The sequence below is a fragment of the Falco punctatus genome (genome assembly GCF_963210335.1).
Source record: "Falco punctatus genome assembly, chromosome: 15".
Taxonomy (NCBI): domain Eukaryota; kingdom Metazoa; phylum Chordata; class Aves; order Falconiformes; family Falconidae; genus Falco; species Falco punctatus.
Window position 1 is genome coordinate 344,655 of NC_137595.1, and position 133,737 is coordinate 478,391.

General features: G+C 46.4%; 3 protein-coding genes and 1 long non-coding RNA gene across 4 annotated transcripts; 2 read left to right on the forward strand and 2 right to left on the reverse strand.

The window, feature by feature from the left end:
* The first annotated feature begins 14,723 nt into the window (after positions 1-14,723).
* On the forward strand, positions 14,724-62,292 carry MSN (moesin). The gene is made up of 13 exons (XM_080366256.1): positions 14,724-14,864; positions 42,307-42,390; positions 51,514-51,609; positions 52,118-52,392; positions 52,848-52,931; positions 53,288-53,434; positions 53,909-54,005; positions 55,224-55,387; positions 55,838-55,968; positions 56,638-56,798; positions 57,338-57,430; positions 57,838-58,071; positions 59,107-62,292. The coding sequence occupies exons 1-13, from the start codon at positions 14,853-14,855 to the stop codon at positions 59,269-59,271; spliced, it is 1,743 nt and encodes a 580-aa protein (XP_080222382.1). The 5' UTR covers positions 14,724-14,852; the 3' UTR covers positions 59,272-62,292.
* On the reverse strand, positions 62,032-70,008 carry LOC308054075. The gene is made up of 2 exons (XR_013923941.1): positions 69,918-70,008; positions 62,032-69,822 (listed from the first exon to the last, which is right to left on the reverse strand). It is a non-coding gene; the product is annotated as an uncharacterized lncRNA (long non-coding RNA).
* Positions 69,861-78,690, forward strand: LOC308054073 (adrenodoxin-like). The gene is made up of 4 exons (XM_080366287.1): positions 69,861-71,036; positions 75,681-75,805; positions 76,251-76,380; positions 76,636-78,690. The coding sequence occupies exons 1-4, from the start codon at positions 70,858-70,860 to the stop codon at positions 76,754-76,756; spliced, it is 555 nt and encodes a 184-aa protein (XP_080222413.1). The 5' UTR covers positions 69,861-70,857; the 3' UTR covers positions 76,757-78,690.
* A 3,562-nt stretch (positions 78,691-82,252) lies between these two features.
* Positions 82,253-130,545, reverse strand: LOC308054056 (rho GTPase-activating protein 20-like). Its single transcript, XM_080366231.1, has 15 exons — positions 121,893-130,545; positions 102,613-102,695; positions 98,153-98,323; positions 97,418-97,567; positions 95,826-95,867; positions 95,001-95,085; positions 94,068-94,145; positions 93,344-93,410; positions 91,061-91,249; positions 90,433-90,608; positions 89,740-89,901; positions 88,493-88,602; positions 87,347-87,536; positions 86,616-86,730; positions 82,253-86,043 (listed from the first exon to the last, which is right to left on the reverse strand). The coding sequence occupies exons 2-15, from the start codon at positions 102,690-102,692 to the stop codon at positions 84,302-84,304; spliced, it is 3,357 nt and encodes a 1,118-aa protein (XP_080222357.1). The 5' UTR covers positions 102,693-102,695; positions 121,893-130,545; the 3' UTR covers positions 82,253-84,301.
* Between the last annotated feature and the right edge of the window lie 3,192 nt (positions 130,546-133,737).

The window sequence follows — 133,737 nt, forward strand, 5'->3', positions numbered from 1 at the left end:
CAGGAAAAACTGCTTTTACTTTTCCTAAAGGGGAACTGTTTATGCCTCATGAAATATTGATGCATTGAACCGTGGTAACTTTAGAAGCAGAGCTGAAATATAAGAAAACCTCAGAGCTGAGGACAAGCACAGGGGAGCCCCTCACCAAAATCACGTCAGTTCATCATTCCCAGCCATCCACTCTTTTATAGTACCCACTTTTATTCCAAATCACGCTACAAATGAAGTAGTTAAGTCTTAGATGTGGATTATAAAAGCTATGGATTATATAAAACAGTCCAATATGGAAATAATTTGATAGTTTTTGAAAGGTGAAGCTAGCCCTCAGTATTGCAGAGATTGCCAGTGAGATATTCTTCCTCCTTTCCTGAGCATTAAATCAATAGAGGCATTTACCCGGAAAGCAAAGAGCCAAGCTCTTCTGAGCCTGGATACACAAAATGTCCTGGAATTTGACCCAGTGGGCCAGGTCTGTGTCTCATTTACAGTCAGATCTGAATCACTGCACGCAGTCTGCACCGCCGTAAGGAAGAACAGAATTGGGTTTGCAGAGATGGGCTCTCATAGCTTTTCTGAGGGGGATAATAACTAGGCTGGTTCCACACCACACCCTTCTGCTATGATCTCCTGTCTGCTATGACAGCCTCTCAGATAGACCACAGTGGGACATCTGCAAAATTTGTTTCTTCTTAACCAAGGTAACAAACTTCATAAATATAGTGCTGTATTCATAATCATTTGGACTCACACCCTCCTTTGCCAACTGCTTGCCAAACATCAGTAATTATAGTGTAACTTTTTGTTCTTGAAATGGGAGAGATTAGCATTTTCACATTATATGTAAGAAAACTGAGCCACTGAGATTAAATGAACCACTAGTTTACAGAATAGAATGTATTCTCTTAATGTGGGCTTAAGCCAATCCTATACTTCCAAATAATATCAGAAAATTAGATTTGTCTTACCATAAAGTAGACTAGGAAAGTCTGAAGGAGCCAGCCTAGAGACGAATGATACAAACAAGCCTAGTATATAAAGCACGCTTGGGACTGACATTAAAAAGAAACACAATGGTCTTGCAATTTACTGGACAAAAAATAACAACGATGTATAAGTTTTGCTGTTACCACTCTTACTTGGACTTACTGGAATACAAAAGTGGATTGCTCCCCATGAGCTATTTTTGGATAGGAGAACCAAGCCATTCAATTCTTCACCAGGCTGAGCTCTTTTCAAAGCTGTGTATACAAGATGACCACCACTCATTAAGTAGTTCGCTCTTCATTCCCAACACTCCGGCGTGCAACACTGGGAACAGAAGTGAACTCAAATTTGGGCACAGCTATGTCAGGACCCTGCATCCAGTGAAACCATGGGCTAGGTTCTGATGACAGCATCAGGAGCCTGTGTGTTTATGCCCATCTCTGCTGTGAGCAAGGCACCGGGAGAGCAAATTGCTCAGATACCACTGCGAAATTGTGGTGGTCAAGGCCTTGAATTAACCTCTGTTATTCCCAACCTCGTCAGAGTGCTGAGGTTATCAGGTGGGCTTGGCAATGGTGCAGAGGAGAGGAGTTCCTTCCTTTAAGCACTGGACTTGCTGGATCCAGCATGCAGTTGTTCCGTCTGGGGTTGTTGCTGAGGCATATGAAATGTGGTCCTGCTAAAAGACGGGGGAAGCAGCAGTGGGGCTGAGTACCTGGCAGTCAATGGGAGATTGCAGTTCTGTTGGCCAGGGTAACTGCGGAGTTTTGTGTGGTGTGAATGTTCATCTAAGAATCTGGCCTATGCGCTTCTAGGATACTGGTCCTTGTTTGTGCAGGCAAAAGTTTGGGTGACATGCAGAGCTGCTCTCGTTGCATTCCTGCAGCGCAGGGGTGACCTGCCAGCATGAGACTGCTCTTTGCTTTGCACTTGTATGCTGCAGGCTGCTTCAGCTCTCTGCAGGGCAGTTAGTGTGACATGATTTTTGACATAGCTAGCCTTTGGTGCTAAATATTTCCCATTTGGGTTTTATGGCATGATGCGATGCCATCTTTCCTGGTTATGATGAAGATAAAAATGGCAGAGTACTGTGATGTAGTATGATTTGGGCTTATAAGAATACTTCATCCCTTATGACAAATAGGAAGTGGTGTAGAGAGAGGATTAGTAAAGATGACAAAGCAGAAATGATAGCAGTTTAGGTTATGACGAGTTTGGGAGAGCAGCAAAATGTGCTTGATTCCCACTGATTTGTACATGATTATCTCTGCTTATAGCCAGGGTCAATCACCCTGGGAAGTTTGACTCCCATCTATTATGGAAAGCCATGCAAAAGCACAGTGGAGGAGAATCTGGAAGAGCAGTCATTCACCAGGGCAGGAAACAGAGGATTAAGGCTCTTAAGTATCAGACCAGAAACACATTGGCCTGGTGATACAACAGACCAGCCCAGAGGACGCTCTTTCTTCTGGTTCAAATTTGTTAAAAAAAACATCGCTGAACTTGTTTGTCCCAGGAAGATGGATCAAACATCACCTGTCCTTGCCCCTGTAGATTTACGCCAGATCAAATCTCATCTCTGCTGAAGTGTGCTAGCATTAAAGCCTGAGGTCAGCAAAACTCAAAATGACCTAGCTAATCAGGCAGAAATGTCCTTGCCTGCTCCAGATGAAGTTTACTGTCAGAGATATGGATCCGTGTGGATCCAGTTCACAGAAACACAGTCTATGTGAAAGGAAATCTTCTAAAAAGAAATACATACTTTATTTATGTTTTGTTGGTCTACTTTGAATATTGTAAAACAGAAACTGCAAGAAAATGCAACTGGAGGGAAAGTGACACACTTTACATGCATGGTGTGGCAAACCTAAAGGTACTAGGTAGTATTTAACATCCCTTTTTTTCCTGAAGGTTTCAGGCTCCTGGTGAAAGACATTGCCCCAGTGCTGCAGATGTTGTTACTGAGACATGGGAAGGACAGATGGCTTCTTCAGATTGGGGCAGAGTTTGGATCAATACCCAGAGAAATGCTCAGCACCTGGAATGTACAACCATTCAGGGAGGACCATGTAGCTAAGAATGAAGAAAAGGAATGTGACTCTGAAAATGATGACTAAAAATCCATTTGACTGTGTGTCACACAAACCAGAGGACTTAGAAGATTGTGTTTAAGAAGCTAGCCAAGACTACTCAGGTTGAACTTCTCCAGGCAACGTCTTCAGTGCTAATTTTTCCTTATTAAAGGCTGCAATAGGGAACTACAAAACATTCCCAAGCTGTTTCATCATCTATCTGCTAACTTAGAAGGAGAAAAAAAATTGCAAAGGAGCATCCTGCCTAAGCCTGTTCTATAATTTTATACCTCTTTATTGTATATACACTAAAAGAGTCCACTAAGCTGGGTTCTTGAGTCTCTGTTTTTCACATTTGTTAGCAGGAACTAGGTAACCTTCTCTGTATTTTGTTCTTAGTGAATGCCATTGGATGGTATCAGAGACAGTGAAAAAAAGGGTCCCTTGACACCTGTGTAGGAAGAGCCTTTGGATGCTGTCTGTGCAGGGTGGCTGTACACATCAGCAGCTTTCTCTGGGTGAGAACATTCATCTAACTGGGACTAGCCCCTGGGCACCCAGATCTGGGCATGTGAATGCAAGTGGGTAACCAGATTCCAGCGCCAAGCTAACCATAAGATCAATATGCCTGACCAAGGCCCTTTTCAGGAGAGAATGGAAAAAGATTCAGGTAATTTGAATGTATATTCTATCCTCACACATGGCCTTTTAGGCACCCTGAAGTCAATAGGCAAGATTCACATGACAAGTGGACAGATACAAACTTAATGTCAGTGCCCAAGAAATGGACCTTGTGAAGTCACCTGAGGGACACCCAGGGAACGTGTCGGCTCTTTGAGCTTTGTAGTTTATTGGTGTATTTGTGTTTTGTGCAGAGGTCTGGGGCAGGCACTGAACAGGTATGGCAGGGTGTGGTTGTAGGACTAATGGAGTAGGTTAGTCCATGCAAGTTTGGAGAGGGGTGGGAAGGGGGTGTCTGCTCCCTTTTAATGTTAACAGGCCAGGATATGTGGTGTATCATGTGGTACAAGAAGGTCTGTGTGCTCCCTCCGACATGCACCATTTCAATTAATTCAAAATCACCTGCATCTTCATGCAGAAGAGGAAAAAGCCTGAGGAAAAAAGTTTTCTGTGGTTGGTTGTGGTGGATGCAGCAGTTTCCTTAATTTCATTCTGTTTGAAGTAGGTGTCAGCAGCCTGCACATCTGCAAGTCAGATGTCTGCACCCACGGGAGAGAGGGGCCAGGTCATCCAAGACCAAGGGATGTTTTGGGAGATCAGCTGCTTGGCAACCCAGAAAAGTAGGTGGTCACTGGTTTTTGACATGTTTTATATGTATGTAAAGAACAGGTCTTCTGGCCAGAAGTCGAAGGTCCCAAAGGTCAGGCTTCAAGCCTCCGCCCAAGGACTCCTGTTTGTACACGTTGCATTATTTTGACATCTCCTTGTCCTGTTGCACAATATTGATACCAGCCATCAGGCCTAGGTAGACGGAGCATCATCTGTGCAGAAACGAACACCATGTTGCCATCTCTATTCTGAAATACAAAGAGCTACTCGACACTTGTCAGCCAACCCCCATGAATCAGTATCTGTTTTCTTCTTGTTCTCTTGTGTCTTTTTATTTGTCCAGAGAAACAGGGCTTTACATTCCTGGGTTATTTACCGACAGCAGCAGTGCTGGGGCAAAGGGAGTGGATCAGCTTCCTGCATCCAAAAGCTTGGGAAAAGATCTAGTGTATGAAACCTCTTCTTGTGATTACTGCAAGTCCTCAGCAGTGTTTCCAACAGTACTTTTAACACCTTCCCACCATAAGATCCCCACATGCTCAGAGGGTTCCCCAGGGACCAGTGATTTGACTAGTAAGATATAAACTAGTCCTGAACAAGGCAGATTCCCTGTTGATCCCCCAGAATACTCATAATACCAAATGAATCCTGGGAAGCTGAGTAATGCCATAATCTTTTTTCATCTTCTGCCCTCAGAGTGCATTACAACTGTTAATCAAGACCATCAACATCCCAGTAATTAAGCATTAACTGGGGAAACTGAGTCAAGACAGAACTTGCGGTAGTTCTTCTTGAGGTAAATAAGACACTCTTTCAAAGCAATTTGAAATATATACAATAGAGAGGTATAAATTTCAAAGCTCCATTTTCTCAAAGAGAAGGCATCAGCCCAGGGGATGGGTTAATGAAATACAGTGTGGTGCAGCGATGTATTTCACCATTTTTGTGTGTTGTAGTGGGGCAATACAGTGTTTATGTTCTGCTCCAACAAAGTTCAAGTTTCCTAGGCAGGCTATGCAGGTGGTGTCTGACCCTGTGCTGGTTATTGTGTGAGTGGATCCAGTTGCATGTTTGTGCTGCTGAAAATATTTACTGAATTGGCATTGCCTGAAGTCTTTACTATATTGACATTGTAAATACCAACATGAGGCCATCACGATGACTGATAAGAATGGGTTTGCTTCTATGCTATGCAAAATTATGCTGTCCTGTCCTACCTTACACCATCCTATTCCTATGCTTCTTGCACTTCTGAAAGCATTCAGCTCCTACAAGTCAATGCGTCAAGTAATAGGAGTAACAGAAAAGAGGAACGGACGGACTCTCAGGAAGTACGTGTTCTTGTCTTTAAGACAAAGTTAACTATCCAACCTCATCCTTTCTGACAGTGCTGACCAAGCAGCAGGAAATGAAACATGAAGGTCAACCAGCACGAGGGAAGTCCTGGAGCTCCACGGCAAGGTGAGCTCAGTTTCTAACACTGCCCTCCACCACCTTTGAGGGTAGTGACAGGACCTACACGCCACCTCCAGGACAGGGGCATGCCCCAGTTTCAGGAGCTGGAAACCTCTCTGGAGCAAATCGGCTGTGTTCACACCTTGCACTGAGGCCTTTGCCTTCAGGGAAGCGCAAGGTGTCCCTCCTCCTGCCACGTAGTTTCCTCCACTAAACCAAACGGTGTGTCCGGAGATATACCAACAGCTTGACAGTGCACACATGCGTGTGTGTGAAAGAGAGACCGACCGACTCTGAGGTCAAACTTTGAGCACTCTAGCACTCCTCACTGACCAGCCTACCTTTGACTGTAGAATGGACCTTCTCATTATGCTTCACTTTTCTTTCCTTGAACTGAAAATATTCAAACCTAAATTCCTTTATAACCTTCCTGCACCTCAGAGCCTTCTGCAAGGTGTAGACTCTATGCAGAACTGGCTCTATTACCTGTGTGCCAAGCAATGCGTGCATGTGTGATGTTCTGCAGCCCACCAATAGTCATAACCACCAAACGGGGGTTAGATAATGCTGGATGACATTTTGAAGCCCCTCATAAACCTACTTTCTCTATTCCCATGACTGCAAGAGGAAACAAGAAATCTGCTTCCTGCAGGTATGGCAGGGGAAGGTTATTTACTTCTGTAATATACAGCTCTTCTGTGCATCAAAGCAGGTAAATTTATGAGTGTCTTCTGGGAACACCAGCAACCCTCTGGTGTTCTTACCTCTGAAGTGCTGTGGGGCAGCCCGCTGTGCACCCACTTGTACTGCCAGCAGTTTCCATCGCAGAATAATCTATGACAAACACAACCATGTGGGTGAACACCAGTAAACAAAGAAAGATCTAAAGGGCTGGGGGTTCTGCTCACCTTACTATTGATTTTTTTTTTCTAACTACAGCCAAGTACAAGGGAAAAAATGGTTCTTGTATGGTTCAGCTCTGCAGTTTGAACCTTGCCAGTGTAAATCCCCTGAGGAAACAGGCAGGATGGGTGTGACTTGAGGGAAACCCTATAATTACAGCTGCATTAGGGTTTTGCTGTGGCCAAAAGCAAATAAGGCTTAGGAAAGTTTCTTAGCTCTTCATGTACCAACTCAAGCAGAAGATGGAAATTTGTCACAGTGGAGGAGGCTCAACCCAACAGGCTTCTATTGTTCACTGTTCAACTCCTAGAGAATGCAATGGAAAACTTCCCATTAACGATATGGAGAGTTGAAGATAAATTGCCCACTTTCCTGCTCTTATTATCAGAAATAAAAACCTTAAACGCTCACCTGATGAACTTCCATTACCAGATCAGAATCTCAGCTTCAGTTTTGAAAAACAGCTTTTTGTCTTCGTAATACTAATACACATCTCATACTAAGGTGAAAAAGCCAGCTAGCAAATGACACGATGATTAAAGAAGCCAAACCTCATGATTTATGAAATGTATTACAGTTTACTGGAGGCTGGCTTGCAGTTTTAGAGTACTAAATACAGCCAATACCGTGGACCAGTTTTCAGGGAGAATAGCTAATATAGCATAAAGCTTAAAACTAGATCTTCCAAAGGAGTGGTAGTTTAATCACTTTCAGAGACAGGGAGCCAAATTTCTCTTATTGTAACTACGGAGCTGTATCAATAGAGGGTCTGGCATCCATCAGGTTAAAGTGAAGCAATATTGCCAACTTTCATTATTTAATCCTGAGGTTTTAATATCCTCAGCATTTTTCATGAACCTGAGCTCCTGGAATTGGATGTGTGTGGGTATCTTACATTCTCATATTCTCTTTTCTTTTTTAAAGTGAATTTTCTAATAATAATAACCATGAGAACATTTTCATTAATCATGAAAATAGTGGTTTGGATGCAGCTATGAGGCAAAGAAGCTCAAACTGCTTCGCTAGTTCTCGGTGCTTTTCAAAACATATAGGTCTGTTCCCTGGCCTTGGAGGTCCTGTAATAAAGCAACAGGATGAGAAAGAAGGGAATACAAGCAAGAAGCAGATTCAGCTTCTCCCAGGGAAGCAAGTGTCTGCTGACTGACTCAGTTTAGGTGTTCATCTCCTTCCTGGCACCTGGCAGCAAGACAGTGTCTGGTAGCTCTCCTCAGAGCTCTGCGAGAGGCAGGCTGCTTCTCCTTGCAGAGGGACAGAGACTCCTGTGCTCTTGAGGAGCCGTCCTTTTTCTTCAATGATTATTTTTAGCTGTACACTGGCCTTTCGCTGCTGAGAGGGACTTCGGTATCTGGATGGCTGTGTGCTTTCTAACAGAGAATTAACCCAGAGAGCTTTTGTGTTTCCAAAGCTCTGTACAAACATCAGTAAGCTAACCCTCTCTGCCCCAGGACTGCTGAGGATGGAGGCTTCTGATGGGAAAGGGGGAAGGTTCCTGGGCTCAGCGATCTTCACAAAATATGTGTTTGGGTTTGAAAAACTAGTTTTGACATTGGGAGCTTTTTTCACTGTCATTTTAACTCAAGCGATTTTCTTTTCTTAAAAACAAAGAGACAGAAATGGCTAAGTGAGAGAAAAAATGGTAAGACAAAGAAGAAAAAGTTATGGCTGAGTTTTAAAAGTAGAAGTTGTGTTTCCTATGGAGACAGAAAAATTCTCACACAATTGAACAGGCATAGCTGGAACTGAGTGACTGCTTCTCTGTGCCTGAACAGCTAAGAACGAAGTCTGTATGTTTATATCTACATATCTACCAATCCATCTATCTGTTATCTTAAATCTATCTACCCACCTAGCCATTCCTCTTTCTTTTATAACCCACTCACTCTGCCGGTACAAATACCCTAAATGCCTTAATTTTCTGCTTTTTAGGATCAGACGTGCCACGTGTTTAGTAAAAAACTAAGATAAATAAATGATGCCATCCATCACGCCTGTGTCTAGCTGGGCGGGGTGGTGTGTGCTGTGTGCTGCACCATTGTGTTTTGCTGCATGGAAAAGAACTGGATGCAGAGAGTGTGGGAGCTGGAGTTGCCCGGGAGTGCATGTGTCTCACAGTCACACAACCCTGACCGCAGATCACACTGCGTAGTGTTAACAGGGTGGGAGGGAATTCCCTTCACTTGTGAGTGAATCAGCTAGGTGGGAGAGGTAGCATGAACATTCCCAGATTAGGCTTCTGCTCTAGGCATTTCCTGCACAATAACGTTCTGTATTTTTTTGAGTCTCCTTCATGTTCTAGCCCAGAGACAGCTGCAATACTTACCTAGACAGCGTTGTCATGGGTCAGGGCTTGGTGTTCACCTGGAAAAAAACTGCCATCTGAGCAGGAGCCAAGAGTAATGTCTTTGGTATATAATGTTCCTGCACTGGAATAAAAATGGCTGGCAACTGCCTGTATATTTTTAAAGTTTCCAAAAATAGATCTAAGTCTCAGGCAAAATGAATGGAACCAAGACTTAGATGGAAAGAACTGGTAAAGGGCCATTCATCTGAAATGGTTAGTGCTGAGATCATCTTCCACGTTATACACCACTACCTAGAAACACAGGCCAGTTTTCTCTTCCCTCTTTATGGCTGTCTGAGCCCTGTGTTCCAGTGCACTGATTCACTTGACCAAGTTTGAGTATAGTGGGGAGAACTGACTTAACGTTAGTGGTCAGATGGAGAGCTCCCCTTCCTGCTCCGGTTCTGCCCTGTCGGAGCTGGAATGTCTGGAGCACTGAGTCAGTCTTGGAGCCCTGGAGAAGCAGAGGGAGGTTAGGTTATAAGCAGCTGCTCTGTGTGTGAGGGAGAGAAGGTTTTTGAATCACAATGGCAGGTGAGAGAGAAGGTCAGGGAGAGATGGGTGGGAGTTAGGGGCAGGCAAAACCCCTGGGAAGGTGCACACTTATATTCCAGGAGGAATTTGATGTCAGTTAGTGGAGCCTGAGCCCATGGGTGAGCCTATGGCCTTTTGCAGCAGGGAGAAGGAGAATTTAGGAGCCAACTTCAGAACGGCAGTTTAGTGCTTAGTGTATCCATGGGCTAGTCTGGCTCCCAGCAATGGCTCAGCTGGCCTGAGGCTGAAGGTGCTATTCTGGCTGCATTTGGGACTGTCTTCCATGGGGGTTATGGTCCTTACATAGGTGCCAGTAAATCTGCATGTCTCCTTGCTCCCTAACTCAGTTCTGCCACCTGATCCAGGTTAAAATCCATCTTGCTAAAAATATTTGAACAGGATCAATAGACACACAAGCAAACCTGGGTCATTTTGATACGTAACTGTGTCTACATTAACGAGTTGTGTGTCCAATAGGAGCAGATCTGGACAACCAAAGAGCTGATATTGAATATTTAACATTCACCCTAAATGTGTTTCAGAGGGAGCTTATTTTGGGCTTGCTCTGTTCTCGTCCAATTAACTGGATGCTTGCCGATAGCTGGAGCACCTGGCAGCGCATCTTCTGGCTTATTTTCACCCAAAAAGAATTCAGTTCACCAGGTATGCGACTGCACTGTGATGGGAAACAAAATGCAGTAAATATGAAATTAACTTCAAAACCAAACTCCTGATCAGAACTAAAAAGCTAATGTAGATGTGGCTTGCTTACATAGATTGGTGGCTGAGGAGCTGGTAATCTCCAGGGGAGTCAGAGGTAGTGATGATGGGTATGTGTGAAAGCTTCTTACTCCAGCCCAGTTAAAGCCTGAACACCACATCTGTCTGCAGCTGGAAACACTGCAGCCCAAAGCACCCACCCCATCAGGGGCAGGGCTGCGGGGGGGTGAGCACGCAGCTGCTTCCAGAGAGATAACTGTTAGTTATGGTAGGTGATTCTGGGAGGAATAACTCTGTTCCCTCTCCCACAGTGGCCTTGCTATGCTGTTTATGAGCACAAAGGGGAGACAGATTGAGACTGGGAATGTTGAAGTGATGGGACATCTGTGCGGGCCTCCCTGTGCGTGCAAGAGGGTGGTGAGCAGTGTTCTGCAGGCATAAAGCAAGGTCTCAGAGCAGATTGTGCATGCCTGTGCACTGCTGCCCCAAGGCACTAAATGTTCTGGACCTAAAGAAAAAAAGATGGCAGATAAACGGGGTCACACATGCATTGGCTCCATCAGCTTCTGCCCCATCCCAGCAGCTGAGTGGGAATGGGATTATTCTCAGCCTTTTCAAATCCTGCCTCCCTAGATGTGGACTGCTCTCCCTTTGCTTTGCCCCTCCCATCCTCCCAGCTTGAGAAACACAGCAAAAGATTACCCTGATGCTCAAGGCATAGAGGCGTTAAAGAAGCAAGGGTGTTTGTAAATAGGGATTGTGTTTGTTTGGGAGAGAAAATGCTTTTCACCTCTAAACACAATCAAACACTGATGATGATACAAGATACAAGATCATCGCTGAAGGCATCATACTGTCAGCTGGTAGGCATTAATGTCTGAGCAGCAGGAAACTGTAAAAGCAAGAGAAAGAAGCTTACCTGCTATTCAGAGAATACCTCGTAACCATGCTGGTTAATTTTAAATAGAGGACAACCCAGGACTACTGTGTGATGAAGGCATAGTTCTCATACTATGGTAACAATTTCATTTTGTGCCTCCCTTTGCTATGTGAATGAAACTAAATTTATTTCAGCTCTCTGAAATACACTTTCCAGTATGGAACACCTTTGCTTTGAGGGTTTTTTTGTGTTTGCTTGTTTATTTTAATTACATTGCAGCAAGCTGGATGGAACAAGGCCTCTGTCTTATGTCAAAGCTATGCAAAGAGCAGTTCAAGTTACCCAGCATTAGTGCAAAACAGCTATATGCTGACAAAATGGCCCCTTGTTTAAGTGCTCATGCTAAATAATTCTAGTATTTCAGACCAAATAATTTACATGGTTTTTCTGCTTAAAAGAAGGTACTACTACAAAAGGTTTGAGGTAAATGAAACCAAGACAATAAATCCTCAGTGAAATACCAGACCTCCTCCCAGGAGAATGCTTAATGTCATCCTGGCCTAATCTAATTCCAAAATACTTTAATGTTACTTGAGCTCTGAGCAGTCTGGAAATAACAGCATTTTTGAGGCCCTGAGTAATGTTACTCCTCTCTACAGACTCCTGCAGGGAAGATCTTTAGTCAGCTGACACTTTTACACCTTGGAATCTCAACCTGCAGTCCGAGAGAAGAGATAAGCCCTGCCTGTGGCTCTCAAGGAATCCACAGATGTGCTTGTTTTCACACAAGCCCAGGCAGGGGGGGCTCCGCAAACCGCAAACCGGCTGCTTGATAGCACCAGTCCTCCTCAGCAGCTGGCAAAGGAGAGGTCCGTGGGGGAGGCGAGATCTTGGTGCACCACCTCTGCAGCAGGAATTCCTCGGGACACTGTAGCTGGAGCAATGTGCCCTTCAAATGCTGCAGATGTCTTGTCCTCCCCTGCAATGGGGATGGGGAAGAGGAAAGGAAGAAACAGGAGAGGAAGTAAAGCATAGAGACTAGTGCGCCTGTTGCGGGGAACCCTTGTCATTCAAAGTGGCATGGATGGTGTATTTCGTTTGGCTACTGCTACAAGTGATAGAGAGGAAGGACAAGAGAAGTGGCTGGTGCGAGAAAGAAGTGGCTGTCATGCTGTAGAAGTCACCTTGCTTTGTCTCACCCCTTCAGACTGTTTGGAGACTGTTTGACATACAGTTTGTGACTTTCTGTACACACAGGCAATGCCTGGCACACTATGAGTGGGAATGCAGTTGCTTTGGATCTGATTGTTTCACTGGCATGGGGCTTTGTTTGCATCACAGCTCCTGTCATTAGAACTATGAAGAAAACATTAGGTCCCTGGGTGCTAAACTACGGCTCCATGTATTTGGCAAGGGAATAGCTAGACTTTTATCATCTGAAGTTTTATCATCTTCGTGATAAAGAATGATTAAATCCTCCAAACAGTTACCTCAGTCTTATCAAGAAATGTTGGAATAAAAGTCCCAACAGAAGCAGAATTGAGCTCTCCCCATCAACATCAGTTTCTGTAGGAAACAAGTGGAATACTTTGTTTGACTGAGTCTAAGACAGTCTCTATGTAAAAACAAGTCAGAAAATGAAGACAAGTTTTTAGAACAGGCATTTAGGGACCCTGTGACTTTTTGTGTAGAAAAGTTACACCAATTTACACCAATCCAACTATACTGATGCTTTTTCCTATGTAGACACAGCACAGAGATTCTAGTTTAGGTGAAACCTGCATATTCAGATGAAGCAAACAAAGCTCATGGACCCCATTTCCATCTCCTACCAGGTGGGTACAGGAATAGTTTTATTATTCTCTTTAGAATTAGTCCTAGTTTATTCTGTGGTGAGGCAAGGCCGCGTCTCTTACAAACTTATTTTTTCTTTTTTGTAGGGTGAGAACTATTCTGGATTTTCTCTTTCTCACATAATGCTGCATGGTGAGGAAACCTTACATTGAAAAAGAAAATCAACACATTTCAGAAGCCTCTCGTTTAAAAATTATTTGTGTTATATTACATATACATTTATAACAATATTATTCCTTGGGGGAAAAATTCCTTTCTGCAGACCCCAAGGATTTAATTATGGGTATTTAAAAGGCACTTTGAGATCTTTTGAATGAACTGCGATTTTTAAAGATGTACAAAGTGTTATTATGAATCTGATGTCATTCCCCAACAGACCTCAGTTTAATGTTAATCCCAGCAGAATTCTGTAGTAAGATTAAAGAAGACTTTACTCACCAGGAGTCTGTACTAGTAGAGTTTGGCTTGCTCTCTTCCTATTTTACATCTGAATTTATGTGTTCTCATATTAAAACAATCTTCATTTACTCAACATGCTGGGAAAAAAAGTAGGAATGAAGTACAGCTAGTCTGCGTGGTCTTTCTGTCAATTCAGACGGCTTAAAGATTGAAAATGTTTAGCACCTTTGGCAAGAAGACAAAATTCAAGAGAATCAGGAAGGTAGGTTTCCACTGTCCTTAAAAGATAAGACGTTGAACTTGTTCTCAGAACGTTTCATCTCCTTCTTCTGGACACAAGTTGTTAACTTTAAAATGAATGACTTTTTTGGTTTTTTTCTGGGAGAAAATAGGACTTGGGTCGCTGTTTGACAGTTATGTTCAAAGTCCCAAATGAGATGAGGCGGCTTCCTCAAATCCCTACGGACATGCTGGACCTTGATTCCCGGTCAGTGGTTCCAAGGCACCGATGGCGCTGGCAGCTCTGGCACGTGCCTGAGCGATTCGCACCCGTGACTGTGGACCGTGACCCCCGCGGCGGGGTCGCCCCCCGGACACAACGGGGGCTCTGAGGCAGGTGGTGAGGCGCGGCGGTTTGCCCGCCAGGCTCCGGGAGCCGCAGCCCCTCATGTTTTTGCAGCAACTGGAGTTGGATGTTGCTCTGCAGCAGAACGCAGGGCTATGAGAACCACAGAACCTCGCTGCCCCCTGAATGTGCTGAGGACCGAGGGGCCTCCGACTGCACCCCCTCAGCCGCGCCCCGAGCGCGCCCGACTGTGGCCGACCGGGGGGCGAAAGGATCCACCGCCCCTTGGTGCTCTGGCCTGCGGGCAGCGCAGCCGCCCCCAGAAGAGCGTTATTATTTTCAATAACGCTTTTAGCAAGGCCCAGCAGTCCCAGGAGCACCTGACAGTCAAATAAACGTCGGCGCTCACGGCTGTCCCAGCACCCAGCTCTGGGGCGCTGGAAGCCCCCCGGCTTTCGCCCCGGCGGGGCTCTGCTGCCGGTTTGCCGGGCGCCGCTGCGTCGCGGACGGCCGCAAACGCTTCGCCCCCCGCCGCGGCGAGGCCTCCGCGGGCTCGGCGGCGACGCCCGCCCAGTCCCGCAGGCCGGCGCTGGAGGCTGGGCCGGGCGGTGCAGGGGGCCGGGCCGGTGTCTCCGCGTGCAGCCCCGCAGGCCGGCGGGCCAGCAGGGCGGGCCGGGCCGGGCCGGGTCGGGAGGCGGGGCCGGGCGGGGCTTGCGGCAGGGCGGGCGAGCCGGGAAAGGCGCGGCGCGGAGTCCCGTTAGAAGTAGCGCGGAGCCCTCAGAGAGCACCACCGGCGTCGGAGGAGCGACCTGCCGTGCCTAGTCCGCCGGGAAGATGCCGAAAACGGTGGGTGTGGGGGGCTCGGCTGCGTTGGCGGCCCTCGGCGGCGGCCGAGCGGGGCCGGCGCCCGGGGCTGGTGTGGCGGCGGCCGGGCCTGGCGGCGGGAGAGGACGGTGGCGGCCTCGGGCGGGCCCCTCCCGCCTGCGGCCCGCCCGGCGGCGAGGCGCGGGAGGCGCCGGCGGCTCGGCCCGGCGGCAGAGAGGAGAGGGGGAAGGAGGGCAGCGGTCGGGCGGGGAGCGGAGCCGCCAGCCCCTCCATCTTGTGCTTCCCCTCCCCGGCCGCTCCCCGCCCACCGCCCGAGGGGCCGGGCCGGGGCCCGCCAGGGCTGTGTAACGGCGTGGCGGGCAGCGCCCTGCGGGGCTGGGGCCGTGCGGCCGCCTCGGAGCGCGGGAGCTCCGCGGGGCCCGGAGGGCGGTGAGTGAGGGCCATGGCTGCCGCCTCTGTGCTGCGCCCGGGAGAAGATCGGGCTTTCACAACTCGTAATTAGTCAGCTTGAGTTGCTAGGGAGCCTTGTCCCAGCTTGACTCAAGGTATTTCTTGGCTGGAGAGATCTTGGTGCTTCAGAGAAGTCTGGTCAAGCCCGTACTTGACTCTCCCTTCTCGCAGCAGGAGATCGGTGACTAATGAGGAGCATGGGGTTTTTCCATTTAGTTTCTCCTCAAAGAATTGGTCCTAGCCTGTCATTGATAAAACAGGAAGGAGCAGGCTGGAAGGCTCTGGATGTTACCTCACTGGGAGTGATCTGGAACGCCTGAGAATATCTAATGTTTAAGCTGAGAGTCTGTGGTTTATGTAAAGGGGAGAAAAAGAAAAAAAACACGGGAAACAAAACCCCACCCCTATGCCAGTGGAAGTCGAAATGGAATCCGCCCCGATTATTTTTTTTTTAACAGCTAGTTTAATTTTATTACTTTGAAATAGATACTAAATGCCTGTCTGACTGACTTCTGCCTTTCCTGCTGTCTTAAACGCCAGCTCTCTGCGACAGTAGCTGGATTATTATTATTTTTTTAAACATCAACATCTAAATTATATCAGCCTTAAGCCAAGGAAAAGGTAAGATGCCATTTTCTGAAACTTTAGAAAGGCCTTTCTTCAAACATCAGCACTGATGTAAATCTTCACTCCCTAAAAATAAATACAAATACAGGCAACAAGTTCAGCAAGAATAACAGAAGTAGCTCAGGTTGTGGGACTTCCATGTAACGTGCAGTTGAGGCCTTTTAGCTAGAGAGTTTGGTGTTGTGAGGAGCAACTCCTTTTAGTGTGTATCAGCCCAGAAGTCCTGCATATCACGCTTGTGAGGCAGAACTTCCACTAACAGGCTGAGCCCAATTGCTGGGACTCTGCGCTCGCTACAAGGTGCTGGTGGCAGCCTTTCCATCTGCAGACACACCCTGGGCTGGGTTTGCCTTCTCAGCCTGCTGCTTTCTGGATCTGACAGAGCAGTTCTGCTTTCAGAACTTTTGAAAACATCTCTAATGCAAGTGGTTTGCTGTGGTGCTGTGTGTTGCACACCACAGGCACTGCGGAACACGCTTCAGTTGTGTGCACACATGCTGAGGTGCAGAGCTGCAGGCCTCCTGCTGTATCAGCCTTTGGTTTCCTGCCCCATCTGCCCTAGTTGTGGACCCAACTGAAATAATATTTTAAACATTATTTCTCAAGCTGTGGTTTGCAGGAACAGGATATGCTGGCATAACTGTGAAATCAGTTCTTCATGTGAAAGAAACATGACTGCTAGTGTGTTAGCTTAAGATTTGTTAATAGCTACTTAATTAACAAAACAGTAAACTGCAAGTGAGACTCCTCAGTCAAGGTCAAATGTAGGTGGAACTTGAGCAGTTAGATGTAGCTATATGTGGGCTTCATCACAAAAATAAATCCATTGTGAAGAAGACAGATGGAGGAAGTGTTCCAGGGAACAGTTCTGGCTGGGCAGGAAAAACATTTGTGTCTAAAGTGTTTGGTAGCTCTTACCATTCATCTTGCCAAGCTTACAGAACACACTGATGTGTGGCTTGTGCAGCAAAACCTGTTGAGTTCTGAGTCCCTACTCCTCACTAAGCTAGGCTAAACGTTAACACATCTAGATAGAGATTGCCATTTTGCTGCATGAGATTTGCTACAAGTGGCACTATGCTTTGGTGCGCTATTAATAGGAATCCAAGATTCACTCTGGTAACCTTTGAACCAGTGGCACATGATTTGCTATTGTGAAGCATACCGACTGTGTTTGGGGGGTTTGGTTGCTGGAAGCCTTGCAAGCTACCTAGGAAGTCCATCAGAGATCAGCCTACTGATCCCACCATGCTCTCAGCAGGAAAGCTTCACTGTTTTGTCTAGAGTGATCTTACAGGTATGCAGCCACTTCTGGTTTATAGGGTTTTTTTGTTCTGAAAAGTTTGCAAGATCTAAACAGTTAAAGCACACACCAAAGAGGGCATATAATTCTCCCCACGCTTTGTATTGCGGAGGGGTGGAAACAGTGGTGTGCTAAGATGCCTCTTGGAAGCCATCGTCAAGCTCTGAAAAGTCTCTCCTCCAGCTGTGAGAAGTCTGTTCATTGGGTGTGAGTAGGTTCTGATCTCATGCTTACTGACTAGAGTCCTGGTCTCACTGATTCATTTCAGCCTGTGCAGAGTTGGAAGTCATGCTCGGTTCCAGATCTTGATGGAAGTGAATGAGTTGTCATGTTGATGGCTAGTCCAAGCCCAACTTGAACTTCAGTATTACAAAAACCATCTTAATGGGAGGAGTGGGAGGGAAAGTGACCTTTTTTTGTACCGGTCATGCCCATTTCATGGGCTGATGCTTTACTGTGGTTTCAGCTGTTAGGAAAAAGCAGCACTTCTCTTATCAGGATTCATTAACTATTTTGCCTATGAATGAATGTACTTACTTTGTGGCTATATGAATGGATATGCTGCTGGACTTGAAACGTGAGCAGCTGTCATGTATGAGGTGTGCATTCAACTGTCCTATCACTAGGACTTGAGCATTCCTATGTAATGTAGTCTCTAGTTAGTCATTGTAGAGAAATGGGTTTAATGAGAGCTGATCTCGCGAACACAGAAACATTCAAACTAAGGTATAATGAAATTTGGACTCCTCTTATTGTATTAGCAGAACTAAGTGTTTCTGTTCAGAACATAAATCTCCAGGTTTCTAGGACAAAGTTACTGCAGAGAAAATCAGCTTGGACAAGCATGAAATCTTCAGCACAAAAGAACAGTAAGATTCATAGGTCTCAGTTCTATGATGCCAGTTAGGAATTTTTTGAACAAGTCTTCTGCTGTTGCCTTTTCCCTTAATACTTCTAAAACTTGGTGTAGCAATAGCCATCAGGGCCCTCAGGGACCCTGTCTGTAGTTTAAACTGATGGTCCTGATTCCCAGTTGGGCTCCAGAGGTCCTTGAAGCATATCTCACTCTGTTCTTTGGAACTGAGTAGGTTGGGTTAGGAGAAAGGTAAGTGAGAGACTGAGGTAGGTATCAGTCTTCTGATTGATTTCTGTATGTGTAGCTACTTGCTACCAAATGCTGCAATAAGATGGCACCTATGAGCAGAGTGCTACACTTGTTTGGGTGATTTTATTTAGTTATTTTTGTGTGTGTGTGTAATTTGCTAAGAAGTCTTGAAAGCTGAGGGGGAAGGGTGTACACTGACAGAAACCATGACTTGTGATGGATGGACACTTTTCTTTTGATGCTCAGGGTTTGGATCCTGCTGTGCCATGAGCATTCCGTATGCCTTCTGTCTTACCTGAGGACCAATCCTTTGGTGTTTTATCTCCCCCTCTGCCTTACTCAGTACAACTTGGGAAGCTTGGCAGTGCTGATCAAAGTTAAGACAGACTTTGGTGTGACACTGGTGCTAGCTTCTTAGGCAAGCTCAATTCATTGTACCTTTCTTCTAATGCTATCAGATACATGGAGTTGCTGTAAAAAGCTGTCTTTGAGAACTCGCAAAGACATTGCTTTATATAGAAATCTGTGTTGCCGCTGTTGGTGAATTTCAGATGACTTTGTACTTCAGAAGCAACATCAGCTAAAACATGCTGAGTGTACAGTGGAACCAGGTAAACTACTGGACCGGTATACAATGAACTATCTGAATTATATGTAGCTTTACACCTACCATGGGATTTTACAAAACAGAAAAGGCCTGTACACCCAGGCTTGTATTGTGTTCATCAGCTTGGTGCCTAGATCCTGCAAGAATAGTAAGGTCTTACCCCTTGTGCTGATAAAGCAGTTAAGCCTGATAGTTAGCAGAAGCTTCTGTTTGGTACGTACTTCTGGGCCCTCTCTGTTAAAGTTAGATGAGGAGTTTAAAGAACACCATTGATAAACTAGCATTAACTTTGTTTTTATATGTTGATAAAATCTTGCTTCCCCTTGTTATGGCAAGCCTTGTGCCTAACTGGTAGCATTGCGCAGAAAACATCAGTTACAGCGGCTTCAGACTGTAGTGAGCAGGAACTGTTCTGAGTCCCTGGTCTGAATTGTTCATCATGATCCAGTTCTTAAAACTTTAATGTGACAGTGTTAGGCATAAGAGTGCCTAACAGAGATTCTAGAGAATTAGCTGAGTCCTTTCTCTTGCTTTTGACCTCTTGATTTGTTGCTTGAGGCAGATGAGCAAGAAGCAGGTTGGTGGGGTGCACAGAATAAAAGGAGGCCAGGGAAAGCTTTAGGTCTGCTGCTTCTGCTGTAAGAATCCTGTAAGGAAAAGAGTGCCTAGTATCAGGGGTTGGTTGTCACTCACTTCTTGCAGATACCCTGTCCCCTTAGCACTTACAGGTGGTACCTTCTTTGGACCTGTGAGGGGTTGCCGTGCTTTCCTTGGGGTGATCTGCCTCGTCTGATTAATCGCCCCTGAAGGTTAATTACAGTTGCTGTTCTCGTGAGGATAGTTCATAAGATTTCTTAATATGGACTCCTTTTTTTGACAGGAAATGGCATCACTGCCTCTAGAGGAAACTTGTTTCAGTTTTTTTATGTATAATGTCTGGTCTGAAGCGCAATCCTCTTGCGCAGAGCTCGCTGCGCTCCCAAGGTAGCAACGTGAAAGCCAGCTGGAGAACCGAAACGGCACTATTCGAGCACCTTCTGCTTTTGCTTCTCGGGAAGCTGGGCGTGCAGGGGGAACAGGGCCCTGGCTGAGCGGCTGGGCTCTGCTTGGCCTTGCTGATCAACTGAGGCTTTCACAGAAAACCCCTCTGGAAGAGGTAGCTCTGGCCCTGCGCCAGTTTATAAGGGAAACTGACTAAAAGCTTCCTCTGGCGACGTCATCTCCTGGACTCTTTCCTGGCTTGCTGCAGCTCAGCCTTATTTGGCTGATTTTATTTTTTTTTTTTTCTTCTTCGCCACCGGCGCCCGCCCCCCCCCCCTCCGCCTTTTGTGCAGGGAGAGGGCCTCTCTGAATTTGCACAATAAAGCTGTTATCTGTGCTTAATCGCTGTTCCGAGGACTACAGTGGGCTCTGCCTGAGAAAGTGATTCAAGATCTCAACACTTAACTCCTCGGGTGTGTCGGTCGTCGTCGTCGTCCCCGTATTTCCCCGCCCCCCCCCCCCCCCCCGCCCTCCCTCCCTCCCGGTGACTTGTTTGTCTGTCGAATGATTATCCTAGAAATCAACATCGCCCTGCGAGAAGTCTGCTGTTGCAGACACACTATTGGAAAAGAGGAAATCTCTCCCTGCCCAGGAATAATCCAGGGCAATTAACTGATGTAAATTAGGAGCACTAGTAAGCCGCCAGTTAATTGCTTGCTTTTCCCTAGGGGTGTTTGGGAACAGCAGGGATTTGCATGGTGCAGCCAATCATACTGCATCAAAGGAGTTTGTTTTTCTCCCATCTGAAACTTCTAAAGCAGGCTGAAGTCTCTAGATTCGAGGAAGGCTACTCTTCTGCGCAAACCTCTCTGTAACGCTTCTGTGGTTGTTTGTAGGTGGAGCTTTCAAGTGTTTTGGAACCTGCAGGCATAAAACCCACCCTTCTAACTCCAGTAGCTAGTGTTGACTCTTGATGTAACGTTTAAAAGATTGTGCAGCAAATACTTGGCAGGGATGTAGGAAGAGACAGTCACTGACAGGCTTGGTGGTTATAAAACCACAGGATCAGCTGTAACTGGAGGTTTAAAACCTGAAATTGCAGAGGTTTGGGCCTTATATTGACAAGAGACAATTATGGCTACAGCCACTGTGAATTCAGAGGTGTAGGTGATCTAGTGCTGCTTCCTTCCTGTGCAGCTGTGAAAGGAACTCTTCACTTGTATGAATGTGTGATCCTGTGATGGAGCACTGGGGCAGTCATAAATGGCTGGCCCTTGTATAGCAGCTTGTTGAACTTAATATTAAATGGGGGGAAAACACTATTTTAAGAGATTTTTAATGGTATGATGCCTGCAAAATGCTTTTTCCTAGTTGTTACAACATCTCTGAAGCTGTAGTTGTTCTGAGGAACCTATTAAAAAATACGAAGTTTGGGTGAGGGAATGATGTTTGGTTCTTATCCCATTCCCAGGCGAAGAAAGAGGAGCATTTGGCCACGCTAGCTTTCTCTTGGCCATTGCTGGTTGATGAATAGCTACAGACAAAAGCACAGGGGTGCCCCTAATGGAGGAACGAATGAAAAAGCTCTGAATCTGATCTGCTCCCTAGAGAAACGTGCAATTAGGCAAGAATGAGATGACTGACTAGGAGGGGGAAGAGACAAACTCCTCTCTCTGCCAGCAGTGATTCTGTGTAGAGGAAAACGAAATCTCAGGAGAGATCAGAAAGGGTAACTGAAGTAGTGAATAAGAATGGCGTGGTATGTGTGGGTGCAGGCAGATCTATGCTCTCTTGCAAGTTTCTAGTTCTGTTGGTCAGCTTGTTTCTTAGAGGAAGGCTCCTCAGGAGGGCAGACTTCACTGTACTGGAGGGTGAATACTGTAAAGTCTTGTGGGTTTTTTTGTTTTGTTTTTCTTTAGGGGACAGCAGGTTAAGTCAATGTTAGAGAATCTTGTGTGCAGCATATTGAAGAACTGCTATTCTGCAGTTGTATGCCTTTAGACGCTTTAAAAAGAAAATACCTGGAAAACAAAACTGATAATTTCCTGTAGCTATGAGCCATTCTTGTCCATCTGTATATCACTGATTTGTCCTCTTCTCTGTAATAAGCCCTTCTGACTTAAAACCTTTTTTCCCCTCTGGATTGGGAGACCTGGTTATGGTGGGAAAGTGACTAAGTACAGGAAAAAAATTGCCATTGCAGTCTGATCAATCGCTTAGTCACAGCATTTAATGTATTTGGTTTTATGCAACACAGGCTAGTAAGGCATGAAGTTCTAGGCTAAATCTTTACTTGCCATAGCTTTTAAACTGTACTGAACTTTATTAATTCTGTGCTTGGTTACAGAGCAAAAAATTAGCTGCCAGACAAGTTATTAGAGTGCCAAGGCTTTTTCAACATCCCCTGAGGTGTGGCTTTTTGTTCATAATGTCTCTAAGAATACTAAGGTATAACTTTTTTCACCCTTTGAATATGCTATTCTGGAATAGTGAATTAAAAAGTCTGTTTCCTTAATAAACAACATTTTTATTCAGGCTGGCTGCTGGATGAACAGGAGTGTTCTGGTTGCATGTTTTTGTCTCTACTAAAATCCAGAACTTTATATCATCCTAAAATGATTGTAATCCCCAGGACTTGCAGAATGGCAGCAAATGGTTCTGAAAGCACTCTGTAAGGAAGTAAGGCAGTTCCACTGCTGACAAATTCTAGCAATATCAAGTTGCCCAATAAAAAAGTGATGATACAAAACCCACACAGTACTTGGTGGTCCAATACATCCTCTTACGTGAAAACAATCCTGTTAGTATGACATCTCACTGGCATCCTTGGAATTCTAGTTAGAAATGATAAAGGAGGGATTTGTACATGTACAATAAAAGAAAGGCTTTACTTACTGATAAATTAAGCAGATGCTTTGTGAATGTTTGACCTGTTAATATGTAAGTTAGCAAGAGGCATTTGGCATAGAAGTCTTTGTACAGACCTATTTAGAAGTGCTTTCTTCCTCCATGTGTGGAAGAGGTGGTTCTTGCAGTTGTTGACCAATGGTGTATCTATGAGGAAAACTGAGTAAGAACTGGTGCTCCAGATACATTTTTTTTTTTTTTTCTTTCTCCTTTTTTCTAACACTAAAAAAAAAAAAAAAAAAAGTAATGCTGATAATTGGTCAAGAAAGGGTCAGGAGATAAATTTTTTTTCATTTTTGTAATAGTAAATATGCTTAACATTTTTCAGTTGTATGGAGATGGTAGACATTGAATTTAAACTAAAAGAAAACTTCCACTCTTGTCCTTCCCTTCCCCTTATTTTAAACAAGAATTTTCATCTGCTAACATGTTGGATATTGAAGGCATGGATATAGTTTCAGATATGCTCATTTACTTTCATGGTGAGTTTCTTCTTGCTTTCATATTTTATCTTGAATGTATAGCTTCAAGATTGTTAGAGTAACTTTCTAAAGGTGGAAACTGGAAAGTTAAAGGTTCCCAGTGAACTTGGTTTCTGTAGCTTCCTTCAAAGGAGATGAAGTTTTTCTGTGTTAGGTTGGGTAAGAGCTTTTAACTTGTGAGGGATTTTGTCCTGTAATGAAACTATTTTTCTGTTCAGTGTGCCTGCAATATACAAAATGTTTTTTTACCTTTTTGTTGGGCTCTAAAAGAAATAGATAGGACTGTCCATCACAAAAATAAAAAGAATGTTTCAATTGGAAGGGACCTAAAATGACCATCCTGTCCAGCTGCCTGACCCCCTCAGGCTGACCAAAAGTCAAAGTGTAGTATTAAGGGCATTGTCCAAATGCCTCCTAAACACTGCCAGGCTTGCGGCATGGACCAGCTCTCTGGGAAGCCTGTTCCAATGTCTGACCACCCTCTCTCTAAGGAAATGCTTCCTCATGTCCAGACTAAGCCTCCCCCTGTGCAGCTTTGAACCATTCCCAGGTGTCCAAACCCTGGATCCCAGGGAGAAGAGCTCAGCACCTCCCACTCCATGTGTCCTCCTCGGGAAGCTGCGGAGAGCAACAAGGTCATCCCTCAGCCACCTCCTCTCCAAACAAGCCAAACCCAGCGTGCTCAGCTGTTTCCCATAGGACATACCTTCCAGCCCTTGGCCAGCTCGGCCACTCTCCTCCAGATGTGCTCCAGCACCTCCACATACTTAAATGGTGGGGCCCAGCATCGTGCGCAGTGCTGAAGATGAGGCTGCCCAATGCTGAGTGCTTAGGGACAGTCCCCTTTCTTGACTGGCTTGCTCTGCAGTGTCTGATGCCCCACAGGGTGCAGTTTGCACTCCTAGTGCTAGGGCTTGCTGCTGGCCCCTTATGAGCTGCTGCTGATCAGCACCCCCATGTCCCTTTTTGTAGGGCTGATCTCCGGCTGCTCCTCTCCCATTTTAGACTTGTGCCCCATGCTACTCCATCCCAGGTGCAGAATCTGGCATTTGTTCTTGTTAAATCTCATGCCATTGATGACTGTCCAATGCTCTAATCTACCTAGGTCCCTCTGCAAGGCCTTCTGGCCCTTGAAAGACCCAGTAGCATCTTCTGGTTTGATATCATCAGCAAACTTGCTAATGGTGGATTCAACTCCAGCATCCAGATCATTGATAAGAATATTGAACAGCACTGGCTCTAGGATTGAGCTCTGAGGAGCACCACTGGTGACCAGCTGCCAGCCAGGTGTAGCCCCATTCACTGAAGCCCTTTAAGCCCTGCTGTCCAGCCATTTCTTCACCCAGTGCACTGTAAACCTCTGCTCATAGCACAGTTGGACAGCTGGTCCAGAAGGATGCTGTGAGGGACAGTGTCAAAAGCCTTGCCAAAATCCAAAAAACCCTGCATCCACTACCTTCCCTTTGTCCTTTAGGTGGTTGATGTTATCGTAGAAGGATATAAAATTAGTTAGGACTTTCCCTTTGTGAACTCATGTTGACTGTGCCTGATGATTGCCTTGTCCTTTAAATGCCTTTCAATAGCGCCCAACTAATTAGTTAGTATCTGAACACTAAAACAGATCTTCTAGTAACTATATGCCAGGAAAGTAAAATTACCTGGAAAGCTAGATGGGGTGAAAGAAACTTGCTTGTATTGTAGCTTATGATGCAGCTGAGATAATAGAATACTCTGTGTCTAAGTAATAACAGCGTGCAACATCGTGACACAGGTTGGCTTGGTGTGTGGTTTGTGTGTGTGTTTTTTGTTGGGGACAACGGATATACCAACCCCCAAGTTGTCCTTTCAGGATGACACTAGGTTATGTTACTCATGATATTCATGTATTCCACTAAGTTTTGTTCGACAGCATTCATTAATGGAGACACTGTGCAGCGTGTCTAAGAAAGCTGTTGCCTTTCCAGTTTACTGTTTGTATCTACTATATGTTACATACCAAATGTTAAGATAACACCATGCTCAGAGATGAGGTCAAAAGCTTGAACATCAATAACTATTTTGCCAACATCTGGTTATTGCATTTGCCCCTACATATATCTTTATATGTAGGAAACTTAAAAACACTTTTTCAAAAGTGGACTAGCTCATTTGTTTTATTGGGGTAGATAATACATCTCTGCTAGAGTTCTTATTGAATCCAGTGTCTGGCTGTATTCAGCACTCTGTGGCTACAGTTAATCCTCAGTGAAGAATCAGAACTCAAGTTGAGAAACCATTTTATTTCTGAAAATGTGCTGTGTGAGCAACTGGATTTTTTGTTGCAATATCTGTATTTTTCACCAAGGAGCACTTAATGTGTGAATTTGTTTGTGAATATTGCCTAGAATATAATCATTTTACTGCTCTTCGCTTCCTGTATTTCACCAATGCAATCTCCTAGAGAACCAGAAGCTGCTCTATGAATGAACTGTGACAAGACTGCTCATTTTGTGAGCAGCCTCAAAAACTGTAAGGTTATTAGTAGCTTGAATAATGGGGTCAGAAAAGGCTAGTATTACTTAGAATACTGGAGAGCTCTGAATCTGTGGTTGGGAAGGTATTAGGCTTTGAGAACGTTCTTACTCAGCACCATAAAACACTTTATCACTAAACCAGGAAAACACTTGGAATAAGCTATGTGTCTCAGTCCTCCAGCCTGCAGCTCTGTTTTGCTGCCTTTGTTACAGAAGCTGGACTGTAACTTAATGTTTCCTGGAATACTAAGATGACAAGCTTTCCTTGCTGCTAGAAGGTTAGTCCTTTGCTCCAAAAGCAAGGATCCTCTGTTACCTGAACCTGGCGTTAAAAAAAATTAAAAAAAAATCAAAAAGTGTTTACTACCAACTTGATGTAATTTATTTTTTTTTGTAAAGCACTAAATTGCACCTCATACTGATGGTATTCTGACCCAGCTGTGACAAACTGGGAAGCGGTAAGGTCTAGCAGTATGCTCCCAAAGACTCTTGCTTTCCTTTTAATGACTTGCTACTGTAACTGCTTCAGGTTACGTGAAATTTGTAGACATTGGTGTCTTCAGTGCTGATGGGCACAATGTATACCTAGAGTGTTGTGTTGACAGCCATAAATGTGGAAGCTAGTTAAAGCTCAAAAACCTTAGTTGTCTGTCTTTGTTTTTTTTTTGTTTTTTCCTTTATCTTGCTCTCTGGTTTGTTACTAACATCTCAAGTTGAAGGTTGACTGCAGTCTGCAATGTAACATATTATGCTCGGTTTGAATATCCCTCTGTACACCCAACAGATTAGGGTAGAGATCTTTTTTTGCATGAGGATATGTCAGCATTTTCAGCTGTAAGAGCATATCACTCTAGTGTCTGTCTTGAATCTATCAAAAGATAGAGCAAGTAGAAGGACTAACTTCAAAGTCACTGCAAGATCAGAGCAATCAACTGGAGATGTCCTGAACAATACTTGCTTCAGCATCATGCACAGGAAATGTGATGCTATCTTAGTTTTGTTCTGACAAATGCTAAATCAACTAGAAATCTGACAAACTGTTGCCCTGCTCCTTTGCTGTTTCAGTTCTGACAAATTTAATACATCAGCTTTGTAGCTTGCTCTGTACTTGATTCACCTCTGTGCACCAATTACCTCTCTTCTGCCACTAATCACCAAGTGTAGCTTAGTCAGAGGAGGTGACCAGCCGCATCTCTTTCATGCTGCAAAAAAAGCTGGTTGGTGGGTGTCTTGTTCTTTTTATGCAGAACCCCTCAAATTAGTATAATGTATTTCAAATTTAAGATTTGCTGCATGATGGCTTGCTTCTCAGTAAGCTGGTTCCCTCAGTTTGGAGGAGGGGTGCATGTTATGTGACTCCCTTTGTGTCTTGGGACTGTGCTGCATTACTTTGTCCTTTCAGGTTTTTCCTCATCTCTTTGCAAATGGTATGGTCTCAGAAATGTTTGTCATAGAGGACTTCCAAGTGAAATGCTTTTACAGTCTTCTAATGACAGGTTTGATTTGGCAGTGTTTGGAAGGATTTGAAAATCATTTGGATCTGAGGGGATTCAGACAGTCTGGTAAACAAAGTGATTTCATTGGTCTGCCATTCCCTTAGAGAAAGGTGGGTTATTAGATTCATTAATGTGGACTTACCCATTTTCACGACAAGCCTGAGCAAGAGTAGTTAGCTGCTCTTACTGCTCCTAGTCTTCTGGGGATGTGCTGCAGGGGGTGAGGTATCTGTGTGCAGGAACATACAAGGAGCCCCAAGTTTTGATCAAAGTTGAATTAATGCATGCAAATCCTATGCTGCTGTTCCTTAGCATACGGAAAAAACCTGAAAACATACCCAAAAGCAACCCTATGCAGCAGATATATGAGTAAGAGCTAAGCTCTCAAGCTGACTTATGAATGCTCTTTGCAAAAGATTGCTTTGCAGACTCCCTGCCTCCGATTACTGTAGTAAGTTTTATTGTTTGTTTTGTAAGTTATATTTGCATGTATGTTGCCTTACACAGGAGATATACTCATCATCTGGCTATCTCTTTTCCTACTGTATGGTTGTGTTTCTTGGTTTTGACCTCCAGCTTCAGAAGAGCACTAATAGAACTGCTTATCTGTATGTTTGGCTGCATAAAGGTAGTCTGTAACATCTGTTTGTGGAGGAGATTTAAAGGATCTAAATATTGAAACTGAAATCATGTAAGGAAACTGCTCCTGCCTGTTTGATAGAAGTCAGTTTCTGTCATGAGCGTTATAAATGTTTATGTTAATGCAAGGTAGCTCCACAACAGTCTCTGCAGTCTTGCAGAATTACTGAAAAAGTGAAGCTGAGAGAGAAGAACCCAGGAAGTAATCTGGTCCAACCCCATGCTCAGAGCGAGGTCATTTCAAAGTTAGAACGTTTTCTAAGTTAGATTGGATTGTTCAGGGTCTTGTTTTTGTTACAGTGGAACAAAAGTTCTTGACAAAGACAACTTGGAAAGTACTGGAACTTGTGAAGTGTTGCATAGGTGCCTGGAAGTTCTTAACCTTGTCTTCTAGGGTGCAGAGGCATGGAGAAAATAAAAGAGTTAGTTAAGTATGGTGATTAAAAACTATCAAAAGCGAACCCTGTTTTAAGGAACACCTAACAGAAACCCATTCACCTGTGAGTGCAGCTATCTGCTGTGTTTGCTGGTACAGTTGATCTATGCAGGGTGTCTCTAGTTATGTACAGGCAATATTATAAAAACACCTTCCTACATGAAGCTAGCATAGACCAGAAGATGTTAAGCCGCAAGGGTCCTGCAGCAGTATGTTAGTGATGCGTTTGATGGCTGCTGCTTAGCAATGCTTATAGCACTGATTCAGAACATGCAGCCCTGTAGCAAAGTGGGAATAGGCTGTCTCTGTAGCAGTCACTGGAACTCGTAAGGCTTTATTCTGTTCTTTAAATTCTTACCGTCTCTAAAACACTAGAGACAGCTACAGCGTTTCATTTGGCTCCAACAGATATCAAATAATGTTCAGGTAGCTGTAACTTCTTGTTTTAACAGACTCTGTAAGAGCACTCTGAAAGATTACAGAAGAAATACTCTGGAGTGGAAGGGTAATTAAATGGGTTTTTATTAAAAAAAAAAAAAACAACAGTCTGTTTTTTACTTTTTCCCCTCAGTTTAACCAGGCTTTCTTTGAAAGGCTACATGATACACAGTGTTACTTTTGCATCTGAAATGGTCTAAGTGATACCTTCTGTTGTAGCAGTTTTTTGACTGCTTGGTCTCATGGTGTCTGCCTGATCTATAGAATGCCCACTATCATCTTCTCTTAATTCCCTGCGTTGTAAGGGTAGTATGTGATGGACTTGTATTTAAAAGGAAGATATGATAATAGATCTTATTTGACCATTGGGATTTCTGGACATTTAACAATGTCTTCATGCATGTATCTCTGTCTGGAGTGAAGTTTATATGAAGTTTATGTCAACTGAAGTTTATCAGGTATTCTTTTCCAATAGCCTACTTTCAAACAATGTATTTCAAGAGGTGTATGAGTGTGAACTTGAGAGTGTGCATTTAATTGCAGCCTTTAATGAACTAGGTAAACTCGGTTGCATGTTTGAGGGCTTTGATGGTTTGCTGTCACTGTAAAGTTTTGCTCCCATCTGTGTGTTTCTGCCTTGCACTGCCTTTGACAGTCCAACTCTATGGTACATCCGTTCTGTTCTGCTAGCTTGGTCAGATGTATCCCTCACCAAGCCACATGTGCACATGCCATTAACACAGTTTTCTGCCAAAGGGTTGTGCGTTGGAGTTGCTGCAGAGGATAAAGCAGGAGTGCCTGGGAGCGAAGAGCAAGAAATGGTTCAATAGCCTGGCCCATCTTGTCCCATTGTACCCAAAAAGCCATCTTACCCTTCCCTGTTCCTGTCATCTGCACCAGCAGCAGTACTCTGGTGTATATGTAGTGAATGGGACCAATGAGATGGTTCTGCTGGGAAAAAATAACAGATGAGTTATTTTCAGCCTGATTCATTCTTTGGTCCTGCTTGCAGCATAGTCATGGAGTGCTAATGGGAACCGAAGAAGGCCATTTGGGACAGTGCAGGCCACGTGGGATGGTGTGCCTTGGTGGTTGGACCGCACTCTGTGTGGGCTGATAATGCTCTCGGCAGCTCCCCACGTCTCCGCATCCCTTTGGGAGCCCCTTGAGACACCTTGAGGGTTCTGTGTGTTCTGGTGTGGTAGCTACTCTCTATATTAGGAAAGCTCAAGTGCTTGAACTAGATGGAGCTTAAAATAACAAAAGGTACTTAAGCAATGACAGGCTGGTCTTTTATGAACTCTGTACAGTTCTGTTGGAACTGTACAATTTAAAACCTAAAATAGGTTGGTGGTGAGGGAAGCAAGTGTGGGTGGGGAGACTGAGTATTAACTGAGCTGTTTCAGGGAAATCCTGTGTCTTAGGGAAGCATGACCTAAACGGATAGGAGAAAAGGCAGCCAGCCTAAATGAGACCCTGTACCAAAAGGAAGTTGCAGGATTTGTCTAGCACACTGGAAATGATAAAACTGCAAAGCAAGGATGATGAAACAGCTTTACCTCACACTTCACTATGCCTGCAGTTAAATCTGGAGGGATGTCTCATAGTCTGGGCAGTCAGATCCCACAGTAAGGCTGTGTTCTAGCTCCTAGAAGTCTGGCTATTGTTCAGTTATTCAGTGAGGGCTGTGCGCTGGCCAAGAACTCGATGTGCCACACCCAGGCAGTGCCTGGGATGTCTGAAACAGGCAGCCCTGTGTTCAGCCGCCCCTCTCATTACCAGTGAGCTGAAATGCTAGGTGTCTCTCAGTTGAGGAACAGAGAAACAAGTCAAACCGATAAGCACGCTTCTGACTTGCTCATTCAAACATGAGAATCCTTGGGAAGGAACAGCTCAGTCACAGCAGTTATCTTCATGTTGTCTGTGGAAAGTCTCTTGAATGATAAACATAGTGTCTGAGCATAGCTGCTTTTTTTAAAATTTGCCCTCAATTCTCAGTCACCTCTAAACCAATTCTTAACTGCAGGTGAATTTAGAGACCTTTACATGGGGAATGAGATTTAGTCTGTTGGCTCACGAACCTCAAGTACTTACTGTACACATGATGCCTCTGTGCAGTTCGCACTTGTCTTGTTAGCATCCTGTCTGGATCTTGTTTTGAGCCCCTTCCAGCAAAATAGCTGCTTGTAACTTTGGCAGACATCCACTGGATGCTAGGTTTGGAAAGGTTATTGGCTGTCTGGAAATGGGTCTTGGCTACCAGGCTTGTCTGCTTAACCCCTTGAACTGGGTCTTTGCAGCTGTTAAATGGTACCGGGGAATCCCCTGCCTTTGGAGTGAAGCTCGGGAGGGAAAAACTAGACTAAATCAAGTTTAGGGGTGGGGGGAAAAGCTGCTGTCCAAGAGTCTTTTCTGAAAATCTGAAATGCTTCCAGTGGTGGTGGGGAGTGCTGGAACAGTTTTGCTGGTTAAATAGCTGCAGTAGCAGGCAGGGTCATTAACACTAGTGTGTGGTGTGCAGCTGAAGGGGTGGGGGGCACAGCATACTTGTTTCTAAGCTGTGGACAGGATTGCCTAGGAGGAGCACACAATAGCTGTGAGGAATGCCACCCTTACCACTGCTGGCATTTCAGAAATGCCCACTGCCTTTAAGTTGAAGAGCTTTAGCTGGGGATGTGGTTAAGCTCAGACATGTGAAGTACAACTGCCAACCCTACTATTAGTGTGCAGAGGACGTAATAGGCATATACTGTTTCTCCAGAGAATAGCACTTTTCTAACAGGCATAAAACAAAGGAGTATTTACAAAAAAACACACAAAGCTATCTGGAGTGTGGAAGCTGAATGATGGCAACTGCATTGCTAGAATTTTATTTGAGCTTTACCTCCTGATCCAGATGATGGGGAAAAGGCGTCAGGGTTTTCCCCCATGATTCTTCTTCAGTCTCCTGTTTTTTGCCTACAAAGGATGTTCTCTCTGGTACAAAAATAGTTATTCTAAGGGCCTCTTCAAACTAGTTCTAAAGAAATAGCAAACAGCAACGTTAATGGCTTGGAACAGCTAAAGGAAAGCAAAGGGAGGTGCGTGAGGAATCTATTTATGAGAAAGGAAATGGCAAAAATAGAGGAATTAATCCATTGCACGAGGTTGTAAGTTGTGTAATAAGAGGCATACAAGTGTCTGGATGTGACTGTAAATGTGGGGGACTCACCCATAGCTTCTTTTACTGGCTTAGTACACTCATCTTGCAACTCCTTTTGTCAAACTTTGCCCTGTGGACAGCGTGGCAAGCTGCTAGCAGCTATGGTGTTGAAACACCACTGGTAGGATATGACAACTTGCTATCTGCTTGCTTGAAAAGGAAGGAATTCTATTCAAGTAGCTTTAACTTGGAAACATGTCATTAATGATTTTAGAAGCCATGCTGTGCAGGGGTAGGGGAATTCCCTGTCTGTCTTTTTTTGTTGTTACTGTTTTGAGTGAAAACTTTATAGTAATACTCTTATAAAGTAGAACTTTTATTCCTGTAAAAGTTGCCTGCCCAAATCAAATCACTACTGAAACTGGGTAAATGATTCCTCCAGAGTTCTAAAATGCTGAGTTCTCCAGCCTATTAAGAAACATTGGCATAGCCCTGGCTTTGTGTGTCTCTGTGTTCTTGTATTACTAGCATGTGCTCTCTAGAACTAATTGAAGATGACAGCTCTGGACCTTTGAAACATTGATTATGAGAAAACTGAAAAGTTGGGGCAGGGTGGGTGAATGAAGGGCTCTAAAGTAAGGCAGTTGCAAATGTCAGTCCCTTTGCATAAGGAATAGGCTTTTTTTTTTTTTTTTTTTTTTTGAAGCCCTTTTGTGAGCTCTGAATGTGGTTTGAAGGAGACCTCATTCTTTACAGAGAGTGTCCTTAGAGGTAATAAATCTGATTCTCCACCGCCTGAGGGGAAAAAAAGAAGCCCTAGTTCATGTAAGGATGCCTGAAGTAGACTCCCTGTCTAGATATGAGTAATTGATCTCTGGCCTGATGGACATGTCCTGCAAGGAAGATCCCCTTAGACCCCTCTGAATACTAGGTGTTGATCAGCTGCAAAGGGGGGCTTCAATGGAAGGTAGTTGTGGCTTCTCACACCTAGTCTTGAGAACCAGAAAACCAGCACAACGATGCTGTGTTGCCCTGCTCTGCAGGCATTACCTTTTCAATGGCAGCAAGTGTCTTCAAGGAAACTGATTATTTTTTTTCTTGTAGGAACTTTCCTGTTTACCACTGACTATATGGAAGAAATCTATTTTTTTATCACTGGGAGATGAGCAGTCAAAATTTATCTCAAAATAGTTTCTTTTGTTAACAGCCAAACAAATACATATCTGGGGCTCTGATACTACCGTATGACAGGGTTTATGTTAGGATAAATCACTTGGTTTCCTTTTTTGAAGCTGACTGCTTTAGCATTAGGTTTTGTACCAGTTTTTTAGAGTAACCTCAGTCAGTCTCTTCTCCTTACCCTTTCCAAGAGTAGGGATTGGTTCTTTCAGCCACTGGATGCAATGCCTGGTAGAAACCCTGTCAGAAAACTTGTATAGAAAATGCTGTTGGGAATGGACACAGAATCAACTTACTTTGAACTCTTTTGTTAGATAAAGCAGAAATTCTCTGCTTTTCCAAGCTCTGCATGGGACTGAGGTACTTCTAGCACTTGGTGACTACCGTGGAAGTTTTTAGAGCGGCTGACCTGCAGCGTAGCTTTTTAATGGCCAGTGTGCTGTAACCAGCTTCCCCCTTGCCCTGTGTGAATACATCAATGCTATAAAGGTGAATTTTGCTGGAAGTTACAGGCAGAGTGCTTTCTGCATTGGCAGCACCCCCTCGGTGCCTCTGTCGAAGCGAGACACGTGTCAGATGTGCATGTATGTCACAGGGCATGTCTGGCTTCCTGCAGCCCAGGCTCTCCTTCCTCCACCCTTTCTCAGCTCACTTTCTGCAAGCAGCCTCTTCAAAGCTGTGAACTTTCTCAGTCTTGCCTGCTGTTGCTGTGGCTTGCTTCCTCTGGCAGCTTTTTCTTCTTGCTGTCCTCAACGGCTTGGTTTGCAAAGCTTTGTGAAAGCTGTGGCTTGCTCTCAGTCCCCAGCAAGGCAAGGCGGACTATGCAGGGAGCAAGTGGTGGAGGTTGCTGGGGGACAGCTGTAATGTGACTTTATTAAGGTGTGGCTCCACAGCAGTTTCTGCATCTTAACTGGCTTGCTCCTGTGTTGCTTCACAGGGAAGGAAGAAGACCATGTGAGTGCAAATCTAGTTAGACTTAGCCTGACTGGTGCTTTGCTGGCCGGGCTGGGCGCTCGTGCATTAACAGCCTGGGAGCTGGGCACAGCTCAGCACCTCTGCGGTGTCGGAGGGCACCAGAGCCGGCAGAACTGTCTGTCTGCCTGGGATGTCGGCTAGTGGTGCCGTCTCCCAGCTTTTCTTTAGTTTATCATTTGGCCAGCTTGCTTGTATATGATGATCATGCTGCAATTCATGTGATTTGCTCTTTTAACCATTTTGAATTCAAATACTGACCCAAGTATGAGTTTTTTTTGAGGATGCTCAGGCCTATCGGTCATTTGATTTTTAAATGAAGGCAGTTTGTTGGTGTTTTGTGTTTTTTTTAAATGAACCTATTAATATAGGTGGTATGCTTGGGATAGAGTAGTATATTGCATGTGTGGCCACAGGGCTCTACACGTTAATCCAGTGGCTGTGGACTCTGCTTGAAGACTAGGATCACATTGGTGATCTATCTCTAGATCAGTCAGCAGCAATGTGCACTTCCCAGTGGAATCTGGAGGATGCTGCCAGTTCTTCATGTTTTGGTCTAGAGCCCAGTGATGTGTGTTTCATAGCATGCTGGGTGTACGATCTCCTCCATCCTTCTGCAGGGGTGGTGGGGGTAAGGGAACAGGCCAGAAAAAAAATTGTTACTGGGGCTTCTTTCTGTGCTTCCAGACTACCGTTCTTGATGTCTCTGCCAAGCTGAACTCAAAAAGTGGTTGAGCCCATTAATTGAGATTGCACTATCCAGTCTCTTGTTTCTATTGTCATTGGCAGCCCACAGAGAAGCCCGCCCTTCCTCTGTAGGTGGCTTTTAATTTAGTTTTATTATAGATAAACTGGAATTTCCCTCAGTAGATGACACTGAGCTGTGGAATTCAGCATAACAATGGATGAAATTTGACGGAAGCTTCATGTAAACCTGTCATTTCTGGCAGAGTCTGACTGCTACAGTTGGCATTTTTTTTGCTTTAATGACAGCCATGTGTCTTGTTCATGTAAAGTCGTCTGAAGCTGATAATATTGAGCTGGTTTTAAATGGTGGTTGGGTGCATATTGTAACAACACAAGAAATGCAGTAAGCTGCAACATCCTTAGGCATCTTGGTACCTTCAGATATTTGTTCCATGATCTATAGCTGACCATCCTGTGTAATGTCTCAAACAAACCCCAGCTGTCTGTACCTGCTGTATGTTATGACTAGCGTATGGCTGAAAGGTACAGTCAAGTCCGTATCTATCTGATTTTGTCGGAAATGACATTAAAAGTAGCCCCAACTGAATAACTGACAACTACTTCTGCAAAATGAGCTTAGATGCTGTGCTGCCAAATGTTCAGAAAGAACAGGGGATGGGTGGGGAAAGTGTATTTTTGGGTGGTTTTTTTTTTCCCCCCCTCTTTTTACAACAATCATGGGGGTGTCTTCTTTATCTGGTAAAATGTTTTCAGCTAATGACCTTTGCTTGTGTCCATTTTTAATCTTATTATAAGATGACTAAAAGATGTATCATCAGCTCTTTGTCTTCAGGCTTTGCACTAAAATCATTAGGGATTCTTTAAAAGGTGAATTCCTGCTACAGGCTGTAGTTAGGTACCAAAACAAAGCCAAGACACCGTCAGTGACTGTAAGGGTGATGTTACAATGTGTACGGCTATAGCACAAGTTGTACTTGGGGCTCACTGGTACAGAGTGGATCAAAGGAGGGCAGGCATCTTCATCCACTATATTATGGTGACTTTATCCAAATCATCATCATGGGGTGGAATGGGATGCCTCCTTAGCTGTATTGCCCCTCCTGTGGCTCCCCTGAAATGAGTTGTGTCCCCAGCTGAGCAGCGAGGAGGGTGGTGGAGAGGGCTGGCATGCTCCTGGGAGCCCTTGGGAGGGTTAAGGCTGTCTCCAGGGCTGCAGTGCAGCAGTGCTGGGGCTGGTACCTGGGCTGTGCCTGCTGCTGTTCCATTCCCTGATGAGCTTAGGGGTATGAAAAGGCCCTCTAAGACTGTGCTGGAAGGGGGCTTGGTTTAATTAAGTGTAATCCCTTTAGAAATTGCAAGCACTTTCACATGACCCGATTCCATCCTCACCCTGACACAGAGGACCCAGGGCTGTTACAGCAGAGCGCTTGGCACTCGGGAAGAAGCCAGATGTCTGTGAGTATTGCTGGTGCTGCAGGTGAGGGGCATTACCTCTGACACTCTTCTGAGGCCAAGCAGAGCACGATGCCCTGTCTCGCTCTGTGGGTTGGCATGTGATTCCTGTCCTTGTAGCAGGCCTGTGTTGGCTGCTGGCGTGGTGGGAAGCGCAGCCCTGGGGATCATTTGTCCCACAGAAAACACTTCCATGTTTTAAGGGACAGGAGAGCAATTCTCACTGTAACAACTATACTGTTGCTAGTTTTGCTGAAAGCCAAAACTGGGAAGGCTTTTAGATTATTAGTGCCTTATGTGATGTTGAGTTCAGAGTTGTGCAGCTCCAGCTGGATTTGATGTGCTTCTCTGGTCAGAGCTGTTGAAACTGATGCATGCTGTTGGTCTAGTATCTTTACCTGCAGTAACTGCTGCTGGGTGAGCTGGTGCCCTATAGCATAGAGGGGTCTATAAATGATGGCCTGGAACTTCTTTTTGACTGGATTACTTACGTTCCGTAACAGTCAAGTATAACTCTTCCCTATGCCATTTTCTCCCAGAAAATAGTCTACTTTATGGCTTGAAGCTGGGAAACATGAGTATCTGAAGCTTGAAGCCCTCAGACCATCAGGGTATAAACAGCTTCCTTTCATTCAGGAAATCCAGGGAGGAAAGAAGCTTTAGCTCAGGGTCAGGGTTTTGCAGAGGTTGATGCTCTGTTATGCTGACTCTACCTATTATTCTGACATGAATTTCCTAGTACCCTGTTCCTGTCTCAGCTTACGACAAACAGAACTGTCTGTTCTACCTCTTGCACCACTCGGTGCGCTGGGGCATTAGTACAAATAATACATCCATTCCTTGGTGTGGCGGTATCAGTCTTTGCTGTTTGTTGTGCCATATGCAGCTACAGATTTTCGTCTTGGGAAGTAGTTAAAGCAGGTTGTTAGTAGGACTCGCTCGGAGACCTGGAAGGTAACTGATAGCCACTGCTGCTAGTAAAACTTGCTGGGAATCTCAGTTGGGCAGAAAGTGAGACTTGAAGGTATATGGGCAATGTTAAAACACCTGAAAAGATGGTGCAAATAGGTGCCTGGTACCACTGTCTATTAAGTGTGTTTCCTGTAGCCTGCTAAACACCATGGGAGGAGGGGGGTGGTGTCCTGTAGCTTGTGAAAGCTCTTAGCTGTCAAAAGGAGCTTTCTTTGGCCGCAGCAGCTCTGCAGCTGGAACAGTGTCTCTTCCATGCAAGGAGTTCTGCCTGTGACAGGAGTCCTGCCCTGGCCACTGTGCTGTCCTTGGCAGCAGGAAGCTCTTTAGTATGCTTTGGTAGTGGCAATCTTTAGCTGTGCTTAGACTGGTAGAACAATGGTAATTCCTCAAATAGAGAAGAGGAAGAGTTGCTAGGTTTCTAGCTCTTTCCTGTAGCTGTTATGAAATGAATCAGTTAAATGTGGGCTTTTTTTCTTGAGTGTTTTTTAGCTTGGTGAGTGTAAATTTGCCTGTTGAAATATGATACTCGAGTTTTCTCGTAATGTGCAGGATGGCCACCTCAGGAAGCTTTTCATATAATGTTGCTAGCTCTTTGTATGTAAAATACTATATTAAATGATGATGGAAAACCAAAAGAAGGCTATTTTGAGGCCACATACTAGGATAAAACCTCTGGTTTAACATCTGAGCAGGATGCAGAGAGTTGCAGACACTTGGGTGCAGCAGTGAGTGCATTGTAAATGCTGTGATGAAAAAACTCAATGAGTTGCTTTAAATAGAATTTGAGTGTAATTTACTGTGTTAAGATAGGGGTTTTGGGGTAAATTTGTTGATGATGAAATCCAGTAAGTCTTCTAACAACATCTCCTGAGTGTTGAAATTTTAAGACAAAAGTTTACTAACATTTTGGAAAAGGGGTGTATACCTGCTGTGAATGCTGCCATTGTGAACCTTGTGATCTGATCATTAGTGGGCAACGTCTCCTCGCTGTATTTACTCCTACTCCTTACATTTCAGCAGTGTGCACCTTGCCTGCCTGGGCTGAGAGAGCTAGATTTGCATATGCCTAGCAGATGAAGTTGCTTATCTTATTGAGGAACATTTTATTCTGTTTGCAACCCAAATGGTAAGCATGCTGATGGTTATGCCAGCCCTCAAACCTGGAAAAATCTCATTAGATGGTTTAGAAATATGCCATACTAAAGCTTAATGCAAGTGAATCTTGAGTATTTTCTTAGAATAAGTGTTAATGCTAAACACTTGTGCTTTGGCAGGGTAATTCTCAAGGGACAAGGCAAACAAGAGTCTGAATCATGCTGAAACTGGATCGTGTTGGCTTTCTTTCAGTTGTGTAACCCTTGTGTAAAGTGGTTTTAGTAAAAGTGAGACTTCAAATGAGCAGGATGAAAGTGAACATGCAGTGCCTGGTACTTGCTTGTCGGACATGATGGTGGTCTGTAGGTCTCTTTGTAGCTTGGCTGAACTGCAGGCAGAGCACACGAAGATGGGTGGGACTGTTGCTGTTAGTGAGGTGGCCCCTGGGTATCTTTCAGAATGAAGTTCCCTTGGTGCTTGCTTTTTTAGCCTTTTTATGTGCTAGAACAGATTTGTATTTCTGTGCCAGTACGCAGGCTCTTGAAATGAAACAAAGCACTTGTTAAAGCTGCATCTGCTCTGCAGTATTTGTTGTTAGGTCTCTTATCTGCTAACTGGGAATGGAGAGCCATGCTTCCCACCACCTGAAATGGTAGAAACCTCACTTTGTTTTTCCAGTTCACAACAACTGGCTCAGGAAAAAAGCCTCACCACCTGGCTTGGTAGCATATAGGAAAAAAATCCATTGTACATTGCTTGCACACCAGTGAGGCTTAACAAAGCTCAGTTTTACAGCAAACTAACTTATCCACCAAGTATTAAATTACTGCAAAACTAGCAGTTAAAATGTCATCGGTGCAGCCTGGGACGTGCTCGGCCCCCCGCCCATTAACAGCAGTGTGCTGTTGACTGTATTACTGCTCCGATGGGATGGGGGAAGCTGGCATTGCCGGGGTGTGGCTGGCCAAAGCATAGGCCTGTTTCCTGCAGTGTCTCAGCTCTTGCTGTCTTTTAAAATAGAACAGACTGTAGTTGCAAGTGTAGACACCATTTGAGGCTGCTGCTCATCTTGAGCGCAGGGAGCTTCTGCAAAGGGGAAAAGGTGTGTGTCTTCCTGTTGAATGTGCTGATGGAAGGATGATAACTGGCCGCATAGCTTGAGTGCATTTGAGTGACAGTGAAAGAATTTTGCTGGTTCCAGCGTGGGAACTTATTTTAGTGTGTTAACAAAGATGTGAGTCTTACAGATAAGTATTCTGCATGAATTATGAGGATAATTACTGAAGCAGCTTTGTTTCAAATTTTAAGGTCGATTTTGCTCTGAATAGCTTAAAAGCTATTTGGTCACAGGTTCAAAGAGCTGCCACAACTGTTTCAGTTCTGTTTTCTGGTGCTTCCTCTGTGCTCAGATAGTTCAGCATTCAATTGCTCATGCTGATGATACCTGATAAGAGTAGCTACAGTGTTTTATCCTTAAACAGTAGAAGCAAACCCACTATTTTTCTTTCGTGATAGCTGGTACATTAGTGTTTTAGGTGAACAGGAAATACTTTAAAACAAGGAAAAAGCAACCTGTTGCTTAATGCTCGTTTAATGTAACCCCTCTTATACTTAAATGTGGCTTACAGACATCTTTGCTCTCACTGGTAGGTGTGCTGAGCAAGTCAGGCTTAGAAGCCAGCGCTCTTTCTGGTAGAAGAGACTGCTTCCAAGTATTAAGTAGCAAGGCTGTTTTGGGGAGTGTTCAGTCCTTGTAGCAAGCAACTGGATTCCTGGTTCACCAAAGCACTGTGAAATTAGCCAATTGTCAACAACCTAGGATCTGAGGAAAATAATTTTGGGAAGGCATAGCAAGATAACTTTAGAGTACTTCATGTCATTGAAAGTAGCTAATTTTAAACAAAGGGTGATTGCTTATGAGTTTAGGTCATCTGCTCTTTCCTTGCTGCTTCCTTGGGATGTTTTTTTCCTCATTATGAATTCATGATGTCAGAGGGTTTCAAAACCAACTTATTCCTGGTCTGCTTGTTCATGATAACCTTTGCTTCAATGATGTCTAAATAGCATTGCTTATGCATGCAGCAGTTAGAACTGCAGCTCTTCTTGATTTCAGCTTTGCTGTGCTAAACCTACCTTTAAGCTGTTACAGATATGCTTGAATTTTTAGCTGAACTTGAAACAAGGAAACCTTTAGGTTCATCACAAGGGGATATAAAGTACAAAACAGTGGTGTGCCTAGGCTCAAGTAGGCTTGCTGGGAAACTTGAAAATGTATTTGTAGGTAGTGGTCTCTTTTGGCACTTGACTTGGCAAGAAGCATTCTGCTATTTAAGACCTATGGGGGAAAAAAAATCCTGGCTGTAGCTCTACAGCAGTCTGCTGCTGCTTTCTTAGTAAACAAGGTGTGAAATCTGTCCATGTAGTCAGTAGGCATACAGGGATCAGAAGTGGCTGTGATCGTATCAGTATTGGGTGGTTCCTTGAGTATTTCTCTGCTTACTCTATCTAGCTTTTTTGGTTGGCTTATAGTCTAAATGCGAGTTTCGAGTTATTCTTGCTAAAACTGTTCTCAGCGTAATTTCCTCCACCTCTGGAAGGCTGGTATGGTGTTCTGAGAGGCTTGATGCGGGGTAAATGGCTGTTGACAGGAAGGAGAACTGTGAAGGCAAGGTCAGTATGCTAGGTCTGTACAACTTCAAGCTTTGAATCTTTGCTGTGATGGAAAAGCATTATAACAGTTTGATCTAAAATATCTGCAGCTTGTGCTCATAAATCGTGAGATATACCTACCTTTTTCAGTTGATAGGTATGCAAATAAAAATGAATTCTCAGACAGCTTGGTGTACTTGCAGGCCTTGCTTTGCCTGGTCAGAAGTTACATCATCTGTGTTCATGCAGGAGTATTCCTGTCTACCCCGAAGAATCTATATGATGTTTTCCCGTGGATGATCAGGAGTTGTGCATGGAATAGGCTGTTTTACACTAATCTTTGAGGTGAAGTGCCTCTGCTGTTTAACTAGCTTCATGAGAGCTATTGCTGAAAGATGTACAGGTGTCCTGCTTCTGTGGGATGAAATTGGGAACTCCCTTGCTGCAATCCCTTGCTGCTTTCATTTCACATGTGAAAACGTGATGCTGAGGCTTTCCTGTCAAGACAGAGTGCATTATATAATGCTCCTTTGAAAGACCATTCATGATCTTACTTCTCATGTCTAAGGCTAACACTCATGAAATCTTGACTGTGGTATTAAATTACACCTGAACCTATTTCTGCAATGTTTAAAGATCTTTTACCTTCCTGAAAGAATAGGAAAGCAGTAGGCAACTATATAGAGATACTTCTATGGGTTTGTGAAGCACCTGCACATGCTAGTGCATATATTAGTTCAGCATGCATACTTTTGGCCTTAGCACGCGAGATCATCCTTGTGTCCTGTCTGCTTCGTACCCAAAGCCCTGAGAGCTTATCGGGGATTGTGAGCTATATTTTCTGCAGATACCCATGGAGAGTGGCACAGTATTGTTAGTATTGACCAGTCTTCTGTAGCATGCAGAGTTGTTAATACTTCCAGGGACTTTCTTGACATTGATCCTTCAAATGGAAGGATTGGATGTCTGGGTGTGTGGTTTGAAACATCTGTGCTCTTGTGAAAGACACCAGAGTGTTCTATACTAGAAATTAAGCTTTATAAGCTGTAAATGGCTCTTGTGTCCATACATAGATGGGAATATTAGTAGAAACAGAGTGGATATACTCTTACGCTGTGAAACAGGAATGTTGTATCATACAGGGGGAACTGGGAACACTGTGCTGGCAAGGCAGATGACTTTGTAACTGCTGACAGTTAAATTCCTGGAGGCTTGGCGGCTGGTCCCTGGCTGTAGGCAGATGTTGGTTTTCATTATTGGTCAGTGTCACATAGAGCATGTGTTGTAACGATGTGTTTTCTGTCTTTCAGATCAGCGTGCGTGTTACCACCATGGATGCTGAGCTGGAGTTTGCCATCCAGCCCAACACTACAGGGAAGCAACTGTTTGATCAGGTAAGTGATAGAGGTGCAGAAGATCTAAAGTTGATAAAGATGTTGTGATTCTATTGAGGCGAAAGAAAACAGTTTCAGAGGTTAAGTGACAAGTGTGTATAATAACTTCAAGACAACTCGGTATAATAAGAAATTATACATTTTTTCAAAACTACTACATTTTTTTTAATCTCCAAGAATGCTTTCATAGCTATTCTTACCTCCAATGAACTGAGTTGTCGTTATAGCTCATAATAATAATAATTGGATGTCTCCAGTCATAATTCATAAGATAAGTCTTATGAAGGAGCTAGTAAGCTATCTCTGGTTGGCTTACTTGTGAGCATAATGTAATTTATTTCAAAGAGTACTTGGTCTCTAAAACAGGAGAGGCTTAGCTGGGCTTCAGATGCTGCCACAGCCCTTAAGTGCAGGTGAAGTGATGTTCTACAATTGCTTCAGGCCCTGGTGGAAATCTTAAGAGAAGCTATGTACTGGAAAGGGCTGTTTTCGTCTGGGTGTTTTAGCCTTCCTCTTCAGCATCCACTGGCTAGGCAAATTTCCTCCTGCTTTGGCCCAGACAGAAGCAGGGATGTATGTGCAGCCCAAGGCTGGAGCAGTTGCAGACAGACATTGTCAGTTACAGCAGCTGAAACTTTGACAGGCTCCGCTATGTTTCTCTGCTGTAGTCCTGAAGGCCATGGATTTGCTCCTTGAAGGAAAATCTGAACAGTAAATTCACAGCTTAAAATGAGTCTTGGATTAATGACAAGATGAAGGAACTGCCAGCAAGATAGCAAAGCGTTCTGGGGCTAGTTGTACATAGTACCTATCTTAATTAAGAGAGAAACTTAAGGGCTGACTCACCCGTGGAAGTCAGCTATCTCATTTGGGGCCACTAAACCGAATTTAAATTTTTTCTTAGATGTTTAACCACAGACTACTACTTTCTCTTACATTTGGCTGGATGATTCAACACTAGATGTTATATTGCTCTTTGCAACCCAGCCCTGTGAAATGGAGGGAGTGAGATCTTAGGCTTTACTGAAAGAGCATCCTTTCATAATGGGAAAAACAGAAAGGTTTTCAGGAAAGTTCTGAGCTGTAGTGTAGTTTCAGTTGTCTCTGTGTTACTACGTAGTAGCTCCTATGTATTTTAGCCCTTTGTGGTCCCTGCCAGGCTTTGATTGATAGAAATGAGAGCTGGATTCTGTCCAGAATCCATCTGTGCAATGTGGAACTCCACCAGAGTTAGCTCATGGGAGCATATGCCAGTGAAGCTGAGGTGACATGCCCTCAAGTTCATCAAGAAGTGAATCGTGGGTTGTGTTTTTTCTGGAGGGGGTGTTCTTCATGTGGATGCTATCCATGATTATTTTTCAATACCTGGTTTCTGACATTATCCGAGCAAATCACCCAAGTGCTAAGAAGTGATACTACTGAAGTCAGTAGTGTTTCTAATCTGCACATTGCTTTTTCAGTCAGCTCTAGAGCATCTGCACCTTTTGCTTCAAACTGACATTGTGGTGGCAGACTGGGGCTTCAGCAGCTTGTCTCTGAGAAGCATCTGATTGTGTTTCTACTATGGGAACTCTTCATGTCTTAATAATTGATTTCACTCCTTTGTGTCCTGTTCTTGAACAGCTGCATGTTCTCCTCGTGGCAGTGTATTTCACACAGCATCTGTCTGAACAAAAGTTCTGTTTTTTCCATAGTAAACTCTTTGGGAAGGGAGGAAACAAATGCTGTTGCAGAGCTTTAAGTTGCTAATGTAAGTAAGAGAGTGTGTACTTCAGCTAAATTGGATTGTAGGTAGAGCTGGAAGAGGAAATAGTGGGGGAGGAAAAAGTGTCTGAAGCTAGCTGTTAAACGTTTGCTACTTATAAGAGGTCTGGTGGACACAATCTTTTTATACTGTCTATATATCATGCTCACTGGAATAAGAATTAAACTTTTCTACTGCCTAACACACAAGATTTCCTTGTGGAGGTATTGATGTTGGTTCCTGATAAGGCTGATACCGAAATGAATAGTCTAGAGCCTTGTTAGTGACGGATGTCCAGGCTTTGACTAAATGGTGAGTAAAAGACCTATCACAGTATGGTAGAAAGAGTAACCCTCTGCCAGGGTTTGAACGTTGTGAGCAGTAGGGTAGGGAATTGGCAGTAGATGTGGGGATTTCAAAAGTCTTCCACCTCTAGCATGAATAAGGAGTTTTGAAGGCTACTCATATGTGAGTGGTTGAGGAGTCTGATCCCAGCTGCTGTTGCTGCCCTGCAATCTAATCATTGGCCCTTTGCAATTAAGGAAACTAATTGCAAAGGAGGTAGCTATTTGGCTTCTGCCACATCTTGGTCTCTGAATGCAGATACACAGCAGACTGTCCTTTTTTTTTTTTTTTTTTTTTAAATAGAAAATTCAAGGCTCTTTTCTGTTGCAAAAAAAGACCTTAGTCAGACTTGCACATAAAGGAAAGCAAGTACTTCTTGTATGTGGACATGCTCAAACAGATTATTGATCTTTGCATTAAGAACTAACTGAATACCAAATCAAAACATGAGAGCCTCTAGTGAGCTGACAGTAAATACTAAACTTGTTCCCTTTAGTACGGGGATGGGGCTTCAAATACATCGTCAGTTGGCATACATCCAGTATGATTCAAATGGCTGAGCTGTTTGTGTGGATTAGTTTCTGTAAAGGGATAGTCCAGAGCTGTTCTCCCTACCGATACTGCTAATGGGGAGTAAGCAGTGACTGCTGTTTGATAATCTATCTGTTCACTCCATGTCACTTTCTGTCCTGAGGTGGTCTTGGGTTAGATGATGCTGTGTGTAAGAACAAAGTTGTGGCTGTTCGTTTGCTAGCTTCCTTAAACTATGTTGTGCTGCTGGAATTACTAATCTAGTGGTTTCTGCATGGTGCTGGTTCTGAAACAGGAGCTGCTTTCATCAATGCTTTTTTGAGGGAAGGGATACTTCCTCTACAAAGCAAAGTTAAGGTTTTGCTGTTGCAGCACATGGACCTTCTGGTGTGAAACCTGACTTTTTGACTCTTTCACAGAAAAATTTTAAGAGATCCTGCATGTTTTTGCCCTAGAGTACCCTTTCATTTTGAGCTGTCAGTTTGGAGTTAAGCAAAAAGGAAGCTGCTAAGCATTGCCAAGGTTTCTAGCTGCACAGCTACCTTGGTGCATGCCACTGGCTTTGGTCAGTAACATTTAGGCAATATCTCTTTTCACCTGTTGTGTATAAAGGTAGCTAAATACATTCATTATGCCACACATAATTCTGACACCTACTCTGAATAGGATTCAGAAGACTTTAGGAAAGCTTGTGTCTAGGTAGTAGCTTCATGAGGAGGATCAATTTGAGTCTGAGTTCCACAGCAGGTAAGTAAGCTTGAGATAGAAGTGTTCCTGTCTCCTCTCCTGCTTGACAACTTCCAAAGCTGTGAGGCATCTGCATTGTTCTATCACTATAAAAATTCACTTTGGAATTTACCAAGTAGCTGGCTGTAGAAATATCACTGAGTTGATATATGGTGCAGTAACGTAATGATTTTATATTACAGAGCTTCTGGTAACACCCTGTCCCCTAGGCTTGTAACAGTACAGCTTTAAGTTAAATAGCTTAAGCTTGTGTGCATGGGCAAAAGCTGGATTAATTGAGATAGGAGGATTGTACTGTCTGTCTGCTGCAGCTTTGCTTATGTACCTCTTAGCATCATCTGCTGAACTCCAGCACTTACCGACTCACTAGGAAAACCAGTAACTCTTCTTTTAATTTATCACTAGCAGCTGAGGAGTGGGAACAGAGCTTGAGGATGGACTGTGCCTGTCAGGGTTGCTGCTTATCCTGCAGGCCTGATTATTTCACAGGTACCTAGAAATGCTGCTTTCTTGGGGATGCAGGGCACAGACACTGTAGCTGCTTGTTTTCTTTTTTTGACCCATGTCTGTATCAGACTGAGGTGCAGGTGGGTGGGAGACTAGTGTGTAAACTGCAGCATTTCTTTGCTTTATAGGTCTCCTACACTTGAAAGATTAACTGTTTCTCTGGTAAAAATGCTTAGCTACTTATTGCTGGTGACAGCTTTGAAGTTTGTGTCCGTCCAATCTTTTTTCCTCTCAAACTTTTTTTTTGGGGGGGTAAATTGATTCTAACTTGAATCAGTAAGATTTTGGCCTGTTGGGGTGTGAGAGGTCTAGCCTATTCCTTGGACAGGGAGAGGGGTAACTAACTTGCTTGCCAAAGTGCCCCATAGCTGGCTAGCAGGCTTGCACAGAAATGCCCTGTTTTAGTGGATGCTGCGTCTTCCATGCTCCTCAGGCAGCTTGCTTACAGACTAGGCACAAAATCCTCAACTGCTTTGACTTCTGTGGTATGAAAACGTACTCCCTTCTTCCATGCACATGCTGTATGCAGCAGCTTCTCAAATGCTTTCTTTCTGATCACTTCTGACCCTGGATCCTGCCTGGTGCCTTGTTGTTTCGTTTCCCTTCAGAGCCTCTTATTTTTGCTAGCCTCTGGTGGAGGACTCTTAGCTGTCTGCTATGCTAGGTCTGTTGGGTGGTGAATGCAGCTGATGGGTGGCGATCTCCACCCATTTGATAGGCCTTACAGCAGGATCCCTTTAACAATGAGTTGTGGTTACTAAACTGTTCAGTCAGCACTTCCTTCCTCAACCCAAAATGAACTCTCCTTCTCCAACTTTAGAACAGATTTGCTTCTCAGTGATGTGCTTAGTGCTTTCAGAGCCTATAGCTGATCATGCAAACTTCAGTTCTTCTGATGCTAACTTTTGCACATTGCAAAGTCCAGGAGATGGTGGCTTCAGCATGCCACTCCAGAATAAGCCTTTAGGGTAACCAGGAGCTCCCAGTCTCTGTCCAGTTAAAAGCTGTGAAGCCAAGTCACAGGTTAAAGAGAAATGTGAGGTTAGAAAAACTGTACCATCTGTCACTTTGGACTTTGAAAGCATGTGGTTAACCTTCCTAGGAGGCTTTTCCTCAGTTTTGTGAGCTTTTGGAGTCAAAACTGAGCTGGTGATAGAAAAGCCCACTTGGCTATAGGTTAAAATTGTAACAATAAGCATCCCTCTGCTCACTCTAAACCTAGTCACTGATGCTGTATTTTATGTTCAGCATCGAGACTAATATGTAGTAGAGTGTGGGGTTATTTTTTTTCCTTACGAATTCCTAAGGATCTTACAGATTTCATTAAGCACTAGGATTCCTAAGATTCTGAGTTCATGTGCCCTGCCCTAGCTTGCTTATCTGATGCAGTGATTTTAATGATTCTGTAGAGTACCAGTTTATGCTAAAGCTTACAGTGCAGGCGGGTGAAAATTGCTCTTGACTCTTGAGTAACTGCAGCTGAGTTGAGCTGTGTTTGGAGTAAAAGCGGATGGTCTCTCATGGCCTGTATGTTAAGCTTTGTGAGGGGCGAGACTGTAGAGAAGCCTTTAGGACCTCAGTAAAGCCCTCTCTAGTAGTGTTTAAATGCATAGGAAACTGGTCTGGAGCACTAGATCCAGTAGATGAAAGCACTGAACTGAAAACTCAGTGTCATTTTAATGGGGGAAAGCAGCAAGTCTCAGGACAGTGACTGGTTCTTCCAGCAAACCCCTGAACTCATTTGTGTAATGAAAGCTTGTGGTTGTGTGGTATGGAAATGTCTCAAATTTCACAAGAACATGTGGAAACTTACTGGCTTTTTTATAAAAGCAGTAGCCAACCCAAAATGGACTGTTTGTTACTAAGGGGTTCAGTGGCAAACTGTAATAAGCTTAAAAACTCAAAAGAACATCCTGTCATTTAGCACTCTGGCATTTTAGACCTTGGAAAGGGAAAGTTAGAAATATATCTGTCCGCCACATGGAAGGGGAACAGTTGAATATGGCTGTAGATGGAGCCCATCTTGGGTGTTACATTAGGGTACTTGGAAGGCAATGTTTTAAGTAGGTTTTGACTATGGCTTACGGAACTGCAGGTGTGGCACCAGTTCAGAGCTCCTCCAGCAATGAAGCTTGCTAGCAGGTTTCTCTCAGAAGTACTTGACATGCTGGTCACAAAGGGAGAGAGGCCTGCTTCATCTTTAGCTACCACAGCAGGTGAGATTCAAGACAGATTTGTGCTGTGGTATAGCCTGGGTTGCTTTGGCCTTTGGCCCAGGAACTCGGTCCAAGTGGAATGTAGCCTTCTCTGCTGGCATGCTTTGGCCTTGCCCACGTGTAGATAGTGCTTTTGGGCCAGATCCATGCTTGTTTGCCATTTGTGGTAGTGTTATTTCCTGGGCTGAGAATGAGGGCAACCTTCAGTCATCGTCTTGATGCTAAAATCTACATTTAAGAGGCTGCTTATGGCCCCTTCAGCTGTGGGACAGCATTCAATGGCAAGAACATAGTTCAGAGAGAGATGGGTGAGAGCTGAGGGGAAGGACAAGAGGAGTTATGCAGACCTGGAAAATGTGGAGTAAGGAGAAGTGAGAGAAAAGGTTACTTGGAAGGTGTTGTGTTTCTTTGAACTTAAGTGGAAAAAAAAAAAAAAACAAACCTACTGTGTGCTTAGACTGTCTGAAGAAGGTGCAGTGAGAGTCACCAGAAATGCCCCTTTTCCCCTGCAGCAGTATTGCTCACGAAGTGGAATATTAGGCTAGTGGCCCTTGATGGCGAGCTTTGTCATGGCTGGTCAAGGTACTGTGGGGCAGCTGGATATTAGGGCTGCCTGTAATCTGTTGCCAGTTGTAGGCTAAGCCTTGTACTGGAGGCTAAACAAGACCCAGGGACTGACGGAATGTTCTCCCTGGCATGAAGATAAGATGTCACTCTCCAGCTAAGAGTGTAAAGTTTAGGTATTGAAGTGCAGTGGTCTGTGTGAAACAGTGCTCTCTATTGTCCTGTGCTGTGTGTCAGCCCTTCTCCATCCTCAGCTGCTGCCAGTTACTGTCTGCTTTTTGGAACATCTCGCAGTTCTTCAGGGCTCTGAATGCTGTACACGCCCAAACATAATCGAGCTGCTAGCTGCCAGCCAGACTCCTTGCAGCTGTAGAAAGCTGTTTCTTCATGCTTTTTCCCTTGCTAAATGGAACTAAATAACCTGCTAGAGCTGAGGTAGGGAGGAGGGCTGTGTCGTGTGCCCCCCTCCCTGATACAGTAGCAGCGTGGGGGTGTGATGATGTGCTGTACTGGCTCCCCCGCTCCTCTGTCCAGTTTGTTGTTGTCACTGCTATTGCAGTGCAGACTTCTGTTGTGGAATAAAAGTCCTTTTGTGCAGGGCCTCGGTTGATTCCTTTCAGTTCCTTGCAGGCAGTCCAGCTTGTTGAATTCCCAGGCGTAAGCTGCTGACAAATGGAAGTGAGGCAAGCAGCTACATGCGACGGAGGGGGAGCTTACATCCCATTCAGATGTTAATGCTGCTCAGAACAGAGCTTTCCTTAGGCTTTGGGACAGCCTTTCTTCCCCTCCTTGTACCACACGCTTTCAAAGCATACAGCAAACTCTTGATTCTTCTCTGAAATTCTCCTTAGCTGTGTGCATCCTGCTATGTGATGTGCACAAGCAAGGGTTTATCTGCCTCAGGTTCCACTGTGTTTGCAGGGGCTTTAGGCCAGCTCTCCAGCTCGTACTCAAACAGGGACAGGCTGAATAATTTCATGGACTCTAGTGGAATAGTGTTTGTAGGCTGTATGACCTTGCGTAGGTTTTGTCTCTGTGTGTTCTGCTAATAGCATGCCTCTGCTGAAAGCTGCCTTTGCTTTCTGGGCCTGAAAGGAACTAGGACCCTGACACTGGTGTTGTAAGGCCAGAAGAAATGTCTGATCTGAGTGCTAAAGAATCTCACTAGTAATGTGTTTGTGGGAACTTGTGTCCTTAGTGTTGCATCTTGCCAAAGCTAGAGACCACATCAGAAGGGAGCAGAGTGCATCCTTAGGATTTAACAAGGAAGTAAATTCAAAGGAAGTGTTTAGGGAGAAATTGTAAAACGTGGGACAAGGCAGTACAAAATTATGTCAGCTTACCTGGCAGGGGGCCAGGGTGTTCAGGCAGCTGGCTCTCCCAGGGCAAGGCTTGTCCCCCGCGCTCCAGTTGTTGAGTCCCTCTGAAGGAGGGAAGCTGTGAGCCAGCCCCAGGGGTGGCTGGGGTGTAAAAGCAGCTTAGTGTCACGCTTTAAGTACAGTGTTGACCTAAAGACAAATGTCTTCACTCTTATCCTCCCTTGTCTAGTAATGGAGATGACATGTAGGTGCCTTGTTTGCTGGTGTGAGAACAGCTCCCGGGGGTTCAGGAGAGGTGTGGGGGAGCTTAGCTTCTAGACTTGCAGCACCCTGTGGCACGGCCACCTGCTAATGAACAGGCGTTATTGAGAAACTTCCCTCTCCTTCTTACCAACAGTGGCATTGTACTGCTGTAGTCTTCCCGCCCCGCCCCGCCCCCCCCCCCCCCCCCGAGGCTCTTGTCTCTTGTTACACAGTATGTCTGTAAAGCTGCCTTAACTCTTACTTACATAGCACCCATGGTGTGCTAGGGACATGACTACAGAGAGAGTTTAGTAGCGGTGTAGGTAATATCTGTGGTGGCTTTGTCCTGGCACAAGGAATAGCATATTGACTTACCCACTGCAGCACCCCTTAATGGTGCTGCTCATTAAAGAGCTGTGTGAAAGGCTATCCACAGGTATCACTACGGTAGAATACAAGTCTTAAAATAGCACAACCTAGTAGGACACAACCTGGCAGGGTGATTCATGGCTTTCCCAGGAGTAGTACATTTGCATGATAAGTGAGGGGTGTACCTCAAAATGGAGCTGTGATGTTGATTGCTGGCAGCTATTACACCTGTCTGAGCTGTTGCATTGTGTTTTGGCTATATGTGTTGGCTTATAAGTAGCTGAAGAAAATGGTGTCCCAGCTGTTGTTTATAAATAGCAGCAACCCTTAAATAGAAGAGGGGGAAGGAAGAATACACTAGAACTCCCATTTAACACCTCTCGGATGCCCTATCATCTTTATTTGTGCACTGGGGAGGCAGGAGGCTGGAGTGCTGGTCGTCTTTGTGTTCATCTGAACTTACCCCCATAACACGTTCCTAGCCGCTAGTGAGATCAGCCCATCTGGCTGGGGCTTTTGCTAATCATCTTTCTTTCAGGTCGTCAAGACTATTGGTCTAAGAGAGGTCTGGTTTTTTGGACTTCAGTATCAGGACACCAAGGGCTTCTCAACATGGCTGAAATTGAACAAAAAGGTATGTTTGCTCCATGCTTTCACTTGTCCTGGGTTCCCTCCTCTTGGAGAGCAAGGGCAAATTCAACCTCCTTACTTCTTTCAGGGATCTGTTCTTGCCTTTCTGCACACCTGATGTTCTGCAAAATTAGCAAGTTGGTGTAGCCTTCCTTCAGTACACAGACCCCCTCCCCAAGGTGCAAAGAATCATGACCTGGTCCTCTTATATCTAGTTCTGTTTGTTTTCCAGGCAGATCTGTTATCCTTCCTGGTAACATGCTAATGTGGTGCTCATGTGAGCATCTTGGTTGCAAAGAAACGTGGAAAGTAACTTACCTAGTGCTGATCATAACTAGTGGCTTGTCATAAGTCCTGTGGAGAGAGGTGATGAGGTATTTAGCAGTAAGGAATTGAAAGTCCTTGTTTTTCTGTCCGCTCATTTCTGCATTGCAAATGAGAAATTTTTTTTTCTAATGTATGCTTGTCTTCACTTGGTACATTGACTATAAAATCTGCTAACTCTGTTCCAGGTAACAGCACAGGATGTACGCAAAGAAAGCCCCCTGCTTTTCAAATTCCGTGCCAAGTTCTACCCAGAGGATGTGGCAGAAGAGCTGATTCAGGACATCACACAGCGCCTTTTCTTCCTCCAAGTGAAGGAGGCAATTCTGAACGATGACATTTATTGCCCTCCTGAAACAGCTGTCCTCCTGGCTTCTTATGCTGTCCAGTCAAAATATGGAGACTTCAGCAAAGAGGTGCACAAGTCTGGCTACCTTGCTAGTGACAAACTGCTCCCACAGAGGTAAGTGAACCAGGGTGGTCTTAGACCTTCTTTGCCTTAAAGGGTTTGGGACTTGGTTGTTGTTTTGTTTTTTTTTTTAGGGGAGGTGGGGTGTCTTGTTTGGAATTTTCAGAATAAAATATAACCTCGTATTTCTCTGAGGGTTGCGGTTAGTATTCACTTGATTAAAAGTGTTAATCTTAAGCATCTTGTTGCTACTGAAGAAACTAATCAGAAGTAGTGAGAGAAGCTCCAAAACAAGAAATGTAATGCTACAAGGAGAAGCACAGCTGAATGCACCTTGTCATTTTTCAGAAGTCTGAATACTGATTGGTGTGTGTCTGGCAAGTCTTAAAATAAAACTGTATTTCCTGGAATATTTCTGTGGGATGCCAGTGGAGTATTTAATGAAGCATTATTTGAGAGTGATGTTAACTGCAGTGGCTGATCTCAAACATCCCGTGTACTCCTCTTAGAGTTCTGGAGCAGCACAAGCTTAACAAGGACCAATGGGAGGAGAGGATCCAGGTGTGGCATGAGGAACATCGAGGAATGATTAGGTAACTGATGCAATGTGAAACTGCTGTATTTGAAGAAGTGTGATATATGTGAGTGTGTAATGTATGAACGCATGCAAAAATCTGTGGCTTGCTTTGTGATGAGTTAAGCATTCTTCAGGTTATTTTGCTCAGAGTAGCTACGCTCACATGCCTCAGCCCTTGGTAATCCACTTCAGATGGGTGTTCTTAGTATAAAACAAAACTGAGTCGGAAGGGTTTGATATTGTCCACTTGGGTGATGCCTGGAACCTTTACCAACTTGTTGCTGCCCTGCCCGTGTAGGAAGACAGCAACTTCTTGCTGCAATGGCTTATAGACTCAAAAAGGAATATCTGCTTTCTTTTTGCATGCTGCAGAGAAGATGCTGTTTTGGAGTACCTGAAAATTGCACAGGATCTGGAAATGTATGGGGTGAACTACTTCAGCATTAAGAACAAGAAGGGCTCTGAACTCTGGCTAGGCGTAGATGCTCTTGGACTCAACATTTATGAGCAGAATGACAGGTAATAAACCGCCTCTCCTTGTCATTGCCTTCAGCTCCTTTCCAGTATAAAGGCATGCAAAATTAATCTTTTATAGAGTTCTCAAGTTTTTAACTAAACTCTGCAAATTTTATATCATTCTTGGCTGTGTTTTTGACACTATCAGAATGATCCATAAAATGTGTTGCTTTGGACCCAAAAAAATACAAGAAACTGGCAAATCTTTTCAAGATAGTTGTGTCCCTAGTCTCCCTGCCACAGGTGCATTCTCCAGTTCTGTTCTTCATTTAAAAAAAAAAAAAAAAAAAAAGGATTGAAAAACTACTTATGTTCATAGTTAATTTCCATGACTGATTTTTGTTTGCTGATTCCAGGTAATACAAGAGTACTGAAGTACAAGGGCAGATTTGGTAGAATTTTGAACTTTATATTGTAAGTCAAGAATTTGGAATTACTTGGGGCTCTTTTATTTCCTTTTGCTTTCAATTTCTGCAGGCTAACACCAAAAATTGGATTCCCTTGGAGCGAGATCAGAAATATCTCATTCAATGACAAGAAGTTTGTTATCAAACCTATTGACAAGAAAGCACCAGTAAGAAATTAAACTTTTGGCTTCTTAGCTGAATGTTTTTGGGGTTTTTTGCACACTATCTTTTAATTAATAAAGTTAATGCTGACTGAAGGAGTGCTGTGCTATGTGATCTGTTCAGGGCAGTATGCACAGAATGGGTCTAATGGCAGTAAGGTGACAGCTGGGTTTTGTTTCTGGCTAGGAGGGTAGAAATTTATTCAGTATAACTTTAAACTGTTCAAAGTCAGTGGCAGGGAGAAGCTGTTTGCTTAGGGCAGGGGTCCTCAAACTACGGCCTGCAGGCCAGATATGGCCCCCCAGGATCCTCAGTCCGGCCCCCGGTATTTACAGAACACCCCCCACTGGGGGTTGGGGGGGGGGGGGGGGGAACCAAGCAGCCACAGATGACTGTCTGCCACTTCATCCATGCGCCGGCCCCCTGGTTAAAAAGTTTGAGGACCCCTGGCTTAGGGTTTCTGATTCTCCTAAGACTGTTCAGATTCTCTGATAATACAATTAGAGAACTGAGGAACCTGTGTTAGCTGTGAGTGCTTCCTTTGCAGGCTTTTTGTAGTTTTTCACCTTCCTTGAAGCTGAAGCTTCAGCTTATTTTGTAGGGTATGCTGGGAGGGTTGGGTTTTTTTCTTGCAAACTTATAATTTATGTAACTGGTTTCATCTTCAAGGCTTATTAATTTCCTGTGTCAGCTGATACCTTCTGGTCATTCTTGTTACATTGCTGCTTGGAAGAATTCCCCTGCTGCTGTTGGTCCTTTTTGACAGATCAAAGTTACTTATCTACTGGACATAATGTTTAACACCCTTTCCGGCATAAAATGTTATGCTTGATGTGGTTGGCCAGGCTACTGCATTAAGTAACAAAGTGGGAGGAGAGATGGGAAAAGTCATAGTCTTGGTGTGCCAAGTAAACCAGCCCCTGATGGTGTTTGTAACAAAACAGTGAAGCCGAGTCGCTGTGTACTCTGTATGCTAGGGATGCTTTACAGTGAAACCCAGCACACTGTAACAAGTTGGGCACTTCTGCCCTGTGTGTATCTTTCAGGTTGAAATTCACTCCTGAAAGATCGGTGTCTTAACTACTACCACCAGTGAACTAAACACCATTAAGAAAAGTTGACTAGCAATTCTAGAAAGCTTAGGGTCTTAGAGCATATTTCATACAGAAGGGGATTCTTATGCTGAAAGAACAGGTGTAATTCTGCCTTTTTCTTGCCCCAAGGACTTTGTATTCTATGCCCCTCGGTTACGGATTAACAAACGAATCTTGGCACTCTGCATGGGGAACCATGAGCTCTACATGCGCAGACGTAAACCAGATACCATTGAGGTGCAGCAGATGAAAGCACAGGCTCGGGAAGAGAAGCATCAGAAACAGATGGAGAGGTTGGTAGGGTTCTGAGTAACCTGGATTTGGTCGTTCACCGCACAATAGCGCTGTGTTCTAGATAAATTGCTGGCAGCACCTTAATCTCCTTAATGCAAAAATAGACCAGATTGCTTTCTGCTTCGGTAGATCTAATGGGATGATGGAAACTGCACTTACCATAAATGTGATGCGCCATTACTTTCTTAAAGATTTGTCTATTTGATGGGACTAATATGGATCTTGATATAAGGAGATTTCTCTTACAATGTTGCTATTATGAACTTGCCATTGAGATGAATGCCAGCAGAGTTTTTTCTTTCTGCACTTCTGTAAAGGGGCTTGTCTCAAGTGAAATTCATCACCTGAGTGCTGCAGTGAATGTCTTGTGTGCTCATGGCTTTACTGGGAAGCACTCCAATCCAAGTAGCTGTTAATTTGAAATTGCATTATGATTTCTCCCTCATCAGAGCCCTGCTGGAGAATGAGAAGAAGAAGAGGGAGCTGGCAGAAAAGGAGAAGGAGAAGATTGAACGTGAAAAGGAGGAGCTAATGGAGAGACTCAAACAAATTGAGGAGCAAACCAAGAAAGCTCAGCAAGGTAATACAACATGTTCCATTATTTCCTTAGATGCATTGAGCGAGAAGGGTTCAAGCAGTAAAGTTATGAGCATCTCTGAGCTGTTTGGCTCTCCAGTGTGGTGTGCTAAATGGTGTTAAGGCCCTGGTTTAATCTTCTGAAGCTGAATGTAAGCCTTCCACATGCAGCTGGTGGAAGACCACTTGCATTAAAGAGATGGGTGACAGCCAAGATGCCTCTCTGGGAGCAAGAGTACCTTGCAGTTGTTCACATGCTGGCTAGAAGCTTTATCCCAGCACATCTGTAGAGGAAGGAGTCAAAAGTGTAGCAGGGGTTACACCAGCCACTACTCTGAGGTGAATGCTATCTAATTGCTTGGCCAGCGTTACAGTGTGGCGTTGCCCAAGCAAAATGCTGTATCCTTCTTTGCCTTTAAGGATGTTATTTTGGGATGGGTACTTCCCCACAAATTGATCAGGCAAATAAATAATCTGTTGGCTTGGAATAGGCCTGGCTTTCAGTCTTCCAGCTCAGTTACAATGTGAAAGAGAGGAAAGGGGACATCTGCTTGCGTCTTTGCTTTACTTGTCCCTCTGAAGGAAAACTGATCCAGAGCATAGGTGTAAGGGCACATTCCTCTTCTACTGCCATTCTTAATCTCTTTTCAAATGCACTCCCCTGTTCGTTCAGAACTGGAAGAGCAGACCCGCAGAGCTATGGAGCTGGAACAGGAGCGAAAACGAGCTCAGGAGGAAGCAGAGAAACTGGCTAAAGAACGTAGAGAAGCAGAAGAGGCAAAGGAGGCCCTATTGAAGGCATCCCATGATCAGCAAAAGACGCAGGAACAGCTGGTAAGTGGATGAGTTGAAAATCAGATAGGGAAAAGAGTAACAGGGTAGGCACTTAAGTTCTTGAAGCTATGAATATGATGAGGAAGCATAGTTTGGTTCTTTTTTTTAGCCTAAACCAGATGAACTTACACCTAAATACAAGTGTATTTGTACAGTGGCTCTGGACTGTTGTGTGTTTTGCCTTTTTTTTTTTTTTTTTTTTTTTTTTTATGTGATGCTGAGAACATAGTGTAGATGTCACTGATCATTTTCCCTCATTTGGATTCACAGAATTGAGTTCTGTAGCTCTGTTTAGAGAAGGGAAAACCCCTAAAAACCCTTAGAAACCAACCAACCAAAACCCAAAAAAACCAAAACCCAAAACTTCTTTGGCTTTCTTTTTGCTTGCATCATAGATGTCAGTGGGACTGAAGTTTACAGGAAGGCACTCTCCTTAACAAAAAGATGTTAGAGATACTGGTTTTATTCAGGATGTAGACTAAATGCTTCATTTAATAGATACTTTGGGTTTGTTCCCATTAAAAGCCTTTCTTTTGCAGGCTGCTGAGATGGCAGAACTCACAGCTAGGATCACGCAGCTGGAGCTTGCCAGGCAGAAGAAAGAGAGTGAGGCCCAGGAGTGGCAGCAGAAGGTAAAGCAGAATCTGAGCAGAGATCTTTATGTGGAATTACTTTTCATTCTGTGTTGTGACCTAAACTACTGCAGTACATGCCACACTAAGCTGAGTGTCTGCAAGCTTGAGGGCGTTGTAAATACCCAGCTTTGCTTTTCTTAGTGGAGCGAGTGCCTTATTCTAACTCTATGTAGAAATATTTTGACTAATTAGGCCTATGGCCGATTTTCCATGAATTATAACCATCCTTCAAATCTCTGAACTGTTTGCAGAAAGTTTTCCGGATAATTGTGGTGGGAGTAGCTTTGGAATGTACCACTTCAGGTACAAGGTTTTCTGCAATAAGCACAGAGTAGTACTTCTGTGAGAAGTCTCACACATTCAGGATTATATTGACTGACTTATTGTGGCATGCCCTGCTGCAGGCACAGATGGTGCAGGAGGACTTAGAAAAGACCAAAGAGGAGTTGAAGACTGCCATGAGCACCCCTCATGTCACTGAGCCCATGCACTCTGAGAATGAGCATGACGATGAGCAGGATGAGAATGCAGCGGAAGCCAGTGCTGAGCTACGATCGGAGGCCACCATCAAGGACCGCAGTGAGGAGCAGCGCACCACTGAAGCAGAGAAGAACGAACGGGTCCAGAAACACTTGAAGGTAAGAAGTTGGCATCAGAGAGAGTGTGTGCCTGCATGCTACTTCTAGTCTTCTCACTTAATTGCAGCTAGGAGGTATTACTAGTGTTTAAAAAACCAAACTAAAAACAACAAAACAGCTGGGGGAAGGGGTGATCATGATCTTGTCAGGTAGCTGCTTAACCATTGAGCAGAGGCAGATCTTGTCTCTTGGCACCTGACTTCCATTTCACTGGAAGTAGTGAAGTATTTTCAAGCAGTGCCAAAAGGCAGCATCTGTCAGATGTCAGACATAGCGTGCTCGTGTGAGTCTTGCCAGCTGTCTAACAGCTGTTCATAGCCCTGGCTGCTGTGAATCTGAGAACCTGGTCCAGTTCCTGTCAAGCAGCTGTCGGTAGCTGCTGTGTCTGACCGGGTTGCATTACAAAACCCTGAGAGCAGCCCGCTAGGGCTTGGCATGGAGGCAGCGGTGCTGTACCACCTTCTGATAAAGAACTCCAGTGTTCTGACGTTGACTCTTTCCAAGCATTTTGTTACTCTGCCTGCTAGCTGCTTGACTTGCATCAAGCTTTGCTTGTTCTGCGTTCTGCTGTGGTGGTTATGCACAGGCAGAGAGACAGAGGTGCGCTTTACCTTCTGCAGCAAGTTTTTTTTTTGTGGTAAAACACTAGTAATTACTCAAATTAGAAAGATGCTCCTGTTGTCTTTAGGGATTCCTGCACCTGACTCTTCTTCTGAAGTATACTGGAGAGAGTCTGTCTTAGTGTGCATAGATAAACAGGGTGACAGACTGCCTGATGTTTTCTGTCATCAAACATTAGGGAAAAATACTAAGAATTTCCACAGAATCACAGAATTGCTTAGTGTGGAAGGGACCTCTTAAGATCATCTAGTCCCACTTACTCAAGGAGGTTGCCCAGAATTATAAGCATTTGGGCTTATCTGTTTCTTGTCTCCATAGATACTGAATCTTTAGGAGGATCAGCAAGGAACCTCGTCCAGCTTTGAGTCTTTGGCACATGCTAACCCATTGCTATCTGTTTCTCCTTCTCCAAAGGCTCTTTCCTCAGAGCTGGCAAATGCTCGGGATGAAACCAAGAAGACGGCCAATGATATGATCCATGCTGAGAACATGCGTCTAGGCCGAGACAAGTACAAGACCCTCCGTCAGATTCGGCAGGGCAACACCAAGCAGCGCATTGATGAGTTTGAGTCCATGTAAACTCTCCCCTGCACCCGCTGGCCTGCACTCTCTTCTCCCCTCTTTCCCATCCTCTCCTGTCATTCACTCGTAATTGTGCTATGCTGGAACCACTACAGAAGAGTGACCAAGGTCTTATTTATCAAGTTTTGGGCAAATGCTGGAGTTAAGCAACAGAAGAATGAGTAGTATTTACATCTTCCTGGGGTGGCTTGGGAAAGCAAATGTGTATCGGGGCAAATCTGAAATTGCTTGACTTTGGGAAAAGTCTCACTGCGTTTAGTTTTGTATTGCTTACTGAAGTGGCTGTGTGCTGTCCTCTCCTGTTGGGTGGGGAGGCCAGCAGATGCTTTTGCTGAACTTTGTACAGTAAAGTGTTAAGTTTGACACCGTGCCTTCTTACTAACTTGCACAAGCTTCAGTATTAAACTTAGTAGCCAGGGTCTAAATTTCTGAGTTAATACAGGGTCTGAATCATGTAGTTGAGAAAGGGAGGCTGGAGCTTAGAAAGAAGGGTTGGACGTAGGATGTGGACTTCCTTTCTAAAAGACCAAAGCTTTTGTCCTTCAAACATAAGCAGACCAAACAGATTCTGTGGCATTCCTGCTGGTGTTACCTTTTGTTATTTAATGATGGAACTTTGAATCACCTAATCATGAGGAGGCCTTTGGAATATTTCCAATGATGTAGTGTGGTTTGGACCTCCACTTCCATGTTTTCCAGAAGTTTGGTCTCTGGTAAATGGCTTTGTTTGTTGTCACTTGTCTGACTTCAGTGTAACCAGTGAGGCAGAGATAGCTGAAGAATGCTGCCTTCCTTTTTGGGTTTGCCAATGGAAACCTGAAGAGGTAGGTAGAAACGTAGAAGACTAAAAATTTTTAGCTGTGTTTTCCCTTGCTGAACCAGTACATTTCTAGTCATGTGAATAGAATTTCAGGTTTTTCCATAAGAGGCCTTTTTAGCACATAGTCATTGGTGCCTTATGACTGTATAGACCTTCTGTAGCTCAGATGTCTTTAGTTTAAACTAGATGCAATCATAAAAAGTGATCAGCAGCTGGGGACCAAAAACTACTCTTATATCTGAGTCGTGTACAAGACTGCATCTGTCTTCCTGGCTTCGAGCAGCATTTGAGGGGAGAGGATCCTGAGATACTTGTCCAATTGCTGCCTTAATCCTCACTAGCATTCTGCCAGATCCCTGGCTCAAGTGCTTTTCCTTCCCCAGAAGGATGCTTTGCCCCTTTGTAGCTTTGGGAACAGACAGCTCTGTCTCTTAGAAATGGGACATAGTGGTTGTGAGACTGGTCCTGAGAGCCTTTTGTACCAGTTGTTGTAATACCCATCACCTGCCTTCCAAGCTATCCATGCTGTAGCTACCCAGAATCCTTCCTGCCATTTCTGGGGAGGAAACAGCGGCGTATGCTCAGGGTTGAATTGGGTTTTGCCTTGATCCTTCACAGAAGGAAATTGTTAACCTTCAGAAGAGGCTTCTTAAAAATGGATTCCACTGACATTGTGAGTCCTCCGTGAATTAGCCTGTCCTACAGGAAGTCATCATGCTAGCCAGTGATTTATTTTCTTGCGCAGGGCATGATCCTAAATCTTGTGACTTTCTCAGGTTTGTGGATTCCCCCTTTGTATAGTATCACTGCTACTGGTGATAGAAGAAAAATATCTGAATGCTAGAGTATTTTCAGCTCCCTGCTCTATGGGAAAGGTAAAGGGGGGACTGTGCCAAAAAGAATTGTTTGTGATAGTGTTAATAAACTGCAGTATTTCTCCAAGAATTCATTAGGCTGCTGGAATCGACCTTACCAGTGCTGTATTATTTCTGTTGTGGTTTATAGCAATAAAAGTCTGTGGACATCCATACAAATACCAACCAACCTCTGTTAGGGAACATACCTTGGCATGTTGCTGTTTAACATCCAGATAAGTCCTGTGGGAGCCCCCTTCTCTCCCTTGGACACTGCATGCTTTTGCAGGGAACACGACATGGTAAGTTTTGGTTGGCCAAAACCACACACCTCAGTACTTTCAAAGTCACAAATGGAAGATTGCAGTTAAACTTGTAGGAATTGATTTGCCTGTTTCTATACTGAAGTGTTATTGGCACTGGCTGTACATGAGGAAAAAGGTTTTTACACTTCTGTTTTGGTGCTTTAAAGCTGGCTCTCAGCACTCGTGCTCTGTCCATGGCAATTATTGATGCTTTTGCAGGGAGAAAAGCCTTTATTACATTTTAAAGATTTCCTAACAAGCTGGTATATGGTGCCTGGAATATGTGTTCAAATAGTAAACCTTTTCTGCTTTGATGGGTCACACAACACTGCTGAGCTCATGTATTATGATGCTGGTATGACTTCTGTTTATAGGGGTTTTTTTTAATCGTTCTAATTCCAAATGGTCCAATATAGGAATAGAACAGCTTGTGCCAGTGAGTCCACCTAACTCTTTGTAGTTGTTTCAGCCCTACCTTCTTCTTAACCAGTATTATATTCCAGTGCTATCTAATGATATTTGATTTCAATATTTCTAGCTATGCACAATTAGAAAATACTAGTCATGGGGTGGAGGATATTTTTATGGTCCTCCTTCCTTTGAAAGTGTATACTGTATGTAAAGAAATTATATTTTGCAAGAAAACTAATGTAAGAAGCTTTCAGTATTACGGTGAGATTTGTAGACACTTTTTATTTGTTAGATACAGTGAATTGTTCTTCCTCTCCATGTTCCAGTTTAATTGGATAACTACTCCTCTTGGGGGTGGGGGGAGGGAAGTACTTTGTCAAACGTTTGCCTGGCTTGTTTTTTCTTGTTTTATTTTTTGTTGCTGTAAATTATGTTGAGGATTTTTGACCAGTCTTTTTACTGGATTATAATAAAACATCAATTCCTTAAGGTTGTGGAGTAATTCATGGATCCATGTGCTTATCTGCAGAGAGAACTTTAATAATAAGGCAGTTTTTTCCTGTTTAGAGGAGTTTTAAAATCCATACCCTGTTCTTCCTGAAGTGCCAATAAAGTTCACAGAAGTTCAGCAGATGGTGTCTGGCTGGTTACTTAAGGTTTACTGTGAGTCTGCTGCTGTGTCTCCAGTCTAAACAGGTCTGCGCTGTGGTTCCCAAGAGGTCTGCCTTGTGGTGCGCTCACAAATCGGGGATCTTACTTGCATCCTGAAAAGTAGCTGCTGGAATAACATCCCTTTCCCCCTCCCCAGACCGCCAGGCTGTCTGACTGAAGCCAGTACTGGAATTCACATTTCTTTGTGGAGACAATGAGTATAAATTTGTGTCATGGTTAACCTGCAAAAGGACGGGTCAAATGGACGAGGAGGAGCTGCTGTTGGAACTTGCTGCCGGTGAGCACTGGCTGTGCCATGCCCAGGCATGTGTGACCAGGTTAGCGTGCAGAGGGTGGCTGGGCCTCAGTGCTGCTGCTTGTCCCCAGTGTCCTGCTGGGTCTGTCCTGCCCTGACCTTGTACCAGGGGTTTCAGCCCAATTTGTTGTTCATCTACCTTGCTGTGGCTATCTGTCTCTGCCTGTGTTTCCTGAGGTCTCGGGACTGGGTCCAGTGATGGAAGGTAGCAAGCATGACTACTGGCCACCTTTCTGCTGACTAACTGTGTGCTCTTTCTTTGTAGCTGCTTTCTGTGTGGTTGTGAAGAGGGGCATTGCAGAATGTCTGCCTTTTGGTTGCTGCATTGCAGAATAAGGCAGAGATTTAGTTCATCAGAACATGTTAGTGCATAGAGATCTGGTGCTAGGGGAGAAACCTGAACTTGTCTATCCAGAAAATGTGAAGTGAGGAGCAGTGGTGACCTGCAATCCACACTGGGCCTGGCATGGATCCAGTTTCCATAGGCGAGTCTCATTTCTTCCAGGATTCCAAAAGCCTGAACGCCACTGGAGGAACTGCATGTCTGCTTCAATGCTACTGCAGCCTTCAGGTGAAGGTTGCGCTGGCCTGGGAAGGTGCCTCCCGCCAGTGGGGTTCTTGCTGCTGTTGTTGCCCTTGCTCCTTGATGGACACCACCTTTCAGCTTGTGCTTCTGTTCTGGGAGTCCTCTGAACTACTCTTCTGCCCAAGTGGCCTAGCTTTCTTGGCATTCCCTTACCTGTATCTGTGGAGACTTTAGAGGCTGAGTAATTCTCCAGTTAGGTATATTTATATTCAGTTTGCCTTTGGAGAAATATGCAAAGCCCTAATGGCTGAAGGCTGCTTTTGTGCAGGACCATGTAGTGTAAAAAAAAGAAACAAAACCTGGAAAGACTTGATTCTTCTAATCTGTTAGAAGGCATTTTGTAGTTTAGAGTCAGAGACTTGTATTCAATGTCTAGTTTGTGTGGACGTTTTCTGTAGATAGCTTCTGCTGGATTTGCTGTTCTGTCTGGGATGCAGATCAGATCCAGTTTAGGCTATACCTACAAGTGTTGGGGGTCCAGATGCCTTTGTCTGGGACATACTGGTGTATAAAAGGCTCTCAGAAGAGCTGGGGACCAGAAACACTGTCTTTTTGCAGGTTTTGGAATGTGGCTTTATTAGCGAGCTGCACTGCTTCAGAACTCTAAAGAAAAGCCAAAGTAACTGTAGAGTCAGGTTTTCATTGAGATAAATCTGTTCAGTGAAGTGAGGCATTTGGCCTGGAATACTTTGTTCTCCTGCTCGGTGTCAGTGCAACTGTAGAAATAAGACTGTGATTGATTTTTTTTTTTCTTGTGTTCACTTTCTAAGGGAAGGAATTGCAAGTGGTTGGTCTCCATCAAAACAAATGAGAATTTGGAGACAACTCCTGTAAGGACTTCTCTAGGTAGATGACAAGCATATTGCTTGCTTGCTCAGGCTAACGCATTTAGAGGGAAGCACAGACATTTTAAGTGACCTGCTGTGAGATAGTGAACAGATAAGCAGGCTCAGGAGCCTTCTGGCCACTTCCTTTTTTGTGTGTGATAAACCATTATAAAATGTGAACACCCCCTGATGCCACACTTACCAGTTCAGGTTAACTTGTGTAGGATACTGTTAGTGACTATGGCAACTTAGTAAGGGAACTAGACTAGATTTTACTCTCTGCTTATCAGAGTAGGACTCTGCCTTTTGAGAGCACTATCCTCTTGAAATCTGTTTTGGGTTGTGGAACCAGTAGATAAGTCTCTGAGATACTAAACAAGATTTGTTCCCCCTTTTGCCACGTTAGCTGGTCCTAGAAGTGGCTACTCCCATCTGTAACCTGCCTTCAGACTTGGTTCATCATGCTACAGTAGCTCTCCATTAAGTGGGTGCCTCTAATAGCAGTTTTCCAACATCTTGCAAAGCATGCTAATGTGATATGCAGGGTAAGGCATGATAACTGTAGACAGCTGTATGGCAGCTGCTTGAACACCTACGAAGGCAGATTCCCTCTTTGTCATTGGGAGATAATAACTGAGGTATGGCTAGTTTCCCCTGTACGGTCAATGTTGAGTGCCAGCCTCAGTTATACATACCTCAGCCTTGGGCACACAGCTTAATTATCTTACACCAGTGTATAATCAGAGCATGTGACAACTGGCAGAGAACAGTGTAATTCATCTGTGACTGATGTTAACCCATAACTGCTGCATACCCTCATGCAAGATGGCTCCATGTGTGAGGTTAATGTCTCCCTTGCAGAAAAAATTAACTTATCTGTAAGAAAAAGGATTTGGGCCTCAATGTATCAAATGTGGGGCTGAGGCTGGCTTTTGTCTGTCAGGTCTGTAGGTCTAATTTTGCATGCAGTATGTGGACAAGGGTGCAGGTCCTTATGACTGAACAATGCCTAAATGAACATCTAGTGCCAAATGATGGGTCTCTGAAAGTTACTAGTAATTTTAAGATGGATTTTCTCAGGATAGATGGCAGGATGAAGTGGGTATAGGGAAAAGCAGAGGAAAGAATGAGGAGGAGATCTTAAGGAAAGAATAGAGTGAGACCCCAGAAAGGAATATTGGGAGCTCCTGGAAGGGACTGCACCTCCAACTTCTGTTGAGAATGCACTTGCTCTGAGCAGGTGTTAATACTATCGATGGAGCTCTGGTGAGCAGAGCTAGATGGAAAATTACAAGCACCCATGATTGCTATTTCTTCTGGCTATGCATAATCTTTTAAAGAAATACAAGCTAAGGCTGATCTTCAATCATCAAGATTGAAGGGTCAAGGGGATGTGAAATATACTGCTCTTGAGCTGTGAGGTCACAATGAAGGCTGTCTATACTCCACATGCAGCAGTAGTACCCTCCCATCCATCTCTGAAGCATCCTTGACTGACTGAAGGAGAGGCATCTGCAAGTGAAGGTCTTGGCTGGGGCACTCTTAACTTCTCAGCAGTCTTCACCCAGCCAGGCAGCAGCTGCATTGCCAGAGGTCGCTGCTGTCAAGAAGCCCTGTCATGAATTTGTTTGTGTGTTGTGCTGTTAGCCCATCTCTGTGTTACTGCCCACTTGCTTCCAGCCGTGAAAATTTGCCCCTTGCTCCTTTTGTTTGTAGTGATTCTCAAAAGGTTGCTGAATGTCTAGAAAAGGGTTGGAGTGGGCAAACTGGTTGCCATCTGAGAGACGTGGAAACTGAGGTGTGTTTACAGTCATCCCCCTCAAGCCTCCAGCCTCCTCGAGTCAGTATCTGGGACTTGAGCATGCTTGATTTAAGCACTTTGCAGGTTTGTGTTCAGTGTTTTCGGGCAGTGCTCTGTATCTGGTGTCCTGTGGGCTTAGGCGAAGCAGAACAAACACAAGTTGTCCTATCTGATTTTATTAGCAGCTTGCTCTAGGACAGCAAAGGTGGTTGGTGAGTTTTTGTACGGACAGCAGGGAAGGGATTTTTAGTTTTGCTCAGTGGCTTTTGTTCTGTCTATGTAAGCAGCCTGTACCTGCTTCCTTACAGGAGTATGTGTGGTGGTGCGCTCAGCAGGAGGTGAGGGGTAGGCTGTTCTTGCTGTTCAAGTTCAGAACAAAGGCTGTGTTCTGGATGCCTTCGTTATCGCTGGCTCTGTGTGCCTGCTGCTCTGACCACAGTCCCTGAGACTTCACCCATGGGAACAGCATGGGCTTGCCTCTTGCTACGTCTAGGCAGCAGCTGAGCTCTGGTGAGAGCACTTCTCTCAGGTGTGTGTTTTATCCATCATTCACGCTCCTCAGGGACCAACCAAAAATCCTTTCCTCCATTTCTTTGAGAGGTAAAACAAGGCACAGAGGACAATGTGCTTCTCCCAAGGCAGAAGTCATGGCTGGACCTGGTGGCCCATTTAGCAGGACTCTGCTCATACTTCCAGCTCTGCACCTTTGTGTGCCCAGGCTGCCTGCCTTCCCATGAACTGGAGGGGAGCATGGGCCAGTCCTGCTCCCTCCAGACAATAAAGGAGCAATGATTTCTGTACCGGGGCACAGTGCTGGCCTTCAGCTTTGTCACGACTTGTTGAGCTGCTTGCTCAGTTCTTCCCTCCCCTCTGGACACTTTTCCCATGGGGGTTCCACTGTTGAGCACCTGGAATTTTGTCAAATACCAATGTGATAAAATGCTCCAGTATTGGAGCAAACAGGTGCTAATTTTCTTGCCTGGATGACACCTGTGATCTTTCTCTGTGTGTTGCAGCTTGCTTGTGGGCAGGGGCCAAGTGGCTTCTAACTTGGGTGTCATTTCTGTCTCCCCTCTCCTGCTCTTGCAGCTGCTCTGCTGCGGGACAGGCTGCCTCTCCTGACTCCTCCTGCTCCTTGTGGTGGTGGGTCTGCTCTTTCGCAGAGGAAGTTCTTCCTCCCTTAATTTATCAAACTTAGCAAATCTTGATTCGAATGGTAGTGGAGTTACCCTCACAACACCAGAGCTGCAGCAGCATTAAAATGATATTAATGCATATATTAATAATGACAGGATTGCACAATGATTTTAATCTGCTTTCAGAGAGGCAGCAGATGAATACAGTAAATTTAAACCTTCCATCCAGAGTATCTTGGAAGCCACACAGTTTAGAAAGGAGCTCTTGTGGTCAGAGCTGTTCGCACAGGTTGTCTTCTGCCCAAAGGAACTGATGCAAGTCTGCCTTGTGCTGACTATGCCTGCAGGAGTACCGAGACCCTAACGGTGTCAGAGGAGCTGGGTCTGGTATCTCAGGACTCCGAGTGTGCTTCTGGCTGTGAAGGACTGCAGTGGCACTGTATAACTCCTGGCTGGATCAGCGCGGTGCTGATTTCAATCAGGTTTACTTGGCATCATAGCTGTTTTGTACATTCGCATGGGATTCCCTAGGCTGGGGGCAAATTGTGTCCTTTGTGTGGTGCAGAAGGAATTGGACAGTGTATGTCAAGCTAGAAAACCTTTTCCTTCCCAGCATGTGCTAACACATTGCTGCATGTGTAGGCAGAGCTGCGGCACTGGCAGCAGCGTGACCTGCTGCTGAGAGGTGGGGGTGGGGGTGTGTGTGCCTGTGTGCACACTGGTAGACACTTGGCTTCTGACAAACTTCTGTGAACCAGAGCTAAAGATCCACTTCAGCTGTGTCTGTCCTCCCTATGAAGCATGTGCTGACCTCCAAAGCAACATTTTGAGTTGTGGTGTGTGTGTTTTTTTTTTTATTTCAAAGCAAGAATATTTTTTCTTATGGATGAGGTTTTTTTTTTGGTTGGCTTGTTTTTTGTGGGAGGGTTGGTTAATTGCAAAGCTTTTGGGTTTTGTGTCCTGGGGTAAATAAACATAGGCTTACTCTGGGAAGGCTGTGTTTACTTCTAGGCTTGCTGCTAGATAGACTAGGGGAGAGGAGGGAAAAGGAGATCTTATTCCTGCCCTCTTCCCCCTGTTCGGAAGACCTTAGAACAGGCTGTCCAGACTCAGCATGGGGCGTGATTCTCTCCCACCCTAGCAGGGTTGCTCCTGCTTTCACCAGAGGACAGCTGTTCCCCCTCACTTCTTGTCACATCCCTGCGGGGCCCAGTTCCCCTCTCTGTGCTGGCCCCTCTCCCCCCGGGCGGCATTGACCTGCCCTTCGCTGTGCCCCAAGCTTTGGCAAGGGGAGAGGTCTGTGCCAGGCAAACACGCAGATGTGTCCTTGCTATGAAAAGTGCTGCGCAGATAGCTAGCATGTGTCTCAGTTCAAGGTTTGCTGGAGAGATAAGATGCTTTGTGGTTTGTTTGGATGTGCTGTGGCCCCTTGCATCTCGCGTGGCAAGCCTTGCCTTCTCTCTATGGAAATGGCTGAGAGGCAGAACTGGGCTGCCGGCTGCTCCTCCAGTGCCTGAAAAGTGAAGACAGGACTGGGCAGTCTCTCAGCTGCAGTGGCTGCACAGAGGGATTTTAAATCCAGAGGTGGGCTGCAGCCCAAGAATTTGGGTTTGAAGGCTGAAGTATTCAGGACAGCTTGCAGAAGAGTGCAAGCCACTTGGAAAAGCTGACCTGGGAGTGAGGGGCCACAGAGCAGGGACACTGTCTGGAGCTGTGTTCGGCTCGAACCGCTCACCTCGCTGCTGGTTCTCCTCTGTGACACGAGGGCGGGGAGGGAAGGCTTTGAAGGGAATTCTGCACATGGCTTGAAATGAATTTTTACATTAACTGGGGTCAAGAAGTGGGACTACAGGGAAGTCCTAGTGATCCTGGGTGTGGCACAGCAGTCTGGCATGCAGTCACGCCTGCCACGTGGCACCCTTGCTTCGGCACTGCACCCCTGCCTTACTGCTCCCCGGGATGTGCCACGGGCGCCCTTGGCAGGTGGCAGCTCCCTCGCTGGCTTGGGGGCAGTGCTTGCTCTGGATTGAAATCCTGGTGATGCTCAGTGGTTTGTCCTGCGTCCCTGTGCTCACAGAGCTGTTGCCTGAACAAAACCTGAGGGGCAAATCCTGCAGCAGAAAAAAATGGATTTGTGGTACGAGCAGGGGCTGCCACAAGGGTGCTACAAGGCTGTGACAGCCGATTGCCAAGCCCATCGCCTACTGAGCAGGGAGATGTCACCCACATTCAGCAAAAGAAGCAAGGAGACTGGTCAGTGATGCCCTGCAAATATGACTCCAGGTTCTCTTAGATTGCATCTCCTTCTAGCAGAGCACCATGTGTTCCTCTGGTGTGTGTCCTGTCATGGGAGCAGCAATGCCCAGCCTGTGCTTGGCCAACAGGAGTGAGGCAGAATGAAACACTCCTCTGTGCTTCTCTGCCAGGTGCAAGGTGAAGAGAGGGAAGTAGAGAGGTGATTTTAGAAACTGGAGTTCCCCCTAAGAAAAAAAAAAAAAACCACTTTTTTTCTTTCTTTTATTCCTTTATGCCTTGCCCATGAGTTTCTCTCCACTGAAGCTATCTTGGTGGTGTGCTTGAATGCTTGGACACTTGCCTTTAAAACTTCGTTGGACTGAAGAACAGGATTCCCCTCCCTGCTTATGGAAAATACTTGAGCTCCTTAATGTCTTCAATGCTTTTCTCGGAGAGCTTAAGCATTCCCTTCCAACCTGAAAGCTTTGGGTGGAAAATTTTCATTTAGGGGTGAAAAGTCAAACCTTTCCAGTTATCTTCAAAATTATGAATCATGCGCGTGTGTTTTTGGAGGGAAACTTTTTCCAGCCAGTTCTCATTCTTGTGCTATAGTTTCTCTCCCCTATATGGGTTGATTGGAGAGTTCAGTTTCAAGGGGTTTTGCTTATGCTGGCTACTAATATGCTGCTGCATTAAAAAACTTGATTAAAGCAAACATCTTACCAAATGGTGAACTGCTAATTTAGTATTAGGGACAAATCAGGCTCCTGAGATGAGAGCTGTTCTCAAAATCCACAAAAACCAGGCGCTGAAACCGTCTCTGCTGTTGTGTTTTGGTCCTTAGGGGCAAATTGATTTACCCTGGAGAAGAATCACTGAACTAGTGTCAGTGTTTCTGGGAATAAGAATGTTTTCTTCTACAGAAGTCTCACTAGCATGGAGTACCAGTTGGTATGAAATGAATTTGTACTTATCTGTGCCTTATAGCACTTTTCAGCAGAGAATTTAGCAAATGAGCGAAGTGTGGCTGCTTCTCACCACCATCCTGCAAAGTTAAGTGAATATTCACATTTTAGAGCTGGGACACTGCAGTACTGGGGAAGGCAACAATGTAGCTGGACAACATCCACCTCAAGAGCAGAATCTGTATGTCTTGCTCTCATCCAGTTGCTCGAAGAGCCATGGCATGCCCCTGTCTCCCTGAGCAAGAGGCTGTCAGTGCTTCTGCCAGACTGCTCTTCCAGCCCTCAGCCTGCAGCCCCTTGTGTGGTTAGAGATCACTGTGGGTGCTGCTCCTGAAGCTGGATTTAGGTCTGGGTCTTAAAAAGGAAGTCTGTAAGGCAAAACAAAGTGAATGTTGCTTGGGGACTGGTATATGGAGGTGGTACTGGTGTTACCACGCTTCACCCAGTTCCCATGCCATGATGGGTTGGGCTGTGGCAAGATCCAAGCGGTCCCTCTGTCCGTCCTTTCCTCCTTCCCCTCCCTCTTCCCACCCTCCGCCCCCAGGGAGGCTGTCCTAGCTTTTTCTTTTTTAATTCTTTATCTTTTCCACCCTCTCAGCTGTACTCATAACTCTTAATCTAGCTGGCCTTGCAACAAACAGCAGCCCAGGAGACACAGAGCAGGAACCGAAGCAGCATGATAGCTCAAGGCATCTCTGGGCTCATGCGACCCTTGAGAAGTAGACTGAACGTGAGCAAAATCCGCTTGATTTATCTCTGTGGGATGACTGAGCAGCATCGCACACCCACCAGGCAGGGGTCAGAGAGACGCTTCAGCTCCACGAACAAGCTCCGGGATGCTCCTGGGGAATTGAGGTGAGTAAAATGCTGAGCCCTACCTTGCTGCACCTGGAAAGGCCTTTTCAGGAGGGGCACACACTTGCTGCTGCCTCGCTCCGCAGAAGGGAGGAGAGGCCAGTGCAAAGCGTGACCACCTGCCCCTCTGCGAGAGGTGGTGGGTGAGGAAGTGTAGGCTCAGTAGATGCTGACGGCAGGAAGGGTGGTGGAGGGAGCTGGTCTGAGAGGTGCTGCTCCCTGCTTCTAGAGCTGTGGAGCCCACAGATAGCAGCCTGGAGCTAGAGCATGAGGATGATGATGTGGCGCAGGAGTCCATTGACCACCAGGACCCAGTCACTGGCCTTTGAGGAATGGGGATGGTGGGCAAGGTGTGTTGGGCAGCTGGGCCATGAGCCTGCTGTATTCCTGCTGTGGGGAAGCTGGGGTGACCTTGGGGTTGCTCTGAAAATTGCACATTCTCTTGGGTTTCTTGTCCCTGCTGAGCTGCAGCTCCAGGGAGCAAAATGCTCTCTTCAGGTTGTGGGAAGGCACACTGCAAGCTCTTGCTCCTCACTGGCGAGCTGCCCTGGCTGGGGAGATGGAGGAGAGGGCTCAGGCTCTGGGGTGCTGGTGGTCGGTGCAAGGGGCCGTGGGGAGCCTGCAGCATGGCTGTCTTGCCAGCTCTGGAGGCTGGTGCCTTGCGCTGGCTTTGCTGGGGCTGCTTGCTCAGGGCAGGATGCGCAGCTCGGTGTGGTGGCCGAGTTTGTCAGTTGAACTCTGTGGCGGAAGCAGGTCAGAAGCTTGTGTTTAGAAATGCCTCTAAAGGCATTTGGTCCCTGCCAGGGTGGGGGACTCCCAGAAGGGCAGGCTTTTGCCTCTTTAGGGCCCTGGCTGACAGTCCTTTGGGAGGCAGTCCTGAAGGGCAAAGTGCTCCTGGAAGGCTGGGCAACCTTCGAGAAAATCGTGAAGGCGCAGGAATGGGCTGGTCCTTGTGTGCCAGAAGGATGGGGCTGACCAGAGGCTGCCTGGCACAGGGTACTCATCCCTATTTCTACAGCAGGAGCTGCTGCAGACTCCCTGCCAGTCTTTCCTCTGTCTGTTCCTTAGGGATAATTCAGAAGGAGATTATGTTTCTCTGAGCAAAATAAAGGGAATTTGTAGATCTGCTAGACACTGAGAAAAAGACCCAAGCAACATCACGGAAAATATAATAAACCATTTTGCTATCTGACTTTAGAGAAAAGTTATGCTGATAACCCTGCTTAATGGGAGTTATGAAGACTCATTACCAATGGGTTTTCTTTCAGATTGGTTTGTTGCTTATGAAGGTATCTCTGGCAGTACTTTAGGCATCTTGCTGTTCCATATGGCATTGGAGAGTATCTCTTGGAGAGAAACACCAACAGGGAGAAAAATAACCTTCTTGAAACCCCTTCACTAGTTCCTTGTATCACAGAAAGTTTGAGTTTTGTTTCTTTTTAAGGTGGATTATCAGTTGGCATGTGCTGAACTTGCACTGTCGAGTTTGTGACATCCTGATGTGATCTTTCCAGAGATCTGATTGTGTGTCCTGTACCAGAACTGCCATTGTAGAATAGTTCAGCCTAAATTAGGCAAAATTTAGTCTAACCAGTTCTGAGTCATTCTTAAAATCCTGGTTCAAAATTATTTTCTTAACAAAATGTGAAAAGAATTTCTTCACATTTTCAAAAGTGCCAATGCACAAATCCAAAAGTAAAGAGAAAAGCTGCAGTCTTTCTTTCCAGGCTCTCCTGAAGCCTTAGGTACCCAAAGCAGGTGGCCTCCAGAGGAGACTCGATCCTGGGACTGATCTGGGGGACAACTAGGCCAGTACATGAGTGGGTTTGGGGGAGATGACTGGACTGAACAGTAAAAAAAGCTAGTAATTGGGCTGTGTTTATGCCCCCAGCAGAGGCACTTGTACTAAGAACACAGACAAACAGCTTTATTTTCCTCTACAAGCAGCAATGAGAGAGAAGCTGCTTGCGGGTGCTGTGTCATGGTCTGGAATGCTTGGCATCATCCCTGCTCTCTCAGAGGGTGAACTGCTGCACCCAGGCTTGTTCTGCTTCATGCAGGGGGTCTGGGCAATGGCACCTGTGCTTCTTGCATCTAACTGGATACTCCATGTGCCACCCTGGCTGCAGCTCGGCTGTCTCGGGGTCACTTAACTCACAGCAACATTCAAAGCAGGGCTGTGTCCAGGGGCAACTGCAGGGACTGTGTGCCCCTGGCATTTGTGGGACACCGGTGTGGACATTCTCCTGGGACTGATGTCAGCTGAAGCTCTAGGTGTCTCAAAGGTAACGCAAATGAAGTTTCTGTCGATCAGTGTGTGTGCAGCTTTGGGGGTTGCTGGCTCCAGCACTGTGCTTGCAGGCAGGCAGCTTGCATTACCCTGTGGAAGAACGCACTGAGTTGCAGCATTAAGTGAAGTCTTATGGCTTTACCATTTCTATTGTGAAACAAATTATTTCACTCATAACAAAACAAAACAAAACCAAACCAAAACCAAAACAAAAAAACCCCCACAGTGTTCCCAGGAAACCTTCCTCTTTTGACATTAAAATGAAATAAATAGGTCTAATCCATCAAAATATCGGGATGGTTGTTTTGTTTTGGCATTTGAGAACTAGTCTTTAAATTGCTCATTTACACAGAAACATCTTTGATGTCTCTTCGAAGGAGGCTGAAATGTCAAAGATGTTCTTTGGCTGTTGCTTTGTGAAATAGGGTGGTCCTGCTTGCCTGCGCACGACTGGGGAAACTCTTCCCTCTGCAGCACGGTCTCGGTGCTGGCTTCGCAGCTGTTCTCATAACCAGGGACCTGTTGTAGATGAATGACCCAGGCGTTGTTTTCTGCTGGAGCTTTCTGTAAAACAGGAAGCAGGGCTCCTGAGATGAAGGCACAGCGGCCCCTGTGCTCTGCTCTGGCTAGCTGAATCCGGATGTAAATAGAAACTGAAAGGCAAAGAAAGCAAAAAATAATGTATCATCTCTTTTCTCTGCTTCCAAAATCTGATGGAATATGAGGATTGGTTTTCCAAAGAGATAGTTGTTTGGAATTTTCTGCACCTGAATTTTTGATGATGAAGACCATGTGACAACATTTTAAGAACCAGCATCCTTAATCACTTAAAGATGTACTGCAGTGACTTCTCAGCAGGTAGGTGGGGTTAGATAGTGATTGTGATATATGTGAAGCGGAACGAACAAGACCTGCAAACTTGGAGGAGACTGTTTCTCCCCCCATTTTCCATTACATTTTTATAGGAATTCTTTCCTGTCTCATATTCAGCTGGATATTCTTTTACTGGAAGAAGCTGGATGCTGCTTCACTCAGTCTTATGTAAATGGGAAAAACAAGGGGACTTTAAGCGTGGCCAGTTCTCACTGCAAAATTTAGACTCTCTTCAAGGCTGTGGTTGGTTCTTCCTACACCAGAAGCGACAGCAGCGAGGCCATGGGGCAGCACGGGCACTGCTAGTGCTCAGTGTTTATCAGGGCCGTGGGAGACAGAGGTGGGTCTCTGCAGAGCCACAGAGGAGCCGGGTGTGTGGTCGGCTTGATGGAAGAGAAAAGGGTGGACCCAGCTCCTGCCACCGGACAGTGTAATGTCCTGGGCTTGGAGATGATGGGCACTGGGGCAGTGCCACACAGAATGGTACTGGGCAAATACTCATTGCCTCCAGGGCACTGCCCTGCTTCAGCACAGGAGGTGGGACCTTTGGGCAGGTGGGACCTCCTGCTTCTGAGTGACCATTTGGACATGTACGCCAAGAAAAAACACATGGCTCATCTGCTTCCCCTGGCAAAGATAACAGATGGTTTCAGAAAGTACTGTTGTGGTGAGAAATCCCTGATGTGGCTGTTCAGGGTGGCAGCCTTCTCCGTGCTGATGGGGAGAGCCTTGTCTGGAGGAGATGAAGTGGATGCTGTTTCCCTCTTACCTGTCAATGGGGTTTCTGCAAGTCAGCACTAATTGATGCTGATGGCCTTGTTCTTAACTCTCTACCAGATTAAATCTTGCAGGCTGTCAAAATGACTAGCAATCCCTCCTGAGGAGGGATCACAGCAGCTGTGGAGGGGTGACTTGGCACGGTTGCTCTGTAAGCTGGGGCTGAGCATGTCCCATCACAAGGCTCCCTGTGACCGAGTTTGGGGACAGAGTGGGCGCTGCGTGGAAGAGCAAGCAGCAGAAAAGGAGCAGTCATCAAGTAATCCCCTTGGGAAGGAGAAACGAGATGTGAATGACAACAGCCCTTATTGCACGATTAGTATCTGATTGTGAGCACTTTTCTTGTTATTACCTTGCTCCATCCAGACTAACACCCAGGCCCAGGACTTGCAAATGCTCCCTCTGCCAGCCAGCGCCAGCAGAGGCAACAGGTGCAGGGCACCTGCACTTGTTCGTGAGCAGTTAAATGTTTATTCTGAGGGACATTTGATAAAGTAGAAAATATTTTGGGTCAACTCAGATTTGCCTGCCACTGAGAATTGATAATCTGAATCTTTTCTGACATGCGTGGTGTAATCCTTCTAGGAAGTGTTTGTGGGCACATTTGCCCCCAAGTGCCATGTCTGTAGCGCTCAGCCAAAAGATCTCAGCAGTGGATGTGCAGGGAAGGGTGGGCTCCTGATTTTTGCAAACCTGTCTTGCAGCTCTGCGGACCAGGTGATGGTGCATTTTATAAATCGTGATGGAGAACGACTTACGGCCACAGCCAAAGAAGGGGAGAGTTTGCTGGAAGTCGTAGTCAATCAAAACTTGGCCATCGATGGATTTGGTAGGTGTTGGACAAAGGTATGTGCTTTTAGGATTTATGTGTCTGTGCTGTGACCAGTGGCTACCTGGGAATAGTGCAGCTGGATGTGGGCCACTGTGTTCTGGTGAGTCCATGAAGCAAGCTTCTCCCCACTGACAGCTGCTCACTGGGCTGGCTTACCACACTGAGCTGGCAGTGTGACTTCCACGCTCTCACTGCTGGGATTCCAGCAGCCTGCGTAAATGCGTTTGGCTGGTTAGAGTTGGCTTACAAATTTGAAAATGGATTGTGATCCTCCCAGAGAAGAGGCAGGCTGAAATCTGCATCCACCTATTGTGTTCTCCAGCATCTCTTTTGACGTGCTGCAGGTCTGTTAAAGGACCTTTTCTTGCACTGTTCCTGAAGATGCTCTCTCTCACCCCCTTGTTTTTTCTGATTTGCTGTCACTCCCTCATTTCTCCACCAGGTGCATGCGAAGGGACACTAGCCTGCTCTACCTGTCACCTCATCTTTGAGAAGGACACCTTCCAAAAGCTGGATGCCGCCTCAGATGAAGAGCTGGACATGCTGGACTTGGCATATGGACTCACAGAGACGTAAGCCTCCCCACTGACTGCAGCAGATTATCAGGTCCCTGAGGCAGGCTCTCAGCACATGGCACCTGATTCCAAGGGGACAGGACATATTCTGTGTTATGGTTGTGCCTCTAGAACTGCTTTTTCTTGGGGGACAGGCAACCTCTAACAGGAGGTTTAGTGAAATCCCAACCTGGGCCAGACATCCCAATGTGGGTAGGGGTTTCTTCTTTCACTGTGGGAACAGATGATCCTCACGTAATGTTTTTTCCTCAGATCTCGCCTTGGCTGCCAGGTGTGCATTAAGAAGTCGATGGAAGGTCTGACAGTGAGGGTCCCCATGGATGTAGCAGACATCAGGAGGCAGCGGGAGGTTGGAAAGCGAAGCAAACAGTAGCTGGGAACAGCTCCTGCACAGCTGTGTTCTCATTCGAGGTGTGGCAGGGTACTTTGCTTTTGATTAGCACTGTTGCTTTTTGTGCCTGGCTTGCAGTAGACTGTAGAGGTCTGATTTGGTGTAAATGCCTGTTTGGCAAACTTCTTATTTAAACAAAGCTTAATGCTAGAGTCTTTGGTATGTGTTTTAAGTTAAGTGCTTAAGTGCTGTGCTGAATACAACTGGACTAAAGCTTACACTGGCTTTACGTTTCCCTGTGTGGGTGACAGTAAACATCTGTGCTGTATGTTACTCATCCTCTCCTTTGAAATTTAAGGAATTCTGCTATTCTAAGTAGCTGTCTGGATTTTTGAAAGGCTTGCCTCTTTAACTGTAGAGCAGACTTCTCCCAGTTTGGGAAGCCTAAGACAAGGGAGCTGTTCCAAATACAAGATGGTGTGCTGACTGGCTTGGTGATGTAGGCTGACTGTAGCAAGAATGTCGTGATGATCATTTGAATGCTGACATTTCCTGTGAGAGGGAAACACTTCCTATGATTTTGAGTGTCATGTTACTGAATTGTTATCTGTCATGACCTGCTACTTTCTCCAAATATTAAATTTTCCCACTGCTATACTACCACATACATAAAATAAAATTCTAATAATCAGGCTTTCAGACCTATGAGATACACTTTTCTGGTAACAAGAGCCTGGATGGAACAGAATGCGTTAGATGGAAATTTAGGTATAATATCCTGTTGTCACAGTTTACTTGACTGGATTTTTCCGCTCGTGTTTGAGTGAATATGTCAAACTTGCCATCTAAACGCTGTAGAGAACCCATGAACTGTAACTGAGTTTTCCAAGCAGAATTCTGCACAGAAACATTTCCTGTGGATTTAGTTAAAACCTAGGCTATACTTAGCAACCAATTTAAAGCAACAAGTTACTGTTCTTATGCAGGGTATCAACCCCATAAAAGATGTATACATTTTAAAAATGCTTATCTTATGTTAAAGCATTCACAGTTTTTTCTGGTGTAAATTGCAGAGTTTTGTTTGGGGGGGCGTACATGATGACTGCCCCGCGTGGGAGACCAGGAGCTGCCCTGTGCCTGTCGCAGCCTCTTCCAGCTGGCTCTGACACCAGTGAAAACCCCCCTTTGCACAGCAAAATTTCAGTTGGTCAGAGGGGCACGTGCCACTTGTGCTCAGATATACTTAAGAAAGAATGATGGCTGCTAGGAGTGGGGGACACAAGGGACATGCACTAGAGGAGGCACAGGAGCGGTGTGGGAGGCAGGGGAAGAGGGATGGTGTTGGTGACCCAGCCATGGAAGGAGGTGCTCTGTCCCAGGGGAGGCACACCTCTGGAGGGTCTGCCACCCATCAACAATCCACACTAGGGCAGGGGCACCCCTTGGGGACTTGAGGCCCCAGGAGGACCAGTGCTTGATCAGAGGTAGCAATTAAGAAATGAGAAGCACCGGAAATAAATAAGTAAGAAGCCAGGACTAGCAGAAGGAAATGTTATGCACGTATCCTGACCTCCTGTGCCACCTCTTCCCTCACGGGAGGGAGTGGGAGGGACCGGGGAAAAGAAGGGGCGTTGAGACAATGAACCGGGTTGGGGGAGAGTTGGGTTTGACTAAGGCTGAGCTTGTGGAAGGGTGAGGAAAAGTGTGTCCATGTTCAACTTCTTGTCATCTCCTCCTCCGCCCAATACCTGAATCAGTAATTAAAAGTTTATGCTAATTGGCAATAAATTAAACTAAGTAAAATTCCAGAAGTTGAGGTGTTTCAGCCTGTGACAATAGTACCCAATTGGATGGGTGAAAAACAAATTTTGTTATGGGGAGAGAGAGAGAGAGGTGTAACATCTTTGATTAGATCAAATGCTGTAGCTGGAGGGAGAGGAGGGCAAACACTTTCAGACAGGCAAGTCCTTCTTTAAATTTGAAATAAGAGCTGGAAACCCCAAGTTTAAGCATCCTGCTGCAAAGTGAGTGGAAAGGATCTGTTCAAGGTCAGGATTTCTGTGAGTGTGTGAAACGATTTTGTTTGGGACCTCGCTGTGGCTCTGCTGCCTCCTGGAGTTAGTTTTCCCCCATTTACCCACTGGGTTCGACCTGCGTTTGTGTTGGGTTTGCAAGCCAGGACCCAACCTGGCAAAGCCGAGCAAAAGGTGAGGGTTACCTCCCAGCATGGAGGCTGCCGGTGGCCCTGGGCCAGCGCGGGTCTTGGGAACATGAGGTGACACTCGTGGGGCAGCCCCAGCACCTTCCACTCAGCAGCAAGCACAGTGGGGAGGCTGCAGCTTCTTCGCGTTCCCATCCCTCCTGCCTGCTGACCTTCTGGCTGCTGGCTGGCTCTGCCTCGGGGCACCAGGAGCTGCTGCCCATGTTCGGTGGCCCCGGCGCTACCGCTGTGCCTGCCCTTAAGGCAGCAGCAATGCTGGCCTGAGCCGTGCCCCTCTCAGCGTGGGCCCAAGTCCACATGGAGCTCTTGGGCATGGGTGAAGTGACACCCTGTACATCCCCGCTATAGGGTTTGGCTTCCTCTCTGGTCCATCGCGCAAAAATTGGTACAAAATTTTATCCAGGCAAACCAACCGAACTCTGCTGGGGGAGTTTTCCAGGGTGGGCCAGAGCTACCTGCTGCAGGAGGTGAATGCAGCAGGGTGGATTTTTTTGCAGGGTCCCAGCGCTGTTTTGGGACCGTGGATGTGGTGACATACTTGGGCTGCAAAGGCTCTAGATTGGTGTTTCACGTAAGCGAGTGCACAGCCAAACCTCCTCAGGGCAGCCCTTCGCTTTGGAATAGCTCAGAAAATGCCTCCAGGCTGCGTGCCCCTCTCTCCCAAACCTCTTCTTCTCCAGCTTGCCCTAGGTTTGCTGTAATAAAGCAAAGAATAAAAGGGATTAAATGAAAGCTGTAAAGGTACCACCACCAGTACCGCTTTGTGTCCCTCCCTGCTCCTGCCGCTGCTGCTACCCCTTGGCTGAGCAGGGAGGACCCCGAGCCCTGCAGCCCTCTCGCGCCCAGGGCCAGGGACCGCAGGTCGCTGCTGGCAGATGGCAGCTTTGTACCCCCGGGCACGATGCCGTGTCCTGGTGGGGTGGCACAGGAGGGGATTCCTCTTCAGACCGCGGGTGTCTTTGGAAGAAAATTTTTCTAGGGCACGGTGTTTGCTTTGATGTGCAGGTAGCCACAATTGCCCGCACGGGTCTTTGGCAAGGCTGCCTGTCCCTTGGGGGTGCTGTGGCAGAGGGCTCTGCACAAAGGAGCTCCCTGCAAAGGGAGGGGGAGAATGTGTCTTGTGAGACTGGCCTGCCTGATGCTGGGATGTCAGAAAAGGGCTGAGAGGGCTGAAATAAACTGCAGCTGCCCCAGGTGTTTCCATCACATTTCTGCCAGCCTGCAGGGTAAGGGAACGAATCATGCTGAGCAGGAATGAGAAGAGGCTGAAGTGCGTGAGTCATTGTCTTTCCAAGGCATGTGGGCTGGACCTGTCTGGCCTTGATCTATCCTGGGAGCAGGTCATGAAGGCTCCTGGCTTCTTGCGTGGCCACTGCACAGCACGTCTTCCCAGCTGGCTGCTGGCAGTGCAGTGCTGGGGGGCTTTCAGCGTGCTTCAGGCCAGCCTAGGCTAAATCTCTCCATTTGACCTGAAAGAGGGCAGAGAGAGGAAGGAAACCTGTTTGTGCCCAAGGGCTGTACATTAGGGGAAAACATGGTCTTTCTGAGGCAGAAAGCCAACTGTGTATTTGGTATTTCTTGTTATGAGCAAGCCAGGCACTGTGGAACTCTTTCAAGACTGCTTGGTGACTTCCAAACACCTCTGCATGCTGCAGGGAGGGGCGCACCCCACTTGGGAGTTTTGAGAAAGGAGTTTTGGTAGCAGCTGGAGATATGTGACAGGAAAATGACATCAAGCAGCACCCTAAGGCATTGCCAATCACGCTCCCAGCCGGTGTAAACCGCTGTCGGAGGTGATGGCTGGAAGGATGGGGTACTGTCCTGTTGAGGAACGTGGCCTGTATTTGATGGTTTTGTAATTGTCTTCCTCAGACTTTCCAGGAGCACTGGTCCAGAGACTCCCCCACATGACAGGAGATGAATGAAACATGTTTAGGAGGAAGGCAAAGCCAGACTGGTTGCACCTCCCATCTTTGCAGGAGGGCAGAGCATTCCTCTTTATCCTTATCGTGACTTGTCCGCTGCTGTGCAGCTGTCTGTGGTGCGCTGCCCGCGCAGGGGGGTACTGGCAGCATGCCTGCAGGCTGCTGGGGGAACTGGCAGCCCCCATGGCACAGGGACCCGCTGCAGGATGCCTCCTGCAGTGACTGACAGGAAGGCTGGGTGCTCTCACAAGAATCAAGTCAGAATTTGTAGTTTGGGCAATTTATAGTTGTGGCCTTGAAGTTTCCCGGGGTTAACAGCAGCAGTTTAGCATTGCTGCTCTGCCATGAGACTTTTTTGTCTCTATGGGGCCTTATGTCTGCATCGGGACAGTGGGCAGGGTTTGGAGATGGGGCTGAGTGTTAAGGCACTTACCTGTTCCTCAGCTACAGTGTGAGCATGTGGGATAGTGGCACAGCTCACAGGTTTCCTGGTCTGCTACTCCTAGGAATCTAAGACTAATTTGCTACGTGTATTTTGATGGCCTGGAAGGAAGTGGAACGCTTGTGCTAACTTAGTGAATGTAGGGTTGGATACCAAAATGTGGGGAGCATCTTGGTCTCCAGCAGGCTGGACTCTCGGAATTGCATTATTGCCAGGGCTGATGGAAAAGGAGTGCTGCAGATCTGCACGCCCAGGCCTAGAGGTAGCAGGTAAGCAAGGTTGGTAGCAGGTAAGCAAGGGTGCCGTGCTCTTGCAGAGGCCAGTCTCCCTCCATCTTGTGCAGGACCCTGCCTCTGTTGGGCAGCCACATGCTCCCAAAGGGGCCAGCGGTTTGTGCTACCACATTTCGTTTTGTTTTAAACGAAGAAAAATTATCAATAGAAAGCTGGGTTAGAGCAACTATTCAGGGAAATGCACCCATATTAGGCAGCCTAAGATGAGATGAGGAAAAATGTGTTTTGCCCTGCCCCTGCTAATGTTTCCATAAACCAATCTCTTTCTAACTCACTCGTAATTCTTTTAGGTGACTCAAGTCACAAGCTCTTACTCTGCATTTGGTCCAGGTCCCCTTCGTTTGAACTGAGACCAGTCCAGCCACCAAGCCAGTTTAGAATCCATTAGTATGTTCAGAATTCAGAATAATCTCTCTTCCAAGTACAGACCAACTTTTCCCATAATATTTAGTGCTGTTTCACCTTCCTGAAAATACACAAATAAGAGTAATGCTGGAGCGGATTTGCTGGGTGCAGGCTCCTGGGCAGCATGGCCAACCTGGCAGAGTGGCCTGGAAGCACATGTGTTTCACGGCACGGTTTGTGTCTTGCCACCACCTGAGCACAGAGGGGAGGGAAGGAAGAGCAAGGGAACGAACTAGGATCACTACACCACAATGACAAACTCGCGTGTCTTTTATTGAAATAGTTACAACTGTAGCCCTGGAAAAAAGGTGGTGAATGCCTCGTCATTGTTCACGTGTGAGGGAAATGGTGGTGGGGGTTGTGCTACAAGTATATACAACTTTCATCATACAAAGGCCACATCTGAGCGTTAAACACCCTGCACGTAACAAATCAAACTCTCTATACCTTGGGAAGTGGGCTCTGGGCTTCCCCCCTCTCCCCTGCTCTGGTGTTTGATGGGTGAATTGGGAGTGCTGGGCCAGCTGCCTGGCATGGTCACAGGCACCAAGCAGGTGAGCGGAGGCAGCCGATACCCGCTGGATCATTCTGCAGAGTGCCCCCCCCCCCCCCCCCCCGCCCCGTGCAAGGGCTGAGCTGTGGCAGGTGTCAAGCAACTCAAGACAGAGCTATTTGCAGACACTTAACAACTTGCAGAAGGCACTTACTCCACAAGCCCTACCTTTCAGACATTGCGATTCATGTATTTCTCGTCCTTCACCCGCTCACTGTTAATCTAGTAAAAGAAGCATCTCTCTGAGAGAAACCACCTTAGAAAACTTTCACGTAACTTTCAAATGAAACATCCTGAACTTTTAAACTTTTGATACTTTTCCCCATCAATTTCATAATGCCTGTCAAACTACTGTGGTGCTCTCAGCTGCTTTTTAGAGCTCAACTGGCAGCATTGCAACCCTCTAAGCAAGTCCTGTTAGGGCTATGGTGCTTCTGAGCATTGCTTTGAGTGGAATCACAGGGATGCTCTGAGGGTCCACTGGCTGCACCACTTTACTGGTGCAACACAAGAAGTCTGCTTAGCACATCCCTGCCTGGCACTTCTCCAAAATTAATTCTGCTGGAGCACCCTGGGCCATGTACTATGCTGAGCGGGAACCTGCTTCTCTGAAACAGCATCAGTGCTGTTGAAGCCTGGACAGTCTCAGCTTACGGACTGTCTGAAAACTTTCTGGCCAGATGGTGCTTTGCCTCAGCAACCACTCAACAATGTTCTTGTCAACTTCCACAAATCCTTGTCCTCATGCTAAAGCCAAATCTTGCTTAAGTCATTCTCAGCATGACTCGGAATTTGATTACTTGCCCCATCTACACTGCCTCTGGAAAGGGCCTTCTGAAATGTCACCATCCCTTACACAAATCTGATGTCACCTTTTACTAGGACTAAAATGACCAGCTACTCCCAGAGGACAGTGAAGAAGACAAATGTTCCTAGCCCTGCCAAAGCAACACTCCAAAAATCCTTTATAGTAACTGTGGCTCTGTCAAATGCTAGCTTTAAGGGAGGTATGAGAATAGAGAGTCAATGCACTATTAATTGGAAAAAATAAAAGCAATCTTGGGGTTAAAATGATATATATGCTATCTGCCAGTGAAAGCTGGGCTTTGGGCTCCGGGCTGTGTTTGGTATTTCTGGAACCCAGCCTCAGTGATGAATTCAGACTGTGAGCCAGACCACCAGGGGATAAAGGATGAGCAGAGAGAAGCAGTGGTGACGTCTGGGATGGAGGTGAAGGGTCTTCCTTTGGATGAATGGTGGCAATGAACAGTGAATAATGGAGTATTTTGTGCAAGCGTAAAGGTTTTTAACTGATTCTGATGGAGTGTTTGCTGTCCCAACTCTCTGGTCATCCATATACAGCAGCAGCTGGCTGGAGAAAATAAAGCAGTTTTTCCTTTCCTGCTTTAAAAAGAAATTATTTGAGTCAGACCCTGCACAGGTCAGCTAATTCATGGACAGGGAGGGGCATTCTGGTGGCATTCAGACCACTAGACACCCAGGCAGTGAAGTCTCTTCTGTAGAAAAAGGGTATAAAGAAAAAAACACACACACGCACGCGCACACTCACCCACCCACCCCGCCTCAGCCAAAATTAATGTTAAACCCCAACTTTACATACACATTAGTGCCACTTTACACTTATTGCCCCATGCAGCCTGCTAGATTCTTCACACCCTGATCATATCTTACAGAATATTTTTATGCTGCACATAAAAAAAATATTCAGTTCTTCCACATCCATCTCCCTAGACAAATGTCTCTTCTGCAAACGCCTCTGCATCATGCTCCTCGTTGGCTCCCTCTGCCCGTTGCTGGCTCCTGAGCCACTCCACCCTGCTCCGCAGGACTTCGTTCTCCACTGCTTCTGCCTCGGCCACAGGACAGGTCTTGGTTTCATCGTGCTTGAAATACTCCCTGATGGTGTTTCGAATGGAGGTGGGGAGGATGATGCGGATGGTGTGGCTGAATGTGTTGAAGCCCTTGCTCTGGGCTGGCGCCTGCGCCATTTCCACTGGCTTGCTCTCCAGCTCCTGGGGAGCAGAGGCACTTGGGGGGGGCTCTCTGGGCTCTGCCTGTGGGGATGGGCTCATTTGTTCGTGGTGGTAGCGCCTGGAGACAGACTGCAGGACGAGAGGGGTATTCTGCCCATAGAAAACTGTCTGGGGGATATGGACTCTCACAGTCTGCAAGCCTTTGGAGAAGCTTTGCTCACTGCTGCTGCTGGGTGAGTCACTGCTGCTGGTGTTCACCATGTCATTCTTCTCTTCCTCTTCCACTGGAGAACCCCAACAGCTTTCTTTATTTGGGGCCACATAAAATGTTATCTTGGTGCGCTTCAGGCTTTCCTGGCTTGGAGGGCAGGAATCAACACTTTTGATTTCTATGTTCTTCACCGCCTTCTCCCTGTGCTGCTGGTGGCTGCTCTGTGGGGATCTCTTGCTGGCTGGGCTGGCAGCTGGGAGCTCAGGTTTTCTTTCCAACTCTTCAGTATAATCTTGGCTCCTGAGCCCCGGGCCAGGGCCCCCACCATAGCCCAAGTGTCTCTCCTCTTCCTCCCAGTCAATGTCAGTTCGTGGGCTTCCCACAGCAACTGTGCTGACAGATGGAGAACTTTCCCTCTCTTCAAAGGAGTGACTGCTTTCTACAGCCTGGGGTTCATCCTCAGGGGAACTGTCCAGGTCACACAGATGTAAAGGCACAGGAGATGTGAAGGACTTGTGCCACCCTTTTGGGGACCTCTTGGTGATCTTGGGAGACACAGCATGAAGTCTGGCAGACGTGCCAAACATGAATGGCAGGGATGAGACGTCTGTGGGACTAATGGCCGATGACTCTGAGCAGTAGGAGAAAGCGCTGTCTAAGGAGCTGAGCGAGGAGGCAGATGGGGAGGTGGTGGCAGAGGACAGGCTAGAGAAGCTGGACCTGTTGGACAGGCTGGATTTCTGAAGGCTGAGCTGCTTCACCCTAGAGCTGGTCTGAGGTGACTGCCACAAGTTCTGCCTGGCCTTATTAACCCCAGGGCTTAGGCCTTCGTCAATCAACTTCTGGCTCTCCACCTGCAGCTGCTTGAGCCGGTGGATGTAGTCTGTATGGCTGTGCATAATGGTGGCATCGCAGCTGGATTGACGGGCCACCGGCTCGTGGCTCTGTGCGGGTAGCTGGGAGCTGAGGCAGACGCTGGGCTCTGACAAGCACCGGTCCCTGGCCAGGCTGAGTGTGCGTATTGAGCCAATGGAGCAGAAGGAGCCCTCCTCTTCCAGGAGGTCATAGCTGTCTGCGCTGGTGTTCTTCCGGGCTTTGCTCTGGTAGCAGGCTGTGATCTCACTGAAGAGGTCCCAGTCTTCCTGATCCTCACTGAGTAACAAGCTGCTGGATGGTTCAAAAAAGGCATCTGTTTCAGGGACCAGGTGGTGCTTTTGTCCCTCTGGGTCACAAGCAGAAAATTCCAGCTCATCAGAGGAATCATCATGCTGAACCAAGCCTATGCCTGGGGCAGAGAACACAAATTAATTTGCTGGAGTGGTTTGCTTCCTCAGCCTGTACAGTACCTTACAGCCAAGGCAGGGAAATACTATCAAGTCCATGGAAAAGCAAAGATGATCCATGATTTATACAGGGCTCAGAGCAGGACTGGGACCAATATAAAAAAATCTGGCTTGATGACCTGAGCTTTCACCACTGGCCTATATTCATAGGATGGTTAACAGAGACAACCCGGTCTCTTTCTGTTCAACTGTTTGTTTTAGCTTTACAGAATTAAGCTGGAAGAAAAGACTGATGGGACGTGGCATTGCTAAAGGCTACACTAAATTCTTGTGATGGCTGGAATAAGTTGAGCAGCAGCCACAAAGACAGCCATCCTCAGGGACACACTGGAAGCAATGCACCTCAGCCCTCTGCTTTGCCTGTGCCTGGAAGGCAAAGGGAAAGCCAACACCAACTGGTTTGGAGTGTTTTTTCTTGGAAAAGACACGAAGAGGAAACAAACTCTTTTGCATGAGGCGTTTACCTATAAAAAGATTTTAAACACTTCCGGAAGATACAGTACCACCAGCTTACCCAGAGATTCCTCTGAGCTTTTGGGCTTCTTGTCTGGCCTTTGAAACAAGGAAGCAATGTCACCTCCAAAAATCTCTCCCGAGTTTTCAATCAGGAACTGCACTAACAAAGCCACCTGGCAAAGACATGAATTTACAGAGTCAGTTTCAGGAAAACACAGCCAGCTATATAAAGCAAGTCCAATCAGTCCCAGAACATTCCCTTTCCTTTGATAAAGGTGTAAATTCCTGCAGAACCTTTTGCCCAAGAAGCTGTTAAGAACATGGCAAGGCATCTGTATGAGCTACACCTGGGGCGAGAATATGAGCTACATGAACTGTTACAGTTTGCTAAGCACAGCACGTTCTACAATTTTCCTTATTGTTGATAACACCTCATAAGCGACAAGCAAGGATTCCTCCCCTCTGATGCACTGCCATGTTCATTACTTGCTTTGTCCTGGCAAGATGGCTTTAGACCCAGCTGAAGTGGCAGCTGCTCCATCTTTCTTGTGCTTGCTTGACCATATGTGGGAAAGCAACCACAGCTTCCCTTTCTACCCTGGAGAAACTGAGTGGCTAAATTCCCCTACCAGCATGGGCACAGCCGCACAGGGAAAGGACCCAGCCCGGATGCCACCTGGCTTAGCACTGTCACTGATCCTGTGCCTTCCTCTAGTCAACAAAATACAGTGTCCATAAAAAGCAGTAAAAGGGGAAGGCATGCACGAGGCCAAACCCGTGAAAAATTACCTTTTTTGTAGACCTGCTTTCCTCTTCAGGCCCCATGGGACTGGGTAGCCACAGCATATTGGGTGCTATGCAAAGAGCCAGGTTAAAGGCATTCATCTGATTCACGCCAGAGTTCTGCTCAATATGATGGAGGACCCCAAAGAGGTGTCTGAGTAAGATGAGGTTGGCTTCTGGAAGCTGGTTGACCAGACTGTTCAGGGAGTGGGAACAATGGAAAATCTTGCCATTCACAAAAATCTGCTCTTCAGATTTAACAATTTGCTTCCCAAAGCTTTTGCCCCCTTCTGCCCTTTTGTAACCAGTCTGAGACATTCACATTTGATAATGAAGTAAGGCTGCGTTGCTCCCCTCCACCGACTTAGGCGAGAGCCACAGCTCTACATCCCCATTGCCCACCCGCCCTCGCTGCCTGCTCCCAGACCTGGAGGCACCAAGGGACTTGAGTCAAGAATGTGTGGGTAGAAGTCCACAATGCCCTAACAAAACAATGACTGCCCAGAGGAGATGCACACAGCTGCAGGCCAGCAGCACACGAGGTGATGCCACTGCCTGTGCCCCATGCGATAGAGCCCACGGAGGGAGGAGACCCAGACCAAATGGTAAGGTGCAAAACTATTTTTCTTATCAAACAAGAAGAGGTCTGATACACTGCATATCCCACGAGATGCTGATGACAGACTATTTGTGCTCAGGGCAGCAGCCTCAAGGCAGTGAAGCTGATTTCAAGGTCCCAGCCCCCACCTTGGCATCAGGGCTATTTCTTTTAACTGCCAATATGATGATCAGCTTCATTTTGTGCACATAAGAAAAAAAGCGACCGCTGTTAAGGATCTAAGGCTGCTAACATTTGATGTACTCCTGGTGGCTGAACTATTGTGCTTTTTCAGTTTGGTGGTTCTGGTAATTTGAACTGGTCATCAGAAAAGAATTTTCTAATGACATTTTTTGGGGTCAGAAACGTTAACAATGTTCATAAAAGACCACTGAAAGGAACATGTTCTGACCAGTGACACTGGCAATCAGCAGTAGCTCTAACTGTGGCCTGGAGCATTGCCAGTTGTCTCCCAGAAGATGAAGTTTACGTTTAGGGCTATATGCTCCCCTCTTCTTCCACCAAAAGAAGCTTTTACAAAGGCTTTTACGAACCTTTTGATGGCTTCAATCTTATGTGCCCGATTTTCCGTGTCCACAGCTTCCATCCACAGTCCGTGCATGTCTGAGGATAGAACACTGTCAGGTATATTTCGGAGAAAATCCTGAATTAAATATATATATGCAGAGCAGTCTGGTCAGTTTTGAATTCTTTGTTTTGGTTTCACCATGCATATAGTCATTGTTTATTCATATTAAGCACATGATAAAACAAGACCTGACACAAATGCATTTCTCTTGCCCCCCGTCCCCTGCCCCCCCCTGCCCCCCACAACTGTTCTCCTGCAAGGCAGCCACCAGCCCTTGTGCCCTGCCCCTTCTCCAGAGCAGGACTCAGCTCTGCTGCTGCAGACAAAAGACTCAAACCTATGGCTGCGCATAATTCTGTTTGAAACATTTCTCAGCTATGAGGGTTGCTGTTGTTTTTTTTTCTCAGGGGTCTATTTAACCACTTAATATATGTCTTGTGTTGGAAAGTGACTGAATATCCTCCTGGTCCACAGCTTTTTGTATTAGGTCAACAAGAGTAAGAGACAGGGACTTTTTTGATACTTCAGGTGCCTGAATTATTCTGACCAGATTTAACTGCCAGTGCAAAAGATAGGCTTTTTCTTACTAAAACTTGGGTCTGACCCTAAGCTTCATGCCCCATGCACCACAACCCCTCTGCTTGGATGCGGCAGCTGTTTTCCGTCTTGCTTACTGGCTGATGAGAGGGTGAAGGCTTAGGATCTAGATAGCAGAGGCCAGCTCCTTTGAGTATGGCCTCTCTGTTTGAGGGGGATGCAGATCAGTTGCAGTTAAATAGCACAAGTCCTCCTGTATCTCCCTGCAGTCTCTTCTGTGTGTCCAGGAAGGACAAAGAGCATCTGTGCTACTGCCACCAAAGGGCTTCATGCCTACGTCAATGCAGCATCTGAACTGCTGAGTCCAGACTCTGGCATGTTATTTGGCACTGTACAGATACCATGGTTATTTTGGAGGTAGACCTTGCTGTATCTCCTGCTGGAGGCTGTTTTATACGGGAAGGTGCAAAATGGAAAACTGGCCTGAGGGCCACTGCGTGAAAACAAGCACCTCTGCGCACATAAATGGACTAAGCCATCAGGTGAGAATGTGCCTTGCTGGCAAATGCCTTCTGTTCCCACCCAAACCTTTCCTACCAGTTAAGAGTCAAGTTGCTTCCTTAAAGAAGGAAGGTACCATTAGCCCAGACAGCTGAGTTACTTGGCCAAACATACCGTGATGACAGCTGCAGCCACAAAGACTGACTCTCCATCCACTTGGACATCATCTCCAGAATTCAGCTTCTCTTTCAGTTCCTTGCAAGTCTTGGCATTGGCAGAACGTCTGAAAATGCCTCTGGTAGAGGGACCCTCATGGTACAGAAGGAGCAGCATATCCTAAAAGAAATCCCAGTTGTACTTAAGAGCCTAACACTTTATCCTGTTGTTTGGTATATCATACCTCACATATTATAACATAATTAGCATAAGACCTAGTCAGTACTGGGAAGAGGACAGACATAGGAGAGCTTTATCATGATTTAACCAGGGACGAGAGCCCACCAGCTAAATCGCAGGTACAGTTCATATGGGTATGCTTATCCTGTGGCAAGTGTGAGCCCGTGGGCTCTTGCAGTGAACGAGGTCTGGGCTATGTAGCATGGCATAGTCCACTGACATTGCTCCTTGTCAGCTTCTGATTACCTGGTTGGAGACACACACTGGAACGGGACAGACATCTGTGCATGAAGTGATCTGGATTACACAGGAGAGGGATGCTCTCACTCTTGTTACTGAACTAGATGTGAATCACCAGCAAATGATGGTCTTTTTCCCCATCCAATCCTCATAAATACTACAAGTGGCTTTAAATTCTGGGCTAAACACATCAAGTTTATGTCAGGACGAACAGTACCGGCTGCTCCTTACCATGATTGGCTTGGGAAGGATCCCGTCGGGACAGACAGAGGACAGAGACAGACCGAAGAGCTTCCGTGGGGTGGTAGGGGACTGCGATGGAGGGCTGTTTGTGGGGGTGCTGGTGCTGCGGCGCAGGGCCCAGTCAATCAGGGACTTCTTCCTCTTGGTGTGCTTCTGCAGTGACTCTGAAAGAAAACACAGACCTCTGTTACACACCCATCTGTCCTTCCTACTGGCCAGAGAATGACCTACAGAGCTCCCAGCAGAGCAAGGACTTTCAACCATCATGTCTTTAATAACCACACTCTTAATGGGGATGGCCAGATAACATACAGCCATGAAACCACTTGTTAATCTCTCAACCATCAGCAAAACTCTTCCTCAATCACTATTCTTCAGGGAACCCTCCTGTTTGTGCAATGTAAGAATGGCTTGCAATTGAAAGGCAGTTGAAGACTGAAAGCTAATTCTGAACATTGCACAGACAAATTAGCCCCTCTGCAATCTCTTCTTCTTTGCATGCAATCAGCTACAAGAGCAACTCTGGGATATGTGTACGATGCTAGGAATAGTTTGGCACTGCCACGGAAAGCGGCAAAGTCTCTGCCTGGTTGCAATGCACTCCTGCTGCCCCTACCTCTCCTCAGCTGCACTGGAGCTTGGAGCCGAGGTTTCAGGACAAATTGACGCTGTTTTTCCTTTGGCAGCTGATCAAAGAAGGAAGCCTTTGTCCCATCAGCCAGGAGGGTGTTATTGTTACTTCCTTGTTGCTGGTCAGCAGAGTCCCGGATATAGTTCAATGCGATGCTGAAAGGATGCTCGTGCCCTGTTGAGCAAAGAGTTGTATTAAGAGCACGCAAAGATGCAGAGCTATGTGAAAACAGCTCCAGATCTGGACAGAGGAAGAAGTAGCCACATCCAATGGCTCCCACTGCAGCTGGGCCTCTAAGTGATGCTGCTCAAAACCTCCACCTGCGGTCTAAAGAGGCCAGGGCACATCTATGCCTATATATAACCACTGCTTTACAGATAAGTTCCTCCAGTTAAACATGGACAGCCAATCTTCGTTAGGTCTCCAGAACATTATGTATTAACATTATTAACCTTAGCTCTCCAGAACATCATGCAGCAAAGCACTATTAACTGGGTTTTAGCCCTTGTTAATAGGCTTATGGGCCCCACTGCACTAACAAAATACTGCAAGCACTGCTCTGTGTAGGACCTAGCTTGCTATGACAGTCCAGTAGGCATTGGACGAATACAAAAAGCATGTGCCACAACAACTTGGAAAGCACCCACAAATAAACATGTGCAGTCTAAAGAGCCCCAGAATAATAGTCTTACTATGACAACACATGGTCTTTAGAGCAAGACCTCTTTAATAAAACAACATGCATAAACTTCCTTGGAGAGCCTGGGGATGTATTTATTGGGTTATTACTGAAAACACAGTGCAGAGTTAATGCAGAGATTACTCACTTGACATAACTAAGCAGTATCCTACAGGGCAAAACAGTATGAGCAATGGCTGCACCACTGGCTGACCACATCTGTCAGAGAAGCAAGGAGCTGTTTAGATGCATCTGCCAGCTTTGGTTTAGATGCTGCGTAAATCAGCGCATTTCCTTGCTTCCTCTCTGGCAGATTGTACAGTTAATCTTACATTTTGCTGTCTTGTTCTTGCCAATAATCCACAAATAAAAACTATTATTATTGTTAGTGTTATTGGAAAACTCCAGCTTTGGTGATCTCCATGATGAACAGTTAGGACTTAACAGACAAAATTCAGTGGTTTATTTTAAAACGTTTCTTGTATTTCTGAAATCATCTCCTACGGATCTCCATCACTGTCCTCTGTTGTGACTGTCCTCAAATCCCTCTACATACACACCTACTTTCCAAGCCTCAGTAGTTTCTAAAGCCTAAACACAAACTGTTAAAAAAGAAAGTTTTCAAATAAAGAGCCTGCAGAGGGCATTGCCTCAAGCAGCCCACATGGGCTTGTGAGATCAGATCAGTACTGGCTTAAGGTGGCAATTCAGAGCACAATGTTAAGAAGCCACATGCAACAAATTGGGTTTTTAATGACATGACACCTTCCGTGGAAAACAGTTCCCTTATTTGTGAACTGAAACACAATGAAAGCTAAATAAATACCAAAAAAGTAGGATAAACCTGTTAGCTTCTGAACTAGAGGCAAAAAGGTCACCAATGGATCCATCTAAAAATTCTGCTTCATTCAGCTGCCAAAGTATTTTCCTCTGGACTGAGCATGTTCTTGCTGCAGTGACTTGTTTTGCTTCTGACAGAACCTGAAGGCAAAGTGCTCAAGAGGTGTCAGGAGCTGTGCTGCCTGAAGGACATCAGTGGATGTTTCTGTCACAGGTAGCGAAGGTGGGCTGAGGCTGCCCCAGACCACACGCATTGCCTGTGAGAAGACTGCAAAGCTGAGCAGGAGAGGATGACCAGCCCCCAAGCATGTAGCTCTGCAAGCTCATACCAGCAGCCACCGGGCTGGGACTGGGCTTTGAGGCATGTCTACCCTGACGTCACATCTGCTGCATAGGAAGAACTTCTCAGGCTGGCCTAAAAAATCTCCCATTTATTTGAAGCATCTGCTGAAAAGTGTCATGGGCTCCCATCCAGAAATTCACAGATTTGCTTGGAAAAGGGAGGTATGTGTGAAGGTCTTCAAAGGCGTCACCTTGTGTTGATTAAATGTGGATCCTGAGACCATAAAAACCAAGTGACACCTTGCATCAGCTTGATGTCACATCTCACATCAGCAGCGGTTCCCTTACCATTTGCTTTTTTAAGCGAAGAGTGCAACATTTGAGATGTGCCTCTGTCACACACCCCTGTATCATTTATCACTTGTTCCTGTGGTGCTAGAATTGAGGGAGAATGGGAAAGCTCTTACCAATGAGAGGGTAAGCCGTGTCGTCTTTTCCTGAGATCACCCAGAGGTGGTGCTCACTTGTTCTGCCCTGGCGGTTAGGGAACACAGGAGAGAAAAATATTAGGTGAAGGGGGCCAGGGTGAGGGTCCATGAGGTTCACTCTACTCAAAAAGCAACAGACAGCAGCAGAGGGCTGAACAGGCCAAGGGGTCAGACATGCACAGAGTGCTATGGACTGGAAGGGGAAAGCTTCAGGAGAAGGCTAAGAGCCAGCAGGATGCAAACCCACATGATGGTTTCCTGGCCTATTTCAGCAGCATGTTCCACAACCTTCCACAGTATTAAACTACTGGAAGATTGTCAAAGCTACCTGTTGAACACTGCAACAGGTAAGGCTGCACCACTGCAACAGGTAAGGCTCATCTGATAACATCACGGATTTGTTCAGTATTTCATGGCTGTATTAACAATGCTTTGACAAGCTTGCCTCAATCCTAGTGCAGGATTGCAAGCATTGAAGTCTTTAGGACTTTATTATACAAGGTTTGGACTTAATGCAGGCATATAACCATGTTTCTAATACTTGGCACCCACACATGTTGCTTCACCTTGTAGTCCAGAGAGTACTAACACCTTACTACTTAGCTACAGCAAATCTAGACTTCTCCACATCTGCACTTCCCTGCAAACCAGATACTGCCAGCCTCCTTAGCTAAGATCCTTCAGATACGCAACGGCCACTTACAGGGAGTCCAAGCTGTAGAAGGGTCTTCTTAATCACACTCTCTGCACTTTCCACATTGGACACATTGACTGCAGTAGTCTAGAAAAGAAAAGAGAGAAAACAGAGGAAGCTAATTTGGTTGCAGTTTCTTGTGGCTTGAAAATCTGAGGAATACATCACTCATCTGTCTATCAACTGACTTTAATAAATGTCCATGGTTAGAAGAGTTGTACTAATTTGAACTACACTGGAATCACTGCTAAAGGTGATGGCTATACATTGTGAAAATGGTTCTGTGCTACTTCTTCTACTGTGGGTTTTATTATACCATCCAAAGATTCTGTCCAGTATTTCTACTGGTAGGAGGTGTTCAGATGCTGTATTTGATCATGTCAGTATCTGACTGATGGTAGTGCCACTGTCAGTCTGAAGGGTGAACACGGCACAACACTAATAAAGCATGAGTGTCTGGGGTCACGCTCTGAGGGAGAAGTCCCCAGAAGGTAAATGTGAGCCACCAAGCTTGGCATGAAGACTAGAAATGTATTCTATTAATATGAAGAGGCTGGGACACATCCCAGTAAATTAATTCAAGAGAACACACCAGTGACTACTTAATGATCAATATCCTCAACTTACTGCACTAAAAATAGAAATGACTGGGCACCCAAGCACAAGCCATCACTAATTATGAAGTGAAGTAGAAGGAAAAGAGAAAAGAAGCCAGAGGCCAAGAATAATCTTAAGAATGAACCGCTCTTTGGTAAGGGTCTGACTACCTTCTGAGTGGGCTTCCAGTGGGAAGGATAAGAATACCATCTAAAGCCTTTTTAAATATGACTTGAATTTTAAACAGGCATAGCAGCAGTAGCACCACAGCCCTGCCTTCCCACCCCTACCCCACAGACCTCCATGTAGCCTTGGTCTGATAAGCAGGTTCTTGGCTTTACTTACAGAAGAACAGTTGTCAGCATCCAGCACATAGATCTGAAGGTTTAGATTCTTCGGATATTCGTTCTGTTTTACCTCACCGATGTGCCTGAAAGTAAAAGAAAAGGGGAGGGAACATCATTTCCCAACCAAACTTGAGAAGGACTGTAAGATCTGGATCCAAGAGGTCCAAGAGACTTGCTCCTTAGGGACTACAATAAATACAGATTAATTATGACAGTAACAATAACATGCAATGTTCACAGTGTGGTCACATGCCCTTCTTTATCTTTCTTGAGGCCCCAGACTAGCAAAACTCCACACGGCAGTACTTTAATGCAGATATATGTGCCTAGCATAACACCTTCCAGCATCCTTACGATCATTACTGTTCTCCAGAAATGAAATTCTCTTCTCCTCCCTGTACCTATATAAACACTTCTGCCCTGATGTTAGTGGAAACAACATATAAAAACATAATGTGAAAAAGAAACAGCTGTAGCCTCTAGATGCCATGAAATACAAACGTTTGTTCAAATCAAAAAATATCTGAATCAGTAACACTTGTGACGTTTCCACAGCAATTAGCAAAGTCAACCTCCAGCTCCAAAGGAAAAAAGGTGCTCCAGTGTTATCTTCTAGTGGACTTAGTCTTTTCTGGACTTTTAACACCAGTTGTGCTTTCACCCAGAGGCTTCTACATTCAGGTTTCAAAGGTGGATTTTTCACACAGTAGCTAGACACTTAATGTGCTGAAAACCAGAGAGCAGTCTGATACCTAGCACGACAAATTTCTCTGAGGACTGTCGAGGAACCAGCCAGGAGGAGGATGGAAGGAGGGTTACTTACCACAGTAATGCTGACAACCATCGTTCCTTCACGTCAGCTGAGCTGAAGATAAAAAGGGAGGCAGATCATCAAACAAGTGCTGAGTGGATAACAGCCTTTGGAAACTCTACCCAATTTCATTTATATATAGCTGTAAGTCAAAGTTCCTTCCTGCAAAACCCTGGAACAAAAGCACTCCTTTCCTGCTTCTGTCCTATTTTAACAAATAACAAAAACAATAATAACAAAAAAATCCCAACAACAAACTGGACTACATTTCCTGCCCAGGCTGGTGAGTGCTCAGGTAAGGGACAAGTATCTTTCTGTGATGCTGGAGTGAACTCATCTTGTGGGCCCTTATTATTTCTGCAGTGATCTTTAATTGCTATTTTCTTTCTCCTGTTATTTCCTTCCCAGTGTCTGCTGCTCCTACAAGCTTCTGCTGCCAACACGGGTTATGCTGTTGAGTTTGGACTAAGACACAAACAGCAGCTTGTGTGTCAGAACATGAATCCCAATCAGGAACGCATCACCCGGGAGACACATCCAGACCCTTGGAAATGACGAGACAGCATGTAAGAAACCATGGTACGGTTCCCATTTCTTTTTCCACCAAGGTAGCTGTCCTACAGATGGAAAACCATCAGGACAGATTAGTGCGTCCGAGCTGGGCCAACAGAACCCCTGAGGACAGAGCGACCCTTGAAGTCTTCTGGCCTCTCTACTTTGCAAAGGAGAGCACAAAGCAGAGATGCCTGAGCCAGCAGTGACCTGAGCTCCCTGTGGATATACCAGCTCTAGATTCAATTTAGCCAGGCTAGACTGATCTCCAGGTAATAAAAAGCTCACCGGCTTTTTGGTGAGCCTTATTAACTCAGGCACAACATTGGGACAACCTTTGAGATGGCATCTGGGCGTGAACAGGCTACTCTCTAGGGTGCTCCATGCTCCCCTGCATTTCTATTTTTGGGGTTAGCAAGGGCTAAGCAAGCTCTGGCCTATGCTGCTGGCACAGACCCATCTTGAAGAACCCTTCCATTTCTGTAGTCTGTTGCCGTGGGCTTGGGACATCCTGGCAGACGGCTGCAGGAGGAAGGTTTGCCCAGGAGCTGCCCACGCTACCCTCAGGCTGGATAAAGGACTTAATCCTGTTGCAAGGCCATCTGGCATTTTTCATTGAAATAACTAACATGTCCTTCGAAATGAAAAACTCTCAAACTAGGGCTAATCTACAGAAATGGCTGTTGGCAGGTGCTGAAACAACACTCTTGTAGGTTACGTGATGGCACATTTGCTATGGCAGGTGTGGCTGTGATGTTCCCAGATGCTCTGCAGCAGGGTTAGCCCTTGCTATAAACAACACTTGCGAGCGCTGGTCCTCTAAACGGCTCTTGGGGACCAACCTGCAGATATCTAAGATGACTGTCTCCCAACATTTAAGTTTTTAGCACATTGTCTAACATGAGTGGAACTCCCCTCTCTGCTCAATGGGGAGAAGGGCTGCAGCAGAGTTCAGGGCCCTACAGCCTCGGTCATTGCTCCGCTTGACATGCAGGAGACTTGGGCAGCTGCCAGGCTGCTGGGGGAGGGAGGTCTGGTGCCTGGTGACATACCTGAAGGTGACAACATAGTTGGTGGTAGGCCAGCCAATGATAAACGAATTCTCCAGACCCATCTTTTTCTCTGTCACTTCGCTGAGACTGGTGCCAGTCCACACTTCACTCAGAGGCACCTGCTTTTTCAGCTTCAGGCTGGAGGAGGACCTGCAATTCAAATTACAGATTTCTCAGGCCAGATCTCAACATCTAGACCTTCAGAATCTGGTCATGTCACCTTCCAGTCATGCAGATCCAGTGACAGCAACAAGCCCCACCCTGTCCCCCGAACTAAATGTCTGGACATGGGGAGGTACTACAAGAAAGTTTTGCAAGTAGATTTTGGGGTTGGTGGCAGCAGTGGGACAGCTGTGGCTTAGGGCAATGTGAGTGGCCAGAGCCGTCATGCAGGTAAATGGTGATTTAGGCTAATTACTGTCTATGCTAATAACTGAAGTCACCTAAGCTCTTAATTTAGGTGTGGCAGAAGTAGCCACGCCAGAAGGCAGTTTTCTGTCCTTACTGCCTCTTGCCCTCATGCTGTTTCTTCAAGAAGCCACATAAAGGAAAAGGCAAAACCAATCAGACAATGTTTCCTTCTGGAAAATGGAGTAACATTAATATGAAGAGGAATTTCTGGAGGTGAAAGTCTTCATAAAGAAGACTTGTTTTGATGCTTGCTCCACAAATAGCTCTGAGCCTAGCTTCAACAGCACATACTGGGGAGATGGAGCGACTGTGAATTCCTCTTACTTCGACTTGGCGATGACCAGCACATCACTGAACAAGATCAAATGTCTTTCCTGTGTCTGCAGGCCCACGGTTAGCTGTACTCGCTCGTCCAGGATGAAAGTGGAGCCTGGGCTGCTGAACACCCCACTTGGCAGCCCATTGTCTGAATGGGAAGAGGAAAGGGTGGTTTCCCTGGAGGAGGAAGATAAATCATAAGACGTCAGAAGCTTTTCTAACAAGGGTTTGTGGTTTGACACAGGTGACTGCTCTGGAACAGCCCGACAGCCCCATGCCTCTCCCAGCACTGCCCCTATTACTCTCAATTATGAACTGCATTTGCCTGCCTTTTCCTATTTAATTCTACCAGCCTCAGGCAGATGGAAAACTGCCTAAATGCTCACACCAAATCTGAGGGGGTTAAGCTGCTGAAACATTCATTTTTGAGTCATTTCTCACTCAGGTCGAATACTTATTTCCTGCACATGTGTGTGAGCTATGACTCAAAAAGAACATGGAAAAAACATGTCTCATGGCACTGCTCAGCCTACATGGGCAAGGACTGCCATTTCTGCATGTTTGCCATCTGCACTGAACAGCTTGTCAATGCACGGTTTGCAACACAAAGGAAATGAACTGCATGTACTCATTAATTCCAGCCATCTGATTCTGGCTTGCCTGGCTGCAATCCAGCACCTTCATTCTAGATGCGAGATAGATGTAGCTGCTGGCCATTTCCAAAAAAACTCCGACAGTTTTTGCCATCGTTGGGATTGAACCAGATCCTTTACGCTATCCCCAGCTGGAAGTGCCCTGCCAAGTGCTCATTTCCCCTCTTGCCTCTCTGCACCCTCTGAGCACCCTCCCAGCGCTGCTCCTGGCTTGGGCTGGCAGTGCTGGCAGCACAACAGCTCCCACCGGCTTTTCCTGGGTCTGTGCAGGTAGGATTGTGCTGAATGAACAAGCAATAGTTCTTTGCTGAGCCTTGCTCAAAGACCATGTTCATGTGCCTGACCCTGACTGAATTAGCTAACCTCTGAGACACGGCCCCAGATTTATGTAGATAGAAAAACCCCCAGAAATCCTCCTGTCTCTACACGTAGGCAAAAATGTGTGTCCTGCCTGCAGGCAAGGACACATGCAGAAGAGATACCTTCCCTCCACCCCTCACCACTATGAATCTAGTCTCAGGGCAGACTCTACACAAACCAATGAAAAAACCACGTGAGCTTTAAGGGTAATATTTTTGACATTGTTAGTCTTAACTTAGTTTCCACTGGCTTTGTAATTGGGCCTCTTTGATTTCACGGGAGTGAGGTTAGAGCCAGCCAGTAGCCGCTTTTCTAAAATCGTCCACCAGTCACAGAACACCCTCACTCCTGCAAGCAGAAATTCCCTCTCCCTTCCTCACCACTCCACAGCCACTGACAAGTGCATTCTAGGCTTCTCCACCTGTTGCATCTACGAGTGAGAAGCTAAAATCACCTTTAAACTTGATACTGAAAGCTTTCCACGTGTGTCAATTGAGCAGTGGAAGCCACACCACCTCACAACCTCAGCAGTGGATTTCCTAAAGCTGGAGGAGTTACACAGCTTTGTAAACACCACAGCAGGAGAGCAAAAAAATCTCACCAATACTCTGGTGGCCTAAGCAAGGATGGCATTGTACCAGCTCCCCTCTATAGCAATCCATCATGAGAAATGTTTAAAGCCTCCCTCCCTCATGAGGATATTCTCCAGTCCAAGTCAAGAATTTGTTTCTCTCTACTTTTTTTAGTGCAGTTTAGGGGGGGAGGGATGACAAAGAAGCCACATAACTTGGTCAGAAGACAACCAAACAAAAATCAGTTCTGCCCTTTCTATTAAATGATTCTCCACGACTTGACCCCACACACTTGTTTCAGAAAAGCAGGATGCACTGTGCATCAGTTACCAATGCTGTGATAGAAAAGGGGTATTCTTCAGGAGGGCTGGTCCAGAACAAAATGTCAATCAGTTTAGTTTTTCTTACAAAGAAAGAAAAAAATACCAAATTAAACAAATCCCTGAGGAAATGTTTTTTGTAAGATTGCCACCAAAGCAAGGCAGCAAAGAGCACGGCATCCCCTTATCTGTGTCTGGTAGTTACAGGGTGCTGCAGGAGGAAGAGGGCTCAGCTCCCACTGAAGGACCAAGGAGATGGGCTCATGGCCAGCACTTGGAATTTCGGCAGAAGACCTGTGTGTCCATGTTTGTGCATGACTGTCTGCTGACACTCCTGGTGCTTTACACCTGCAGGAGCACAGCGCCAGCAGAGCACTGGCTGCCTCAGGAGCTGCAGGCAAAAGACAGAGCTTCTCTCCACCCAAGCTGGTGGCGAAGGAAAGCTGCTGTCAGCCTGACTGCCCCGCAGGATGGCCCGATCCAGTGGCTCTCCCGCCAGACATCCCAAGCTGATGTCCCCCTGCCCAGTGCCGGCAGGGTGCAGGCAGACTTCCCTGTGCCCCCGCTGTCCCCAAATGCCACTCCCAGATCCCTCTCACACCCAGATGAGTGTGCTGGGGCCAAAGCCCAAGGCCAGCCCTCCCACCCGTGGGCCAGCCGACAGAGCAGGGGCCAGTGGCCAGTGAGGTCCCTGGCAGCCAGCCCCTGGGTGCTGGCCAGGCAGCAACACGCTGGGGTGGGACACCAGGCTGCTCCTCAGGGGCAATGTTGCTGCAGTCCCAGCACAAATGGCGCACCGGCGCGTGTCCGGCATCCGATGTGCCTTCCCAGTGTGCCTCATGTCCACTCTGCCTGCTGCTGCGAGTTCTCGCGGCAGGACCTGCGGCCAGCCATGCTTCCCCTGCCTGTGACAGCTCTGTCCAGGCTGGTGACAGCTTATGGCCTCCTCGTTAATTACAGTAAACCACAGCCCTCGAGTGCAGTCAGAGCGGAGGGGACAGGGACAACTGTGCTCTCTGGTGGGCTTTGCAAAACACGTGCAGGTCCATACGGGATCTCTCTGCACCCCAGTCCTCTGACAGCTTCCAGTTGTGCTCCTTACCCACAGCCACATGCCACTGGGAGAGGAGTCCCCACGTACTGGTCTGCACTGGGCAGTTCTCTCCCACAGCTGCTTCTGTCTGTCCTTCCCATGGCACTGACTCTTCCGTTCCTTAGGGCATCTCTGTTTCTGCCTCTCATACCACTGCCTGTGGTGGGTGCCAGAGCAGACTGGACAGCAACAAATTTGTCAGCCAAACACCCACTGACTGTTTGGCAGAACCACACAAGGAAGCTTGTCTTGCAGTTCAGCAAGCATGGGAGGACAGAGATGGTTTTTTTGCTGTCTACAAGCATAGGGGACATATATATAGACATATATATATAATGTATATATATAAAAAATACATGCACACACATATATATATATGTACACATAAGTACACACATAAATATACATATTTAAGGAAAACCTCTCACTCCTTCAGGAGGTATGGCCTCCCAGCATCAAGACAGCATGTGCGTGGTGATGAGTGACCCGGTCACTGCACCTTGGGAAAAAGGTCCCCTGGACTTTGTGTCTCTGAGCTGGGACCCACCACTCCCTCCTGGCAGCAGCACACTGCCCCCCCTGCACTACCTCACTACCGGGCATAAGGAAGACAGTGGGGGCTTCCAGCTGAAGGCGAATTTCTGGAGAAAATCCAGGCTGACAAGTCGGGGAAGCAGGTCCTCTCCTTACCTAGAGACGATGTGACACAGCACAGTCACCATATGCCCCATGCAAGCTCTGAACAGGCCCCTGCCATCAAGCCAGTACTGAGGACGCCATGCCCCAATGGCAGGGAATGGCTCTGCGGGGATGGAGCAGGGGCACTGCCCCAGCCCCACGCTCTGCACAGTGAGGCTGCGCTGCTGGCACTGTGCGTTCCCTGTCCAGCCCAGTGGCACAAGTGTTGGAGCTCACCGGCAGCCAGGTCCGCAGGGAAACCACACTACAGGAACATACGCACAGTTTCTTGTACCTGATTTTACTTGGGTGTCTCTGCACTGTGCAAAATATTGTCCAGGTGTTTTTACACTTGGATACAACAGGCACCAAATACCTAGACCTAGTATTACTTGCATTGAAAACAACTGGCTAGTGCTGTGTGGTGGGCTGACCTGAGCTGGCTGCCAGATCCCCACTCAGCTGCTCCCTCCTTCCCTCCCTCCCTCCCAACAGGACAGGGAGAGAAAATAAAATGGGAAAAAAGAGGAATTCCCATTGGGGAAGCAGGGCATCAGCACACGTAGCAGTTACTTGGGAAGACAAATGCCGTAACGTTAATGTCCCCCCATCCTCCTTTCCTTCAGCTTTTATTGCTGAGCATGACGTTGTTCCAGCAAAACCAAAACTCTTCCATATCTGTCCATAAACAAACTGCTCTCCGCACTGTTAAATGAATTTGAAACCCAGTTTGATTTCAGACCGCATAGGCAGAAAGGTGGAAAAGGAGTGAGAAAGGTGTTTCCTCTACCTGGAATGGTACTTTGACTTGCCGAGAGCTTTAGTAATGGCAGAAGGGGCAGATCGTCTTCTTTGGACTATGGGCTTCATCTTCTGCAAGACAAAAAGACATTCCAGTTAGCCTGGTCACCTTGGAAGCAGATCTGCTCATCGCACTCCACAAGTTCTCTTTTTATCTAGTTAACCCTCACGAAACCTCAGCACTGAAAGCCGTGATCTGTGCTTTCAGGCACCTCCCTCCCTTCCTTATTACTAAAGCACTTGTCAGCTCTCACATTTATGTGGGATACTTAAAACTTTCCTCACTTAAAATGTTTCCAGTTTTCACAGCCAAAATTCAAATGACGTGAAATTAAGCAGAGAAAAACCCCACAGGCTGAAGGTCAGGAAAAACTTCCTAACACTCATGGCATGGAACGGTTTCTTAAGGAAAGGTATAGAAATCCAATTTAAAACTGGACTGGACAAAGCTGTGAACAAGCATGTAATACCGTGGGCAGCCATGTTTTATAGGCTGAAGGTAAGGATGAGGTTACTCAGTAGATTTTTCTCTAGCTTCATCTCCCATGATGTATAGGTTCCACAAATAGACTGTTATTAGGCCCCTCTCCTGGTAGTGTAATCTCAAGGCACTTTTATAACAGCCACAGCCACCAAGTCTTGTGTAACACAGAAATGAGGTGACAGTAAGAGAGGGATTTGTGAGTTAGACATGGTAACCATCCCAGCCAACATGTACACACGAAGGTCACAGGTCTCCTTTTATCTGCTAAATGAATTTTGTGCTGGAAGAAGGTTGACAGATTTTAGCCTGGGAAAGAAATCCTTACATCGGTGGCTCTCGCCTAGTAAACACGGGAAAATCTGTCCCATGGCTCATTTCCAATTTCAGCATTTCCCTGTGTTACAGCTTTAAGTACCAGGAGGTTTAGAGTACATTGAGAACAATTGATCTTTTGATTTCTGGACGTATCAAAATATGGAATATTCTAAGAATAAAAGAAACCTGGACTGCTGGTTCAGGAGAGGTCCTGCAGAGAAAGCGTGTTCCTTTTATTAACCATATACTTTTCAAACTCTGTGCTGAACACAGAAGTATTTGTTGCATGTGCGCTCAGTAGTCCCTTCTCTGACTACACAACGCTATTACAGCTCAGCACCTTAAACCCACATTAACACACCGTTCTTACGATGTTAGAGGAAGGTATTATCCTCTTTTCACTGACAGAAAGGCCAAGAACAAAGCAATTACAGTCACTCTGGGTGCCTGGTGTTCAACACATTGAACTTGATTTTTCTGAGCAGACACCAAGGCTGGCTGGGGGCTGGTTTGAAACCCTGCTGCTGCTCACCCTTGCTGCAGCTACAGGGGCTCAGCACAGCTCCAAGTCTGTCTCTAGGGACGGATGTGAGGAATCCCAGAGATGAAGAACAGGGCGTTAGTGACCACTTCAGAAGTTGGTGGAAGTAATTTACCACACTTCAGAAAGGAAACCTGTGGTGGAGGCTGGTGTGGAGTCCTGCTGCTAGGGAAGGCGCACCCCTTCTCACACACCATTTCATTTACAATATACCTTTTGACTTCTGTGACAAAAGACTAGGGAATTCTCTACAGGCCTGTTACACAACTCCCAATTCATTGCCTGATCAGGTTTGGCACAAACCTCCAAAGCACAGATGACCTTGGGAAAAAGAGTGTATGATCATGCAACTCAAAGCTGGAGCGGGACTGCAAGTGCAATTTCCTAATGTACGAATATTCAGCTTTGCAACATCAGTAGTGCTCTCTAAGTAGATTCCTTGTGTATGTGTATATATGTAGATGGAGACAGACGACAACTACTCCGTCATTCCCTGATATGATATTGCCAAGCAAAGATCTGTCTTGGGAAGTTTCACAGAGAGAACTAAATAAAAACAACATAAACTCAACAATGTTTGTTTTTTAAAAAAGGAAGTCCCTACTAAAACAGAACATCTGGCTTTCAGAGGTGCCTTAATAGAATAAAATGTTCCTACAAAACATAGTACGGCAAAGCATTGGTCGTGTGGTATCTTAGGTAGGGAGAAAGGCCAGGTGTGGTTGCCTGGTGGAAAGCCCCATCAAGCTGTCAGCAGCAAGCAGCAGGCACAAAGGGCAATCAGATGCATCTTTGTGCCAGGGGCACATTCCTGAAGAATCCTATGGCATGTAATAACCTTACTGTAGGTAAAGCAAGCATTTTGGCCACCTCAAAACTAGCTGGCTTTGTGGTACAACATGGTAAGGAACACCAATGACATACACTATGTCAGTGTAGTGTTGGAGGACATTTTACTCAGAATAAATTTCAGGGGAGATACCAGAGAGTCAGTGCTGGTAGATCACTTCTCCTGACCATTAGGAAAGGTTTCAGACTGTGTTTGAAGGGCAGCAGCAACACCTTCCAAGAAGCCTTGTCTTTGCCCACCCATTGTACGTCTCCAGAGAAGCCTGAGGACCTGTTCACTAGCACCAGTTCCAGTGGGTGCTGGACTGCCCGTGGAAGTCTCACAAAGACAGAACTTTGGCTTTGCAGTGAAATGCTGTGACTACAGGAGGCAGGGTATCCTGCCTACGCGCTATCTCCACATAAAACGCTAAGACCACCAGCTGCCCAGAGGTCCAGTTGCCTGATCCCTAACAGACTCTAGGCCAGGGGTCCTCAAACTATGGCCCGCAGGCCAGATATGGCCCCCCAGGGTCCTCAATCCGGCCCCCGGTATTTACAGAACACCCCCCACCCCACCCCCGACGGGGGTTGCGGGGGGAAACCAAGCAGCCACAGATGACTGCCTGCCACCTCATCCACGTGCCGCCCCCCTGGTTAAAAAGTTTGAGGACCCCTGGTCTAGGCAAAGGAGGAAACCGCCTTCCAAGCCCTCAGTCGAGGGTTTTTGGCAGGACAACACTGAGACGATGGCCACAAGGTCACACAAGTGGTATCTTACTGAAGGAACTGGACACAATTAATTGGCGTAATTTCACAGTTAACATACTTAATTTGCATATTTAACAGATAGCATTATTATAGATATTACAGCTATCTATATATAATATAGATATTACAGATAATAAATTGTTCTGCCTTTGGTTTCAGTAGCCACACAAGGTAAAAGCTGCTCATGCCCTCCTTCCCTGCTTAGCAGGATGCATCTGTGCACCCCATTTTAAACAGTTCTGGTTTGCGTGGGCTAGCCTACATAAATGCTGTTTCCTTAAGAGGCTGCTGGAGAAGGATAATCTCCTAACACTTTGCGTGTTCTTCCAGTGCCATGTAAAATGAGCTCTGAATCCTGCATGTTTTGAAGTTTTATGGTTTTCTTGCAAAAACCACCCCTCCCATCTCACTACACAGCAGAGACACTGCAAGGCCTCTGTCTCTCGCAGGAGCTCTCCAGCGGCCAGAGCCCCTGCAGCTCCAGCCCAGCGGCTGCACACCAGCAGAGCTGGCAGCGTGAGGGGGGTGGCTGGTGGTCCACAGCCTGTGGCTCACCTGGGCACTGGCAGTGTTACACAGCATCGCTCGGCACGAATCATGCCGGCAGCATCATTCCCCATGAGCACCACTTTCGGGTGACAGGGGGACTTCGCTGCGCTCCTCAACGTTAGAGCTCTGGAGTGCTCTTGTTGGAAGTCAGCTCTGCTCACACTAACCAGGCACTGGAACCAGAGAACCGCCGAAGGCACACAGAGTAATCTCTGGGCTGTTTTGATGCCATGGAAACAGATATTCGTTTATCCAACATACTCTGAAAGTGCGTGAACACTTGCAACAGTTTGGACCATGTTTGCACATTACTCATCTCTAAGCTGCCAGTTTTAGCTGTGTGTTTCTTGGCACTGAGGACTTTGTGAGTCTAATGCCCCTCATTCCAAACCCATGTATGGCCCACACCCTTGGCTCAGCTGGCCAGCATCAGCGGGGGTTTTTTGCCCCACTGACCTCTGCACTTGAGTGTTATTCTTCACATAAAGTGGGATAGAGATGAAAAGTAACAACACCTGTTTAGAACAGGCTGGATTTTCCTTCTGTCAATAGCTGGTCAGAGATTGCAAACAGCTGGCCAAAGTTTGCAACATCTGTGGCACTCCAAAGCTGCTATTTGCTTTAGTTCACATTCAGAAATGAAAATAAGATTTTTTTAACAGTGCAGTTTCTCTGCAAAACATAAATTGAAATATTTGTTTCAGAAACACTGACACACTGTGCCTTCAAAAGCACTAAGTTTTCTTTGACCTGAGCACCTGCTGCAAGCTGACCAGGCTGGTGCACTCTGATAGCAGCATCGGGAAGCTGCCCAGTCAGACCCATCTCTGTCAGTCAGTGCACAGCACCAGGGAAATACGTCTCTGTCACCCAGGAGCTGCTGATGCTATGAAAGACAGTAGGTTATGCTGCCATGGGCCTGAGACCCTAATGCTTCCAGACCAAATGTGGGAGGTAAACACAGCCAAGGAGCTGGTCGGCTTGGCCACCTGCAAGGTCAGGGCTGCCTGGATGCAGGACCATGCACACAGCAAGATGTGACAGATCCACAGGACTTTGGATTTCTGGGTTAATCCATATGATAGGGCTGCTGCAAAGCTGCAGACCATGGGGCTAGGTGGGTGAGCTGGCATGAAGCGAGGACATTTTCCAATGGAAACTTGCCTGGCAGGAAGCTTTAAGATCCTGCGTGGCAGGAAGAATTCCTTTGGAGCCCTCCCTTCATTTTACTGGAAAGCTCTTCCAAAGCAGTGTGTTTTGATAAAATGTTTTGTTTTTTTCAATTAATCTGCATTTTCCAGGGAAAAAAATATACTACATGAAGGCTCCTGGGTAGCTCTGCTTTGGCCATAAGGTACGTCACCACTGAAAGATTGAAACGCCAGTCTGAAAGCAGTGTAGAAATAGGAGGATGATGCTCTGCAGAGCATCTGCCAAGAAATGGGGCTAGCCAGCACATTCAAAACTAGCCTGATAGGTCCATACCGCCCTGCAGTCTTGTAGTGGAAACGTCCTTTGTGAGGATGGAACACACAGCGAGGAAGATCAGTCGGTTAGCCTGTGCCCATCCCATATGCTCTCTGCTGAGGCAACAATGATCACCACCCCCTCCCTTCTCTTTTGACAAGGGGAGAATTGCGCACTGCTTTTACTGATGTTGTCCTTTGCTAGACAGAGATGGACATAGTCTAAAAATTAAGATGTGACTTCGGATGTGGGACATTCACCCATCAGTGTCTAAGGTGTTGTGAAGGAAAAGTCCAGCTGCCCCAGCGAACTCTGGAGCTTGAGTGTTTCCCCTCCTGTTCCCTCCGACATGGTTGTTTAACAAGACCCTGCACTGGATCTGGTGCCATCACAAGCAGGATTTAAGAGGTTCAAAGCTGCATTTTATTACAAACCATCATATGGAAATGAGATCAACTCCACACTTCAGACCTGACACTGGACCGGCTTCCCTGTACCCATGGGGTTTAAAAGCAGTAAGATCAAACATAGGGAGAGGGTTAATTTAGGTCTACCCCTATCCTCAGCATACTGATGTTTCACCATGAATTCTTTGCATGCTGCTGAATGGAGAGACCCTACCACCATTTCACTAGTATGACTCAGGCACCCAGCTCACACCTCCAAGGGAAATTCGTTCTCCCAACGCTCTTAGCTGCCATGTTCTGTTACTCTTATGTGGAATATTCGGCTGTCAGTGTCATTCTGCCCACGTCAGACAAACAGCCTACTTTCTAGCTGTGAAGACAGTGAAAGGGTATCATATACTCTTTAAAAAGAAAAAAAAATTACAAATGCAAACTCTGAGTCAATTCCATATTGACATTCAGATCAGTTAGGGAGGCTTATGTTGCTAAAGTAACAGAAAGAGTAAAACATGGGCCACAATGTCTTTGATTATTTGGAGCATCACAGATTGTTCAGAGCCAGTAACACTGAAACTATTCTCATTCTTGGATGGATCTTGTGAAACACTCTTTTCCTACAAATAACTCTCATCACAGTATTGGTATGTTGCGTCAGAGCAGATAGCTGATCTGCTATTAATCAATGGAACCCAGTAAAGTCATATTTCTCAGTGGCCTACTGGAACAGAGCAAAAGTTACTGTATAAATGTAGATACCTTGTTATTCAGCTCTCCGGCCACATTCAAAAAAAGTACTTAAGAGTCCAGCTAAGAGCACAGAAACAATTAACCGATCTCTTGGGCTTGGATCCATCCACATGCAAACAACCACTGCTGCTTTTCCATCCAATAAGTTTATGTTAGCAGCAGCATTCCTACAGAAGCATCTTAACGAGAGCGCGAGACGCTTCTGCCTGCTGCTCTGTTACGTCTTGTTTATGTGAGTGCAGGATGCTCTTACAAAGTGCCTGTATAAGACTGCAGTTGCATTTCAAGTTAGAAAACCCAAATAGAGAGATTCAAAGAAAGAGAAGGGGAAATTGTTCATTGCATAGAAGGAAATCAGGCATTAGGATACATGAACTGAAAACAACTGGGCTTGCCATTTTATGCTGATTTGCACTCAAAATGAATTTTAGGGAAAAGCATGCTTGCACAGCTGCTGTCTCCTTCTGCCCTTGTTACCAGATTTCATCTGCCACTTGGGAACCCACACAAACTTGAATTCAAGCCCATGACCAGGAGTGTAATTTTAGCAGGGGCTCCAAACGCTGCTGTCTTGCAGTTGTTCCTCCTTGCCCCTGAAGAGGGAAATCCACTGCAGGGCACTCAGCGTCACCTTACTGGGATGCAGCTTCAGTCGTGCCTACCTGCCCTGCATCTTATCCAGATGTGCTGTGCCACTCTGACAGACTATCTTGGGTGATACTGGCTTGAAAACCTGGGCTCCTTCCTATGTCATGCCACCAGCTCCTTGGAAGACCACCTGCCGCCTTCTCAGCCTTGATTCCCTCCCCAGATTGCCACCCAGAATAAGACAAAAACCTCACCAGTTCTCCTCCAAGTGCCCCTCAAAAGGTGAGTGTTTGGAGTTCAAGGACCAAGACACAAGCCCGGGCTGTGACTTGGCTCCCGTGCCGGTCTCCTGCTCTTTGCCCAGCTCCCAGTCAGGGGAACGTGCTATGCACAGCAGGGATCTGCTGTTGCGATGGTGCTCACGGTTAGGCACTGCTAACCAGCTTCCTCTCAGCCCACTGCCAGATGGGCAGGCCAGCAGACCTGACAGGGAGAAGGCTCCAAAATGGAGCAGTCCCTCCAAAAAACATGCTCTATATCAGGGGTCCTCAAAGTACGGCCCGCAGGCCGGATACGGCCCCCCAGGATCCTCAATCCGGCCCCCGGTATTTACAGAACCCCTCTGCGCACCCCACCCCACCCCCACCCCCCAGGGGTTGGGGGGAGAAACCAAGCAGCCGCAGATGACTGCCTGCCCCTTCATCCGCGCGCCGGCCCCCTGTTTAAAAAGTTTGAGGACCCCTGGTCTATATAAACCAGCTTCCAAAAGGAGCGGCTGCTTCCCACAGGACCCCCAGCCCAAAACCTCCCAAAACCTCCCCTGCCTCCTGCTGCCCAGCACCAGGGTAACCCCACCAACAGCTCTGGGGAAGCTGGCCTCGAGTGGTGAGCTGCAAACAGCCTCTGTTGTGATGCTCGCAGCGAGGAAGGTCCCAAGGGCATGCTTGGAGGGGAGATGGGAGGTCAGGTGGCTGCCACAAACCTTGCCGAGTACCTCTAGGATGGAGCAGAGTCCAGCAAAGACCACTAGAACCCTCAGCTAGGGTAAATCACTGCAATCTACCATAGTCAGTAGCTTTACACTCCTGTAATATAGGGAAAGAGCCAGGCCAAGGTCACTGAACTCTCAAGTTTTATGTACTGCTTGTATGGTAACATAATGAATCTAGCTAGCACGAAATATGCATATGATGAAGTAATTTGGTGGTATTATTATTGTGTCTCTGCTACTAGAGTAATAGGAATAATCAACCGGGTGGAGCACTAATCTGAAAGGTTTGCTAAGTAACGGAGCTATTCAATCATGAGATGTCTTTAGAAGACATCCAGAAATCATTCTGTGCCTAAAACCTGAATCTTTAGAAGTGCGGTGCCCACTGGCTTCAGCAAACAGGGACGATGTGAGCAGACGCAGCAGCAGTGCCCGTGCTGTGTGCTGTAAGGCATGTAAACCAGGGGGTGAGTCCCCAGATAGGCAGGACAAGACACTCAGGAGATGAAAACGTTCTTGAAAGAATTGATTAGAGGAAGGGGGAGCAGCCTGTCCTGCACTTAGTTGCCCCCAAGTCAGAGTGTGTAAGACGACTGTGAGTATACGTGCTGCAGGGGCTGGCTTTGCCAGAAGGCACACGAAATCTCAGGGTAGAGGGCTGAACCTGTTGCTTTTCCTGTGCAATCTGGAATATTTCCTGTAACAACTTCACGACTAGTTAACTGTTTGAGGTGGAACTGTGCTAAATTGGGTCATTACCTGGCCAGCTGGAGCCTCTGCCTTGGTCTGCACAGCAGCAGACCCAAGCCTTCCCCCTCAGCTCCAGTCTGGACTTGGGCTGCCCAAGGAGCTGGATCCACCTTTTGAAGCTACCCCTCGCAGTGCTGACCTGGGACTGAGCAGCTGGCAAGACTGCGAGGGCTGGCTGACCCTCTCCATCACCCCAGCCTCAAGAAGCACGAGCAAGTGCCTGCACACCAGTTCCTCCCGGCTGGTGGAGCTCCAGCAGCGTTCAGCAGGCGTCTGGGCTGCTGCCTGCAGCTCCCAGCGATTCTGCCCCGGGTCCCCTTGCCTCAGCTTGAGCAGAAACAGGGGCAGCAGGGCTGGAGCAGCCCTGAGAGGACAACAGAGCCCCCCAACTCGAGGGGCTGCAATCCTGTCCCCAGCAGACAGAGCCTCCTCCATGGGGCCATCTGCTCCTTTCCCCCAAAAGCTGGCCTGTCCCTCTGCTTCTCACCCTGTTTTTTTCCCAGCAGGGATGGTCTGGGGTCAGCTCAGACAGTGCTGCAGCACAGTGGGTTTGCACCGTTTTAAGCCTGGAATGACACCCTTCCCAGGCTGGGCTGTGAGCTCCGTTACCGGATTATCTGCTGCTGAGGAGGGTGTCAGGATTACCCTTCCCCGTGGTGGGGCTGAGAGGTATCAGTGCTGGCTGCTGTTACAGAACCTACAGGAACAGCCCCAGCCTGATACCTCCCTCTCTGCCACATCTGGGTGCAATCCATCACTAAGCTCAGATGTTACCGGTGGTGGCAGGCTACAGCCACCTCCCTCCCAGCCCTTACAGTGACAACGAGTACCTCATTTTGAGAGGAAGCTGGACCAAAACCGTACTTTGCCTCTTCTGGTGCCTGGGCTGCTGCACCTCTGGGAGCGTTCCCCACACCTGCTCCACACTCCCTGCCTCTGAGCAGTCAGGCTCTGCAGGCAAACTTCACACCTCTATGAGATATTCCACCCCAACGCATCAGACTGGCCCTTATCCACTACACATAAGAGCCAGGAGATGATGAGGCAGGCTACAGCGTCCAGCTGACAGTGCTCATCCACCAGCTGCACCACCAGGTTTCTCATCCCAGGAACAGGAATGTTTTCAGTAGACATCAGAGCAGCTCCACACGTTATGCTGCCACAACACCCCGTTCCCAGCTGCCACACGAGCATCCCTGCAGTACACTGGACCTTCGTGGCTGCTCTACAGGCATTTCAGGGCAGGCGAATAAGGGAAGAGAAGCAAACCCTACATGTCTAGAGGAATGCCCACCGCTGGACATGCCCAGGAGCCGGTGACCGACGGAGGAGCTCTGTTGAGAAAACGATTAGCTGCCAGAGGACTAACACAGCCTTTTTCTGAGACAGTGGTGGCCTTACCAAAAGTGACTTTCTGCTTTTCCCTTTACATAACTACTGCGCTTCACCATGACATCTTCCAGCTGACAGGCTCTAAACACATTACAGTTGTTATTCAACCAAGCCCTTCCTTACTCTTATCCCATACGTCTCCACTCCAGCTTCAAAGGGACTGCTTGGAAAATGGAGAAACTGAGGCTCAGAGTGAAGATTTAAGTAACATGCCTGCAGTGATGCAGAAAAGTAGTGGCAGAGCTAGGCTTGGGAGCTAGGTCTTCCTTCTGGGAGAGGTCTAAGCTAGGGGTCCTTTCTCCTCAAATCATAAGGTATATTATTCCCCTGGAGTCACCGTTGCAACATTTTCACTGCGAAAACAAGACAGAGTTCTTCCCCCGTGAGCTTCTCCAAAACCACAGATCCACAGCATTTGTGAGCAGACAGAATCAGAGCAGAGCAAGTCTCAGGCAGTATTACCAGGAATTCCTGATACCTAAACATTTGCCATCATCTACCTGTCCGTAGAAACAGGTCCCTTTGCCACCACTGGGGCTATAGAAGCTTTTCCACAACATAGATGACTCACCCCACCTAATAAGAAACAGTATTAACTGCTCATGCAGCCCAATTAACACTGCTAATTGCGCTGTGCCTCCTACCACCCTGAAACTCTGGCAGCCCATTCCGTTTTCTGGCTAATGCGATCCTGCTCCAATCCATCCAGCCTCATTTTTCCATATTTCTTCATGTTAGCTAAGGACATGCATGTCTGCCCATTTATATTTTAATAGTTTGCACTACTTCACTTTGCATAGGGTGCAAATTCAGTGCCCAGAAGAGGGGGAAAAAAAGTGCAGCAGTTTTACAAGCTCTTAGGGGTGAATTTTGCCAGCACAGGCATATGGTAAAGCATTAACTCTTCCTTGCAAACGCTAGGGAGAATCTTTAACTCTACTGCCACCACTTTACCTCTTTGAATTCCTTAAGATCCATAATTAGCCTAATTAATCAGAGGAGGCATCGTAAAATAATGTTGGGTGGCCACAGCCCAGTATTTTATTTGTGGATGCAAGTCTCTTCAGGGAGAAAGGGCAGGGTCTAATGTGAACTCAGAGCTAAGAAACTTCGGTGTAAATATTTATCTGAGCCTTTTTACAGAAGTTTATCTTCCTGTGTTGTTTCACTAATTGCTTTCCTCTCCCTTACTGCTAAAATGCAGCTCCAACCAAGCTCAAATATTTCTTAAAACATGCAGAGCCTGAAGGCAGTAAATCAGTTTGCAAGGACACACACTGAAATATTTCCTTTTCCTTCCAAGAAATGGAGCCCTGCTAGTTTATTTTAAAATGTCCCATATAAGGGGGACTGGGAGAAACAATTCTTGGCTGCCAACACCCGAGTGGGTTTTCCACTTGGAGGTGGCTGGGGATTCGTTTGACTCACACTAATCTGTTCCAATGCCACTTTTTTTCCTTGCTCCCATGGATACTTATACCTGCAGGGCTTGCCTTCCTCAGGAGGCTGGAACAATGCTGAAGCGAGTGCGGGAGGATGTCCTGCAAAGCACAGAGGGGACTGCTGCTGCGTGGAGCACCATGGTCTTCCCGGCTGAAACAGGTCTTTCTGAACAGCTAATGTAATGGTCCACACTCTTAAATGACACTGGGCTGGACCTCAAATCAGGACACGTGGAATTTGTCAAGGCTTGGCTCTATGCTTCTGGCTACTGAACACACCCATGGCCCGCATGGCGGTGCCCTCCGCCAGCACCCATGCCTGGGGAATGAGCACAGGGACTTGGTCCTGCAATACAGCACTGCCCAGGATCCTAAACCAAAGTGAAACTCTCAACTGTCACCTAAACAGCAGGACGGTACCTAAAAGGGGCTTTTAAGAAGCTTTAAGCAGGAAGACAAGGCCACAGCTCCCATCCATCAGCTGTGCCACTCCCTCCTGGAGCTCTGCGCTTCCTCACTGTGGCGTCCAGTACCAGAGAGAGGTGAAAAGTGATGGATACAAGAATAAAACATAAAAAAGTTCCTGCTATGTACAAGCCTCAGCCTACTGATACAGTGTTGATAGACAGAATCTGTGAAAATTATGGGCAACTGCTGCTGAAAACATCCATGGGTGGTCTTTTCCCTGTAAATCTGAAGGGTCAGCAGGAGCATGTCTATGTATTCTGGGACAGCAAAAAAAGCACTGCAAGAAAAACACTGCTAGTGAGGATGAATATTAGCCATCACCTTCAACAGGCTCAGGCGCTGAACATCTGAAGGATGCACTTGGACAAAGTCTTTTTGGCATTGATAACAGTTTGAAAAACTATGGCTCACACAAATGCAAGTCTCTTCTCTGTAGCCAGCACAGCACAGCAAATTGCTAATTGATCAATAAATATTGATGTTGATTTAGAAATACTTACGTACTTTGTGCTTCTGGCCTGGCAAGAAACTAACAGTTGCCAAAGGAAGGACACCCCCCTTTAGTACTAGCACAGGAGGCCAAAAGTAAAACCTTGTTTTGTAACATTTCTTCACCTTTCTTTCTGACAGTTTGGCTGCAATTCTGGTGTCCATGGCTGACTAAATTTGAAATATTTACTGACAGTGGATTAGAACAAAGAGCTGCCACCTGTTGGGATTTTCCTGCAGTGCTTATTGCCATGGGGAAAACCCACTGCAACAGATTCCCCCTATATGTTCTGATAGAGTTTTATAGTGGGACTGTTTCCTCATCCCTTTCCTTCCTTTGAACCAATGCTGAAAGCCAGGAACCTCTCGCGAGGACTTCTTGCCTCTATAGCTCCAAAGGAAACCCCTGCATAGCTCTACACACATGTATGGTCTCTAGCATCAAGCTGTGGCATACTCTGATTATGAGCATAGCATCAAACAATTACGGGATGACTCATGACAAGACTCGTGGGAAAACAGTGGGGGCATCACCTAGATAAAGCCCTTTAAACCATTTAATTCAGGCTTGTACTTTGGGGTAGAAGTTTCTGATATAAAGCTGGATGCATGTATATAATTGGAAGGGAACTTGTGGAGTTTTACAGTATAAATATTCATCACTGAGGCCAAAGTAAATTAAGAACCATGCTCTTTCTTTAAAAATGCAAGTAAATAGTTCACTGAATGGAGCCTTGGCAAAAGGAAAAACTTGCAGAGGAGCCAAACCTGAGGAACAGAAAAATGTAACACATTCCTTCCTGTCTTTAAAATAGCCCCCTTCCCTTCTCCTGGTTCAAAACTCCTCCTCCTGCCATATTAAAAATTAAAAAGTCATAGACAGCTGGGTCTGCCCAGCTACAGAATTACTTCAGCCTTTCCAGAGCAGGGACTCTTAGCTCAAGTGTGTGGGCCAGCCCCCACTAGGGACCCCAGTAACTACCAGTGCATGAAATGCACAGCACCCATGCTCAGTGTGTGATACAGGAAGATATAAACTGCACCAGGAAGAGAAAGTGTAAACCACAAAGAGTTTATGAGGCAAGAACACCTCAGGTCCATGAGGCAGGCAGCACAGATCCACCTGAATGCCATGGTATGAATCCTCTCCTCTCCCTGGACCCATAGTCAATGCAAGTCGCCAAGCTGCTGGTGGTCCACCAACACCGCCCCGGCAGGGACCGGCCAGGCGCTCCCCCCCTCTCTACCTGCCTCGGCTTTCCCTCAGGGACAGCAGCAGGCTTGTTTTCAAGCCAGCTTCCCCCCACCCCAATGCAAACATGTGCACAAACTGTGCTCCCCAAGAAAGGTCCCACATTCCACCTTACGAATGATGTTACAGGCAGAGGATCAGTGGGTGACCCCATCCTCTCCCTCAGGCAGCTGCCAGCAGCCTTCGCTACCTGTCAATCAAATACCTGGTACACATTGCAAGTCTGGTGTTTCTTATTATCTATTTACAATGATAAAATAATTTTATTTGCAGCTTGGCCATGGAAAAGACCTTGAAAAGAAGCAAGCTCTGTGCATCTGGATTTCATTAGAGCTTAACATTAATCCCTTTATGCCTTAGAAGTATCCTGTTAGCATTATACAGACTCTGGTCTGTTAAATGGCATTCTCAGAGCTGGCTGGCTGAAAAATGGATTAATCAACAGCACCTCCGCTAGCACACATGCCATGAAAGGCATCTTCCTCTTTCTGTTGCTTGCTCATCTGTCTGTTAGCATCGGGAGGGGTAACACACTCATTAAGTAACATTCACTGCCAAACTCGTCCTCAAACTCACGATAGCTTTGTGCTGAATTGTAGGATTAAATCCCACAGAATTTTACAGTTGATGGAAATGAAAAATAGGCATCCCAGCCTCAAGTGAGGATCCAAACATTGTGAATTTCATTGGAGCTGCAAGTCTAAAGTTACACAAGTTGGGCAAGTAAAAGTAGACTTTGGCTTAAACAATTGCACTTTTTTGCCAGTTTTTGGAGTTGCAGGAAAGCATTAAGGGTTGAACAGTGACAGAGGCCAAGAGAGAAACTGCTGAGCAGCTGGGCAAAAGTTGAGAATGGAAAGGCTGGCAGAAGCAGCATTTTGTGAGCTGAGCCATGCAAAAAAAGAAGGTGTGAAGGAGGGGTCTGAAAACACAGCCTGAGGAGCTGCCAGCAGACTGCAAAGGGAAGGAGAGAAGCTAATCATGGAGGATGAATGCTCAGAGATCGAATAACCCAGAGGCCAGATTGCCAAGCGAGCCTAACAAAGAAATATGCACATTCTTACAGCAAAAATGTTCCTGCCAATGACCCAATGCAAGTCAAGTCACGTGGCCTTGAAGAACATGTCCCTGTTCTTTGATGCCACAAGAGGTGGAAAAAGATAAGCAGTGGAATAAAACTATTCACATTAAGTTCCTTACATAAGGCCGTTCTAATTATTCCCAGGAGCGACTGCCACAAGCTACCACAGAAACTCACAGATGAGCCAAGGAGAAGCAGCGATGGGAACAAGGCAGAAGCTGTTGTGTGCCACCGCGGTCAATAACAACATGCCAGTGCTTTGCAGAGGCTAGGCTTTGTGAGAGCGGGCACAGCATCTCCAAAGAACCAAAGGCTAGAGAGCAAGACTCTTCCTAGCCAGTGCAAGGGCACAGTCTGGGACAGAGAGGGGACAGAAAGGAGCCACCTCAACATAGGTAGCACCTCCTCCTGGAGCACCAGCCTGCGCCGGCCGTGGGGACAGCAAGTGGCCCAGGGGTTTTTTGGAGATGTCACTCTCTGCCTCTATTTCTGGTGCAGCCTGAAGGGGCAGGCAGTGGAAAACTCCAAGAAACATCATATTTAAAGATACTTATTCTGATTCATACATTATTCCCCACCTTCATTTCTCCCAGTATTTCTTTCTTACTTTCGCCTTAACCTATACAGGAACCAGTGTGAAAACTGTATTGGCAGAAACTAGGCCAAATACAAGACACATTATGGGGTACAGATGACCCCAAAAGCTTCCTCATCTGTCTCTTCCAACCTCTTTTCCCATTACTGGGGTTTAACACATGTTTATGTGCAAACTAATACCTCCAGTCATGAGTGGTTTTGCGGGTCTTTGATAAATATTTGATAAATACTTTACGATTTGACAGAATTTTTCCAATTTTGAGGTGATCAGAGCAGAAAACAATTGTCCGGCAAGATTTACAGAAGAGCTACATAGATGGAATTTGTATTTTCCATCACTTAGCTGTTAATTCCTATTGATTTTACTACTTTTCAGGTAGAAAACTGTCCTGAGGCTGAACACTAGCCTCTTCATTTGCTCTCCCTATGCAAGCACATGTACACATACACATCTGCATACACACACATATACGCACAAAGCTCCTTGGCTGATAAATTTCCCAATAAATGCGGCAGACAACTTCAAAACCAAACCAAGCCTTTCAATTGGAATTATGAAAAATAAGTTTTAAATCACAAAAACATCCTGTTTTGCTTCAGTTTCTCTCTCACGTGCCACAAGCCGAACTCCACCCTACCTGTTTTCAGAGGGGCTAACTATGGGTGTCAGGTTTTGGAAACTTCCATGTCCTCGTCTGTTCTGCTATTTGCTCTCAGGGGAACACAAGGCAGGCAGGACTGTGGTGACAGGAGAGGGGTTGGTCCCCTGCGCACCCAGCCCTGCACCAGTCCTTTTTCCCACAGCTCTAAGATCCCTCAGGAGAAAATGCAGAGAAATGGAAGAGGAGCAGAAGTGGGGTTTATTGTTTTTTGTTTTGGTTTTCGTTTCTTTGGTTAGTTTTTTTAATGACAGTGACACCACAGTCTCAAACTCTGGCTGAAACAGAGAAGGTGCTGTTAAGCAGACTTGCTATTCGCTCTACTAGGCCTAAGTCCTCACATCGATGACAGTTTCACAGACAAGTCAAAGAGAATCTGCCAAGGAGATGCCAGGTCCCTAACCAGGAGCACATGGAGAGGTTGGGAGCTAGCAAGGCAGGTTTCCTGTCTTAACAGAGAAACCAGCCATACAGATCAGATACGTACCATACTTTAGAACCCCCTCTAGATGACCTCTGCATGCCAGCACCCAGCCGGAGGATACAGGCTGCCTCCTGAGCAGAGCTGCGAAGTGGGTGATGTGCTGCCGGTGCTCCGGAGGCTGCTGGGGTGTTCGTTTGAGACGGGTGCCACCCGATGTAGCTCTGACTGTACGCTGTAAGCAGAACACCGGTGCATAACAGCCTGAGTGGCTGAGTGCTGCTGTGGGTGTTTTTGGAGGGGTGTGTATTTGGATCTGCTGGGGTGCTACTTGCTGTGATGGCAGCACTGGCAAGGGTGGTAAAGTAATATGTGGATGAAGGTGAACAGAACAAATAGAGGAGCCTGAGGTGTTTGTGAGGGTGTTGGCGTGACAGAGGGTGGAACAGCAGCAGGTGGTGAACCTATGGCAGGCAGGAAGGTGGAATATGGTGTGCTGGTGAAACACTGCACATGGGGAACGAGGGAAGGATCCACAAGAAGGATCCCTGCATCAGAGCCGCAAATCAGGATCTTCCATATCACAAGCAGGAGAGGATCTGAGATCCCCCATGGCTAGTCAGGAAGAACAAACATCCACTACACCTTCAGGCTAATTAAGAGAAATGGTATCAATGGCATACTCCTTGACATCTCCCATACCTATGAAGTAAAACCAGTCCAACTGTGCTGATGCTCGAGTCACATCCCCTGGTTACAATCTAGAAGAGTTCCAGCACCCAGAGCTAGCTCCTCTGCAAAGACAAGGGCACACACTTCCCACTTTTGGGGCCAGCCTAGCTGAGTTATAACGAACAAAGGTGAAGCACCAAGAAGCATAAACGGTCTCTTCTGCGAATGCCAATCTCACCTAGACCAGAGCCACATTAAGCGATCTACATGTGCATTCAGCCAAAACCTAAAGTGCAGCAGCACTTAAAGACAGGTCAAGAGAAAGGAACTGTGTCCAGTGCTGTTGACAGAAGGACCTTCACCGAGCAGCTCTGAGGGTCTGCAGGGGAGGCAGAGACCATCATTATGGCTGCATGGCTAGAGACACCTATCCAAAATCAGGTTATGCACCCATCCAAAGTGTGGTATTGTGTTTGGCAGGGATTCCCTGAAGCAGCTGACTCTCAGAAAATTTAAAACTTTTTAAGCCAACAAACTTCAATATTTGCTTTCTTTGGAATCTACGTTAATTTTTAAAACATCACTAGAGGGCGTTAAATAAATAGGCTTCCCAACCAAGCTAGAGGCGGTGAGATTTTTGAGAAAAGTATTTAGTTGCACACCTCTGGGAGAAGGTTTAAAAGGCCCATGCGTATCAAAACGTCCACCTGACCACTTTCTCTCTGGCTCACAAACTAAATGCTTTACTTCTCTTTACGTGTGCCCTGGAGAGCACCAGCCCAGGGGCCCAGGAAATGCACCCAGGAACTTCCCTGCAGCTGGGCATGAGCTGTGCCAGGTCTCAGCAAGTCACTGGGCAGCTGTCCCATGATGAGGAACACTGCCATGTATACATACGCTATCAACTACCAGTGGCTTAATTAGCTTAAAGTCATGCTGGACAAACTAATGACCAGGTCCTTGATGAAATCACTGGGAAGGCTAAGGTGCAGTGCCTGGTGCCTCTGTGCATCCCAGGGAATACACTCCATGTAGGAGCTCCATGCTCCTGCAGAAGCTGTGCAGCTCCTGCGCAAGCCCGCGACTGGCTGTAACATTGAGGCAACAAACATACTGTTAAAGGCTCTCATTTTCCACCTCTGCAGGTACCATAGAGTTGGCACATCACAGCAACACTGTGTCTACGTTGCATAAAGGCATCAGCAGACAGAGGTCTGGTTAGGAAAAAGAATGTTAAGGAATGTTCTAAATGCAGAAGATGGGAAGGTAAAGGGAAAACCAGACACCTCTTTCTTAGGTAGGGCCCATAGGTAAAAACTGCAAGCATCTCTAAATAACTGGCAGCAAAAGCTGCAATACAACACCAATCTGGATCAGAAGGATGTCTCTGGTTGTGGGCATCCTCCAGCCCTGGCAAGCACTATAAGTATTTACAACTAGTCGCAGATTTTTTTTTTTTAATATTTTTTTTAACAGGACTTGCTATTTATTCCAGTGGAAACTCCCTGCAAAGAAAATAGTTCTGCTCAGCTACTGTTTGTTTTGGATGATTTGTCCGAGAATTTCAAACTAGTGTTTTGAATAATGTTTACAGCTTTCCCTCTTTATTTTCCATTATTTCAGGCTAACCCCATGCTAATACGATATTCTATTGTTTGTTCTGTTGAATTTAAAAAAATTACCCAGGGCAGCTGCCATTCGGCAGACTGAGCATCCCTTCCCCAGCAGCGCGCTCCCTGCCCTGCCACATGCTTCACCTCCTCCAGAGACTGCAGCCTCTCCTGGCCATCTAAAACCACGAGGCGGTAGGAAAGGAGCTGAGAATTGCTTTGCCTGTCGCCGTGTCCCGACACGAATGCAGTGACATGCACTTGGCAGGTTTCCTAGCACTGCAGCAGGATGCGAAAGCGCCGCGATGCTGCCGCCCCTCTGGGAAAGCGACCGAGGGGTCGCGCTCGAGGCTGGGCAGCCCCCGGGCCCCCTGCGGCACGCCCCCCCCCCCCCCCCGGGTCACTCCCCCCGACCTGGCCCGACACCGCGACGCCCCCAGCCCACTACCCTTTCGCAGGGAGGAAACCGGGCCCCTCCGCCGGCCGCCGGGCTGCAGCCGATGCTCCCCAGCACCTGCCCCGCGGCCCCGGCTCCGCACAGCCCCCGCTCCCCCGCGCCAGCGCCTGAGCCGCGCGGCACCGGCACATGCACCCAGCCGCCGGGCCGCGGGGGGGACACGCGGGCACACCGGAGGAAGGGGGCGGAGAGACACCCCTCCCCGGAACGCAGCCCCCGGGGGCCCAGCAGCAGACCCCCCCCCGCAGCGCAGCCCCGGGAGGAAGCGGGCGGCCCCGCCGCAGTACTTGCCTGGCTCCGCGCGGAGCCCGCGGCGCAGCTGGGGGCGCGGGCGCGCTGTCATGCCCGCAGCCCGGGCGCGGCCCGGCGCATGACTGTCGGCGGCCGACGAGTGGGCTCGGTGCTGGGCGCGGGGCCGGCGGCCCGGCCGGCCGGGAGGGGAGGGGCGGGCCGCTGCGAGCGGGGCGGCTCTGCCCCGCCGGCCATTGGCTGGGCGCGGGTCAGGGGCGGGGCCGCGCGGCGGCGCCCCCTACCGGCGCAGGGCGGCAGCGGCTCTGCTCTGGCGCCGTCGGGGGGGGGGGGGGGCCGGACCGAGTGCCCCGTCGGCGCCAGCCCGCCCCTGCTGGGCGGGGGGCACGGCCCAGTGTGCGGCGGGGCAGCGGCAGCCCCAGGCCGCCAGCTCAGCCGGCGCTGTCCGCCTGGGCCTCCCCCGGGAGGCGCCGCATGGGGAGGGGGGGGATAAATGCTGGGAGAGCGCAAAGCAAAGCGGCCGGGGCGCGGGAGGGGGGGTGGGAGGTGACTGGGTATCTCTGCTCGCTGCCCTCGGTGGCGCGGAGCCTCGCTTTCCGCGGCGGCATTGCCCAGGAGCAGGCTGAGGGGCTCAGCACGGGGACGCGCTGCCCCGGAGGTCCTGCCGGAAGGCGGCTTCTCCGGGCGGACGCGGCCAAGAGCTGGCAGGACCCAGACGGTCCCGCTCTTGCTGCGGAGGGCGGCTGTTCTGCACGTCAGTGCACCTGAGCAAGGGGGCATGAAAGCAACTTGTGAAGTCACATTCCCACCACTTCCTACCTACCCCAGCTATCAGCAATGTATGTGCCCACACAGGTTTCCAACTTCTAAAAGCAACGAGCTTCCCACTTTGCTTATGCCTATGTCTGTGTCATTCTTTACATCCAGTTCCATAGAAAACCCCCCAAAATCTAGTCCAGTTTAGCAGTCCATCTGCTCCTTTGGGAGGAAGAGCCTGGTTCCAGCTGGGCAGTACGCGCCAGAGTATTTGGGACCATCTAACTGTAGCCATTGTCTCTGCACGTTGTGATCTTTCCCCGATACTCGCTCGCTCTCTAGGAGGAGAGTCGCTATCCCATTTTGGGAAAACCTGGCTTGCCACCCTTACTGTATTTGTTTGACCTCTTCCTTGAGCTTTCTGCAAGGAAGCCAGTTAATGCAATTGTGCTAATAGATGTTATCATGAAGTTATTTGTTAGTGTTGCTGTAATGTACAGGGCTGAATTTTTTTGAAAGAGCCCCCTGAGTAGAGGCTTGAGTCCTATTGAAAGTTAAGAGTGACTGGGCAGCAAAAGCCAGCAGGCACTGTCTTCTTACTCCAAGGTTTTTAAAGCTCCTGTTGTGGGAATGTTTTGCCATCATAAACAGAATAGAGAGGTATGTAAAAGCCCTCAGAAAACAGCGCAAACTCCTTGCTGTCCTGCATTACTGGCGCTGCTTAAAGTGGGATCTGCCTGGGTGGCTGTCTCACAGGCTGAAATAATCTGGGACTGTTTATCACTGAGAAGGCAGGAGAAGCAACAGAGGCCAAGTGTATTCCCTCCCTGCCTCCTCTCCCTTTTTAAAAATGTTTGTTGTTGTTGTTGTTCTGTAGAAACTTTCCTTTAGAAAGTTTTCTACTTGCACAGCAGGTATTTTTGTCTATGTGGGGAAGTCTATTTGTGTTGAGAAAGAAGCCGCTTGAGAGACTATTTCAAGGTAAACACATACCAAGGGTGGATACTTTCACAGTTGTGTCACTCTGAGAAGTGCTATCAGATCCTCTCTGGTGAGGTGCTGAAAAGAATACATTACATGAGGAGAATGTACTCTAATCTATGCTAAGATATTTTTATGTCTTTCACATTATAGGTTCAGTCCTGCAAACAAGTAATTAAAGCGTCAAATAAACTGAAGCATTTAAAAAACAAAAGTGCACCACATCTCAGTCGCACAGACTGTCTTGGAAAGTCAAGTGATTTTTAAAACCTATAAAGAAATATGAGGGATGCTTTATTTGCCACCTGGTACACTGTGGTATAAGCTTTGTTTTCTCTATGCATATAAGATTTGAAAAGTGGTGATTTTTTGATAATGATATCTCCTCTGTCTCTAAAGAACCCTTACAAATATTTCTGAACATAAGATACATGAGATACCTTTGGAAAATGAAATTATAGCCCCCACCCCCCACCCCAATGCGTATGTGGTTTGTCTTTAAAAAGACAAAATAAAGCAGCCAGCCTCCCCCCAGCACACATTCATGGAGCATTATGAACCATGCACCCCTTCCCCATCCGCTCTCCTTCTTCTGGGAAATAACTCAGGAGGCATTTCCTGTAAGCAAAAAGGTGCAAGTGGGCTAGAGAAACCTAAGACTGCTCACAGTGCTAGTGCTTATTAGTGCTTTTCTTCCATATTTTTCCGTGAAAATGGATCCACAATCCTGATATGGCTCTGCCCACTGACTTGTTATAGGAATGATACTATAAGTAAAATGGGACAGCCTTTTCCAAAGGAGCTCTCCAGATGAAATTTCTTGAGCTTTCCTTTCCAAAGTACCTCTTTCCTAACCTATCAAGCAGAAAAAGTTCCCTTTGCAGTTGCAAGTTCCTGTGAATTCTGAGTCTAACAACACTCATTATACTAATTAAAAATGCTTTAGATCTCTAAGCTTATTACACTCCCACCAGTAGCTTGATGGAATTCAGGTATGTTTCTTTATCTCCATTGCATGGGCATAGGGTTTCAGGATATCAGCAAAATGTGTCAGTAACCAAAAGAACATTTATCCTAAATTTTCGAGCAAATTTAGACAGAGGATCCTCTTCCCTCCCCTTTGCCCCCTGCCCAAAAAACATCCATGAATGATCATTTTCTGAAGAGCGGTAAATCTTCCTAAGAAAGGGCTCAGAAATAGCCTGCTCTTTTCTCAGACTAGTTTGTTTTATGATATCACAGCAGCCATGTAGAGGATCAGATATGGAGAAAGGAAATAGTTGCATCATGCTAGGGTACAAATGCTGAAGCACTCTCTCCAAGGAGCAGAATTAGTGATATGGAATTTAGGAAGGTCATTTCTGCTTGAATTGCCTTTGCTTATGACTTTGTTGCTCCACTCCGTCGTATGCCTATCATTCTGAATCACTCTGCAATGTTGGCTTTTCCCCTTTTTGAAATGTGAATACACATCAAGCATTTTTTAAAGATACAACTGCTCCAAGCCAGCCGAATTGGCTGCAAGCCTTGATATTATAGGGAGGAATTCAATCTTGGAAATCTGACAGCATCAAGTCTTTAGGTCCCTGGTGTCTTTCAAAGGGGCGCTGAATGTCAGTGCTCCACTGAAACAGCCTTTTCTAGCAGGGAAGCCTGTCTGCAAACACATCAAACCCAACTTGTTCCAACTGTAGCCCTCAGAGTAAGTTTTTAAAGAGTCCTTAAAAAAAAAAAAAAGAACTCAACACTCCCCAAGAAATAAAACCCCAACAGCTTGGCATTTGTTTTCAAAAGGGCATTCAGGATAAAATCCTTGACAACTGTTATTCCCAATCATTGCGCTTTGGAAAGATGCGAACAACACAGTATCAGGCATTTTCTGAGGCACCTCCGACGGACCCAATTCCACACCTCTAGCCCCATCTACATTAGAAAATAAAGAATCAGCCAAGGGATTCTGCTCCACTGCAGTTGTTTCCTTTGCTGGTTATGGATTTGTTTCAAAACATAGTGCAGTCCAGTCCTCATCCTCCTGTGCAGGCAGGGAAGGTCTTGGAATACTTCCCTTGTTTATGGGACATGGCTTGAAAACTTTGCTCTGCTGCTGTCAGATCTCCTTGACCCTGTTGCCTGAGCAGCAGTGAGGAGATCTCTGTCTGACAGGAGCAACTCAAACAGAGACAGGCCAGTGCTGAACAGAAGTAAATTTCTCAACAGATAGGAATATTTTGTTTTAATTTTTGGAGTTGTTATTTCATAGTGCAGAGAAACTATTTGAAAGAGTGTGCCAGCACACAGGATCAACAAATAAGTTCACTGTGCTCCCGGGTTTGCTTTCCATACTACAGTGCTGCAGAAATACTACATGACTCACGATTTGCTGTTCTGCTGACACTGTTACCTACATTTCTACTGCACTGATGTCCAGTGGTCCTAATCAGTTATTTGCTAAACAAATGTAGGAATCAGCTAAGAAACTTTTCCACGCCTAGCACTACACTGTCACTGAGCTGAAACCCAGGGAAGTTCCTCCTTCCCTTCAAGCATTAAGTCATAGGCTGTGGCTGAGAGCAGGAAGTTGGGTTAGCCGGGGTATGGATCAGGTCTGTACAAAAATCTGTGTTCCTTTGCTGTGAATTTTGATGATAGCCTTTGATGTGTGAAGGCTAGCCCATCACATCCTCCCTACACAATGTCATTTAACAAGATTGCCCAGGCTGTATCTTGTTCTCAAGCCAAAGGTTGACCTGGCCCCTGCTATAGAAAGAATACATCCTATAAGCATTGTGTACTCCTCTCCCTGATTTACATCATGTTTCCTTTACCAAGGCTTGCTGGCATCCTGTTTTCCTGGTTCCTTTGTCTGCTGTAGCTTCATTCTGGGCTGAAAATACCATAAGGATGTCTGTACAATGGTTTGGTATGTCTGAAGAGCATGAAGGCCACTGAAAGGAATATGTTTCCAAATGGCAGGTACTCCTTTTTCTTTCCTTCCTCAGGGCAAAAAGTCAGTTTTATAACAGCCCTTCTTGCCACAGTCCTCTTAACTACTTCAGGTATGCATTTCCCATGCAGTTTCTAGCCATTGCTCTTCCCTGCCCTCAGCCTGATGTGCCTCACCTCTCATGTCTGACTTGCTGCTTTGTAAAAGGCTTTTTGCCCAGTTAGCAACAGGCTTTTTCACTGCTTGGCTAGTATTCATTCAAGTAGGGTGTCACATAGTTTTGCTGCTAGGCTAGGAGAAAAATGTGTTTCTAACATACGTCATGTTCTCCCACAGGTATCCCACCCCTACCCCTTCCCAGTGTGAACACAATCTGACAATATAAAGATCTTTTAAAACCACCTCTAACTTGGAGTTGTGCCCTTGTTTGCAATATAAACAGTCAGTGTGTCTTGCCATGCCGTTAATCAAGCAAACAGGATTAGAAAACACCTCACATGCTATTTGGCCAAGGTGTTGTTGCTTTTGGAATCTCATATTTTGCATTTCCATGCACACTAGACTAGTCAGTTGCAGTGTGGTTAAACCTTCATTTAGCTGCTGGAAATACCCATGCAAAAATCCACAACCCGCTGAAACCAGTGGGATAACTCATCGGTTGCTCCCCGTTCCTCTGTTTCAATGAAACATTAATCACATGAGTAAACCCACTGAGATTTAGGCCATAATTTTAATCAATGCAATTAGTTAGGTTTTGCTCTGCTTCTGTTTCATACTTAGGGTCCTGCATACTCAGGGGATAAAGCTGTCAGATTAGAAAAGCTGTATTTTCTAAAGAGTTTTGCAGAGATGTGGAAGAGACTGGAGAGGGAAAGAACTGGAGAACAGGTCTTTAGATCTTTAATAGCAGTGGCATGAGGAAGGCTCTCCTCCCTCTTCTTGTTATTGCCTGTCTGGAAACAGCTTGGCACAAAGCTGGTTTGAAAGGGCAGGAATATGTCTGTTTACATTGTCACTGCTTTATCTCAGGTAGAATAAAAGATGAAAACTCAGGGCTTGATTCCCAACTGAAATGAGCATCTCTCCGACACTGTGTTCTCACACGCCATTTCTTGTTGAGTGCAGCTGAAATTCAGGAGCTCCCTAGATGCTGGGAGACCTGTGACTTTCTTTGATTCCTGAATAAAGGACAGGTCTTCTGAGGATTCTGCTTTGTGAAGCTGATGTTGAAGTCTTCTTCATGCAAACTATCCCAGCAGAAGCCCTGAAGCAGCAATGACTTGGTCCATAAGACGGAAGAGAGTAAGCTTTGTTAGGGTCCATTACATGTCTCTAACAGATGCCCCAAAGCACATGGGGGGAATTTTCAAGCACTGGTAATAATTTCTTCAGGACTTCAGGTCCCACCCTCCTCCCATCTCAGTGTAATGTAACATACATCACAGCCAGAGATTTAGTGGCCTTGGATTAAGTCCTGTTTTCAGACCTGGTCCTCAGCACTGCGTTTCATCTCTCCTTGCTGGAGGCCTGTTAAAAAAAGTACAGCATCAATATTTTTACATAGGGGAAGATTCCACACTGGGGGTTCGAGTTTGTTTCTTTTAATGTTCCCTGAACTTGAAAATACCTACTGGGTTTTTGTTCCCAGTTTCAAAAGAAACCAGCCTCTCTTAAAAGAGACCAAGCATGGGAAATGTGTAGTCAAATACTCAATGGAAATGTCCTAAGTGAATTTAGGATGGCAGTGGATGCTGTTGTGCAACCTTACACCTCGGCAGTGGCTGAACTTTGGGAGACAATATGCTGAGTGCTGGAAGGCTACAGGAGCCTCCTCAGCACACACTATGCACCAGAGCTTTTGAAAAGTAGTTTAAACAGGTCATTAAAGCTATGCATTTTCTAATACAGTTTAGAAAGGTGTTGCTATGGTGGTTAGAGTATGCTGGTACGTTCTGTCTGCTGCAAGGTGGCTTGCTGAGCTGGAGGGTACCATCACGCTGCCAGTGCCTGGGAGAGGCTGGAGTCAGAGCTGCGTGCTGCTTGCTCCGGGCATTCGGGGAGCCACTGCAACTCTGCATGTGCTAAAAAGGGTCTCCAAACTGACCACTTGCGACCTCCTCCTCAATACCTTCCCAGGCCATTGTCACCCCTCAGTGAGCCCGCTGCCGTCTGTGCCTGCCAAGGGTGGCTAGCCTACCGCCTTTCTCCCTGGGTGAAAGCGTACTGCCAGGGCTTCTGAGGCACTGACCAGCCATGACATCCCCCAGCAGCCCACCTCTTCCCTGCTTGCATGCCTGGCCGGGGCTCTGGGCTGGGCCTGGCTGCCCTCCTGGCCCGCTGGATGGTGGGCAGGCCTGGCATGCTAGGACCTGCCCCACCTGGCACGGTGCCGCTCGGCTCCCAGCACAGCACCTCGTGCTCTGGAATCCTCTAGAGGCCTAGAGCCTGCAGGGCCAAGCTGTCCTGGCTGCTCTGTGCTCCCCACTCGGGGGAGAAGCACGGTGGTGCCCAGGGGCTCCTGTTCCCACAGAGGCTGGTGAGACCCAAATTCATTTGCCCTGCCTCCACGCATGTAGGTTCAGCGAGCATGGCCGGCGCGCAGTGGGGACAGTGCTGGCAGCAGTGGTGGCTCTGGTTTGGTTACCCCACGTCCTTTGAGGGATGCACGGTGTGTGGCAGTTTCAAGCCCTGTGTGTGAGCTGCAGTGCCCGGTCACCATCTGCGTGCCTTTCAGCGTCTGCGAAGCCACCTGCGAATCTATCCTGTGGTCCAAATGTGTCACAGAGCTGGTCCCTCATCATTAATGGACATTAGAACTCCTCCTTATGCCCGTATCAGTGCATGGTGACTGGTTTCTAGTGTCTGGCCATTTATGGGAAAATATGTGCTTTTGAGAGTATGAGCTTTTGCCATGGTAGCATTCTGCCCACGCAGACAGGGCTGTCCCTCTTTCCAGCTTCCAGCCTTGGTCCTGTGTACATGATTTAGCCTTTGGAAAAGAAGAGGCGATCGGCACGTCCTGTGTGTGTTTGGAGAGGAATGCACAGCAGCTTATGAGAATTATTTATTGCATGTGTTGAGCACCAAGAATGTCAGACAGGCACAGCACTGAGGGCTCTCTATGGGATCAACCTGTGCTTTCCTTGCAGTCATTGCTGGGAGCAGTTCTGAGCAACTACCATCAGTCATGGCTGTGAGGAGCACAATGTTCAGAAACCCCCCTGGGATTTCCATTCTTTTCCTTCCATTCTTTGTCAGCTTCTAGGATAAGATTCTTCTGAGGCTCTGATTACCTTCCTTCCAGATCCTCTCTTTTCTGTTTTCACACTGCTGCAGTTTCAGTTCCATATTTTGTCACCTGTAGGGCAGAACTGCCTCAATATTATGATAAGGAGAGGGTATAAAGAAGGCAGCCAGTCTGTTCTCCAAGAAGCAGGGTGGTAGGATGCCAGGCAACAGAATCCAGCTGCCAAACATGAAACACTGATTAGATACAAAGAAATTTTTTTTTCATTGTGAGAGGAAGTCAAACACAGACAAGGTTACCCGGGAGAGATTGTGGAGTCTCCATCCATGGAGATATTCAAAGTTTGACTGAACAAGGCTCTCAGCGACCTGATCTAGCTGCATCTACTTTGAGGGGCAGACTGGACTAGGTGACCCCCAGAGGTCCCTAACAACCTAAATTACCCCATGGTTCTGAGACACTGTGCCACTATTTCACACTGAATCTACAGGATCAACTCTCAGTGTTCATCCAGAGATTTAGCTTCGGTTGAGTACTGCATTTTCTGAGCCTCAGCATTTGTCCTGTTTCTCCCATTGGTACTAGATGACAGTCTGGGCTTCTGTAGGATTGTTTGCTCTTAATTGTGTGTCCATTTCAAATAAGTTTGCTGAGCTACAAATGCAGAAGTCAGATGGGGAATACAGATCTGGATTTCTGCATTCCTCACAATCTGGGGATGCACAAAGCAAGCATTTCGGTTCATGTTCATGCTTAGATGTATGTCAATGTGACCCTGGAAATATGTGAACATGGCTGCTACTAGTCCCTGTGTCTGCCATGCTTGGCACAACAGGGACAAAACAGTGAATGGAGTCAGAAGTCCTGAGTGCAGCATGAATATTAAATACTAAGACTGGCTGCTGGAGCACCATTTTGTTTGAAGAAGCCTAGGATTTTAATTTCAGGTTCAGTTTGCCTTCTGCTCAACTAACAAAAACCACCTGTAAGTACAGACATGTAGCATTCAGCCTGTATTTCTCTTCCCTATATTGTCTGAGGACAGGTGGGAGCAGATGAGGTGGGCAGGGCCTGTGGACCTCAGAATCTATGGTCAGCCTGGAAAACTGGACCCTCAGGAACACCTTCCTTCTTGTTGTAAGTGGATTAATTGTGGGAGCACAGCAAAGTTCAGATGGCCTATCCAGGACTGATTTGAACCTGAAATAAGAGAAATAAAACCTGAGAATAGTCCCCCACCTGGGATCCAGGACCATGAACTACACAGGAGACAGCTGTACTGCACAGCACGGGTTACAAGCTGATGAGCTTGTACACCCTGAGGTCATTCACATATCAGCTGTGTGTTGGGGCACCTGAGCTGTATGATAAATAGCAACCACAGGTTGACAATGACTGCAGACCCCATATTTTCGACGAGGAGCATATGTGAGCTTATGTGAGACACATGGCGTGTGTTTGTGACTGTATGCAGCATGTGGTTTTGGTTGAGTGTGTTTACAGATGTTTTTGGACCACTTAAAATATCTTTGGCAAGAGGCAGTTCAGAATTTGAACCAAGCCAAACACACCTCTGAGGTCACTGCAGCCATGAGATCACCACCTAGGCATAATGTTCAGGACCTTTGAAAACTCCTTTTGTGTTTTTTGTAATATTTTCCCTCCCATTTGAAGCTGATCCAGGGCAATTACAGTCCACCAAGGGAACAAATAGAAAACTTTCGCAAACCAGAGCCATAACAGCTAGGCATGGAGATCACATGCAGGGGCTAAGACAAAGTACGTGTTTCTGTAGTCTGATTTTTCGGGAGGACTGCAAACTCATGAAGTCAGTGTAAATATCAGATTACCATGATCTTCTGGAATTTTGAGTACAGCCTTCTACCAGGTCACTATTTCTATGTTTTCGGTCTCTGCAGAATGTTTATGAACAAACTTGACTGTGGCTTCAAATGGATTAATTTTATTTACCAATCTACTTGGAAAATGCCAATTGTTGTTCAGGAACCTGTCTTAGAGATGGTTCCAATCTTAAACATCACATGTTAGCACCCCAGGGTGTTGGGGGTCAGCTGCATCCTGCCCATGTGGGCCAGGGCAGTCTCTCCAAACTGAGCCCCCCTTTTTTTTTTTTTTTTTTTTTTTTGGAACCAGAAGAAACAAAGCCTTGAACGACAGCATGTCAAGGTCATATGGAAAAGCATGGTTGGAAAGCTACTACAATGAAGGAGGAAGCTTTTGTTTTCCCTCTCGTAACACTGATGCATGTGAATATATTTGATAAGAAGAAGATGGCTCATTGACTCAAAAATCACGAGAAACATTTCTGGAGAGGTTGTTTCATGATGATCCTCAAACCAACAGCACTACAGGGACTCTGAAGTCTCTCTGTTCACTCAAGGGAGCTTTGAAAAGATGCAGTGTTTATTTGTTTGAAGAGATGTACAGCTCTTGCTGAACCTCGGCCCCTTCCCCAGGCTGCAATACCACAATTTTTCTGCTTCAGAAGTGGGCACTGCATATAGAGTGTTAACAGGGTAAAATAACGGTGTAGTCCATAAGATAACGGGATTGGAAAAGGCAGTCAGAGCATCTGGGATGGGGTGTTCTTTTTGGCAGAATGATGCAGGCGCTGCATCCGTCTCTGTGCCACCCACAGACATCCTGCCTCACATCTCCTCTTTGCAATCCTCTCGCACACACCCTCTGTTCCTAGTCCTTTTCAAGCAGCCTCTCTTTTTAGAGCCATACACAGCCTCTTTCGTCCTGTTCCCACTCCCTTGCCACCACCCACGCACCCACTCTTTCTCAAATACTTTCTTCTCTGGATTTCATGCAGATGCCTCCCCCTCTGTACCCTGTCTCACACAACATCCCCTCTTGCCCGACACACAGACACCCTCCCTCTCCAGAGCATATGCAGAGCAGCGGCATTTCCTCTTATTGTCCATACAGCCCCTGCAACCCCACCCATCTCCCATTTGTTCACTGTAATAACACATTTGGAGTGGAAGTAGTCCTGCTGAGAGCAGCCACACAGACAACGCAGGAGAGCCAAGTCTTTGCCCAAATCTGCACCTACTTGTAGACTACTGCTTCCTGCCTGTGCACCCAGAGGAAGAGGCACATTCAAGCTTGGGAGGTGTGGTGGTGAGATGTCCTTTGTTGCTCAAGGACTGTGAAAATGTTCACAAAGCCCAAGGACTGTGAAAATGTTCACAAAGCCCCCCTCTTCTTTGCCAGGACAAATCTGGCACAGGCAGCTTCAACGATGAGATTTCCAGCCCACGCTTTCCTGTGACATTCACCTTGTCTGCAAAAATGCGTGAGCATGGAGGGGAACAGAACAACATGGGAGCATCTTCATGGATCGTAGAGTACTTGTTCTCCATGTTAAGGGTGGTGGCAAAAGGGCTGGAGAGGACCAGTGGTGAGGGAGACCATCTGAGACCACCAGCTTGTGTTACACAGGTCACAGGCAGAACAGCTTCAGTGCAGTCAAAGATACAACACCAGCTTGTGTAAGCCAAGGAACTGACCCCCAAAAGCAAATCCTAGGGGGTGCTAGATGACAAAAAACACCCCTCAGAAATAAGATCATAAGCAGGATGCTGCCTGTATATACCATCTCTTCCTTAGAAAAGCAGATCTGGGGGCACAGAGCATTTCTGTATCATGATAAGGTGCATCTTACAGGACTGTACTGGACTAACAGGGAGATCCAGCAGTGTCTCTGAGCTCTTTCCTCAGGAGTCTCCCATGAAGAGCTCCTGTGCCAGCTATCAGATGGGAACACTTTTGGCTCTCCACCACTGTCCACTCAAACACAAATTGGGGACCACAATTTATAACACAGCTCATCAGCCCTCTCACAGCAAAGCCGTGTTTTCCCTTATTCCTCCTCATGCCTAGTGACCTCAGACCTTGCCTCTGCAGTGCCAGCTCCACATAGAGTCCAA

Coding starts and splice junctions, on each gene's coding strand:
- MSN (XM_080366256.1), top strand. Junction 53,435..53,908: donor ATTTATGAGCAGAATGACAG/GTAATAAACCGC, acceptor CAATTTCTGCAG/GCTAACACCAAAAATTGGAT. Junction 57,431..57,837: donor CCCAGGAGTGGCAGCAGAAG/GTAAAGCAGAAT, acceptor GCCCTGCTGCAG/GCACAGATGGTGCAGGAGGA.
- LOC308054056 (XM_080366231.1), bottom strand. CDS start 102,692: ATGAAGCCCATAGTCCAAAGAAGACGATCTGCCCCTTCTGCCATTACT. Junction 97,568..98,152: donor CTGGTCATCGCCAAGTCGAA/GTAAGAGGAATT, acceptor TTTGAATTGCAG/GTCCTCCTCCAGCCTGAAGC. Junction 86,731..87,346: donor AAAGCAGGTCTACAAAAAAG/GTAATTTTTCAC, acceptor TGTCTTTGCCAG/GTGGCTTTGTTAGTGCAGTT.
- LOC308054073 (XM_080366287.1), top strand. CDS start 70,858: ATGATAGCTCAAGGCATCTCTGGGCTCATGCGACCCTTGAGAAGTAGA. Junction 71,037..75,680: donor GATGCTCCTGGGGAATTGAG/GTGAGTAAAATG, acceptor CCTGTCTTGCAG/CTCTGCGGACCAGGTGATGG. Junction 75,806..76,250: donor CTTGGCCATCGATGGATTTG/GTAGGTGTTGGA, acceptor TTTCTCCACCAG/GTGCATGCGAAGGGACACTA.